This window comes from Trachurus trachurus (assembly GCF_905171665.1).
Source record: "Trachurus trachurus genome assembly, chromosome: 15".
Classification (NCBI taxonomy): domain Eukaryota; kingdom Metazoa; phylum Chordata; class Actinopteri; order Carangiformes; family Carangidae; genus Trachurus; species Trachurus trachurus.
This window is the reverse complement of record NC_139906.1, coordinates 2,492,487-2,636,665: the sequence shown is the minus strand read 5'-3', so window position 1 is coordinate 2,636,665 and position 144,179 is coordinate 2,492,487. Positions and strand designations below refer to the sequence as shown.

Sequence of the window (144,179 nt, the reverse complement as noted above, 5' to 3'; positions counted from 1 at the left end):
ATCTGAAGTGACTGATTCGTCTTGAATGGTTTTGTAGTTCAGCTGTTTGTCTCTGGAGTGATGTTTAAATAAAGTTATGGCACTTTAAATGGGAAGTTCAGCATCAACAGAAGACACTATTTTGAAGAGTCTGTTAAGAGTGTAGGGGTGGGAGAAAAAAATTGATTCACATACATATCGCGATATCTTTTTTGACGATTTTTAAATCTATTTTTGAAAAAAAAAATAGAATTTTTTAATTTTAGAAATTTTTTATTTTTTTATTTTTTTATATTGTGCAATGTGCATTTGTTAGCCTTTTTTTTTTTTTTTTTTTTTTACATACAGAGAGTACAGGTTTTGAAAAGGGTTTAAGTTCACTTGGAGTAGCCTATGTTAATTTATAGGCTCCTACAGTGTTTGTGTGCAGATAAATAAAATAAAGAGAATCGGCAATATCGTAGAATCGCAATTTAAATCAAATCGTCATCCAAAAAAATCGTAGAAGAATCGAATCGGGAGAAAAGCATATCGTCCCAGCCCTATAAGAGTGTGTGAATGTCTGATTTCAGCTTCTTCAATGTGAATATTTCTGGTTTCTTTGTTCCTTTATGAGTCTCTCTTTGGTTTGTGGACAAAACAAGACATTTGAGGACGTCGTCTGGTGGTTTGAGAAACACTGATTGATGCACTGGACCCTACAGCTATCTCATAGCTGTAGCTATTTCATAGCTGTAGGGTCCAGTGCCCGGGCATAAAAGAACAATCATTGGAGTTTTACAAAGGTCTACTGCTCAGGCATACTTTCACCTAGAGACTCCATTTGAACTTTAAACAGTAGACACAAGTCTTGTGTATTGGTGTATTATTCCACGTTTTGATAGGTCATATAGTTTTTGATCAATCCCTGATCAATGACCATGATCATTTTTGGAGAAATTATGAGATTATAATGGGTGTGTATGGCACGGAATGTTGGTGTCAGAGTGCGTGACATCATCGGTTAGAGTGGGAGAGAGCCCAGAATTTATTTTTTTTCTCTTTCCACACCCGGCCACACTTTACACTCTACTCCCATGATTTTTTCAAAAGTTGTAAGACAAACTTGTTCTGTTTCTCAGCATGTGCTCAAAATATCAGAGAGACTTACAGAATTTGAATTATCAGCCTCTGAGTGCGGCCACGTCTGTCTCTGCTCCTCATTGACTCCAATTGATAGCTTTCACTGACGTCACGTCCCAGGGCCCTGGCGGTCAAAAGCAACATTCCAAAGTGGCCCCGCAATGGACTTTCTATGGACAAACAACCGAGTAATGACTTAAATCATCTGTCAGCGGCCGAAAAAGAAAGATATAAAAACAACTTTGAAGTTTTGGGCACTTGTGACCCATATTCAACACCAGCTGCTGTATACGAGCTGTTTAAAATGACCAGTTCCCTGCCGAAGCTCCAGTTGGGCGATGTTTATTACCTGGTGGAGAATCCATCATCCTCCACCGCTTGCAACCAATACCTCCGGTGTTATGGCTCAACTGGTTTCTGATTAAAAGCCCCATTTTGTAGTTTTTTTTAATCTTAAAATAATGTTTCTGAACTCATTGAAGTGGTAGAAATGTAGCTACCTGTAACTTTCCTGTGTGGGAACACCGTCCTGGTACCGCAGCTCCGCTGAGCTCCACAGTCTGAGCTCCAGCCCACTGAGCCCAGGCTCCCTGCTCCTCTCACCCACAAACCAGAGCCCTTAGCTGGGCTGCACGGTGACCAGCTGCCCCCCCTTTACCCCCTGGAGCTTTGCTACGCACCGCTACCGACGGCAACGATGACGGCGGTCCGATAGCAGCAGGACCGGCGGCGGCGGCGGCGATGGTAACCCGGCGGGACCGCCCGCCACCGGACACCGGCAACAGCACCGCCCGCGGCGGCAGCGACACGGTAACGAGGGTCGGGACCGACCGCGGCGCGGCGAGGACGATGACCGGTGTTGTTTAGCGTATGTGCGTACGTTCAGAGTGTTTTCCATTAGTTCGTAACTTTAACATGACAGGCTTTGTCATAGTGTGCAGTATTGTGCAGACTAGTGAGAGTAGTGTGGCGCTGATGTCTGTAGATTGGCGGAACAGGTTCACTCACAGACGCATATTGGCTGCAGTAACATGTGAACTGCGGCTTTATTTGTGAATTTGTGACAAATCTGCGGACGGAAGTGCAGCACAGCTGTTGTTCGGTTCGGTAACCAGTTAAATCAGACAACAGTTGGGCCATAACACCGGTATTTTTGAAGCAGCAGGGAGCAGTGTGTGTTTTTCTGCCTTGTCCTAATCCGCGGACAGCGGGGAAGTGGATTGTTTTGACCGCCAGGGGGGCGTTCCATACGGGCCGTGACGTCACATGAAAGCTATCAATAGAGGGTATGCACATGACGTCACGGTACTCAGATGTCGCTGTGGAACGTCCACTGAGCGGCAAAAAGACGAGTGGCAGAGCCGCCAAAGTTAAAAAACGAGCAAGTAACGGAGCGATTTTCTCCGAGCCCACACAAGTCTGACATGTCTAGCTTTGCCAGCATGTACAGCAGCATGACCTAACAGAGCTGCTAAACATCTTGAGGATACGTCTCACTTTGACCGAGTTACATTCAACAACCTGTTCTCAATGACGGAAAGTAAATTCACTGGAGCGGTCATTTTTTTCGATCGATCAGCTGTGTTTACAGTTTCAGGTGTCATAGTTATGATGTTTAGACAGATAAATTAGTCTTCTAACACATCCTACACTTTGACTGGTCAGAGTTTTTCAGAATAAAAGCAGCTCGTGTTTTAGTGTCGGGAGTCACTGTCAGGGCGACAGTAACAGCTGTAATCTCGTCCCTCTGCACAGTAACACTGACGCCTGATTTCCACCGAGGCCGTCAGCGCCGCGGAACGTCAGCGTCGCGGTCACCGCTGCCGATAGCCTGTCAGTCACTCTGCAGGTACCGCGGTCACACTGCGTGTTACAGGAAGTGTCAGTGGAGCAGACGGTTTTGGGGAGCTGGTTGTCGATTCCTTTTGACATCAATTTGTTTTGATATACGATATTTTATCCAGTTTATGAGTCCACCGCTATCCGCCAGCATGTTGAGGGACGCTCGTTTTGCCACTCAGTCCGATCGAACGGGGCGTTGCCAAGGGCAACGTGACGTAAACGCATACCCTCTATACAAATATTTTCTGAGAGAAGCAGAACGGACCGATGTTTTAAAACTGCCAGCGTCTCCAAAATATTTAGGGGAGCGCCGGGTCGATTGATACACGGGACGATTGATACACAGCGATTTCCTCGAAAACCACACAAGCTTGAGCCGTCAGATTTTGTCACTATGTTCAGCACTCAACACCGACCAATCCTGGGAAAGCTTGTGAAATTACGTCACGCCATTCAAAAGTTATTAGCGCGAACCTGTTTTTTACTACGGAAAGTAAAATGTTACGTGCGGTAGTTGTAAAAGTTGTATTGTGTGTTTCATGCAATAATAATATGACCTAACAACAGATGAATTCGTACATAAACAGGTCCTAATGTATGCAATGTCATAGTTTTGAAGTTTAGAGGCAAAACAGGTTGAAGTGTCAGTAGTCGCTGCAGGGACGATTGATACAGCTGTTTCAAATGTCCCTCACGCCTCCGTGCGTAGTGATTGTGGTCACATTGCGCGATCAATATCTGTATATAAATCACCGTATTAATATTCTATTGTTCTGCAATGAACAACAACCGATTTGAATGAACAACATATTTTTAATAAACACCACATATTTTTAATGAACAAAACGTGTTTATGACATGAATCAACAGATATTCAGCAAAGTGAGGGGAAAATGCCGAGGGTAAAATGACAATATGTTCAACTGTGTATCCATAAACATGACTTAGGACAGGGAAATAAGTAAATTAAATGAAAATGCAGTCGTCCAACAACTCGTACAAAAGAAGAAAGGCGAGTTTAATCGAAATGCGGATCTTGACAATTACGCACGGGACAAAAATATTTATTTGACCTATTTATATTGTGATAAATTATGTGACATTTTGGCAATAACGAGTACACTAGTATGTTGTCTGATATGCTGCATAAAAACGAGAGTAATGTCAGTAGTTTCTGTTTAAAACGCTGTTTCAACCGTCCCTCCTCTGTGTCTCAAACGACCCGCATAGGTGGGGCGTTTGAGACACATGTCAACTTACGTTCAAAGTTATAAAACAGCGCGATCATCCAACATATGTGTTAAATTACACTTGTAACTAAGAGAATACACATGTGAGTTGTTGATCACATGATAAAAATGTTTGTGTACATAACGTCATCTTTGAAAAAGACGTTTAAATGAAAAGTGTATCAATCGACCCGGCTCTCCCCTACTGTAGAAACACCAAATCGTACCAAATTTTTCAGGAAGTCTTTACAGCACCGTTGATCTGTGTTTTTTTCTGATAGGAGTTACCGCTTTGTCACAGTAAGCCTTTTGCGAGACCAGTGCAGAGAGAGAAAATCACTCTTTTTCTCCACGTTTCTGTCTGTCTCAGCCTGCGGGGGCCCCTATCGCCGTGGTAACCTCTTTGATCCTCAGGCCAGAGCTCGTTAACTTCATAAACAATCCACCTGGCGCTCGTTTAAATGTTTATAAACACAGACACAGCTAAATCAGACTGACACAGGATGCAGCTACTAACTAACTATGTGTCAAGTCAGTCACACACACACACACAGACTCTAGAGCCAGCTTCATGTGATTACAGTCACACACACACACACACACACACACACACACACACACACACACACACACACACACACACACACACACACACACACACACACACACACACACACACACGCACAGACTCTAGAACCAGCTTCATGTGATTACAGTTACAGACACACACACATCAAAAAACACAGGTAACATACACATGCGCGCACATTACAGCTCCTCCATATCAGTGCTTATAGAAAGATGATCATGTGTCTGATCAGCTCTGTCTTGACCTTAAGATTGAGTGGGTTTGATTCCCATATTGACAGAGATGACAAAACTGGCCGTAGCTCCCGTGGCCCTCTCAAAATTTCCCAGGGGAAATTTTCTAGTTTTAGTTTTACTGTAGTCTTTGTGTCAAACTGTCATTTTAGTTTTTGTGCTTTCACACCAACAGCAGTTGGTTCGCACTAAACAGTCCATTCAAACCAAAAGGTCTTAGTTTGGTTCGTTTTCGTCGGTGTGAAAGCATCATTCGCACTCGGACGCACACTAAATCAAGCGGACCAAGACCTCTAAAAAAGGGCTGATCTCGGCCCACTTGATTCTGCACCAAATGCCAATCTCTGGTGAGAACGCGAACCTGGACCTTTCATTGAAAAGTGAAAGGGTATGTGTCAAAGTCCCGCCCACAATGTTTAATGATTGACAGGTGATCTCTGTGCAGTGCAGAGACACAACAGCAATGAGCTTTTAGCAACAAACATGGAGACTAAAGAAAGTGAGGAACTAAAATACAGATTTTAACCAACTGCTCCTTCAATGATCTTTGTCTATTTGAGTTTACACAACTCTGCTGTGTCTCCGATAGACCAAACAAACCCAACTCCAGCATGTAGAGGCTGAGTGAATGTGGTCTGGACTCTGTGGAGGAGAGTCATGGCTTCAGAGACGCTGTAGAAGGACAGAATACCTGCACTGTGATCCAGATAAACTCCTACTCTGGAAGACGGAGGACCTGAGACTGGAGTCTCGATGTCGTTGAAACAAAATGTGAATCTGTGTTTGGAGCACTCTAATCTCCAAGATTTGTCACTACATCCAAACAAACTTTCTCTCCCTGCTCTGCTGATATTCTTGTATGCGACTGCCACAGAAACTCCTTTTCCTCTCCTCTCCACCTCCCAGTAACAACGTCCAATCAGACTCTCTCTACTCAGGACCTGATACCATGTGGTGAATCTGTCTGGGTGACTAGGAGAAAACATTGGTTTAAATGCCAATGTCACTTGGTTCCCAGATAAGATCAGTTGTGTGCATGCTGTGTTTGGATCCAGTGTGATTTCCTGTGAATATCTTAAGAAGTCAGCTCTGGTCCTGGGCTCTGGTGGTGGTGTCAGTAAAACATCCACTTGAGTCACTGTCAGTGAGATGTTTGTCCATGTGTCTCTCAGAAGGTCCTGTAGTTTGTCTCTGAGCTGTGACACAGCTGCTGTCACATCCTCAAAGTGTCTGAGAGGACGGATGTTGATGCTGGATGAGTGTGTAGATGGACTGAGTGCTGACAGTGAGGGGTAGTTGTGTAGAAACTGGGTGTGATCCTCTGTGTGCGACAGCAGCTTCAGCTCAGCGTCTTTCCTCTTCAGCTCAGTGATCTCCTGCTCCAGCTTCTTCTCAAGCTCTTTGACTCCACTCACTTGAGTTTCCTGCTGGGATCTGATCTGCTGCTTCAGCTCAGAGCTTCTTTTCTCCATCAGACGGATCAGCTGAGTGAAGATCTTCTCACTGTCCTCCAGTGCTTTATCAGCAGAGCCATTGATGGCCTCCACCTCCCGTTGAAGCACCTTCACATCTTTCTCTCTGAGCTGGATTCTCTGCTGGATTTTCTGTCGACTCAGCTCCAGCTCTCTCTGTCTCTCAGTCCTTTCTGCTGCAGCTGAGACTGTGTCGTGGCCTTTATGTTCAGCCACAGAGCAGAGATAACAGATACACTTCTGATCAGTGCGGCAGAACATCTTCATCACCTCATTATGACGAGAGCAGATGTTCTCCTGGAGCTTCTTGGAGGGCTCCACCAGCTTGTGATTCTTAAATGTAGGAGACTCAAAATGAGGTTCAAGATGATTCTCACAGTAGGAGGCCAAACATTGCAGACAGGACTTGACAGCTTTGAGTTTCCTCCCAGTGCAGACATCACAGGCCACATCTTCGGGTCCAGCATAGCAGTGATCAGCAGGAGCAGCTTGGAGTCCAGTCTTCTTCAGCTGCTCCACTAAAGCTGCAAACATTATGTTTTTCACCAGAGGAGGCCTCGGTGTGAAGCTCTGCCTACACTGAGGACAGCTGTAGATTTTCTTCCCGTCCTCTGCATCCCAGTGGGTTTTAATACAGTTGAAGCAGTAGCTGTGTCCACAGGGAATAGTCACTGGATCCTTCAGTAGATCCAGACAGATGGAACAAGAGAAGGTCTCCTGGTCCAGATGAACTCCTTTCTGCGCCATTTCACCTCTCACAGACGACGACGACTGTCTGAGTTTCTGTTGCTCAGAAGTGAAACTAGTTTGAGCTCTGATCTCAACAACATGTGTCTCTGCAGTGAACGGGGCCTGTCGGCTCCTCCTCTTCACCACATGTTGGTTCCACCCATCTTCAAACTGTAGATCTGAAGGGGAGGGAACAAGGAAACACATGAACAGGGTGCAGCAGCTCAGTGTGTTTGAGAGCAGGAAGAAGAGGGAGGGGATCAGGTTGGACTTTGTTCCAGTAGGAGGAGCAGTTTAATACTGTGTGTTTTAAAGCAGATATCAGCTTCACGGCCGTTTCGGCTAATGCTGCGTTCAAGGCAGGCTTTTGAAACCGTAAGTTACAGCTTCAAGTCACAACTACGACTTGGTAGCGTTCCAGGTAACCCGTAGCTCGTGTTTTTACCATCCTGTTGTCTGTGAAAGTTCCCTATAACGGCCACTCGTAACTTCCGACCCGTGAACTCGTACCAGATCGAACTAGTATGACTTCACAGGAAGGAAAAACACAAAGTACGAGTTTCTTTGAACGCACCATGAGTTAGCAGCCCCCGCCCTTGTCAGGCATCAATTGGTCCTCGTGCTACGTCACCACATTCACGCGCATCCCTTGGCTGCACACACAGCCCTTCATGCCGTTCTCTCTCCTCATTGGATAACACTTGTATCCCACAAGGAAAATTTTCTCCTCGGGTTACAGCAGAGCAGAGTGACGGAGAGACTCGTGTTTAGGCTGAAATACTTCATGTAAGTGATTGCTGACGGAAAATAGGACTATTTAGGACTTATATTAACAAAAACATTCCACTGATATCTGCTTTAACTTTTTATTTACAGTCCTGCTCATTTCTTACTTGTTATCAACTCATTTGCTGATCTTTCGGTTCAAGTTTTTATAATCAGCTCTTATGCTCTTCTAAAAGATTGACTGATTGTTTTATAGGTTACAATTCAAATACACTAAATGAAAATAAAGTAAATAATTACCTCAGCATATGAAAGGTCTTATGTATGGAAGCCCATTTCCGCCACTTGATGAAAAAAAATTATGAGATCCTAAGTCATAATTTTTTTCATAATTTTGACTTAGTATCTCATAATTTTGACTTAGTATCTCATGATTATGACTTAGTATCTCATAATTTTGATTTAGTATCTCATAATTTTGACTTAGTATCTCATAATTTTTACTTAGCTAGCTCATCATTTTGACTTAGTATCTCATAATTTTGACATAGTATCACATAATTTTGATTAGCGATCTCATCATTTTGATTTAGCGATCTCATAATTTTTACTTAGTATCTTTTTTTTTTTTTTTAAAGGTTTATTTGGAATGGGACCTCACATATTCATGAACATACAAAAAAACAATTAATTGCAGTAAATATGTCGGATTTAGCTGGAAGCTAATTTCCATCCGTAATTTCCATTCTCATCTCATAATTATGACTTAGGATCTCATAATTTTTTTTCATCAAGTGGCGGAAATGGGCTTCCATACTTATGAATGTGCTATGCACCCACCCTTCAAATCAAGTGTTCCCCCTAATTCTAATGTTTTCCATCATCTGTCATATGTGTAATCCTTGTTCCATCACTAAATGTCAAAGATCCTGTATCCTCGTGCCTAAAGAAGACCTTCAAAAGTAAACAACAACAGAAATATTACTCATTGATTCTTATACTACATATGGAGAATTGTTTATTCACTTCAGTTACATTCACATCATTCTAACAGTTTGTTTAACATAAATCTCAGATATGGAAAATAAAATAATAAATCATCTCCTACAGTAATTGGTGATAATCATAAATCCGGGAGACCTTATTTATGGATGGATTTAAACAACAACATTTGATCTGACAAACACATCACTGTAAATGTAATTCTAGATCTTTCTTTTTTTTTGTTACACACTGAAAAGAAAATATCCCAATAGCCCATACAGTGTAAGATAAACAACAACAACAAAGAAATCAGTGTTAATGTGATTATAGATTTCTTAGTTTCCACAGTGAGAACAAAGCTCAGTGATAAAGGAAGGTCTGGTGATTTCTCTGTTAAGGCCGAAACAACAACAACAACACACAAACACATCAACACAAATATCCAAAAAACATTTAGAGCTCAGAGAAGTTTCTATTTCCATGTGGAGAAATGTGAGTTCAGGTAAAGAAACGTCATCATGAGCAGTGATCTCCTCCACGGCTCCAGCTCCACCTCAACAAACTCAAACATCAACATAACAAGAAAATGACAACAAGAGGTCAAAGTCCCGCCCACAATGTTTAATGATTGACAGTTGATCTCTGTGCAGTGCAGAGACACAACAGCAATCAGCTTTTAGCAACAAACATGGAGACTAAAGAAAGTGATTAACTAAAATACAGATTTTAACCAACTGCTCCTTCAATGATCTTTGTCTATTTAAGTTTACACAACTCAGCTGTGCCTTCATAAAGAACACAAAGTCCAGCATGTAGAGGCTGAGTGAAAGTGGTCTGGACTCTGTGGAGGAGAGTCATGGTTTCAGAGACGCTGTAGAAGGACAGAATACCTGCTCTGTGATCCAGATAAACTCCTACTCTGGAGGACCGAGGACCTGAGACTGGAGTCTGGATCTTGTTGAACCAAAATGTTGAACTGTTGTTGGAACAATCTAATGACCAACTTCTGTTGTTATGTCCAAACATACTTTCATACCCTGCTCTGCTGATATTCTTGTATGCGACTGCCACAGAAACTCTTCCTATTCCTCTCCTCTCCACCTCCCAGTAACAACGTCCAGTCAGACTCTCTCTACTCAGGACCTGACACCAGTTAGTGAATCTCTCTGGGTGACGAGAATCAGACTGAACTTTACCCATATATGTCACTTTCCTGTTTCCCTCAGATAATAACAGGTATTTGTTTGCTGTGTTTGGATCCATTGTGATTTCCTGTGAATATCTTAAAAAGTCAGCTCTGGTCCTGGGCTCTGGTGGTGGTGGCAGTAAAACATCCACTTGAGTTTGTACTGGTATTGGTACTGGTTCTGGTACTGGTACTGGTCGGTTTAATTGCCCCCTCGGCCCTACCCCTTTGTTTTGCGCGTTCACGTGAAGTGGTAGGGTGACCCGATTCTGAGTCACTTGAGTCTCTGTCAGTGAGATGTTTGTCCATGTGTCTCTCAGAAGGTCCTGTATATCTCTGAGCTCTGACACAGCTGCTGTCACATCCTCAAAGTGTCTGAGAGGACGGATATTGATGCTGGATGAGTGTGTAGATGGACTGAGTGCTGACAGTGAGGGGTAGTTGTGTAGAAACTGGGTGTGATCCTCTGTGTGCGACAGCAGCTTCAGCTCAGCGTCTTTCCTCTTCAGCTCAGTGATCTCCTGCTCCAGCTTCTTCTGAAGCTCTTTGACTCCACTCACTTCAGTTTCCTGCTGGGATCTGATCTGCTGCTTCAGCTCAGAACTTCTTTTCTCCACGAGACGGATCAGCTGAGTGAAGATCTTCTCACTGTCCTCCACTGCTTTATCTGCAGAGCCATTGATGGCCTCCACCTCCTGTTGAAGCACCTTCACATCTTTCTCTCTGTCCTGGATTCTCTGCTGGATTTTCTGTCGACTCAGCTCCAGCTCTCTCTGCCTCTCAGTCCTTTCTGCTGCAGCTGAGACTGTGTCGTGGCCTTTATGTTCATCCAGAAGGCAGACAAGACAAATACACTTCTTATCAGTGCGGCAGAAAATCTTCAGCACCTCATCATGACGAGAGCAGATGTTCTCCTGGAGCTTCTTGGAGGGCTCCACCAGCTTGTGATTCTTAAATGTAGGAGACTCAAAATGAGGTTGGAGATGATTCTCGCAGTAGGAGGCCAGACAAACCAGACAGGACTTGACAGCTTTGAGTTTTCTCCCAGTGCAGACATCACAGGCCACATCTTCAGGTCCAGCATAGCAGTGATCAGCAGGAGCAGCTTGGAGTCCAGTCTTCTTCAGCTCCTCCACTAAAGCAGCAAACATGATGTTTTTCACCAGGACAGGTCTTGGTATGAAGTTCTTCCTACACTGAGGGCAGCTGTGGATTTTCCTCCCATCCTCTCCATCCCAGTGGGCTTTAATACAGTTGAAGCAGTAGCTGTGTCCACAGGGAATAGTCACTGGGTCCTTCAGTAGATCCAGACAGATAGTACAAGAGAAGGTCTCCTGGTCCAGATGAACTCCTTTCTGCGCCATTTCACCTCTCACAGACGACGACGACGACTGTCTGAGTTTCTTTTGCTCACTGTTGAAGTTAAACTAGTTTGAGCTCTGATCTAAACAACATAATCAACAGATCTAAAGGGGAGGGAACAAGGAAACACCTGAAAACGGTGGCGCTCACTGTGTTTGAGAGCAGATTATCAGGTTTTTCCTCATTCCAGTGAGATGAGCAGAAGTTGTAAGGCAAGGCATAACTATGATAGTTGACATTAGAATTCTGCAGAATTTGACCCAAAGGCAGCATAAGTTGAACAGAAGGGGTCCTAGGACTTACCCCCTGAGGAACTCCACATGTCACAGCTACTCGATCTGATTGATAACTACCAATGGTCACAAAATAACTCTGCTCCTCCAAGTAGGTCCGGAACCATTTTAGGACTGTCCTGCTGAGTCCTGCCCAGGTTTCCAACCTGTTCAGCAGTATACTGTGATCCACAGTGTCAAACGCAGCACTGAGATTCAACAGGACCAGAAATGACACCTTGCCTGAGTCAGTGTTCAACCTTAGGTCAATTAAAGTTGGGTCTGGAGTTTTGTGCCCAAAAATAAACATCAGACTTGTACAAATGAAATCTGTCTTAATCATCACCTATGGACTTCTAGTCCTGTGTGGTGGGGGCTGTGTCTGCAGCGCCCCCTCCACCTGCCTGAATTTTGTTCTTTTGCTCACTTTTGTTCATAGAATATCTATGGCGAGAGAGTCTGTGTTTTCTCTCCAGCCAATGATGGAGCTCAGGTGAAGCTACGTGCAGGAAAGGAGGGCTCAGGCCTGCTAGCCGCACTAGCTGTCTCTGATGCTACTGAGTCTCTCTCTCTCAGCAGCAGTCAGCAAAGAAAAAGAAATACAGTCTGAGTGAAGCGCTGGAGCCGCGGACCGATTCCCGACCGTCACCGACACTGGTAACCAGTATTAGGGCCATTGTAGTGAGCTAGCTCGATGCTAACTTCAGGTAGCGCTAGCGGTTAGCATCCGCCGCTAACACCCGCTTCTTAGTTCACCACAACAACATTTTTATTTAACCTTTATTTTAACAGGATAGATCTATTGAGAGCAAGCTCTCTTTTTCAAGGATGCCCTGTAGCATACAGAGTTCACAGAAAATTAAACATCAAACATACAACACAATAAAATACAGTTATGAAAACAGGAGTAGTGAAATTACTAACTGAAGCAAGTGCACGTCTGAGCCCCCAAAACTGCGGTGAGAAGTAGGTTTTTGAAAGCCTCAAGTGAGATAAGTCTATCAATTTTCAGTGAGTTTTGTAATTTGTTCCATTGGTGTGGGGCATAGAAGGAGAAGGCAGTTTTTCCTAGCTCTGAGTTTGTGTAAGGGAGGTGGAGTCTGATGTGGGACTGGGAGCGGGTAGGAAGACCCGTAGAGTGAGAATGCAAAAGTGAAGTTAAATACGGGGGAAGCATTCCGAGTAGAGCTTTGTAGATGAATAGTAGACAATGCTGTTCTCTGCGGGTGGTGAGTGATGGCCACCCCACCTTGCTATATAAAGAGCAGTGGTGTGTTAAATATGGGTCCCTGGTGATAAAGCGTAGGGCACTATGAAAGATAGAGTCTAGGGGTTTCAGTGCTGAGGCTGAGGCATGGATATATATCACATCATTGAAATCAAGAACAGACATTACAGTGGCATGAACAATAATCTTCTTGCTCTGTGATGAGAAGCAGGACTTGTTTCTGTATAGAAAACCAATTCTGGACCTAAGTTTGTTGATAAGGTGGTCCACATGGTTACGAAAGGAAAGCCTGAAGTCCAGCCAGATGACTAAGTATTTGTAAGCGTTGACCATTTCAATAAGCTGACCATCTAATGTGTGAATACTGAGAAGGGAGATGCTTTCATGGGACGTTGTGAACAACATAGTAGTTTTGCTGGAATTCAGTACAAGTTTATAAGCTACAAGAGACGACTGGAAAAGGTTGAAGGTAGATTGTAAATTAACAACAGCTGAGGTGAGAGTAGGGGCAATGCTATATAAGATAGTATCGTCTGCGTAATAATGGACATTGCAGGCTGGGGATGGGGTAACAACAAACACGGAGGCTCCCGGTGTTGGCGAAAGGTCGGCTCTCGGCCCACGGCTCCAGTGGTTCTTTCGGACCATATTTCCTTTCCTTTGTTGTCCTGAGAACCGCTGCTGTCTGGGGCAGGAGGCTACACAGCTTAGCCCATACATGGGCATTTTACGGCCCGCGGGCCACACCCGGCCAGGCTAATATATAATTATATATAATTCAGCAATAAATATTTGATGTTTCAATTCGATTTTGAGTCGTGTGGCCCTTCACTCACTTTATCGGAGTCAGTGTGGCCCTCTGGAAAAAATAATTGCCCATCCCTGGCTTAGCCCGAACGGGGGGGGCTAAGTTTCAATGTTTTGTTTACAAACTGCAACGAACAAAACTCCAGACCCTACCTTTAACACTCTATTATTACACGGCTCTATTGAATGCTGCTCTCTGATTGGTCCAGCGCTGCGTTCTGCGGTCTGTTATTTCTGTATAACGGACCGTCGTCATGTATAACAGACCGTTGCTAGGGACGGCGCTCTGATCAGCGCAGTACAGAAAAGAGAAACTATGCAGGATATTTACCTTGTGTTTCATTTTTACCGTCATTAAACAGCTTCGGACTAATATTGATGTTAGATAAATGACTGGTAACTTGTTACAAGGAGAATGGAGGCTCCTCCACATCGCTGCTGGAAACCAAACCTGCTGATCAGAGCCTCTGACCCGGTGTCACAGCTCTCCTCTCGTCTCGGTGCAGCTGGCACCGCGGCTCCGCGGCTCCGCGACACAAACGCACCCCGTAAACAGTAAAGTTAATCTCTTGTTTATGACAGATACGACTACACACAATACACACATTTTAACACGTGTATGGTAATCCATCGATCCACTGATTGATTATCAAAGGCTTCAAATGCACGAACGGGAGGAGGCTCGGCAAAACAGCGGAAGTGACCGGTCTTGCAGATTCGCTAAATGCAATTTTAAATCGATGAAAGTCGTATTTTGGTCAACATTATGTTTCAAATTAATTATTTCACTCGTAAACCGTGTAATAAGCGGGATAATGTACAGTTGGTCGGTTGTTATGGAGAAATAAACCCCTTCATGTTGAATGAAACCCCTCCGCTTCGCGTCGGGGTTCCATACAACCTGTCGGGGTTTATTTCTCCATAACAACCTCCGAACTATACATTATCCCTTACATAAGAGCTGTTTCTGTACTGTGGTGAGGTCGGAAGCCTGATTGAAATTTGTGAGGAAACAAGGAAACACATGATCAGGGTGGAGCTCACTGTGTTTGACCACAGATAATCAGATATTTCCTCATTCCAGTCTTTGGAGCGGCAGCTGTAAAACCAAACCACAAAGAAGAGGAAAAAGGAACAGCAGTCAGGCCATGCACAGCTGTCCCTCATGCACCATACGACTGTCACAGGGTGCACACACACTGATCTGACCGACCCTTGTTGGCTCGCTTCCCTCCTGTAACTCCTGTTCACCAGCTCATTCCTACCCAGGAGCCCAACCTGCTCCGTGTTTCGGTGTATGCGCTGGGCACTTGTTGTGCAGTTTAACATACAGGAACGGCACCTAACAACTTGAAACACACAACCACACAAATGTACTAATGTCGTGTGCCTCTTCATATATTCACAATTTGCCAATTCTCAGTATGGTCTGAAAACTCTAAAAAGTTACGGTCGGCAGTGCCCTCACACAATCCTCCTCACCAGCCTGCAGCAAATCAGCCGGTGAGGACTTCAGACAGACAGCTGCCTTTCTGCCTGATTAGGGCCTCCTTAAATCTGCCTGTCCGAATTTATAACCCCGCCTCCCTCCAGCGGCTACATTCTACCCCCCCAAGGAAAAAAATCGTCGTCCCGACGATTTACTACACTATAATAACCTATTTGTTAGAGATTTCGCAGCCACCATACTCACACCACAGACGGTGCTCTCTGTGCGCCAGTGGATTGGGGAAGATGGTAAGGATTTGAGTGCTGTCCTGCTGTGGCACGGGTGGTACGCCTATAGGAAGGCTTGGCCACCTCCCTGCGGGGGACAACGTCCAGACCTGATGAGTCCAAGGGCGGCCCGTTTATCCGGCTTACAGTAGCGGAGTCCTGGACACTGAAATCATAGTTATCCATCATGACACATAAGGATGCTTCACTCACTGACTCCAGGTCACCATCGTCCTACTCTGAATCCTCGGACTCCTCCGAACTTGACACCCTGGCCACTGTCTCTGGCACTCCTCCTGCACCAGCAGCCCTCATCTCAGCCCGATGTACCTGTTTAACCGGGTAGTCCTGGTCTATGGGAACAACAGAATAAACATTCCCCAAGCCCCCTGGACACCTGACTACCCGGTAAAGGCATGAGTCCCAAGTATCCTGAATCTTATTTCGCCCTCTTACTTGATGGTTTTTCAGGTACACCAGCTCACCTTCTTGGAACCCTGCATCCCGGATTACTGCATGGTGCTTGAGATTTCTGCGCTCCAGTCGTTCCTGCAGGCGTTCTCTCACTCTGCCGTATGCCTCATTCAGGGTATCCTGATGTTCTCGGATCCACTCCTCCACTGAGCCTCCACTGGGTTCTTCACTGCTGGTGCCTAGTAGAAGATCGACAGGTAACTGTGGCTGACGGCCAAACATAAGGAAGTAAGGACTCACCCCTGTAGCCTGGTGGACAGTGGTGTTATCCACCACTTTATTTTCCCATGATCCATTGCGTCACACCACAACGGAAGTCGGTTTTCAACCCCGTAGTAGCATTCTAGCGAGCGGCTAACTGGTAGCGTTAACCACCGGTGTAGGCACCAAATGTGGGGGCTCCGGGCTGCCAAAACCACCCTGACTAATCTGATGTTTTGTCAAGTCTACAAAACGAATTACCGAACAAACACCACCGCTTCTGTGTGCACGCCTCTGCAACTAGTCATGGCTATCGTAGCCGTTAGCTTTGCTGCTGCTGACAGCTAACAGCAGCAGCAAGCTAACAGCAGCAGCAAACTAACATCAGGACGTCAGCTGTTAAAACCCTCCCGTTGTCGGACACAACATGAAACTACTCCAGTTAGCTCAGTCATGTTGTAACAAAGATATCCGCTGGAAAAAATATTTTTTTCATGGGCTGTTTATTGAGTTATTTAAGACACTGCTAACGGCTAACGGTTAGCCCAGCTAACGTTTATCTAAAATGTAATGAATGGAGTGTCATGGCGACACCCAGCGTCGTTCTCCGGAAAGTGGTGGATAGGCGTAGGGCAACTTCGAGAGGTACTGGGGCCACCGCCTCTTCTGGTCCGGGGGAAGCGTGCGCAGCAGATCATGCAGCATCCTATTGAACCGTTCACATTGACCATTGCCCTCCGGATGGTATGCAGTGGTGCGACTCTTCTTAATGCCGTATAACTTACATAGCTGCTGAATGATGTGACTTTCAAAGTTCCTCCCTTGGTCTGAATGCAGGCGAGCCGGCACGCCCAGCAGATGGAACCAATTTCGCACCAGCACGTCAGCCACAGTGCTAGCACGCTGGTCTCTCGTCGGGATGGCCAGGGTGTACTTGGTGAAGACATCCGTTAAAACCAGGACATTCTCCCTCCCATCACTCGACAGCTCCAACAAGGTAAAATCCATGGCTAGTATCTCATTGGGGCTGGAGGCCTGGAGTGTGCCCATGTACGTTCTCACCTTCGGTCTTACTGCTTTAGCCACAATGCAACGCTGGCATTCCTTGCACCACTGCTCCACGTCCTTCAACATCCCTGGCCAGAAACAACGGCCCCGCACCAAGTCAGTGGTCTGATCAACCCCCTGGTGACCATGGGCATCATGTAGTTGGGTGAAAACTTCCTTCTGCAGGCTCTGCGGCAACAGCAACTGGTGGACTTCCTTGTTTCTGTCCGAGGAGTAGGTAAGGCGGTACAGGCATCCCTCTTTCTCCAACAGACGATGCCACTTCTGGACCAGCTCCCTGCTCTCCTTACCTAGACTCTCCTTTTCCACAGCGTCCGGAGGGCGGCCCTTCTGCCAGAGTCTCAAGACAGGTCCAATCACGGGGTCTACAGCTTGCAATGAGGCGAGGTCAGGACGAGAATGGCTGGGGAGGGTCGTCACCTCGCTGCACATGGCCTGCACTGATGCTTGTGGTACTCCAATACCTGTCACGAGCTGCCTGGGAATTGCTGTGCCAGGTGAAGCTCTCTCCAACGGCAGCCGGGACAGTGCATCAGCATTAGAGTTGGAACGCCCGGGCCGGTATTTGAGCGTAAAATTGAAGGATGCCAACTCTGATGCCCAACGCTGCTCCATGGCTCCCAACTTCACAGTCTGCAGATGACAAAGGGAATTATTATCTGTGTACACAATGAAAGTGTTTCCCAGGAGGTATTCTCTGAACTTGTCGCAGACTGCCCACTTGAGGGCTAAAAACTCTAGCTTCATGGAACTATAATTTTCCATATTCCGTTTTTTTCTTCAGGCTGCGACTCGCATAAGAAACTGGTCTGATCTTACCATTGTGCTCCTGTGATAGGACCGCCCCCAGTCCTTAGTGACTGGCGTCTACCTCCAGGATAAAAGGCTTGTCAAAATCTGCAAAAGCCAATACTGGGGCTGTACAGAGCCTCTCCCGTAGGGCCTGAAATGCTTTATCACAGTTCTCGTCCCATCGGGACAACAGTGGGATTTTCGGGGTCTTACCCTTGCGGGGGCTCAATAGGCTGACATTTCATTCAGGTAAGTGGGCCTCCTCCAATCTCGCACCGCTGCAATTTTCTCAGGGTCTGTGGCAACCCCCTCTGGTGACACCACATGCCCCAGGTATCGCACCTGTTCCTGAAAGAAATGACATTTGGACAGGTTTACTTTTAAATCCTGGTCTTGTAGGCGTTTGAAGACCAACTCGAGTCTCTCCAGGTGCTGCTGAATAGTGGAAGAAAACACGATGACATCATTCAAGTACAACAGGACGGACTGGTGGCGCTGATCCCCAAACAATCGCTCCATCAGCCGTTGAAAGGTCGCCGGCGCGAAAAGGATGTCGCTCACTGTATTTGAGAGCAGATAATCAGATTTTTCCTCATTCCAGTGCGAGGTGCAGCAGCTGCAAGGCATCTTTATTTATATAGTGCATTTCATGCCATGGCAACTCAATGCACTTTACATAAAGACAAAAACAGTAAAAAACAGTATTAAAACTTTTTTTTTTAAACAACAGAGTTAAAAGCAGGAGCAAAGAAGTAGAATAAAAGAAAATAGGTAGTTTAAAGTCCTTAAAAAGAGCCCAGCCATAAGCACATGAAAAGATAAATGTTTTTATCCTGGATTTAAATGTGCTTACAGTTGGAGCAGCATAACAGCTACATGCTTAGGCCTGGGACGATAATCAATAAATCAATTAATCACACGATAAATGAAAATGAACTCGATAGTTTTTCCGGCCTCGATAAATCACCATGTGCATGCGCACGTATTTGTTTTGGTCTCTGGCCTCCAACCAGGCTGGATGACAAGAGGCTTCACTCTGTGTATCGGTCTCAGCACCTGGGCCGTTTGTTTTGCAGAATGAAAGGAGTGAACCCTCTTTTCAGTCATCTAGGATCTTTGTTTCCCAGAATGCATTTGGCAGCAACTGGCAGCGTTAGCTGTAAAGCTAAGCAGCTGAAAGCTATTTTACCGTAATTCTCGCTGCCGCGCTGTTAACACGTCACTTTTTAAAGTTTTTATATTTTTTCATGCGAGAAAGTCACAGTTTAGATCCCAGTCTGTCGTCAGTTTATCCACATATCGCCTGTTAGGAGATTTCCTCCGACGTTTTGGAGCTAATGTGGTAGCAGCGAGCAGGAGGAGCGGGGCTTCCCACAGTCTGCAGCCGTCTGCAGCAGCTCACGGGCCGGTCAACCTCCGTCATTGGGGGAGAAAACTTATCAGCAGGTTTTTAGAGGTTTACCGCAAGCTGGTTTAATACTTTATAGGAGATAAATGCTGGTCTCATTGATGAAATCTTACATCTGTGGAAGTCATATTAGTTTGTTTGAATGAAAAGTGGAGCTTCAGGTGTGTAACGTTATTGGACAGAAGAGCTGCACTGCACTGTTTATTATTTTTTGTTTATTTTATTTATTTAGGATAGTAGCTACCATACAGATGTTACTGGTTCAAAATTGCGGACTTCACGCGTGGTCCACGCGAGACAGCACAAGACTCAGGCATTTTTTTTCTTTGGCGAGACAAGAGGTTTTAATGAAAAGCCTCAATGTGCCAAAACAACCGCCAGGTGGCATTTGTGAGAACGGAGGACGACAGGCGGATGACTCAGTGATCTGTGCAGTAATCCACAGCTTAAACTCTAGGCTATTAAACTAGAACTAACTACTGTATACCCTGCCTAAATCACATAAACTATTGTAATATGATAAAGCCTGTCTTGCTTTATGACTTGATGATTATGTATCACAAATTATGAAGGATCATCTGCGCAAGGCAAAGATGATAGCATCAACAAAACACGTCGTAACACACGCGGCTGTATGGGACAGGCTTTTATTTAATTCAGAACAAACCGCTTAGCAAAAATGGAAAATATAGTCTATAATAATTAATTGATCTGTTGTTTGGCCACTGTTTGAAAATAACCCGAATTATGAGCAAATAATCTGATCCAGAGCAGCAGTCATAATCAGACTTCTTCTAAATAAACCTAAACATTCATTCTTTTTTCTCTTCTTCTTCACAGGAGAAAATGAGGTGCGCTGCGCTCACGGACGCGTTGATGTTTTGTGATTTATCTGCTGCCTTGACTCTGCCCTTTATACATGTGCATTCAGATTAACAATAAGACAAGCCATGGTTGAGTTTATTGAGTTAATAATCAGCATCTTAGTACCTCTGATCCGGAGCGATAGTGTTATGAAAATCGCTACAGTTGAACTGGTCTGGTTTTTAGCTGCTCAATCTCATTTTTTTTTTTCATTGTTTCAAAGAAAAGGGATTGATTTTTATAACGAAATGAAACGAAAACAATATTATATTGATACATTGTTGTAAAAAAAAATCCAAAAGAAACGAAAATGAACTAAAGAAAATAACTTTCACACACACATTAAAACAGTGCGATTGGTTGAAAGCTGATAATTAGCCATGTGCTTATAAGCTGATTGGCCGAAACCAAGAACAAAGCCGCGTGAATGGCCAATCGCCATGTGTTGACGGCCGACATGTAAATCAGCTGTTTCGATGGGCGTTATATGAATAGAGATGTTAATGTATCTCATAAGGTACTTTGCACATAGGCTACTTTCTGTAACTGGAAGAAAAACAGCCAGCTGGAAGAATGTGTTGCCTAAATCTTTTACTGTGTGGGAGATCTCCACCAACGTAGCCGGGGAGAAAGCAAGTGGGACCGTTCTGCCCAGTCTCTGAGCAGCGCACGTTTCACAGATAAGCTTCATAACGGGAGTAGCCTAATGTCAGTAGTTTCTGTTTAAAACATGCTGTTTCAACCGCCCCTCCTCTGTGTCTCAAACGACCCGCATAGGTGGGACGTTTGAGACAAATAACAACATACGTTTAAAGTTATAAAACAGCGCGATCATCCAACATATGTGTTAAATTATAGCCTATGTAACTAAGAGAATAGACATGTGAGTTGTTGATCACATGATAAAAATGTTTGTTTACATAACGTCACCTGCCCTAATGTGCGTGTCCCTTCTTTTGTCTCTAGTATATTTCCCACAACTTTAGAACAAAGAACTGACTCATGCCAGATTTTTTTTTCTCTAGCTTTATTTAAAATATACAGCAGCTTTATATTAGGCTACAGTCACCAGCAGGCACACAAACAGCATCCCCAGGACAGGATATCGATTACGGTCACATGCCAGTCGCTCCTCCCTTCAGTTCTATAACTTTCTCAATGACACTGTCCAGATGATCGATGTAGCCTACTTATTACAGACGCTGATGGTCAGCTTCTCCATCCAAAATGTCTGGATCGCTGCTTCCAACTCCTCCCTGTTAGTTGGTTTCGCCTCAGAGCGGTTTAGGGTTATTTAGAAGAAGAGTAAGTTATTTAGAGCGGTTTATTTAGAAGAAGTCTGATTATGACTGCTGCTCTGGATCAGATTATTTGCTCATAATTCGGGTTATTTTCAAACAGTGGCCAAACAACAGATCAATTAATTATTATAGACTATATTTTCCATTTTTGCTAAGCGGTTTGTTCTGAATTAAATAAAAGCCTGTCCCATACAGCCGCGTGTGTTACGCCGTGTTTTGTTGATGCTATCATCTTTGCCTTGCGCAGATGATCCTTCATAATTAAAAATAAAAAGTCCAGGCCGGCTGCATGGCTGACGGTGTCACCACTCTCATTATCACTGGCTGTTTGTGTTGTCTGTCAAAAAATGGATGAATGAAACCAACATCGACTTTGTATCGGCCGCGTCTTCTATCGAGGGAAAGTTATTTATCCTATGTTTTATCGCCCAGCCCCAAAGTGACACAGACCCGTTCATTCACAAGAAATCATCCAGCTGCACTCTCAAACAAGGTGCGGAGTGAGAAATCTGCGGCACTACTGCACAGTACTGTAGTTGGCTCATTTTAAAAACACATTTTGGAGATGACGAGACAGATGACCGAAAAAAGAGAGTGAGACGTGGGCTATAGTCTACTGTAGCTGCCGTCGTTACATTTTGTCATTGAAAAACTAGGCTACTATATTATTTACTGTCTGCAGCTAGTTCTCCTTTCATCCTCTTGTATTCTGTATCATGAACAGCGCCACTCCTAATCGCGGCTATCAGGCTGTCAGCATAGTCCCCAAAACGTCTGAGCAGTATTTAGTACGGTGCTGCCACCTAGAGGAAAACAGTTGTGGTGAAAAGACACGCGTTCACACAATCCTGCAGTGCAGGAAAAACCCCGCAATTTTGAACCAGTAACATCTGTATATGACCAAATAATCGCCCGTGTGCAAATACGCGCCTGTGCTCTAATAGCCGCCGGGGTCCGACCTCATTCGGCAGAATAAACGGCGGTTCAATTAAACGCCCGGGCGATTAAGTGTTTACCATAGCCATGCACAGAAAACAAAAGTTTTTTTTTTAACAGCGCTTCACCGGCTTACACCTCTGTCAGTCAGCCCCTGCTCTCGCTCTCTCTCTCGCATGCAGGCGCACACATACACACACAGAGACACACACACAGACACACAAACACAGGCGCGATAGACTGAGGGTATATAGGGATATAGATAAATGCGCTAATGTACAGTGTTGAAATTACCGCGATCGGCCCCCCTTTCCATTATAATTCACAACACTGCTCTGATCAGTTCCCTGTGTCGCGGTTACACAGACAAACTGTCTTTGTATATTGTCTGATGTCAATAAAGATGCGTCGGGGAAAAAAGTAGTTTTGTTCCAGTGGTGCTATGGTGACCTCTTCATTCTTTGCATGATGGTTTGGTGCTGCTCATTGCAAAAATAAATTGTAGCCTGTTGCAAATACGCGCCTGGTTCTTATAAATGCCTGGGCTCCAAGTCGTTTTGGAATATTAAACGCCCGGGCTAATAAATGGTCATCTACGTCTTTGCAATGTGCTCTGGAAACTTCAGCTTCCTCCCCAGGTCCACCTTCAGTTTCCAGTCACGAGCTGAGGCTAGCAGCCCGGCTGAGGCCTTCCGCTCTGCTTGAGGTTTCTCTCCTGCCCTGATGAAATGGATGTTGTGCCTTGCTGGGAGCTGATGTTTGCTATGCTGGATTCCTGTGCAGATGGTGTCAGCCATTGCCCTCAGAATCTGGTCATGACGCCAGGTGTACCTCCCCTCTCCCAAGGCCTTGGGGCAGCAGCTCAGGATGTGCCCCAGGCTGCCTATTGGTGGACACAGTGGGCACCCAGGTGTTTCTAGTAGGCCCTTACAGTGCAGGTTGGACGGGCTTGGGAGTACATCATACACCAACTGGATCAAAAACTTGAGTCTAGCTGGTTCTGACTTCCACAGTTCTGTCCAAGTGATCTTCCGGGTAGATGCATGGTTCCATCTCGTCCAAGCACCTTGCTGGCGCATGGCCCCTGTCCTGCTGCGGCGTTCCTTTTCCACCTCTGCACGGATCTCTTCCTGCACCAGCTGCTGTCTCTCCCTTCCCTGGGCTCTGTCAAACTGTGGTTTTGGCTACCAAGACCCGCTCGCCCCACTGCCACAGTGCCTACCAGGACACCATGCCGCAGTCTTGCTTCTGCCCGTGCGACTGCCTCCTTTGCCTGCCACTTCCTTCCCATTCTCACCGTGATGCCTGCAGAGGAGACTTTGGTGTCTTTTGAATCTCTGTAAAGTAACACCTCTCTGACTCTGGTGACTTTAAACTCCTCTGTCAGGCCAGTGAAGGGAAGTGGCAGCTTGTTGGAGTGCACGTAAAGGGCAATGCTGCTTAGACACCTTGGCAGGCCCAGCCATCTGCGCAGTAACTGGGTGATGTTACGTTCAAAGCTCTCCATGATGGAAATTGGGACTTCGTGTATCAACAGTGGCCACAGGAGTCTTGGCAGGATACCATGTTAATAAATCCATGCCTTGAACTTCCCTGGAAGTCCTGACTTGTCCACTGCCGATAGCCAGATTTTCAGTTCCTTGTGTGTTGCCTCTACCGATGCCTTGTCCTTCAGGATAGCATCAAAGACCTTCCCCAGGCTTTGAACTGGCTTCTCTGACACTGGAATTTGGACTCCATCCAAGTGGATGCGGTACTTGTTCTCCACCCTCCCCTTCCTCAGGACCAGGGACCTGGACTTCACTGGCTTGAACACCATTCTTGCCCATGTCATGAGCCACTCCAGTCCTTGGAGGAACTAGCGACACCCTGCCACTGATGTTGATGTGACAGTCAGATCGTCCGACTGTATTAAATTCTGACATTACAGCTGATTTATTCCTAGGTGATTTTAGGGATTGCATCATTGTATTATTTTGCCGATTCGTGTTCGGACAGTATGAGTCTCGCTTTTACAGCACACTGCTGTCATGCCTGCGCGCTTGTGTGTGTGTGTGTGTGTGTGTGTGAATGCCAATAACGGAGAAAGAGCGCTATGCAGAGATGAATGAACAGAACGATATTGCATTGGTCGAGCCAAAAGACGAAAAATCTATTCGTGGCCGGCGTAATTTATGTGTAGCGGGCCGCCACAAACGAAAGTGAATGTATGGGAAACACTGTAGTTTTAATAGGTGCAATGGTATCCATGACATTTGAGATCTTGCAGTTGAAATTATCCAGGAGTTCATCAACTGTCTCTGCACTCACAGTTGGTAGAATGGCTATAACCATAGACAGAGACGGAACAAGGAAACACCTGATCAGGGTGCAGCTCCCTGTTTGAGAGCAGATTATCAGGTTTTTCCTCATTCCCGTGCGAGGAGCAGCAGCTGTAGATCTCAACTTTTCCTATTTACAATGAAGTCTGGTTGTATTATTGTTACCTTATAGACTCAAGAAAACATCCATTCCAGACATGGAAGATGCTCAACATATTTATTTTCAGTTCACACACTATTTTAGCAGATATTTTAGAGAAACCCACTTTACACTCCCTCTCTCTCACAAACACACACGCTAGTCACATGTTTATTTTGTAAACCACATTTAGTCTCGTTCTTATTCGTGAACAATATTGCATTATATATTTCATTTTAGTTATCGTCACATGACTACTATTTACGTTGCATCTTGTCTCGTTTTCGTCGCGTGCTTAAGGTTTATGACGATATTTCGTTATCATTTTTGTTGATGAAAGCAACACTGTTAACATCCATCACTGCATCATCATCCTCACTTGGGTTCCTCCCTCTAATATACTAATGAACTCCTCTCCTTCTCTTCTCAGTCATCCCAACGCGGCGCCCACCTGTGTGTCTCAGGTGTGCGTCGGTCCAGGAGAGTGATTAATTGTCGGTGCAAGCTATTTTTAGAACGGCGGAGCAGAGCCGTGAGCTGCTCAGAGCTACGCTACGGAGGCTAATGGAATTTTCTTGAGACTTGATAAGCCATTTTATTTATTGTTTTGGTTGTGTGTGGTTTTATAATTGAGTGCATTTTTTATTAACAGAGTCGGGATCTATTTTATTGTTTTTGGTTGTGATTTTTATTCAAGTGCAATTTTTGCAGAGACCGAGAGTCCATTTTATTGTTATTGTTATTTATTTAGGATACTTAAAAGTTCCAAAAATTCCAATTACAGTGGTAAAAAGTAATAAGACATAAAAGTTTATTGCTTTTAAAAGAGTCTACTTGCATTATTATGATATATTATCATTACATTAGTTGTTAATTTGGTGTTTCACCTGTGCACAGGTACTTTGAGGCGGTGCAGCTGAAGGAGCAGAGACGTCAGCAGCGTCTTCGAGGTCACACCAGCTACGACGTGGAGAACGGAGAGTTCCTGTGTCCACTCTGCGAGTGTCTGAGCAACACGGTGATCCCCCTGCTGCTGCACACCCCCTCACCTGACCACAGGTACACACTGGTCCCTCGCTTTAATGTGTCCCCAGACCGGTCCCTCACTTTATTGTGTCCCCATACCGGTCCCTCATTTTATTGTGTCCCCGGACTGGTCCCTCATTTTATTATGTCCCCAGACCGGTCCCTCACTTTATTGTGTCCCCATACCGGTCCCTCATTTTATTGTGTCCCCAGACCGGTCCCTCGCTTTATTGTGTCCCCCTGGCGCGGTGCGTGGCGCAGTGGTTAAGGCGGCCGTCCCATGTAGAGGCTATAGTCCTCACCGCAGGCGGCCCTGGTTCGAATCCCGCGTCGGGCAGCCCTTTCCTGCATGTCCTTACCCGTCTCTCTGCCTCCCACTTTCCTGTCTATCTCTACTGATCTATCAAAATAAAGGCAAAAAAATATACTTATAATATAAATATACTTAAATTTATTGTGTCCCCATACTGGTCCTGTCTCCAGAAACACTTGTTGTGAAGAAAAATGTAAAAAGCAATTTCATGCAAAAAAGATCCTGCTGAAGTTTTAAATCTTTTCCATTAATAATAAACACTTCTTACACACACACACATAAAGGACAGCAGAGTGTTTGTTTCGTTTTAAAAGCATTTTAATGGCTTTTTGCACATATGTAACAGACGGGGAGAAGAGTCTACGGGTGCAGATCCAACTAGCAGTGACCCCTGGTCCACATCACACTGACTACCTCACCTACAAACCCCCACAGGCCCCGCCCCCACCCACCCCACAGGCCCCGCCCACCCCACCCCACCCCACCCCCACCCCGCATCGTGGCATCGTTGATTGTGCAATATGAAGAAATATCTCGTTACTATGGTTACAGTGACAGAGGAATGCACACTATATTTATCAAATCGCCAGAGAAGGAAGCAAAGAAATGAAACAAAAAAAAAATTGAAAATAAAACAAAAAACAGAAAGAAAAAAAAACGTTCAGGATCAAACCCCCCGAGTGAAGAAGAGAGTTTCAGTTACGTTAAGCGTTTCACCAGCACCAGGTGTGAAAAACAAACACGCCCCTCCCCCCATCAGGCTTATTCCAGCTGTTTTATCTCCTCATTTCACTGCAGCTACGGAAGCTAATTAATGACAAAATTAAACAAATCCAGGATTTAAAGAAGCAAAAATCTGGATTATTTCAGTTTAAGATCTAAACTCACCTTCTGACAGGTTTTTAAAACTTTATCAGATTCTGTCGATCTCTTCTATCTCACTTTTCGTAGATTTTAAAGTTTTGGCACAACTTAAACTTAAATTCAAACCTGTCTCTGCTCGTTATGATTTAACATTGTCATTAAAAACCCTCCAGGTAACTTTCACTCTGAGGTCACTGGTGGTAAAAACCTGAAATCCTCAAAAAAAAAAAAAAAAAAAAAAACTGGGATGCTGAAGCCGACAAAGCAAAGCGACCATTACTCTGCAACACTACTCACTTCCAGTAAATGCTTTTTTAAATTTTCTTTATTTAACGTTATTTAAGAGCCGACCTGTCCGACTTTTAACAGCAACAGTATTTTAAAGCACATCTACGTCTCCGCACTCGTCGCACTAAAAACCTCAGACAGAAACAGAACAACGATACAGAAACAGGAAAAAAAAAACGGTGAGAAACCAAAAAAAGTGAAACGTCTTGTAAAATGTAAAAAGTAGAAAAGAAACCTTACGATGATGAGTTTAAGAAACATTCTCACTGGTCTTAGTTATTGATTCCCGCCGTCGAGCTGCTGCCGCCCGACGGCTCCTTCATTCAGGTGTGTTAAAGTTTACATTAAGAAAGTTAGACTCAAAATGAAGCTTATTACGGTCGTAGGTCTTATTATTAGTAGTAATATTATTATTATTATTATTAATAGGTGAAATTAAACACAGGTTTATTTTTTAAACAGTTTGTTATACACAAGTTATACATACAGTTCAAAAGCACCGCGGGGTAACGCTCCGACGCACCGCCGCTTCCTTGTTTTTTGGCGCTGCAGGAATTAGCCAGCACCCGGCGACTCAACAGAAAACTGTGATTCATCTACGTTTTATCACCGACTAATTACAGTTAATTCACTTTATTATTGTTCAGTGCAGAGGAAAAAAACGTTCAGCTCAGGGTGACGTTTGTTTTGTTTGTAATGTGTTTTTAGCGGCGGCGTTTTTCAGAGCTTTACCCGGCCGTGGTCTCAGTTTTTCCCCGTTACAGAGGGATACACGTCATCTTGCAAAGACAAGGCCTCGCAAAAAAAAAAACTGAGGATGGACCCAAACAAACAAAACAGGAACTACCTACAAACTTCCCCAACAAATGAACAAAACAAAAGAGACTTGGGGAGTGAAACACGACCCACAGAAGGCAGTAGTCGACGAAGAAAGAAGAAGAAGCCGGGAGGTGATGAAGGAGAAGGAGGAGAAACAAACAGCAGGAGATAGAAAACACAAATAATAGCAATAAGAAGTAATAAAGTGGGGGATTCTGGGAACTCCTCTACGTCGTCGTCATGTTGTCGTCATGGTATTGTTGTTGTTCAGCGGCAAAACTCTGGTTGATTGGATGAAGCCTGCAGACCCCTCCCCCGCCTCCTTTCCTTCACTCACATCTGGATTCGTTGTGTTTTTTTTGTTTTTTTCTCAGCTCAAACAGACTGAAGCAAGGACACAGGTGTATGTGTGTGTGTAGCAGTGTGTGTGTGTGTGTGTAAGAGTGTGTAAGAGTGTGTGTGTTGGAGCTGGAGCTCTGAGCCGGACCGGACGGTTGATAGGCACAGAGTGGAGAGTTTTGGCTCGGAGCTTGCATGCTGGAGTCACGCCTTGAGAGGAAGAGGAGGAGGAAGAAGAGGAGGAGGAAGAGGAAGAGGAGGAGGAAGAAGAGGAAGAGGAGGGAGAGGCGACTGTTTGGGATTTTATTTGACAAATCAACTGCTAACGCTGCGACAGGAAGAAGGAAACGTTGATACAAACTGTTTCATCTTCTTTTTCTTCACTTTGATTGATTAGACATTGAATATTTCATCTACTAATTATTATTAAGTTTCCACAGCTTCAGTTGCTCTAAATCAATAAAAGTCGATCAGCTGACGTGAACGTATCATCAACGAAATAGTCGACCAGAGATCGACCAATGAGGAGGAGCGACCGCAAACAGCACCAGAGGAGGAAGAGGAGGAAGAGGAGGAGAAAGAAGAGGAAGGGGAGGAAGAGGAGGAGGAAGAGGAGCGTCTATTTCTTCTTGCTGAACAGACTGAAGCGTTTCTCCTTGTCCTTCTCCCGTTTGCCCGGGCTGGACTCGGCCGTTGCCGAGGCGACGGAGACCGGCAGCGTCTGGGCGCGTGCGGCGGGGGCGGGCGTGCTATGGCTGCTGGGCGTGACCTCCGACCTCTCGCCGGCCACGGCCGCCGAGATGGCCGAGATCCACGTGGTCATCTCCTCCTGAGGAAGAGGAGGAAGAGGAAGAGGAGGGGGAGGAGTTAGCTGGACGCACCTGGAGCCCAGGAGGGGGCGTGGCCAAAACCACCAAGCAATTACAGGTGGTTTATAGATCAATGTCATGCAGCTGTGATTGTGTTTTATAATATTTATCAATCAGTATCTGTTTACATCATGTTGTTTACTACAGCTGGTTCACAAGACGTCATAAATAGATGATCAAACTGTCTTATTATAACTATTAATTTGATAAAAGAAAAAACGTAAAGGGATACGCCAACATTTTTTTTTTACGTGTCTTGCCTCACTCCTGAGTCGTATCGCCCGTAATTAGCTTAGCTCAAACGCTGGAAGTGTATGGGTAGTATTAGCCTGCCTCCACCTAAAGTCATCAGAGAAACTCTTCAGCAACTCATGCCGCTAACGGGACGAGATCGGTCAAAACGGAGGGTTCAAGCAAAGACAGTTTATTTTGGTTCAAGCTAGCTACATCGAGGGTAGGTTAGCTTCCTATTTCAAAGTAAAAGCACAAATTCTATCGTCATGGTTTTCTGTATGTAAAGGGCAACGGGTGTTTTATTTTGTGAAAGTAACCGGAAGTGCGTTGGTCACAACGGCTAGCTTGAGTAGCGCCGAATTCGTCCAAACAAAATTGTAAACAGCTGGTATTTAGACAAATTAACGACACACTGCTGATCTAAACGGCTACTTTCTCGCCTAAACATGTTTGAAATGTGGATAAAGTGATATATTTACAGAGTTTAGAGCTAAAATGAAATCAGCTTCTGACTGCTGATTTCGGCTCGGGTAGGAGGCAGGCTAACACTACCCATACACTTCCAGTGTTTGAGCTAAGCTAATTAGCGACTTTAGGTGGAGGCAGGCTAACACTACCCATACACTTCCAGTGTTTGAGCTAAGCTAATTACGGACGATACGGCTCTATCTCCCTCGTTACTGCACGCACAGTCAAAAGGATGGTGTCTATCTGCTGGTCATGGACTCGGGAGTGAGGCAAGACACGAAAAAAAAATATTGCCGTATCACTTTAAAAGGTAAAACTCTTCTGTGATGTCATAACTAAATAAATATAACTGTTTCTGACAAATAGCAGAAATGTTCAATTGAGAAAAAAGTGACTTTATGATCAATTTATCAAAAATACACTTCAATAAATGTAATGAACCACTGATAAACTTAAGTTACATTAAACACGCATTTAAATATAACAAATTAAAATTAAAAATAAATAATTTTTCTGAATATTATACTATTATTTTTTTTACAAAAAAGTAAAATTTAAAAATCACAACATTATGTTACACTTACAACATTTTTAATTTTTTACTTACGTCATCTTTGGCTTGGAAGAGATACTCATTCCCATCAGTAATCCTGTGGAAGTTAAGGATGCATTAATAACAAGAACAAGAACACGCCAATACTACTACTAATAATAATAATCAGACTGTACATGTGATGTTAAATCAAGTTAAATATGTGATTGTTGCTCTTCAGTCCTGTTTTTCTAAACCTGTATTTATCAAACTAGCAGCTTTGAGTAGCAGCTGAATTAGCCAATAGAAGCTGTCGTTTACGGTGACATCATCAAGACTGAAGAAAAGTTGACAACATGACTTTTCTGCAGGTAGAAGAAGAGCCGACTCCTCCTCCTCCTCATCCTGACTCACTTGAGTTTGAAGACGTGCTTCTTCTTCTTGTAGTCGAGCGCCACCTCACACACGGCGTCCTTCAGGCAGACGGGGATCTCGCTGTGGTACGGGATCCCCTGGGCGGCGCTCTTCTGGTCCTTGTAGAAACCCATCTCCCGCTGGTTGATCACACAGTACACGTTGTGCCACGACCTGCAGACACAGCCACAGCGTAAAGTCAGCGTTGTGATGTCACAAAGTAGTAAAATGCTCAGTAATCCTTTAATTTACAGGCCGCTAACTACGTGATAATGTCAAGAAATAGCCAAGAAATAACAATTAATTGCATCATGATATCAAGAAATAGGCCAATTTCATAGTCATGTGAAGAAATAGCTTAATTTCATAGTAATGTCAAGAAATATCCTAGAAATAACAATTATTTGCGTCATAATATGAAGAAATAGCCCAATTTCGTAGTAATGTAAAGAAATAGCTTAATTTCAAAGTAATGTCAAGAAATATCCTAGAAATAACCATTAATTGCGCCATAATATCAAGAAATAGCCTCGAAATAACAATTAATTTAGTCATAATGTCAAGAAATAGCCAAAAATTAAAAATGAATTTCGTGATAATGTCAAGAAATATCCTAGAAATAACAATTTATTGTGTCATAATGTCAAGAAATAGCCTAATTCCGTACTAATATCAAGAATTGGCCTAGAAATAACAATTAATTGTGTCGTAATGTCAGGAAATAGCATAGATATAACAGTCAATTTCATAGAAATGCTTTGAATTTTTTGGGAAAGGCCAGAATTTTTCTCCACCAAGTCTTTGAAACTGATTTCTACGCAATTGATTGTTATTTCTTGACTATGTTTCTCAACATTACTATGAAATTGACCGTTATTTCTAGGCTATTTCTAGACTTTATGACCAAATTAATTGTTATTTCTTGGCTATTTCTTGACATTATCACAAAATTAATTTTTAATTTTTGGCTATTTCTTGATATGACTAAATTAATTGTTAATTCTAGGATATTTCTTGATATTATGGCGCAATTAATTGTTATTTCTAGGATATTTCTTGACATTACTACGAAATTGGCCTATTTCTTGATATTATGACGCAATTAATTGTTTTTTCTAGGCTATTTCTGGACATTATCACGTAATTAACGGCCTGTAAATTAAAGGGTTACCAAATGCTCATGTATTTGTACTTAACGTTGGTATTTATTCACTTTTTTTGTTTTTACTTTCACTTCCAGTACATTTAAAATCAGTAAACACCAACACCTCAGTACAGTGAATATCTGGTGAGCGTCCTACCTGCTTGAAGCTTTCTTGTTATGCCCCTCCCACTCGTGCTTGCGGTGCAGGAAGCCCTCCAGCTGGGACGTCGGCGCGTCCTGCTGCTGCTGGCTTTTGGCCGGCAGCGTCGCCGCCTGGCTGGCCTTGCCCTTGCGGGACGCCCCGGGAGACCCCGCGGGGCTGGGCTCCGACACGCCGTTCACCACCTCACCTTCCACGTTCTCCTGGAAACAAGAGGGGGAGGAGTCAGAGCAGAGCTGTGGAAGAGGGAAACCTGAAGATCAACTGAGACACACAGAAGCTGCAGATCAGAGTTATCAGAGCAGCAGCAGCATGCAGAGCAGAGCAGCTTCTACACATCTGGACTCAGCTTCTACACATCTGGACTCACTGTTCACAACTAGTCTGCTGATTTAAAACCTGGTTCACATGGAAAACTACCAGATCCTGACCAGCAACAGCTAAAACCATCATGTAAACACTTCTACTGATATCTAACAATACGGGAACACTGTCAAAGAAACTAAAGCTCCATACAGTATAAAGGTAGATGTTTGTGTTAAAGCTCCATACGGTATAAAGGTAGATGTTTGTGTTAAAGCTCCATACAGTATAAAGGTAGATGTTTGTGTTAAAGCTCCATACAGTGTAAAGGTAGATGTTTGTGTTAAAGCTCCATACAGTATAAAGGTAGATGTTTGTGTTAAAGCTCCATACAGTATAAAGGTAGATGTTTGTGTTAAAGCTCCATACAGTATAAAGGTAGATGTTTGTGTTAAAGCTCCATACAGTATAAAGGTAGATGTTTGTGTTAAAGCTCCATACAGTATAAAGGTAGATGTCCATGTGTAGTGTGATTATAAAGCAGCTCTAGGTTCTATATTAATACTGTGAAAGTATCAAAGCCTCAGTCCACAGAGAAATGCACACAGCCTGTATTCAGAAACTGAGCCTTAAAACCAGCCGTCAGGACTTCCTGTCACTTTGTGATGTCACAACTAAGCCCCGCCCCCTCACCACCTGGACCCACCATCCAACAACTTTGCAGGATTTTTAGTTTCTCTGAGTGTTTTATTCTGAAATCTTCTCTATTTTCCATTGGATCACTGTGGAAACTACACTGAGGTGGTTTTTAGATCTTCTCATGGATCAACCCTTCAAAATAAAACTACAACATGGAGCTTTAAATCTTACGTCCTTCCGTCTTCTCTTGAACCACTAACACAACTTAAACCTCTGACTTCAGCTGCTTCGACCTTTTAATGCGGCGTTATTTTTTAAAGCACTGCAGGATTTAATCATGTGAGCTCCACTTCTGATTAGAGAGACGTCTGCACCACTCGCTCTGATCATGCACAGATTTCTGCAGGTTTTAGGACATGCACAACTGATCACTACACCACAACACAACACAACACACAACACAACATGGCCGACAGTGTAAAGACACACAGACAGGGAGAAGGGGGAGGAGCCAGCAGAAGGGGGGAGGGAAGAAAAAGAAAAACACAAACACAAAATCCCACAAACAATTATCCACAAAATTGCTTGGAACATCATTACTGGGCGTCATTTATTATTGATGGATGAGGGGAGGATGCGATTGGCCTAGTATCAAAAACAGATTTTATTTTGTTTTCCACACCACACCCACTCCAAGCGGGATGTTTTATTACCCCGTCACTGAGCTCTTCAGGGAAGCTGGAGGAGGAAGACGATCCGACTTCCTGGGAGCGCTAAGAACTGAAGAGCGGTTCGAGCTGGACCGATCCGGAGGCAGCTTTTGTTTTAGAGTTTAGAGAAAAAAGACCTGGACCGAACGTTTTAAAGTCTGAGCTGATCCTCAAGAGTTGTTTTCAGAAATCTAAACAGACAAGTATTTTGTAGAAATCCTGGTATCTCTAACTTTCTCTCTGGGCGTTTGGGTCAGAAAGTCTTCAGCATAGAAAGACCTTTTTTTTACCAAACTCTGACTCAGACTCTTCAGATAAAAATCCATCTATTTATGAATCTCATCAGAAACCGTCTTTATTATTAAATTAGTTTAGATTACGTCTAATTTCAGAAGGATAAAACAGTGAAGACCGGCACAGATTCTGTTTGGATTAAACTGGATTTTAGCTCGTTAGCTGCTCACAACCAGAACCCAAAATCCAATTTATAAATAGACTATGCCTTTGAAAAAAACCAAAATGTGTTGGGCATTGGGGATGCGTCATCCGCTGTCCTAAATGATCAATAATCAGCCTATTTAAATTTTCGTTTCCTGTCGAAACATCTGTAATAATAATAATTATTATTATAAAAATTGTCTGGTTTTGTCTTGTCTTGTTCGAGCTTCAGTAAAACCCACCCTAACGCTGCCAAAAGGCTGATTAAAATGTGTTTCATTAACACAGTTGTACAAGAAATGACCAAAAAATGAAATTAAAGGAATAGTGCACCAAATGAAATTCAGAAAAAAAATCAATACAGGACTGTTGAGGCTGTAAAAATGTCCTAAATGACGTTGTTTGGAGTAAACTCTGGACTATCTCCCTTCAGGACACTTGGATTGCAGTGGACGAGCAGTGTGGAGGAAGATTAAATGGTTTTTGTGTAGTTTTATGGACGTTTTTGTGTCGGTCCCTATTATTACTCTCATATAAAGTTTTGGTTGGACTAGGAACCGGCCTCCCGGGTCTCCAGATGCACTTTGAGGAATAAAAAACTACTCTTGAGTATTCATCAGCATGAGGGGGAGTCACTAATGACTGATGAATTTCATTTTTTTGGCGAACTATTCCTTTAATAAACATTGTCTGATCAGCTTTAGGTTTAATTTGACTGTTCTCCTATGAAGCAAGTTTTGTTTTTTGTTTTGTTTTTCTAATTAACAACTTCAGGACTTGACAGTTTGTGTAGTTATTAACGCTGCTGTAGAAGAATAGACTACAACATAATACAGTATATGACATATTATATAATATAGTTTGTTAAAAAATAAATAAATATAAAGCCCCAGGATGAAAACCGGTGAAAAACATGAGATGAAGAATAAAACACTGACATAAAATGCAACTGAAATGCAAATAATAATGATGGTGATGATGACAATGGCAGCATGCAACAATGAAAACACACCGACACCGACACCGTGTGTGTGTGGACAGAAGTCATAACTACACAAGGATAAAGATGGAGGACAGAGTTTATTGGAGGAATGTGTGTTAGTGAAGGAACGAGTGAGAGGAGGAGAAGAGGAACAATGAAAAGGAAAAACAATGATAATACAAAAACAGAGTCGCAGCGACACAGAGGTCATAACTGAGTCAATATAATGACACACACACACACACACACACACACACACACACACTGGGACGGGTGGAGATGCTGATAAAAACACAGGGAAACAGTTTTTACATGAAACTGTGGAATGATCTGAAGGTGATGTATGAACATGGAGAAGAGAATTAACAATAAACAACTTCCTGCTGCTCTGAATAATAAATATTATGAATGTTATTAATTCATTTTGATTTGTTTTTAACTATTTTACATCAGATATTCTTCTTATTTACATTTATTAACGTTGAGATAAAACAATCAGGGGGAAATAAACTCAGATGAACAGAAATCACAGATTCCTCGTGTTAAATGAAGGTTTGAATGTAAAGATGTGTGTGTGTGTGTTGTTACATGGACGGAGTGTGTGTCGTACTGTATGTGTGTGGCGAGCGTCACACATACTACACTCCCTGAGAAACGATATGAGGATGGTGACGATGAGCTATGGGATGTAAAAAAAACAAAAACACACCTGGGTCAGGTAGAAATAAAATAGATTTTTGGCTTTTTAAAGGACGAAAAACGAAACTAATGATTATTTAGTATTTTAAAAGGGATAGTTCAACATTTTTGGCAAATTGGCCCATTGCCATATTCCCTATAATCATAGCAGTAGGTTTGTTACCTTTAATTGTCGGTGCAAGCTGTTTTTAGAACGGCAGAGCAGAGCCGTGAGCTGCTCAGAGCTACGCTACGGAGGCTCATTATGGGATTTCTTGGTTTCCCTCATCAAACTCATCAAATACACAATCCAACAACTCCACAACGCTCTGGTGGACAAGTTGTGAGCTGCTGCTCCGCCGTTCTAAAAATAGCTTGCACCGACAATTAAAGGTAACAAACCTACTGCTATGGCTATTTGCCAAAATGTTGAACTATCCCTTTAAATATAAAAGGAGTTTGTTTTGGTACGTTGCTTAAATTGAGTGTTGTTTTGCTTTTGTGTTGATTATATATAAAGTAAAAACAGTTTATGAATGGATTAATATCAATTTGTTGTTTGTGTTAATGTGTTAAAGATCAAACTAAGATCTAAAGAGCGTAAAATCTTTTATTTTAAGACAATAATAGTAAGACGTTATTCACCTGTTTGTTTGTCTAGAGGAGAGAATTTACTTTTACAATGGTTTTTCTTTTTACTGTTTTTGTGTGAATGTGTCTCAATACGCAGACGATGATGGATTATAATCTTTAAAAGAAAGTGGCTTTAACACCTGTTTTGTCTGTTTTCCTCTCAGGTGTTCATGTTGATGAGTTTATAAATGATGACGTAAACTAGAAGAAGCATGAGGAGCTGAGGGGAGAGGATGACGGGGGAGTCAAGCTGAGAGAGACAGAGGAGGGGGGAGAGAAGTGGGGGGAGGGGCGGGTGAGATCACAGGTGTGGCTTGTGTGTTTGTGTGTGTGTGTGTGTGTGTCTGAGTGTGTATTTTGTCGTCCCATACATCACATTTACACTCACTCATTCACTCAGTCAGACCGACACATTTAAACGTCACTGAACATTTTCATTAACAGGTTTTTGTTTTCTACTCAAGTTTAGAAAAAAGGTAAAACATGTTTCTTCTTGTTATTATATTATTATTATGTTCTGTTTCTAATTTATAATCATGTAAAATAAATACAAAAAGGAATGTGTCCAAGTTTATCTGAGGCCAGATTTGGATTCAAGTGTCTGTGTGTGTTTCCACCTGGATCTTCTCAGCTCGTATATGATAAATGATTAAAGGGATAGTTCAACATTTTGGCAAATGGGCCCATTGCCATAATCCCTATAGTCATAGCAGTAGGTTCGTTACCTTTAATTGTCGGTGCAAGCTATTTTTAGAACGGCGGAGCAGAGCCGTGAGCTGCTCAGAGCTACGCTACGGAGGCTCATGGGATTTCTTGGTTTCCCTCATCATCAAACTCATCAAATACACAATCCAACAACTCCACAACGCTCTGGTGGACAAGTTGTGACCTGCACATTCACCACGCTATGAGATAATAACACAACGTTACCAGACAGAGTTGTTTTAGAGGGAAATTCATGCAAAACCGCTGATGCGCGTTGCCTTCAGGGACAGTTTTCATCAAGCAGTCTCTGCATTTCCCTCTAAAACAACTTCTTCTCGTAAAGTTCTGTAATTATCTCATAGCGTGGTGAATGTGCAGGTCACAACTTTGTATTTTATTGTGTTTTATTGTGCCTCTGTAGCGTAGCTCTGAGCAGCTCACGGCTCTGCTCCGCCGTTCTAAAAATATCTTGCACCGACAATTAAAGGTAACGAACCTACTGCTATGACTATAGCAATTAAGGCAATGGGCCAATTTGCCAAAATGTTGAACTATTCCTTTAAAATATCTGGATTAATCATCGGGATTATAATTGAAAAACATCCCCATTAGTAAAAAAAAAAGAAAAAAGAGAGGATCCAGGTGAAGACAAACAGCAGGTGTGGAGTCAGACCTACAGGTAAACTCTGACATCAGAGTCTTAAAGGTGCAGTACATGGAATGAAATCAAAGGTGAGACCTAAAACAAACTCATTTAAACTTTAAATTTCCCATCAGTCCCTTTGCTATCTGTCTCCTGTTCCTCTTATTATAAAGAAAAGAAAAAGTTGATTCTTATTAAAACTAATCAGACTAACATCATCTTCAAAAACAGAAAAGCAGCTGTTCGTTAATTAAACTTATTAAATCAGAAACGATTAACGAGTGAGGAAGAGGAGCAAACGATAAAGAATATTCATGTGGAGTGAAGAGGAAGAGGTTAACAATTGTGTGTCTTTGTGTTAAGAGGCTTGGGAATGTGTGTGTGTGTGTGTGTGTGTGTGTCAGGGCGCGGCCGTGGCTCGGCGGCTCTGCAGCGTGCTGCTGTATTGTTGGTAGGCAGGTGAGCGGTAACTAACCCTGGGAGACTCCTGGTCGGACGGCAGCCCGTTCTGAGACACCGGCTCACCCTCCCTAAAAACACACACACACAGTTAGAGTCATTATGCATTAACAACACACAGAACAAACTGATCACCTTGGTCACAGAACACTATGTGATATCACCGGTTCTGATCCAGTCTAAATCTGAAAAACCTTTAAGATTCAACATTTCACTGACTTTGACTTATAGCTCTCATAAATTAATGATGTCACTTATTTATTTAGTTAAAAAGAGACCGTGTTCATCTGTAGTCCCTTGGCAGACACTGTTGGGCACGTCACTTTTAAAAAGTTATTAGTTATAGTTAGGGCTGTCAAACGATTATAAATAATAATCGCATTTTTTCCATAGTTAACTTGCGATTCATCTTTATTTAATTAATATATACTTGCTGGCCTCAATGGGATCAACATGATTAGTTTCCTCTTTTCCATTCAAAGTTACAGGGTTCTGACCATCAAATAATTTATTCTGTGTATAACTGAATATGAGCAAGTTTCCTCTTTCACAGCCAAAGTTACAGGGGAAAACAAATTATTTCAGACTGTCTTTTCCGCCTTTTAAGATAGAGTATCTTTGGTAATACATTAGAGTATCATAGTTCCACCTTCGCTGGATGCACACGCGCTCCCGCGGCCAATTTCTTAAAGCGAAACGAACCATTCAGAAGCCCAGGGGTAATACTTTGTAATACATTGTCATTCTTATGCGTCACATAAAAATGCAATTGTGTTTAACACGTCCACTGCTTCAATTAATTGAAACAATAAAAAGTTGAATTCAACACCTTTCACAACGACCACTTACTGTTCCTCTATTCTTCTGTGTTTTGTTTTGCTTTCCATTCGTTTTTCTTCTTTCTTGTATATGAACCTCGATGAGAGGGTGAGGGCAGCTGTTTGTGTAAATGTCAGGCTTTTCTTTTGAAACTAAAAGACCGAATCATATTGTTTCCAGACAAGTTATTTATTGCTAAATTACCTGGTCTGACGAGGTCATGAACTTTCTCCTGCACGTTTCCTATTTTGGGAAGTTTCCTTTTTTTGTGTGTTCACGTGCGTTTTAACATCACAAAACGTGTTCATGACAAACAAAGGAGGAAGTTGCTACTTTGTGCACGAGACGGGACTGAAACTAAAAGGTAAAAAAACCTGCTGGTGTTTGATCTGTGGGAACTACATTCTGACTTTTATGAATTAATTTAAAAGAGGATTAAATTTAGATGAAGGATGAGGAGACAGTCGGTTTAGCAGCTGTTCAAACCTCTGATCATCTTCTCTCATGTGATTCTGCTTTTTTACTAACTTGTTGATCAATCGCCACAGATCCACGTCACATCTGTAACATCTGTACCATGTGTCAGGTTTATAGAAACACACTCTCACCTCTGCTGAGCGGCAGCGTCTACGGCCTGAGCCTCCGTGGGCGACGGTTGTCTCCTCTTCTCTTCTTCCTCTTGCCTTCTTCTCACTTCCAGTAACTCCATCTGGACGCACAACACACAAAACACACGTTATTATTTTAAACACCTGACGCATCAACCTGCTCTCGTGCCGGCAGCAGCCTCGTGTGTACGGAAGCAAATCTGTCTCATAATCCAAATTAAAATGGATCAACAGAAACGTTTTTCATTTTCAAAATAAAGCTGCATGTTTTTACTCATAAATAAAATGAATAATGAATAATCAAAAACTGCATTTTCATTTTCTTCTTCACGCCTGCTCATTCTGTGACTTAATTAAAATGATAAAGATAAAAGTGGCTCTGCACTTTTCAGAAAATGTTGCAGCAAACTTCCAAACATTTGGATAAACTGACCACAGACCGGGGATCTAGACGGTTAATTTCTCGCATGAAAAAATAAAAAAGGACAATTCCGGGCAAATTCAGCTCGGGGCTGTATGTTCCTAACATTTTAGGTCTAAAAGAAGGAATCTGTAGATGTTCAGTTTAATGTCTCCTGTTTTGCGGTAGTTGTGTCTGTCCCCGCATTGCCACGGCAACGATGAATGGGAGCGGATTGAAGTTCTGCTGCTTAGGCTGTTTCCATCCCTCAAAGCCACAGACAGCGTCAGATGGAGACTCAAACATGCAGCCAGAAGTTTATTTACTTCAAGCCAAGTCCAGAATTGATATTCCTGTGTTTATGACACAAACGGGAGCTTCCCACTGCACGTGAACACACCGAGCGCCAACTTGGGTCTCAAGCGAGACTCCGGGAGACTTTGAATTAGATCTAGTTTTACAAACATGTCGGCAAAACAGGAGCAATTAAACTGAAAATCTTCAGATTCCTTCTTTTAGACCTAAAATGTTAGGACAATACACCCCCGAGTTGAATTTGCCCGGAATTGTCCTTTAAAACTATATAGAGTGACACGTAAACATTGCTACAGCATCTTTTAGCTGCTTTATCACTGTCGCTGTCGGCCAGTGATGTCACTCTACTGCGCCGCTTGGGATTGATTTATGGAACAACTTTTTGCGGGGTGAGCATGAAAACGAAAAAACATTTCTCCGTTTGGTTTTTCTTTTTAATTATGCCATAAAATGCGCAACCTAAAGAAGGAAATGAAAATGCAGTTTGGATGATTTCTTATTAGTTTCATTTATGAGTCAAATAATGCAGCTATGACCTTGAAATGAAAAAGCCTTTCTGCTAATGCATTTTAATTTTCAAATTTGACGTTTCAAATTGAATTTTGTTGTTTGAAATTGAAATCTTACAAGTGGTTGTGATGAAATGAGCTCCAGCCGAGAGGCGCGTATATCCGTATAATGGAGTCTAACAGGGCAGCAGAATGCAGCCTCTAAATAACACATTATCTGCAGAGAAACTCCTTCATTTCACCAATATTTAGTTACGATACGCTATTGTTATTCCCCTCTGAGTAAATGTAAATGATCGTATTTTATGCTAGAAATAAGATCCAGATTGTAAAAAAACGGAAATTCCCCTTTAAATGTCCTTTTCTTTATCATTTTAATGAAGTCACAGAATGAGCAGGCTTGAAGAGGAAAATGAAAATGCAGTTTGGATTATTGATTATTCATTTTATTTAGCTTTTTATTTTGAAAATGAAAAGGCATTTCCGTTAATCCGGTTTAATTTGGATTATGAGACGGATTTGCTTCCATACATACTGTGTGTGTGTGCGTGCTCTCACCGTGGTCAGCCTCTCCAGCGCGGCGAAGCGTTCCTCCCAGGTGGCGGCCGACTTCTCGAAGGCCTCGTGGCGTTTGATGAGCTTCTCCACCTCGTCAACGCTCTGGCCGATGCCGCTGCCCGACAGGTACGGCTCCTGGCCCAGCAGCCAGGCCTCGGCCACGCCCGCATCCCGAGAGAACTGGTGCACCTCCAGGACTAACACACACACACACACGTTAGCAAACATGAATCCAGGTGTTTATTCATCCCGTTTTACTCCCGACGGGGAAACTCACCCAGTCTCAGCCACTCCCATCTGTCCTCCCACTTGTCAATCATATCTTTCCTCTTGTCAGTCAACTGTAGCAACTTCTCTTTAATCTGAGGAGAGAAGATTTAAATGTGAACAAACAGACAAAATGTATTTATATAAAACATCATGAGCAGCTTCACTGATTCAAACGAGTGTGTAAAAACAGGACTCTTAAAGGGATAGTTCAACATTTTGGCAAGTTGGCCCATTGCCATAATCCCTATAGTCATAGCAGTAGGTTCGTTACCTTTAATTGTCGGTGCAAGTTATTTTTAGAACGGCAGAGCAGAGCCGTGAACTGCTCAGAGCTACGCTACGGAGGCTCATTATGGGATTTCTTGGTCTCCCTCATCAAACTCATCAAATACACAATCCAACAACTCCACAACGCTCTGGTGGACAAGTTGTGACCTGCACATTCACCACGCTATGAGATAATAACACAACGTTACCACACAGAGTTGTTTTAGAGGGAAATTCACGCAAAACCGCTGATGCACGTTGCCTTCAGGGACAGTTTTTCATCAAGCAGTCTCTGTATTTCCCTCTAAAACAACTCTGTGTGGTAACGTTGTGTTATTATCTCATAGCGTGGTGAATGTGCAGCTCACAACTTGTCCACCAGAGCGTTGGGGAGTTGTTGGATTGTGTATTTGATGAGTTTGATGAGGGATGAGGGCCTCCGTAGCTCTAAGCAGCTCACGGCTCTGCTCCGCCGTTCTAAAAACAGCTTGCACCGACAATTAAAGGTAACAAACCTACTGCTATGACTATAGGGATTATGGCAATGGGCCAATTTGCCAAAATGTTGAACTATCTCTTTAAAAAGCCCTCTCTTTGCTCTGGTGGAGTTGATATTTGTTCATCGTTAACAACTGAGGTCAAAGGTCGGAATTAAACTCTACACGCTAAAGGATGTGGGTGAAAAGATAAAACTAAAACCTGCAGACAGAGGAGAATCTGCAGTGTGAAACTTGAATCCAATAACAGACGACTGTCCCTCATTAAAGGGATAGTTCACCCAAAATTGAAATTGCACTCATTATCTTCTCCCCCTCATGTGGACTAAGGGCTGGGAGAAGTTTCAGAGTCCTCCGTGGCTTCTCTGAGTTACAGGGGGTCTCGGCGTAGCAGTGCATGTCCATAGAACGGTTGCAAATGGATACCAACTGTCTTCGTAACAAAAAGACACCAAAAAACATCCAAATACCTCCATGCTGCTCGTATGTAATGTCCGTCTTGTATTGAAGCCCCGAAATGCGAAATTGTCCCGAAAAAAATTTAATAAGTCTATATTTCAAGTTTGTTTTGTAGCGGAAGCTTCTTGAAGCTCCTCTTCCTGGTCCGTCAAATTTGGACGAACCGGGAAGAGGAGCTTCCGCTACAAAACAAGCTTGAAATATAGACTTATAAAAAAATTTCGGGACAATTTCGCATTTCGGGGCTTCAATACAAGACGGACATTACATACGGGCAGCATGGAGGTATTTGGATGCTTTTTGGTGTCTTTTTGTTACGAAGACAGTTGGTATCCATTTGCAACTGTCATATGGACATGCACTGCTACGCCGAGACCCCCTGTAACTGAAATTTCAATTTTGGGTGAACTATCCCTTTAATAATGTGTATGATAAAACCATATCTGTGAGTTCACCTCCTCTGCAGCGTAGTGCTTGCGGGCCAGCAGCGCCTTCCCCAGCTCGATGCAGGAGGTGAAGCTGTCGTTTCGGGCGTCGATCTCGGCCTTGATGCCCTGGTGGTTGTTCATCAGCAGCTCCACCGACGACACGTCCCTGAACGCAACACGGAGGAGAGGACAAGTCATCATCACAGAGGAACAGGCCACCGACGCCATGGAGACAAACACCTGGTTTATCTGATTATTATAGGATGGAAAGGCCTCAGATGAAGCAGTGAAGTTTCAGTCGTCTGAATGTAAGTGTGATGATGAGTTAATACAAAGTTCTGATTCAGATCTGAACTGAAGCTCAAAGTCTCCTGGGAAACTTCCCTCATATTATGGTCTGTTATTACTTTTTGTTTTTAAATAAACACAAACCTCATGGGAGGGACGACCTTCAAACACCAAAACTTTATGGACAACAACAACTGTCTGTCTCTCCTTCCTCCTCCTTCTCTTTGTCCTTCCTCTTGTCTCCTCCTTCCTTTCCTCTCTCCTCTCCTCTCCTCTCCTCTCTCCTCCTCTCCTCTCCTCCTTCCTCTCCTCACCTTTCCCTTCTCTCCTCCCTCTCCTTCCTTCCTTTCTTCCCTCCCCTCCTTCCTCCTCCTCTTCTCTTCTCTCCCCTCCTCTCCTCCCTCTCCACTCCTCTCTGTCTCCTCCTTCCTCTCCTCTCCTCCTTCCTCTCTGTCTCCTCATCTCTCCTCCTTCCTCTCCTCCCCTCTCCTCTCCTCTCTCCTCTCCTCTCCTCTCCTCTCCTCTCCTCTCCTCTCCTCTCCTCTCCTCTCCCCTCCTTCCTCCTCTCTCCTCTCCTCTCCTCCCCTCCTCTACTCTCCTCCCTCCTCTCCTCTCCTCTCCTCTCCTCTCCTCTCCCCTCCTTCCTCCTCTCTCCTTCCTCTCCTCTCCTCCCTTTCAATTCAATTCAATTCAATTCAATTCAAAAAACTTTATTGTCTGTCACAGGGACAGAAAATGGTCATCAGTTTGGGCTCAGTCCTCTCTTCTCCTCTCCTCTCCTCTCCTCTCCTCCTCCTCTCTCCTCCTCCTCCTCCCCCCCCTCCTCCTCCCCTCCCCTCCCCTCTCCTCTCCTCCTCCTCCTCCTCCTCCTCCTGCTCCTACCTAGGTTTCTCCTGCGCCTCTATCAGACGGATCGTGTCGTCCATCCACAGCATCAGGTCTCGCACCAGGCTGAAGAAGCGGAACTTGTCTCCGGTGTCGACCAGCTTCAGCCGCCGGCCCTCAGCCGCCTCCAGGAGGTGCTTCCAGGCCTCCAGCACCTGGGGAGGAGGAGGAGGAGCAGAGGAGGAGAGAGGAGGAGGAGGAGGAGAGGAGGAGGAGGAGGAGAGGAGGAAGAATAGGAGGAGGAGGAGGAGGAGGAGGAGAGAGGAGAAGAGACAGAACACAGCAGCAGAGTTCAGAGCAGATGAATCCAACACACAGAGATCAGAGCTGGTTTAATCTGATGAGTCATTATAACTGAACCAGGAGGGAAATCACGACTCAGCAGCAGCAGCAGCAGCAGCGACATCCATCTAACCACTGGTTCATCTGGAGGGAGTCGGGCTCGTCATGTGGGACGAAGGCAAATAAAACAAAACAGCGCAAACGTATATATGTGCAGGCTGCAGATGCAAAAGCACCGACCAAGTATTAACGGGAGGAGGGGAGGGAGGGGAGCCGGGGGCAACAAGGAGCTGCAGCTTCATCATCTCTGGGAGGAGAGAGTTATTTCATCTGTCTCTCGTTTACTCTCTCTTCTTTTCAGTGGATAATCTTCTTTTTGTTTAAAGGGATAGTTCAAGATTTTGGCAATAATCCCTAGCCTATAGTTTTAGGAGTAAGTTTGTTACCTTTAAAGGGACAACGAGGAGTTTTGGAAAGCAAAGTGTTCTCATACTACATTTACCATGAGCCTCCGTGCTCACAGTGAAATTCTTGGACTGCCGCAAGACAGACGTCTTGCCCAGAATGTTTTCATTCATCAACAATGAAAGTCAGAGGTTCGAAGACGATCAGATACCGTCGTAGTTCCGACCATAAACGGCGATTCGGCGGCGTTATTCTCATGACTCGCCGGGCAGCGTCCGCGAAACTGAAAGTAAGGAAGCGCTGGTCGGCTCGCCCAGCATTTCCACCATTAATTAAAATAACAAAATAACGATAGAGACAAAACGATATATTTATCGAAGATGGAGCCATTAACAAGTGTGGGTAGCGTAGATTCATCCACATGTATGTGAGACTTTTTTATAACCAAATACAAACTCCTCGTTGTCCTTTCAATTGTCGGTGCAAGCTATTTTTAGAACGGCGGAGCAGAGCCGCGAGCTGCTCAGAGCTACGCTACGGAGGCTCATTATCATCAAACTCACTGCGGTAAATACAGAGACCGCTTGCTGAAAAACTGTCCCTGAAGGCAACGTGCATCAGTGGTTTTGCATGTATTTCCCTCTAAAACAACTCTGTGTGGTAACGTTGTGTTATTATCTCATAGTGTGGTGAATGTGCAGCTCACAACTTGTCCACCAGAGCGTTGTGGAGTTGTTGGATTGTGTATTTGATGAGTTTGATGAGGGAAACCAAGAAATCCCATAATGAGCCTCCGTAGCGTAGCTCTGAGCAGCTCACGGCTCTGCTCCGCCGTTCTAAAAACAGCTTGCACCGACAATTAAAGGTAAGTCAGTTAAGTTAAGTAGCATGTCAGCATCATCCAGGATCCCAGTTCCCACCGAGCTCTTCAAACGCTGAACCACTGATCTGAAGTTCCTGGAGAAACTCTCTCTCATTTTGTCTGAACTGCTGCACAGCGGAACGACAATAAACTTGATTTGATTTGATTTGATTAGATTGAAAGACCTCACTACGACTCTCAAAAAGCAGAAACAGAACCAGGATCTGCAGAGGAGGAGATGAGTCTGAAAGATGGAGACGACTGAAAGCGGAGAAGAAGAACTTGAGGACAGATGCTGGAGTGGCTCATTTCCTCCTCTTTCAACTTTTTGCATAATAACCAGTTTTTTTCCCAGTGCATCCGCTTCATTTCCTCCTGTTACGATATCGTTGACGCCACGGAGGTCTGAGTGAGTGTCGGGGGAAATTAGACTGCAGCAACAGTCTCACATACATCTCCTTTAAAGGTCCAGTGTGTAAAATGGAGGTAAAACCGTCACATCCAGCGTTCAGATTCTAGATCGCAGCGCTCACTCACTCGCTCGCTCCCGTCGGCAAAGTGACGGTGGCCTCCGAGGACAAAACAACATGTTTACCAGGACTGAGACGACTGGGAGTGTTTCAGGAGCATGGAGCGACGAGGTGAAGATCTAAACCATTTTACGATATACTGTATATATCTGCTGTTTCCTTCCTCCTTTTTCTTAATTGGTTTATTTATGAACATGAAATTCTTGAAACGCGCTCTCTGATGGCGACGCTCTCTAAAGCAAGACCTTTGCTATATGTAGATATAAAAGAGGAATTCTAAGGCTACAAAAACCAAACAGAATTTTTCTAATAGCGATTTTACACTTATACTAATATATTCATGGGTAGTATAGATTTTAACAATAAAATTTGCCAATTTTTACACACTGGACCTTTAAGTCTATGTGTTTTTGCTCAGTGCAGATAATTGCAAAATGAAAAACTATGAGCATCGACCATCACTCGCCTTCTCCTGCGTTTTTAGCTGCGACGACTCGATGAGCTGCAGAATTAAAACACAGCTCAGTTCGACTGCAGCCACGAGTGTGAGGAGGAGGAGGAGGAAGAGGAGGAGGAGGACGACCTTCCTCCATCCTCTCTTCTCTCTCTCCACTGACTCTGAGACGCTGCTCAGACAGATGGACGCACGGCTTTGTAAAGACTTTACTGCAAGCAGCTAAAAGCCACTACACTGAAGCAGCCAACAAAAACATTGGATTGCACCGTCGTTACTGTGCAGCCATTACAACATTTTTTTAAACAATGCATTAAATCAACTGAATTTAAGTTAAACCTACTTTTTTTTTTTTTTTGCTTTCATCTTCATCAACTGTATTTGCAAACCACTGGTAGCGTTTGTTTTCAGCTCCTCGGGTGGGTGGAGTTTACAGCTCATTGGTTCCAATGCAGTCAGGTTGGGTTCACTTTGTGTTTTTGTGCAAAAAAATCCACCCACACATCTGATTAAAACAACAAAACCAAACCCTCCGAGTGTTTGCAAATCAGCAGCTCAGCGACTAAAACGACTAAAATGTCTCTGAAGCCGATCGACATTTTAGTCGGGACAGGAAAACAAAAAAAGAAACTCTAAAACTGCAGCCAAAATGAAGAAGACTGATGCAAAGCTGATGTTGTCTGGTAAAACGGAGTCTCACCTCTCCCTTTCTCTTCTGGTGGACAGAGGGGGGGCGGGGGGGTGCAGGGAAACGGACATACAGGGAATGGTCAAAACACAACGCCATCAAAAACACTCAGTGCTTCATCATTAATCAATCAATAAATCAATAAATCAATGAACCAACCAACCAACACTGTGACTGTCAGAGAGGCCGCGGCTTCATGGTGTCGCTACGCCGACACAGGATGAATTATGAGTTTGTAGAATCAGAAACTCGACCAGTTTATGATGCTAAACTGATTTTTTTTTCTTTTTTAATTTGGTTTGAGGACATTAAACTTCTATCATGACAGATTCATGTTTCTGACACTAGATCTGTTCAGGTGTGTTCAGACAGGACGTGAAGTGAACTTAGATCTCGCTGAACCACAGTCGATCTGCACCTCCTCCTCCTCCTCCTCCTCCTTGTCTGCTTCACCTGTGAGTAGAGTTGTTCCCATTCTGATACCAGAATCAGAAAATTGTTGGAAATTATTTAAATGTATTAAAGGCACAACGAGGAGTTTTGGAAAGCAAAGTGTTTTCACTACATTTCCCATGAAACTCTGCGCGCACGGTGAAATTCTTGGACCGACGCAAGACCGACGAAAGCCTAATCAAGAATGAAAGTCGGAGTTCCGACCATAAACGATGCCAACTAGCGATTCGGTGGCGTTATTCCCATAATGCCGGGCAGCGTCCGCGAAACTGAAACTAGGAAATGCTGGACGAGTCGACCACTAAATAATAATACCAGAATAACTATAAAGACAAAACAATATATTTATCGAAAATTGACCCATTAACAATTATGGGTAACGTAGATTCATCCACATTAATATGAGTTTTAGAACCAAATACAAACTCCACGTTGTCCCTTTAAATATTATTATTATCGCTGCGTTAGCTCTGGAGCGTCCGTTTATAAAACCAAATGAGCAGCGCTACAAATAACCTGCATACGCGTGTCTCTGTTGTTAAAGTTTAGCGTTACTAAAGTGAGAACAAACGTGTGTACGAGCTGAAAACTGAAACAAGGCATCGCTGTATAAACCGGTTTGTGTGGAAATGGAAACACCCACTGTGGCCGCAGTTTTTATTTATTCCTAGATTTATATCTGTTGTTTTTCAGTTGTGTCTGAGTGTCAAACTAGATAATGAAAGAAAGTTAAATGTCGTAAATGATTTTTTAAATTTATATCACACTGGTATCCGTATGGGAACAACTCACTTCACGCCGTGTCTGAACACACTGATTCAACCTGCAACAGAACTACTTACACAACAACAAACCGCTCACCGCTTTAGGAACAAAGTGTTAATTAATTCATCAGATGGAAGAGGACGAGATAAAGTTTTAACAAAGCTGGAACGTCCACCTTAAAACACGAGGGGAGGGGGGGGCAGAGAAGGTCAAAGGTCAAACATTAAGATCAGTCTGTCGGTTCTTTAGCAGTGGGTGTTTCCTTCATTTTGACCATGCCCTGTAAGCTTTTACTCTGTTTATTGTATTTAAATCAATATTAGAACTGTAATCTGAGCCCTGACTGACTGACGGATTGACTGACTGACTGACTGACTGACTGACGGATTGACTGACTGACTGACTGACTGACAGATCAGTGATCGCCACCAACAGAGCAGAGTTAGTGCAGCAGCAGTGCAGCATGCATGAGGTCAAGTCTGTCACATTAACACCAGCGCTGGGTCCAGATCAGCTCAGAGCCAAACAACAACAACAACAACAACAGAAGAAAGAAAGAAAGAAAAATCTTTTAAAAAATGTTTTTTGCACGTGAGCGAAAAGCGCTGAGATTTCCTGATTGTCCTCAAAGTAACCTGCGCCCAGCCCTGCTGTGGTTCAGCTCTCACCTCTCCTTCTCTCTTCTGGATGTCGTCGGCCTTGTCTCCGGCGTAGGCCGACTGCAGACGGACGGCGTCTTCCTGCAGCTGCCGCACCTGAGACAGGAGATAGGAGATAGGAGATAGGAGATAGGAGACAGGAGATAGGAGACAGGAGACAGGAGATAGGAGATAGGAGATAGGAGACAGGAGATAGGAGATAGGAGATAGGAGATAGGAGACAAGTTCAGCTGGTTTTGACCTGGTTTCTGTGCAGCGTCCATCAAGTGGCAAAGAAAAGTTCAGAAAATGCTGTGGAGGTTTTTCCTTTCTTTCTTTCTAGTGTTTCTTGGAGTAAATCACTGCACTCGTGACCAGCGTATGACAAGGTGCCAGAAAACCACAAAAAGTGTAAAAAAAAAAAAAAAAGGAAAGTATCTGCACACATGGATGAACTTCATCATCCTAGTGTCCTTTTTCTACTGTTTCTAACATAAGACGCCCTGAACGCCACTAAAACAACACTTCAAGTGCATTTTATCAAAACAGTATTTGTTCCAACTCAGGTCCAGACTAACTCTCTTTTATAGGAGCACAGTGGCCTCAGAATTAAAACATTTTGGGAGGTGTACACTGTAAATCAACTTGCAAAACAAATATTCACATTTTCCTTTTCATTCATGATCCTGTATTATTGCATTTATTGTATTCAGTATATTTTATCCTATTCAGAAAGCCTGACCAGGGACAAAGACTGCAAATTAGCTGAAGCTAGACGTCTTGTATGCATCGCATTTTCCATTTTCTGTGGCAATGTTGCATGTATTTGTATCCCTGTTAAATAAACATTAAAATAAAAAAAAATAAAAAAACTCACTTAAACCTTTATAAAATCTATATACGATGTGACATTCTCATCTACTGTAGGGTGACGGACTCGGAGTGATGGAGTTTAAGAAACAGGTGACAGCACAGAAACCGTCCGACCTAAAGGACCTCGAAACTGTCCAAACTTGTAAAAAAACTTGTGAATAATTACAGAAATCCTTTAGAGGCTGTGATAAGAAAGAAGTGGTTTGCAATTGCAATTAATTATAGAGACAGGGTATGAATATTTTTGGTTTTCACCCTGTTAAAGGTGTTTCTTTACACTTTATATCTTAAATAAATTGGTCATGGCTTCAGACTTTCCTTCCTTCTCCAATTTGAGGTGAAATACTGATTGTAACTAAAACAAAAGAGAAATTCCTCGTATTTGACAGGAGGAAGGATAATTTTAGGTGCAAGTGAACATAATTATTGTTTTATTCCGGTGCCGGTCTATTACCTGCGTCCCCAGCGCCTGGATGTCGTGCTCGAAGGTCGTATGCATCCTCTGCAGCGTCTCCACGGTGTTCTGGTCGCGGCCCAGCTCCTCGGGCAGCTTCTTGTGTTTGTCCAGGATGCGGTTGAGGATCTCCTTGGCGTCGTGGTAGAACTTGTGCAGCTCGTAGGAGGCGGCGAGGATCTGCGTCCGCGTGTCGATGAGCTCCAGCAGGTCGGCCCACGCCTCGTTCAGCCCGTCCTTCCACTCGGCGATGGTGGCCGCGTCGCCGTGGCCCGTGTTGATCAGCTCGTCCGCCAGGCGGTTCACGCCGTCCACGCGCTCCTGACCGATGTTCCCGGTGTCACGGGCAAATTCTCTGAAGCGCTCCTGCAGCATCTGGAGGAGGAAACACACAGGAAGGAGGAGGGAGGCTGTAAACTGATACCAGTCTGACACAACATGGAAACACTGAAAAACTTTAAAGGAACAGTTCAACATTTTGGCAAATTCGACTATATTGTGATATTTTGATTATTATTATTATCATTAGTAATATACTGTTATAGGACTGTACTGACTATACTGTACTGTTGCGTTGTTAATTTTGCTGTTATTTTGATTATAATGAAACATGAAATAATAGTGGGGGAAGTTTTTTTTTACTTCTTCCTACTCCTTTTCAAACATGTTGTCCTTTTGTTGAAGGAATGAATGAATGAATTTTATTTTCGAACATGTATAAAAAGAAAAAAAATGTATGTAACTATTGTACATACAAAAGAAAGAAAAAGAGAAATTTTAAAAATACAATAAAATAAAGAACTAAGACATAACAAAACACTGCACATTGTTCGAAAAAGGAGTGGGAAGAAGTACAATACTTTTTAAATTTCCCACCCCTTTGTTTGTTTGCATTTTGTTTTTTTTGTAGATGTTGTTTTATTTCATATATACTTTTGATTTTATACTTTACAAAACATTTTTTTTTTCTTTTTTTTTTCTCTCCGATCATGGAGATTTTGTTTAAGTTTTGTTTCATGCATGTTTGAAATAAAGATTTCAATTCAACTCAATTCAAATACAGCCGGAACTACATTCCAGACAAGGCTGCTGGGTGGAGAGATTTCAAAAGCACAAAGTAGTTCCTAGTATCTGCTTCATGTGTCATAATGTTACATAATCATACAGGGCTGGGGGGGCTACAGTAAAAGACTGTGTGTGTGGGGGTGTGTGTGACATTACACCCGGCGCTTAACATGTAAGAAACATAAAACATGAATGGAAAATACCACTACTAGTAATACTACAGCTATTGCTACAACTAATGATAATAAATCATGTTCAATTTCAGCTCAGTGAAGCTCTTTAAACACTTTATTTCTCTTTTTATATATAATTGTGCTTCAAATCATATTTCTAACCTCATTCACATTATATTAAAGTTATGGAGAGCGATACAAAGGTGAAACATTTTGGTGCACCTAAATTTTGTGCTGGTGCACCTAAAAAAAGAAGTTAGGCGCACTAGTGCAACCAATGCAGAAAGTTCATCTGCAGTCCTGTTACACATGATTATCTCATAGCGTGGTGAATGTGCAGGTCACAACTTGTCCAGCAGAGTGTTGTGGAGTTGTTGGATTGTGTATTTGATGAGTCTCTGCCCCATCAATCTCAAAACAACATGCACCGATAATTAAAGGTAACGAACCTACTGCTAGGACTATAGGGATTATAGTGAGAGGACGATCTGACTAAAATGTTGAACTATCCCTTTAAAACAACTGCGGTGGTACTGACGGTGACGTGCTCGTAGTCCTGTCCCAGCTCGTGCGATCCGGCCACCACCTCCCGCTCTGCGATCCACTGCTCCAGGTCGTCCACTTCCCTGTTGAGCTGGAAGAGACGGAAGCGCTCGTCCAGCTTCCCGCGGCGTTCCTCGGAAAGATCCTTCAGGCCGGCGTACAGCTTGTCCACCTGGGACTGACGCATCCCGATGCGCTCGCTGCAGGAGGAGGAGGAGGAGGAGGAGGAGGAGGAGGAGGAGGAGCAACACACACACACACAAGAATAAAACTTTATGTCTGGAGACGTGAAACTACAATCTGAAAACTTGTGAGCTTTAAAGGGGAATTGTGTTTTTTTACAACCTGGACCTTATTTCTAGCATAAAATCCGATCATTTCCTCACCCAGATAACTTTGGTGTCATTACAAGTGGTTGTGATGAAATGAGCTCCAGCCGAGAGCCGCGTATATCCGTCCGTACACTGCAAAAACTCAAAATCTTTCCAAGAATATTTGTCTTATTTCTTGTCAAAATGTCTAATTTCTAGTCCAAACTAATCTCTTTCCACGTAAAATAAGACTCATCACCCAAAAATGTTCTTGTTTTTAGATCATTTTCACTTGTTTCAAACTAATTTTCACTTGAAATAAGTAGAAAAATCTGCCAGTGAAAGCAAGTTTTTGTGCTTGTAATAAGAAAGAAAAACTTGCTCCATTATCAGATTTTTCTACTTATTTCAAGTGAAAATATCCTTGAAAGAAGGAAAAAGTGTCTAAAAACAAGCTACTTTTTATGTGATGAGTCTTATTTTAGTATAATGAGATTTGTTTTGACTTGAAATAAGACAAATATTCTTGGTAAGATATTTGAGTTTTTGCAGTGTATCATGGAGTCTACAGGGCAGCAGAATGCAGCCTCTAAATAACACATTATCTGCAGAGAAACTCCTTCATTTCACCAATATTTAGTTCTGATAGGCTAGTGCTATTCCCCTCTGAGTCCGGGGTTAGCTGTTATCAACATCCGGGGTCTGTAGGTTGACTGCGGCTTGTTGCTAATGCTAATATACTATGGTTCGTTTCTGCGTGTTTCCGACTTGTCAGAACAAAATGAGCAGCTGGATGAAGTTCAGCTTCCACAGGCTTCCTCTCCTCAACCTGGACTCACTAAAGCTCCGGCTAGTTGAGATAAAAATGGACCCGAATGCCGAAGCAGAATGATTATTGGTGATAACAGCTAACCCCGGACTCAGAGGGGAATAGCACTAGCCTATCACAACTAAATGTTGGTGAAATGAAGGAGTTTCTCTGCAGATAATGTGTTATTTAGAGGCTGCATTCTGCTGCCCTGTAGACTCCATTATACGGATATACGCGGCTCTCGGCTGGAGCTCATTTCATCACAACCACTTGTAATGACACCAAAGTTATCTGGGGGAGGAAATGATCGGATTTTATGATAGAAATAAGGTCCAGGTTGTAAAAAACCGGTTGAGGTGTCCTGACCTGTCGGGGTGTCCCTCGGCCACCAGGCCACGGCTGGTGCTGGACAGCTGGTGGACGGTGTCGGCGTAGTCCTCCACCGCCTGCTCCAGGATCTGGTGCTTCTTCAACATGGCGACTGAACTCTGCTCGTCCTGAGAGACAAACACACAATATGTCTTAGAATAAAAACAACAACAGAAAGACGACAGAGACAGACAGAGAGAGAGAGAGAGAGAGAGAGAGCTCAAAGGAAATAACAGAGACAGAGTGAAGAGCTGGAGAGAGTGAGGAAAATTAAAGAGAGACCGACTCAGTAAACAACAACGACAGTGAAACATGAAGGAAGAGAAACTGAGGATTTGAGTTTTAGTTGAAGAAAACGTTTCCCATCAAAACTCAGACTCACGGTTCACAGACCGTGACCTTTAAGATGAAACCTGACCTCAGTCCCAGTCCTCATAATAATAACCATGTGTCTTAATATTTACATTTTTCCTCCTCAGCTACAAAGATAAAAGATGATTTGATGTAAAATCTAAACCATATTTAATGTGAACAAAGTTTGAAGTCTCCTCCCACTGTCGACACTGGTGACACCAAGTTGTTCACATGGTTTAACACAAGCAGATACTTTAGTACAACTATTTGAATTATCTGGAACTTAGTGAATTATGTCACAGAAACCAAAGTGAGAGAGTGACAACGGAAGCGTATTGCATTCACTTGAATAATAATAATTTTAAAAAACCCTGTTTTTCTGAGTAATTTATTTTTTGAATATTTTTTTCAGTTTTTTTCTGACTTAGCTATTGAGATTTCAAAATCCCCTGTAAGATCCCACCTGAGTGACTCTCTGAGGTGGAGTTCTGTAATAACAGGTAGTTTCCTTTCAATATAAATCTGAATTTACTGGGAACACAGTGACAATAAGAAACGTGAGTGGGGTTTTCCTTTGAAAATCTACAATGTCTAATCTATTTATCATGGAGCATATCCATGGATGTATCTCATAGATCTAAGATGTAATAGATCCGTGATGAAGTGGAGGCTTGACCGCAGCGGTTAAACGTTACTTGCAGGTGGGAGCTTCTCGTGGGATTTTGAAATCTTATTAAGTCAGAAAAAAAATTACCCTGAAAAACAGAAAAAAAATTATTCAAAAAAACAAACCAAAAAATAAATGACTCAAGTGAATGCAATACGCTTCTGTACAGTGACAGAGAGACATTTGTGGTTTAAAAACCACTGAGACAAGAGACCAAGACCTTTAAGATGTGGTCTCTACTGCTACAACACTAGACTTTAGTAAAACAAAACCACTTCACACTCAGATTGAAGCAGAGAAAATAACTGAAACCACCAGATTGTTTTTAAATTATAAAGAGTTATAAAATAAGAGAAAGCATTGATACTGACCAGGAGAGACGCAGCAGAACCGACACAGAAACACAAACTGAGGAACTGGCAGGTGAAACAAAAGTAAAAGCAAAGTAGAAAAGAGGAAGTTTCTGCCCCACGGGGCAGCGGGTCCCTGAACGCACCTTGGCCTTCTCCTCCGACATCATGTACAGCTCCTGCTCGCTCATCCAGGCCTCGGCCTCGGCCGCGTCGAAGTAGTACTGCTGCGCCTCGTGGGCCTCGCTGAGCCGGCCGTGCCGCTTCTCCGTCTCCTTACGGATCTGTTCCCATAGCGACTGCAGCTCGCCGAGCCGCTGGCGGATGGGCTCCGACGGGCCGCCGTCCTCACGCAGGACGTGCTGGCTGCGCTCGAAGATGTCGTCGAAGCGCGGCTGGTGGCCCTGGACCTCCTTCTGCAGCGTCTGTGGAGGGGAGCGGTGATTATTGATCATTGATCATTGATCATCGATAATCGATAGTGATCATTTATAAACTGCTGCTCAGTAAGAAAAGCAGCTTTATTTATGTAGCGCAGTTCATACCAAGGGACAACTCAATGTGCTTTACATGAGTAATGAGTAACTGGAAAAAAAACAGCATAAAAACCTACAATTTTTTAATATAAAATAACTCAGAATAGTAAAAATTGTTAACATCAAAGGAATAGTTCAACATTTTGCCAAATTGGCCCATTGCCATAATCCCTATAGTCATAGCAGTAGGTTTGTTACCTTTAATTGTCGGGATTTCTTGGTTTCCCTCATCAAACTCATCAAATACACAATCCAACAACTCCACAACGCTCTGGTGGACAAGTTGTGACCTGCACATTCACCACGCTATGAGATAATAACACAACGTTACCACACAGAGTTGTTTTAGAGGTTTTGGAGTTGTTGGATTGTGTATTTGATGAGTTTGATGAGGTGAAACCAAGAAATCCCATAATGAGCCTCCGTAGCGTAGCTCTGAGCAGCTCACGGCTCTGCTCCGCCGTTCTAAAAATAGCTTGCACCGACAATTAAAGGTAACGAACCTACTGCTATGACTATAGGGATTATGGCAATGGGCCAAATTGCCTAAATGTTGAACTATCCCTTTAAATATACAACTAAAAGCAAGGAAAAAAGAAAAGAAAAAAAGAAAAACAAATAAACATACAGTATAAAATAAAATAAAAACTAGACTAAAATAGAGTATAAAATACGAGTTTGATTGATTTGTATTAAAACAATTAAGAGGAAAAGTAATTATGGGGAAAGTTGGATGTTTTTTTTCTTTCCCTCCTTCAGTCATGACTCTTGTTTTTCTTGACTCTTCTTCAGTGATCTTAGGTTTTAATGAGCTGTGTGTGTGTGTGTGTGTGTGTTTGTGTGTGTGTGTGTGTGTGTGTGTGTGTGTGTGTGTGTGTGTGTGTGTGTGTGTGTGTGTGTGTGTGTGTGTGTGTGTGTGTGTGTGTGTGTGTGTGTGTGTGTGTGTGTGTACCTGGTTCTTCTTGATGAGCAGCTGGACCGTCTGCAGGTTGTGTCCGTGGTCGGTGGACGTGGCCAGAGGCATCCGCTCCTCCACCCACAGCTGCAAAATTAAGATTATTATCATTATTAGAGGAGTTGCACAGCTGCACTTTACTGTAATACCTTATATTATATTATTCTATTCTCCTAATTATTGTCTCTGTATTATTTATTCTATTCTATTGAAGCTGCTGTTACACAATTATTTCCTGCAAAGGATTAATTAAAGTACTGTTCTATTCTATTCTATTGTTGTGTTACTACTGCTGATAATCTTGTGTCTAATAGAAAAACTACTAAAGGTATAACCCTATCCAGATTATTATTACTCATCATAACTGCTAATGATGCTATTGCTGTTGCTATGACTACAGCAGCAGGTGTAACCATCCCAAAAGCTGCTGGAAATGTCACTAATGTTTCTAACAAAATAATGAAATTGTAGCATCAGTATAAGAAACCAGCAGAAACAACCACAACTACTACTACATCTACTGACGCTGCTGCCACTTTTTCCATTCACTCCATTTCCTCACCCGGTTGTAGGCTATTTATTAAGTTTTTCTATTCTGCATAATTTATCCTTGTGTATTTTTACTTTGCTCAGTTCATAGTTTTTTCTCTATAACAGCACATACTTTAGTTTTTAGATATATTTTTGTACATCGTGTCTTTATATATTTTAATTCCTTACTTCTCTACGTGTCCTGTTGGTCTATGCTGCTGTTAGTGTCAGTGCTTCTAATGATATTAACTCTTGTACTTCTCCTCTTACAGTAGAGTACCTGCTCCTCCTGCTAGTGATACTAACGCTGCAGTATTAATACCTGCTCCTCTCAGTCCTACTTCTCCACTACGAGTGTTCAGGACTTCCCCTTCGCTTCTACTCACGCTTCCTTTTTCACACTCTTCAGTAATGACGGTTATTTGATCGACACGTTTCACTTTCACGGGATTAACAGTCTCCTCAACACAGATGGTTATAATGTATATGCCTTGTTTCAGCGGGTTAATACAGACTTCTTTCCTGTTGACTAATGAATAACTGGATATAAACTTAAGAGCTGTCAGCTTCCGTCTGAAAATATATAACCTGCAAATGAGTCTTTCCTGTTTTTTCATAATAAAGCACCTTCTCTGGAGACCCAGGAGGCCGGTTCCTAGTCCAACCAAAACTTTATATGAGAGTAATAATAGGGACCAACACAAAAACGTCCATAAAACTACACAACAACCCTTTAATATTCCTCCACACTGCTCGTCCACTGCAATCCAAGTGTCCTGAAGGGAGATAGTCCAGAGTTTACTGGAAACTACCTCATTTAGGACATTTTTACAGCCTAAACAGGACCTTATCTCCCTTCAGGACACTTGGATTGCAGTGGACGAGCAGTGTGGAGGAATATTAAATGGTTGTTGTGTAGTTTTATGGACGTTTTTTTGTCAGGCCCTATTGACTCTCATATAAAGTTTTGGTTGGACTGCAAATCAGCCTCCCGGGTCTCCAGAAGCACTTTAAGGAATAAAAAACTACTCCGGAGTATTCATCATCAGCATGAGGGGGAGTCGATAATGACTGAATTAGTTAGTTAGTTAGTTGTAAACGTTGTTTTTTTAAATGTTTTTCTTCTTCTACTTCTATTTCTTCTTTGCTTGGATGTAGGTATTATCTAATTTATTAATGAATTATTTGTAACAAGGGGTAAACAATATAAGTTTGCTTCTTTCTGCCCCCTTTCATTCAAGAGTTACAGTATTGTCATTGTCATATGAGTTTTATTTTATTTTTTGTTTTTATGCTCGATAAATGAATGAAATAAATAAATAAACTAAAACTAAACTAAACTTCATTTCATTTTTGGCGAACTATTCCTTTCCCTTCCTGTTTGCTACTTCCTGTCCTTCCTGTCTCCTCCTCCTCCTCCTCCTCCTCCTCCACTTACGATCTCGTCCTCCACGTCGCGGTTGAACTGGTGGATTTCTCTGGACGCCATCAGGTTTCCTCGTCTCTTCTGCAGCGGCGCCTGCAGCGACTGGAACTTGTGCTCCACGCTGATCCTCTGGCCGTCCACCTCCTCCGAGCCCTTCCCCTCCTGGCTGAGCGCCTGGGACTGGCCCTGCAGCTCCTCCACCTCCTTCTGACGCACCTCCACCTGGCTCTCCAGGATCTACAGCAGGAGGAGGAGGAAGAGGAAGAGGAGAATCACAGGTCAGAGAGGAGGAGGAAGAGCGTTACGCTGCTGCTGCATCAGAACAAGTAAAACAGGAGTCGACCCACTTGTGTATGAACAGGGAAAAATGCGCAAAACTGGGAAAGAAATAATTAAACAGCAGGAAGACGATGCAAAAAAGGGAAATAAAATATTCCACAATAAAAGAAAAACTGGCAATTTGAGCAATAAACTAAATACGAACCATATGCATGAGGAATAAAAATGAAAGATAAGTAAAGAATAAATGAAATCAAAGTTCAAATAATGATATAAGAGATAATACGATTATTTAGATTGAAGAGTCACATGTTCGGTCGTAGAAATAAGAGAATAAAAAATAACAGTTATTATAAAATATAAAAATAAAACGATCCTGTTCAGGCCTCAGATGGAGGAGAAGAGGAGGAGGAGGAAGAGGATGAGGAGAAGGAGAAGAGGAGGATGGTGGTGATGTCTAAAATAACAAAATCTAAAATAAAAATGACGTGAGGATCGTCTCCAACAGCCGGAGAGAGAAAACAACAGTCTGAGGAAGAAACAGAGAAACACAAAAACACACACAAACACTCACAATACAAAAACACACACACACACACACACACACACACACACACACACACACTCACACACACTCACACACACACACAATAAAAAAATAAAACAGCCCAGGTGGAGGCTGGAGGATTAAAATCAGAGCGGAGGAAGGAGAAGAGTCGTTTCTCTTCTCTCTCCTCAACAGATCAAACACTCTGCTAATGATCCTCCTCCACGCACACACACACACACACACACACACACACACATACAATGACACACACACACACACACACACACAATGACACACACACACAATGACACACACACACACACACACACGGACCTGCAGAGAAGACAGATGATAAGAGAAGCTGCTCTAACACTGAAAATACCAACGTCATCCTTCAGACGGCTTCATACACCCCGCTCGGTCTCACTTTACACACACACACACACACACACACACACATATATACACACGTACATGCACGCACACACATATACACACACTGTACATCTCTGAGACACAGCGTTGGCTCGTAACACATCAAATGAAAGATTACATAACTGCTGCTGTGTGAGCGGAGTGTGTAACAGTGTGTAATAGTGTGTGTGTTGTGTGTGCACAGCTGAGACTCTGGAAATGAATCCGTGTGTGTATCTGTGTGTGTATCCATGTGTGTGTGTGTGTGTGTGTGTGTGCACTAGCGGATGAATTATGTAAAGGAGGTTTGGCTCCGTCTCCTCACTTGACTGCAGAAACTGAACCAAACTACCGGTTATTTCATTCTGCAGAAACGTGTGAAAATCTGAAGCAGATATTTAATCTAATCTGTTTTAATCTGTTTTAGTGAAACTCAACAACAACAAGAAGAGTGACGAGTGTTGACAGTTAATCCTCTCTCAGAGACAGACTTTCATTTCATTTAGATTAGAACAAATCTTCTGCTCAGTAAAGAGGAAACTCGTCTCCTCTGGTTCTGTTGTTGCTGTTTAACAGAGTCGGAGCAGAAGGAGCAGCTTCATTTACTGGTTTAATCAGCACCGGACGCCGGGTTGGCTGCGTTATGGCCGAGAATTATTCAATTTCCAATCGATTTTCGACTATTAACGATTATCGAATTGATTTTAGATTATTGCCGATGACTGTTTCTCCATTTGACAGAAACATTGAAACCAAAAAAGGCCTGGAAGGACACGGGTTAACGGGTTAACGGGTTAACGGGTTAACACAGATCATGAACCAACACAGTTAGAAATCACTGAAGAGGAACAAAAACAGAAATCTACCAACTTTTTGTTGTTGCTGTATGAGTTGTTCACTTCCTGTTTGGAGTTTTGTTCACGTTTAGTAGAAGAGAAACTGACAAATTGAAATTAAAATTAATCCTCAGGAAACTCCCAATATACTGAAGGTATTCCTTTTAATGAAATTCATCCTGGAGGCCTTTAAGCTGTAGAAATGTACTATATGTGTGAAGTCCTGAAACTGCAGCAACTCCTTGCTCTGTATGCACATGTGTAGATATGTATGTAGATATGTATATATGTACGCATGCATGTGTAGGAATGTGTGTGTGTGTGCGTGCATTCATTCATGCATGTGTGTAGGTATGTTATGTGTGTATGTACAGTATATGCATATGGAAGCATAGGAGCATTATTCTCTGTATGTATTTTCTTTCTGTGTGCTTTGTAAGGTTCCTGTCTTGTAAGCCCATGAGGGCTGGACACCTCTGGTGTAAGACACTATGTTAATAAAACTAAACTAAACTAAACTAAACTACTTAAGTAGGAGTAAGAAAGTACTTGGTGAAAAAACTCCTCAAGTACTGAGTAACTGCTGAGTAACCTCTGATTTATTTGTTTAATAATCAGCACATGAATGTGATCAAATACACAAAAATATAAAATGGCAATGAACAAATTCAGATATTGCCAAAGAACAACACTAACCACAGTCTTACACTGCAAAAACTCAACATCTTTCCAAGAATATTTGTCTTATTTCTTGTCAAAATGTCATTTCTAGTCAAAACTAATCTCTTTCCACTTAAAATAAGACTCATCACCTAAAAATTAACTTGTTTTTAGATCATTTTCACTTGTTTCAAACACATTTTCACTTGAAATAAGTAGAAAAATCTGCCAGTGAAAGTAAGTTTTTTGTGCTTGTAATAAAAAAGAAAAACTTGCTCAGATTTTTCTACTTATTTCAAGTGCAAATCTGCTTGAAAGAAGTAAAAAGTGTCTAAAAAATAAACTACTTTTTATGTGATGAGTCTGATTTTGACGATAAATAAGACTAATATTTTTGATAAGAGTTTGAGTTTTTGCAGTGTAGTGTTGTTCTTTTGCAATATCTGAATTTGACAGATGAAACGCAGTCACGTGACAGAGCCTCTGTTGGAAGGAACTCCATCAAAACAGACAGTTTTTTGTGCTTGTAATAAGAAAGAACAACTTGCTCCACTATCAGATTTTACTACTTATTTCAAGTGAAAATATCCTTTTTTTTTTTTGTAAACAACTTTTTTATTGCTTTTAAAGGGAAACAAGTACATTAGTTTGATAAAGGTAAAAGGTACATTGCAACCTAGTAAAAAAAAATAAATAAATAAAAGAATAAAAAAAAAAAGACAGGACAGAAGTAAAACGTGTCTAAAAAATAAGCTACTTTTTTACGTGATGAGTCTTATTTTAAGTAGAATGAGATTGTTTCGACTGGAAATAAGACAAATGTTCTTGATACGAGTTTGGGTTTTTGCAGTGTACCGACAAGTGCAGTTGATCCATGAAGTGAACTGTGAGGGAATAACGTCTCACCTGTTGTTTCTTGAGCAGGATGTTGACGGACGTCAGGTCTTTGCCGTAGTCGTCGGACAGCAGCTGTCCCTCCAGGCCGCCCAGCCACTTGTCCAGGTCGGCGCAGCTCTGCGTGAACAGCTCGGCCTTGTTGGCGTCGAACAGACACTTGGCCTTGGTCTGCGTGGTGGACTCCAGGTCCTCCCACATGCTCTTCAGGGAGGCCAGCTTCTCCTTCACCATGGCCTCGGTCTCCGGCTTCTCCGCCATCAGCGTCTGTCCGTCCTGCAGAGACAAACTGCTGTTAATGCTCTGAATGAAGCTGCCTCATATTATAGACAGTAGACCGTAACCATGCATCCATCCAACGACCAACCAGCGTCCAACCAGAATTAAATGTTTGAAATAATTGTTCGGGGAAACCTTTATTTTGAAATTTTCCACCCGAACAAGCGGCAAAACAGCCAGAAAAAACGTAACTATTAGGGCTGGGACGATATGCTTTTCTCCTGATTCGATTCTTCTATGATTTTTTTGGATGGCGATTCACTTTAAATTGCGATTCTACGATATTGCCGATTCTCTCGATTTTTAATCTGCATTTTTTAACATTTATCTGCACACAAATACTGTAGGAGCCTATAAATTAACATAGTCCATTATAAAGTGAACTTAAACCCTTTTCAAAACCTGTACTCTCTGTATGTAAAAAAGGCGAACAAATGCACATTGCACAATATTTTAAAAAATTCAAAAAAAAAAATCAAAAAATTCAAAAAAAAATTTTTCCAAAAAATAATAATCGATTTTTGAAAAAAAAAATTGATTTAAAAATCGTCAAAAAAGAAATCGCGATATTTATGTGAATCGTTTTTTTCTCCCACCCCTAACATCCATCCAATGAACCAACCAGCGTCCATCCAGAATGAAATGTTTGAAATATTTGTTCGGGGAAACTTTTATTTTGTAATTTTCCACCGAACAAAAGTCAAGCGGCAAAACAGCCAGAAAAAACGTAACTATCGTCCTCTCTTCTTGGGAATAAATCAGCGGTGTAGACGTATTTTAGATTTTAGATGTCGGCTCATCATCGCAGCTACAGTTTCATCTTTCACTCATGGGGACGTGTATAAATATTTAGTCTGAGATCTTAAATGGGAGAAAAGTTCACACCAGCATCACAACCTGCTGTGATGGAAACAAACTTAAAAGGAACTTAAAAGGTTTTATTTTATAGAATTATAGAAGAGAAAACTGCAAAGCTCAATAAATCAGAAAGTGAATGTTTTTATAAGACAAAAGGTCACTGGAGTGAATCTGATCCAAATCGTATCATGAAAGACTTTGTTGACTGTTGCTCTTGTTAATCCTACACACACGCGCAAATGAAAATTTGTCCTCATACTGTACATAAATACTCTCTTTTTCTTATTTTTACATATGCATAGGTATATTTGGAGCGTTTCTCTCTCTTTTTTTCTTTTCTTTTTTTCTCTCTCTCATTCTCACCTATTTATTATGTATTACTACTATATTTACTATGTAACCACTTCTAACTAGATGACAAGCAGCTGTACTGACTGTCTATTGTTTTTTGTGTTTCTGTTTTTCATTTTCCAAAAGATCAAAGTATCATTGTTTAAGTTCAGGGTCGGGGGGGGGGAGTTGTTTAAAGACTTGAAAGATGTAACAAAATATTTTTAGACGAATGATTCACCAATTTCAAAAATCAATAAAGATAAGCGTTAAAAAAAAGGAAAAATTGAATTTGTTCTCAAACGTTTTAATAACGATTCTGCATAATGATCAATAATGTGCAATAAGTTGTTCTTATTTCTTTTGATAATTTAAATCTGTTGTATTTAATAGTTGTTTTTTTCTTTTGTGTCTGTCTGTATTCAACTTCCTTCATGGATCAATAAAGTTTCCTGAGTTGAATGGGCTCCCACCTTGTCGATCTTGTCCAGCCACTCCTTGTTGGACTGCAGCTCGGCCATGAAGGCCTGGTGCTTCAGCCACTTGCTGTGCAGGTTTCTGGCCTCGTCGTACGTCATGTCCTGAGCCGTCAGCATCTTCTCGTTGATCCACAGGGACAGCTGCACAACACACACACACACACACACACACACACACACACACACACACACACAGATAGACTCATCTCATCTTCTTCAACACAAACAGCAGCTGGTTGTTTAATAAAGTCTGAAGTCAGATTGTGAACTCACCTCCTGACAGTCCTGCAGGAACTTCTGCAGGTCTCTGTTGTCCTTCAGCCTCATCAGCAGGTCGCTGGCGGCCGCGCGGTTCTTCTTGTGTCTGAGCAGCAGAAAGCAACACAATTAGTCAAAGATGAATTCATTAAAATCATCATTTATTCATCTTTTTTCTTTTCTTTTTTTTCCCCCAAGCATGTGTTTATTAGTTTTTGTTTGCAAGTTACAGCAAATCAAACAAGACATTCTTACAGTACATGCAAGAAACAGAGCAAACTTTTCCTCCCTATTCTCCCTCCCTTCCCCTCTTCCCCTCGCCGCTAAATAAGTAAAACATTAAAACTATAAAAATAAGATGAAAATAAAGCAAAAAGGAAGAAAAATAATAATAATAATAATAATAATTAAATAAATAAATTAAAAAAATAGACAAAATAACAGTTATATGATAGATTTCAAGGGCGTTTATCAGGACATTTCACCAATGTCATGTTTGATGCCATCTCTTTAATCCATCTTCTAATTCTTGGTGCATCAAAGTTTTTCCAATTAAGGGAAATTACACGTTTATCTTGTAATATACACATATCTACTAATCTATGCCTTTTCTTTTAAATCTGTTAATTCATGGAACAATCTTCCAACTAATCTGAAACTTTGTACAGACTTCAATGTTTTCTCCCGGGAAGTCAAACAATGTATCCTAAGAAATTATTTTTAACCTTGGCAAAGTGTTAAGTATTTTAATAACTGTATGTTTCTTTCCGATATGAAATATGTCTCAAGTGTTTGTGATGTGTGAGAGGGTGTATTATGCACATGTGTATGGATGTTTAACGCTATGTAAATTGATAATTCTTACTTTTCTATTGTTCCGCTACAAGGCATCTATTCTCATTTAGAGACTAATGTTATTTTGTACATTGTCCCTGATACAAATAAACTTATTAAACTAAACTAAACTAGATTCTTTATTTTGTAAGTAGTTGGATATACTGTATGCCCAGAAGGAAAAGCTTGGGGTCCAGTGGTAACTTCTTAGCTAATATTTTAGCATGTATTATGGGATGTTACTATTAAACATGTGTAATTTGACTGGTGCCATTTCTACTGAATACGTTTCCATTTATTCATTTTGGTATAAATCAACGTGAGTGAACGTGTCTCTGACCTCTGGTCGATGGAGTCCACTTTCTCCTGGATGCGCTCGACGTTGATGTTGCCGTCGGCGACCAGGCGGCGGCCCGTGTCCACCACGCTGCTGATCTTCTCCTCGTTGGCGTCCATGGTGGTCATGAAGTCTTCCTGCTTCTTGATGGCGGCTTCAGCTCCCTCCAGGGTGGTCGGCATCTCAGTGTGAGCCAGCACGTACTCCTGACACACGGACACACAGCAGGAAGTAGAAGATTAGTATCATTTCATTATTAGGTTTGTTTTATAATGAAATATCTCCGACTTTTTGTCATTTTACTGTTCCTAAGGTCAGAGCAGAAATGAGGAAGAAAGATTTTAGATTTTCTGCTCCGAGTTAATGGAACATTTTGCAGTCAGAGCTCAAAACTCCAAAGTCTGGTATCTCTGAGTGTATTCAAGTCAGCCATTACATCCAGGCTTCAGGAGGGCAAATGCTTTATTTTTTAAACTAATCTTGAAAATTAAATTGTATTTGTATTCTTTGTTTTGTGTTTTTTGTCTATGATTAATGTGACTGTGTTGAAACTTAATGTGCTATGGTGTCATCCTGGGCCTGGTCTCTCTTGCAAAAGAGATCTTGGATCTCAATGGGACAAACCTGGTTAAATAAAGGTGATAATATAATCATATATAATAATAATAATAATAATAATAATAATAATAATAATAATAATAATAATAATAATAATAATAATAATAATAATAATAATAATAATTATTATTATTATTATTATAATAATAATAATAAATGTGTCCAATTAATTAGTGAATAATTTACAGAAAAAAAACATTCATCTCAACAGCTGTCAATATTATAACAAATCATCATGAACACCCAACTCCATTCTGTTGTTTTTACATCAAACACACACCTCCACTGCTGTTTTGCAACAGACAATAAAGTTTTTTCTGATTCTCATTCTTGTTTTGTTTTTTTCTCAAGTTAAAACAAAAAAAACGTCCATTTGAACTGTAGGAACATTTTGCTGTAATGAAGTCTTTCTACCACATGATGGCAGACTTTAACCTACATAAACTGAAACTGACTGACTGAGCGTGACCTGTGTGTCCGTCACAAACTTCATGTTCAATGTCTTTAAGTTTCTTTATGTGTCTGTGTGACATTTCAAATCAAAGCCGTTCACTGATTCATCATCTAGTTTTTCCAGCTCTGCTTCATTGAACCTTATTTTGATAATTTAACCAGTTTGTTTCTATGTTTCTTCCTCTCTCAGCCCCAGAAGTCTGAGTTAAAGACGTGCAGTCTGTGGCTCTTTAACTCATCTATGAAATAATCTCTTACATGCTGATAATAGCTAATGAGATAATCTCTTAAATCTCTCATATAACAACGCAAACATGTTGTTTTTTTATTTTTAAAACAACAGCTCTCTGCTGCTCCTCTACCTGTCACTCAGCAGAGGAGACAGGGAGAGTTTTCTTTTTCTTGAAATCTTCCAGGACATTTCCAGCTGCTCCAATCTGACAGACATTAGTTTTTACGCCATACACTAACACATCCTCCGTCCTATTCATGCTCTTATTTCGTACATTTAATCTATGTTTATTCCTCTCTCTCATTCTCTCTCCCAGAAGTTTGATTTAAAGATGTGCAGTCTGTGGCTCTAGTTTATGATATAATCTCTCACATGCTTAGACATTATGATAAATGTATCATAAAACAACAACTACAACTACATCATGCTCACGGTCAAACATGTTTTCTTTGGAAAATGAAATCCTTAGCTGGGTCTGAAAAAGTGAATCAGAGCTCTGGGAGCTGATGTCACCATCATATAGTAAATCATTTTCCAGGACAATTGACTTTTTTCCATGACTAGAAAACTGGTTTTCCAGGTTTTCCAGAACATCACATGAAATCCAAACTCACTTTGTCTCTGAATCCGTGTATCATTCGTTCTTTCTATTTTCAATTGGCAATTAAAAATAATCAAAAAATGAAAAAGTGACAGATTATTTTGTTTTTTAATTTAACACAAAAAACGAAAATATTGCCCGTTCATTCGACTGGGGGGGAACCCTGCCTTCCATTTTTGATCTGAATTGAATTGAAAATCTGACATTTTTTTGTTTTTTGTTTGATTAAAAAACAAAATAATCCGTCACTTTTACATTTTTTGATTTTTGATTTCCAATTGAAAATAGAAAGAACGAATGATACACGGATTTCTCTGCTGCGGGGACAATCATCGTCCTCCTCCTCAGAGACTGAGGCTGAGAGCTGGAGGACAGAGGACGGGGGGACGGGGACGGGGTCTTGTACCTGGTTGTTGAGGAAGGCCTCGGCCTGCTTGGTGTCCCTCAGGAACATCTGGTAGGCGTGGGACTGGGACAGCAGGTTCTGCCGGTTCTCCCACATCTTGTGCAGCTCGTTCCAGCCGGTGTCCAGCGCCTGCAGCCGTTGCCGTAGGAACATGTACTGGGCGTCGGTCTGGCCCTGCGTCACCATCTCGCCCATGTCCCTCATCTTCTGGTAGTCCTCCTCGTAGTTGCGGATCTCGTTCTTGATGCCCTCGTGCTGGGCCAGCAGCTTCTCGGCCTCGGCCAGCGTGTTGGCCACGTCCTCCGAGGCGATGGCCGTCTGCGTCCTCGACAGCCACGACTGGAAGTCGTCCAGCTCCCGGAGGAACTGCTGCAGCTTGCTGGCCTCGCCCAGAGACTCCTCCCGGTTCTTCATCGTGTCCTGCAGAGAGAGACCAGAAGAGACTACTCAACACCTCAGAAATATTATTTTAAATACCATAGTCCATTTAGAGGGACAGGGTATTGTTTTAATGTGCCATATTTATATTTATCTATTGATTTACTGATTATTTATGTATTACTTGTGCACTTTACTCTGTTTTTATCATGTACTGTATTGGGTGTATGTTGTGTTTTTATGTCAGTGTGTGAAGCCCACTGAAACAAATTCCAATCAACAATGTTGTTGACATGGCAATAAAGTATTGAAACTTGAAACTTGAGACGGTGAAGATGCAAAATAACCTGGGCACATGGCAATACAACACACACCTACCTCAGTAGCACTTTACACCTATTTATTCTTACATTTATTTCCTTATAGACATAGATCTCTGGCCTTTTTAGAAATGTTATGTCCTTGTCCTTTTTTTAATCCCAGGCTTGAGCCTTTTTAAACTGTTTTTCATTGTATCTTGTATGTCTTTGTGTGTTCTCTTTTGTTTCTCCACCTGACCTGGAACAACCGTACAAAAATTCCTACTGTATGTGTGTATGCACAAATGGCAAATAAAGATTTTGACTTGACTTTGACTTTGCCTGAAGCTCCTGATTGGACGACGCTCTGACACCGTTGCACCGGCTCAGACAGACCCAAGTCTCCATGGAAACGTTATTTTGACTCCTACTACTCAAACTTTTTCTAACCTGTCGTTACGAGTCATGATCCTAGTCTGGCATGTTTTTACCATCCATGGCTTTTATTCTGAAATGGAACCAAATTCAGGTTGATTTACACTTTTATGTATAACTACATTAAGTGGGATACTGAATGTCATATGGGCCGACTAAAAGTGACAAAATAAACTAATAGAATAATAACACACCATCTGCATTTTTATTTTTGGTTTTAAACTGCAAAAGCAATGTGTAACAACAACAGTAAAGAGTTTTTGTAATTATGCCGGTTTCCTCTAGGGACAGACAGAAGTTATTGATTTAAAAAAGTTAATTTCTCCCCGGGCGTCAAGTGGTCATGGCGCCCTAAGCAGGTGTTTAGTTCGCTGATGCCTTGGTCTCAGATGTCCTACCTCCTCCTATTTTATTTTATTGTACTTTATTTTTCATTTTTATTCATTTATTCCCTTCTTTTTTCCTTCTTCTTCTTCTCCTTCTTCCTCTCCCCTCACCTAGTTTATAGTGATCCTCATCACTGATCTCCATCACACATTGATCCTCGTCGCCTGCATAACCACAAAAATCTGTTTCTTGTTTTGTCTTTTGTCTTGTTTTGTCTCTCCAGTTGTTCGCTTAGTGTGTTTGTTTGTAGTTTGTAGTTTGGTCGATCACACATCACACACTTGTTGTTGATTTATTAAGTATTCTCACTTATACTTGCACTATTAATAAAAAGAAGTTGGGGCATCTAAACAAATAAAACTAAAAGATGTCATCCCACATGCTATGGATCAGGAATATTTGATTTTGTACTAAATTAGAAAAAATAAAACACACACTAAAAGGTTCATCTGGCAAATTTGATCAGATCTGGGAACCTTCAGAGCTGCATAAAACTAATTAACTAATCTAATTAGGACAAATCACTGGCTTCACCTAATTTAGCTGACAACTCACCTAAATATTACTCTGTATTATGTACTGTGCTTTTCTAATTGTGTCTTTTTTTTTGTTGGTAATATTCTCTTTTTCCTATCATGTGCATATACTGTATATCCTCTTTTACAAAATACTTAAAGGGATAGTTCAACATTTTGGCAAATTGGCCCATTGCCATAATCGCTATAGTCATAGCAGCAGTAGGTTCATTACCTTTAATTGTAGGTGTAAGCTATTTTTAGAACGGAGGAGCGGAGCGGCAGGCTGTTCAGAGCTACGCTATGGAGGCTAATGGAATTTCTTGGTTTCCCTCATGAAACTCATCAAATTCAACATCCCAAAACTCCACAGCGCTTTTGTAGACAAGTTGTGACCTGCACAACCACCACGCTATGAGATAATGACGGAACGATACGAAACGGAGCCGTTTTCGAGGTAAATACGGAGACTGCTTGCTGAAAAACTGTCCCTGAACGCAACGCGCATCAGCGGTTTTGTATGAATTTACCTCGAAAACGGCTCCGTTTCGTATCGTTCCATTATTATCTCATAGCGTGGTGGTTGTGCAGCTCACAACTTGTCTACAAAAGCGCTATGGAGTTTTGGGATTTTGTATTTGATGAGTTTGATGAGGGAAACCAAGAAATTCCCTTAGCCTCCATAGCGTAGCTCTGAGCAGCCTGCTGCTGCGCTCCGTTGTACTAAAAATAGCTTACACCTACAATTAAAGGTAACGAACCTACTGCTATGACTATAGGGATTATGGCAATGGGCCAATTTGCCAAAATGTTGAACTATCCCTTTAACATACTGTACATTGTCTTAGATTTACTCATTTATTTTATTTTATTATTATTTTTTATTGTCTATTTGTTGCTTTTCTGGGTGGGAACCAAAGTTAAACTCAGTAAAGAGAAGAGGAAGACCTCCCGGTACCTTCATCTCGTCCCAGACGCCGGTGATCTCGGCCAGTCGTCCCTTGATGGCGTCCGACTGCTCGGGGTGTTCGGTTGCTAGGCGCTCGGCCTCCTTGCCCAGGTCGCCCAGCTTGTCCTCGATGGCGGCGAGGTCGCGCTCCATCCCCGTCAGCTTCCTCTGCAGCGCCATGACGCCCGCCAGGTCGTTGCCCAGCTCCTGGGTCGACTCGATCACCTGGACGACAGAGAGAGAGAGAGAGAGAGAGAGAGAGAGGACGAGGAAGAGACAAGTTGGACATTAGTGCACACCCTGAAAAATAAAAGGTGCTCTCTGGAACCAAAAATGGTTCTTTGGAGTGATGCCATAAAAAAAACCTTTATTGGTTCAACAAAGAATCGTCAACTGTCCTCAAAGAACCATTAAAAACTGTTATTTGAGGCGACATAAATGATTCTCCAAGAAACCTTAACAAAAATAGGTTCTTTATGGAACCATTTTCAAGGATTCATTGAAGAACCGCCTTTAAATGTTGGTTCTTCAGTCATTTTTCAAAATAAAGGGTTCTTTGTCAATTTATGGATGACAAGCAAGTATAAGAACATAGCTGTTGACTGTGCGACATTTCTTTTTATTACATAGATTAAGATATTTCACAGATATTATATAGATATTTCTTTTTATCTCTTTTATGTCATTGATTTTAATTCTGTTTTATCGTACTTTATTTTATCTTATTGCGTCCATTGTTTTATTGTGCTTCTGTTGTGTTACTTATTGTATTTTTATCTTGCTGTGCAGCACTTTGGAAACCTTGTGTTTGTTTAAATCGTGCTATATAAATAAAATTGGATTGGATTGGATTTCATAGATTTAGGTATTTAGTAGGGCTGTCAATAGATAAAAAAAAAAAACTAATTAATGGCACAATTTTCTGTAATTAATCGTAATTAATTTATCGATGAATTAATTGCAGTTGTCCACTTAAGACTGAAGCTTATAACAAATATTTATCTATGTCAAATCATCCAATTAATGTAGAATAAACACAAAGGAAGACTATTTTAATGGCTTTCTTTAAACTTTGAAGACAGTTCCTCTCCTGTGAAGAACAAATTTGGCACAAAAAAGGCACCTTGCTCATATCCTCCAACAGAAATAATAACAAAACCCGTTACAGGTTTAAAATTAATCATCAAAATTAACTTATTAACTTTGACAGCACTAGTATTTAGATATGAAACAGATATTTCATAGATTTAGGTATTTAGATATTAAAGGGATAGTTCAGCTTTTTTGAAGTGGAGTTGTATGAGCTACACAAATGCCTCTCCACCACTGAGAAACACGTGCTCTATCACTCTTACAACCCCACTTCAAAAAAGCTGAAACTATCCCTTTAAGATATTATATAGATATTTCGTACATTTAATAAAAATGGATCAAAAACGATCGATTAAAAAATTCAAACTAAAAATTCAAACTACATTTAGGCTACTCAACTTATGTATAACAGGACAGTAGAACAAAATCACAAAAGAAATTTCTAATAATATGATATAACAATAATTTTCTCTCTTTCTCTGTCTCCCTCTGTTTTCCTCTGTCTGTCTCTCTCCTCTGTCTCTCTTGTCTTAACTTTAATAACCGGTGTTGTGTTATTAGAGTCCAGACGGTGTGTGTGTGTGTGTGTGTGTGTGTGTGTGTGTGTGTGTGGTGTCGGTACCTTGGTCTTCTCCTTGATCCAGGACTTGGTCTCGTTGCACTCCAGGTGGTAGTTCTGGACGCCCAGAGCCGAGTTCAGGCTGTCCTTCTTCTGGTCCACCAGGTCTCTGAACTGACTCCACCTGCACAGGGGAGCAGGGAAACCATCAGCTACGACATCCAATAATACTAAACCACCAATAATACTAAACCAAACCTCTTCCTGAGGCGAACTTTAAACGTATGGCCTTCTCTGGTATTAGTTTATTTTTATTTCACTCATTATCTATCTATCTATCTATCTATCTATCTATCTATCTATCTATCTATCTATCTATCTATCTATCTATCTATCTATCTATCTATCTAGTTGTTTAACAGACGACTGATAGCTTTAAAAGGGGTCTCATAATTTACCTTTTTAAAAAAATCTTTTAATCCGTAATTGTTTCTTGTTCTTATTTTGATAAAAACTGTTTCTAACTTCTCTTTGATTGCACTTGTTTTATTAAGATAACCTGTAGCACTTTGAGATTTTCTGTTAAAATGTAAAGTGCTTTACAAATAAAATGTATTATTATTACTATTGTGAAGCACCCTGTAAAGGTGATATATAAATAAAGTTATAAAGCAAGAATTCACTTTGATTTTCATGTTTTCATGTTTCTAATCTGAATAAACCAGTTTTTTTTTATTTCTATTCATTGTGAAGTCAGGTCTCCGTTCTGCTGTTTAGTCTCCAGTTTAATCCCAGTCAGATTACCTGGTGTTCAGTTTGTCCTGCTGGGCTTTAATCTCCTTCTCGCTGGGATGTCCACTGTGGATCAGTTGCCTGGCAATCTGGTTCACCACGGCAACCCTGGACGCCTGGTTGTTCATCTCTGGCTCCAGATTCTCAAAGCTGAAAAGAGACGATTCAGAAAAATACAAACATCAACACCAAGAACTTTCTTTTTTATTCTCTTCTTGACTGTCAAACCTGGCGCCAGTCACTTCAGTCCTGAACTGAACTCTCTAAACACTTTCATTAATGTTTATTAACAGATTTTATTGTCCCTTTAAAGGGATAGTTCAACATTTTGGCAAACTGGCCCATTGCCATAATAATCCCTATAGTCATAGCAGTAGGTTCGTTACCTTTAATTGTCGGTTCTTGGTTTCCCTCATCAAACTCATCAAATACACAATCCAACAACTCCACAACGCTCTGGTGGACAAGTTGTGAGCTGCACATTCACCACGCTATGAGATAATAACACAACGTTACCACACAGAGTTGTTTTAGAGGGAAATTCATGCAAAACTGCTGATGCACGTTGCCTTCAGGGACAGTTTTTCATCAAGCAGTCTCTGCATTTCCCTCTAAAACAACTCTGTGTGGTAACGTTGTGTTATTATCTCATAGTGTGGTGAATGTGCAGGTCACAACTTGTCCACCAGAGCGTTGTGGAGTTGTTGGATTGTGTATTTGATGAGTTTGATGAGGGAAACCAAGAAATCCCATAATGAGCCTCCGTAGCGTAGCTCTGAGCAGCTCACGGCTCTGCTCTGCCGTTCTAAAAACAGCTTGCACCGACAATTAAAGGTAACGAACCTACTGCTATGACTATAGCGATTATTATGGCAATGGGCCAATTTGCCAAAATGTTGAACTATCCCTTTAAACCTAATGAATCTACAGAGCGTCATGGTGGTGGTCGTGTCCTCACCGGTGCTGCACCACCTCCAGGTCCTCCAGCTTCTCGGGGATCTCCATGCTGTTGAGCCACTGCTCCTTCTCGTCGATCCAGACCTCGCAGGCGTTGGCTTCGCTCAGCATCTTGTAGAGCGCCAGCGCGTCCTGCAGCGCCTGCTTCCTCAGCCGCGTCAGCTCCGCCACCTCCCTGTAGCGCTCCTCGATGCCCGCCAGGCGGCTCTGGACCTGCGGGCGCGGACGGACGGAGCAGAGGTCAGAGGAGCTAGTGTTGTAGTCAAAACCACCTAACCCGAGACCAAGACAAGGCCGAGACCGTGGAGGGGCGAGACCAAGTCCAAGACCGAGACCAAACAGAAGAGTTATAGTCTATTTGTCATATTGAAAAATAAATGTATTGTATTTCCGTCCTGGGTGATGATCCCTCCTCTGTTGCTCACCCTGAGGTTTCTCCTGGTTTTCCCTGTTAAAAGGGTTTTCCATGGAGTTTTTCCTCAGTGGATGTGAGGGTCTAAGGACAGAGGATGTTGTTATGATGGGATGTGAAGCCCTTTGAGACAAACTGTTTGTAAAAACGGGCTATACAAATAAAATTGCCTTGCCTTGCCTATTCAAACCTAGGTGTTGATTATGAACATCTGATCTCATGAGAACAGGTATAAGGCTGTAGAGGCACAATGGCCTTGCCTTGCCAAACTGTTGGTAAAGCCAACCAGCCTGCAGAAGTACTTAACCCTTTTTACATGGTGCTTTCAAAAGCAGCAATGATGCTGTTACAACCAATGTATGAAGAACATATCAACACTTGAAAGGTGATTCTCTGATGAAAAAACAAACAAAAAATACTGTAGCCTACATGATTATTTGTTGTTGTAATTTTTCCCAAAATGATTCAAGTCTCTCTCTCTCTCTCTCTCCATCATAAATATTGAACATGTTTAATATTAACGATAGCATAGTAAAAGCCATAAAATATCCGGCTGATTTTTTGTCCTTGGTCGGAACGAGGGAAATCGGGCCGAAATCAGACAGCTTATCTTTATGTGTGTGTGTGTAGCTACAGCCTAAATTAACTGGGAAGAAAAGACGCTCCGCCGAGTGTAACATAATGTGACATTCGCCGGCGGCTGCCTGGGGCGACGTCAAACTTTTACCGTCACCTGGAATGAAAACATAGGCTAGATAAATGTGGGTTGAATAAGAAAATTTAATGATTGATGACTTTGACGGCATCTCTGCCACAGCCGGTGCCTTATTCCTTTCTCCCTCTTTTTCTCCTCTCTGACACGTAGGTGGCAGCGTCAACACTTTCAAAATAAAATACCGTATTGTTACATTTTAATTCTGGAAGTTCTTGCGGTTTAAAAAAAAAAAGGTCACAGCAGCTCTGGTCTCGGTTGGTCTTGACAAAAGATCCTGAGACCAGCTCGACCGAGACCGAGACAAGACCAAGACCATTCTCGAGTACTACTTTACAACACAAAGAGAAGCTCCAGAGAGAAACCACAAGCAGAGAAAAGATGGAAGGAATGATGATGATGATGATGATGCAGCAGCGTCACCTCCTCAGAGTTGGCCTTCTCGGGCGGCAGCGTGCGCGACTGTTCGTGCAGCGCCTCGATGACGGGCCGGTAGCTGGCGATCTCCTCCGCCACGTCCTTGTGCTTCTTCACCAGCGCCTGAGTGGAGAACTCGTCGTGGCCCACGTCCACGCTGGAGACGATGCGCAGCACGTCCAGCATCCAGGTGTCCATGTCGTCAGCGTCCGCCTGAGGAGAGCAGGACGAGAAGATTCATATTTATTCATCAATATTCTGGGAACAGCTGTAATTGTTTTGTTTTTCTGCAGCTGGATTGAGGAGGAAAACAAAGTGTAGAGGACCTGGAACTGGTGCTGGTTGCAGGCCTCCTCCAGACGAGCTTTACGCACGGCCGAGAGACGCTCCAGAGCCGCCCACTGCTCCTGCAGCACAGACACAGACACACAGAGAGAGAGGGAAAATTTAACAGGAAGGAAGTGGAAACTTTATATTAGAATGTAAACTCCAACATGCAGGTTTATTCTTTTTCTGAGTGACTGATACTGTAAAAACCACAAACATTTAAATAAAGAAATCCGGTGCTGTTAAAGCAGATATCAGTGGAATGTTTTTGTTAATATAAGTCCTAAATAGTCCTATTTTCCGTCAGCAATCACTTACATGAAGTATTTCAGCCTAAACACGAGTCTCTCCGTCACTCTGCTCTGCTGTAACCCGAGGAGAAAATTTTCCTTGTGGGATACAAGTGTTATCCAATGAGGAGAGAGAACGGCATGAAGGGCTGTGTGTGCAGCCAAGGGATGCGCGTGAATGTGGTGACGTAGCACGAGGACCAATTGATGCCTGACAAGGGCGGGGGCTGCTAACTCATGGTGCGTTCAAAGAAACTCGTACTTTGTGTTTTTCCTTCCTGTGAAGTCATACCAGTTCGATCTGGTACGAGTTCACGGGTCGGAAGTTACGAGTGGCCGTTATAGGGAACTTTCACAGACAACAGGATGGTAAAAACACGAGCTACGGGTTACCTGGAACGCTACCAAGTCGTAGTTGTGACTTGAAGCTGTAACTTACGGTTTCAAAAGCCTGCCTTGAACGCAGCATTAGCCGAAACGGCCGTGAAGCTGATATCTGCTTTAAAATAAAGCTAATGCTATTTTAGACTAAGGCACTTAAAACTGCCGACTCTTAGGTAGAGAGGTGACAAACTTGTTCACAATATATATGATTCCACAGTGGAAAAAAAAAAACTAGATACATTCTGGTCAAATGAGGACTTTTTATGTAACTATAAAGCAAGGTTATGACTTTTGCAGACTTGGATTTTCTTTGTTAGTTTGTTTTTTGTCTTTTTGTTTTGAAGTAATGTAGGAGATTATTTTGTTCTATGTATTCAAGTGATATTATGTATGGATTATTGAAGTTTTTTTTTTAAGTTTGTTCTGTCGTTGATATTTTCATTAAATTTCATTAAACTTATTGATTTAATATCAAATCTGTGAACAATTAGATAGGAAAAACTTGGTTATATTGTGGTTTTATCTCTCAGAGCACGTATAACATACTAGAGGTTACTCTGTTTCAAAATAAAAGCTTTTGTATTCAGTTGTTAATAATTTCCACATCAGATGACAATAAAATGTTCCAAATGTAAACTGTTCCAAATAGTAACAGGTTAAAAAGGTCGAGGTCTGAGTGTCCTCAGTTGTAGCTACAGATCTGATAAAAGTTTTTTTATGTGATAATTAACCTCGGTTGTATCGACTGAAACTGGACAAATGAAGCAGCAGCTGTTTGTTGAAACGACCTTGAAATACTTTAACACTTTTTACAGCCTCATAGTTACAGAGCACACTGCAAAAACTCAAAGTCTTACCAAGAATATTTGTCTCATTTCTAGTCAAAATGTCATTTCTAGTCAAAACAAATCTCATTCTACTTAAAATAAGACTCATCACATTAAAAGCAGTTTGTTTTTAGACACTTTTTACTTCTTTCAAGCAGATTTTCACTTGAAATAAGTAGAAAAATCTGATAGTGGAGCAAGTTTTTCTTTCTTATTACAAGCACAAAAAACTTGCTTCACTGGCAGATTTTTCTACTTGTTTCAAGTGAAAATGTGTTTAAAACAAATGAAAATTATCTAAAAGGTTGGGTGATGAGTCTTATTTTACGTGAAAAGAGTTTAGTTTTGACTAGAAATGAGACATTTTGACAAGAAATAAGACAAATATTCTTGGAAAGATTTTGAGTTTTTGCAGTGTAGAGACATATTTCAGGTTGAAACTCTCCGTGCATGTGCAGATGTGTGTGTGCAGGTGTGTGTGTGCAGGTATGTGTGCAGATGTGTGTGTGTGTGTGTGCAGTTGTGTGTACAGGTGTGTGTGTGTGCAGTACCTGGATGTCCTGGATGCGCTCTTTGATCTTGTCGGCTCCGAAGTGGTTGTCGGCGACCAGCTGCTCTCCCGTCCTGATGGTCTGCTGCAGGTGAGCGGCGCGTCCACTCATCTCGTCCTCGAAGGCTTTGTGCTGACTCAGCAGTCGCAGCGCTCCCGTCAGATCCTTCCCATAATCCTCGGAGGAGAGGATCTGCTCCTTCTCCCTGATCCATCCCTCCTGCAGCACAACACACACACACACACGCATTCAGCGTCACATCGACCAGAAACAAACTCTGAACGCGTTGAAGGGATACGCCCGAGTCCATGACCAGCAGATAGACACCATCCTTATAGGTAGTGTTAGCCTGCCTCCACCTAAAGTCGCTAATTAGCTTAGCTCAAACACTGGAAGTGTATGGGTAGTGTTAGCCTGCCTCCACCTAAAGTCGCTAATTAGCTTAGCTCAAACGCTGGAAGTGTATGGGTAGTGTTAGCATGCCTCCTACCCGAGCTGAAATCAGCAGTCAGAAGCTGATTTCATTTTAGCTCTAAACTCTGTAAATATATCACTTTATCCACATTTCAAACATGTTTAGGTGAGAAAGTAGCCGTTTAGATCAGCAGTGTGTCGTTAATTTGTCTAAATACCAGCTGTTTACTATTTTGTTCGGACGAATTCGGCGCTACTCAAGCTAGCCGTTGTGACCAACGCACTTCCGGTTACTTTCACAAAATAAAACACCCGTTGCCCTTTACATACAGAAAACCATGAGGATAGAATTTGTGCTTTTACTTTGAAATAGGAAGCTAACCTACCCTCGATGTAGCTAGCTTGAACCAAAATAAAGCGTCTTTGCTTGAACCCTCCGTTTTGACCGATCTCGTCCCGTTAGCGGCATTTGACCGTTCAAGATGCCTTACCGGAGAGTTTTGTCAGCTCTGAGACGGAGATCGGCCCGCCGGTTTCCGTTTAGAGTTGCTGAAGAGTTTCTCTGATGACTTTAGGTGGAGGCAGGCTAACACTACCCATACACTTCCAGTGTTTGAGCTAAGCTAATTAGCGACTTTAGGTAGGAGGCAGGCTAACACTACCTATACACTTCCAGCGTTTGAGCTAAGCTAATTACGGGCGATACGGCTCTATCTCCCTTGTTACTGCACGCACAGTGGAAAGGATGGTGTCTATCTGCTGGTCATGGACTCAGGAGTGAGGCAAGACAAGGAAAAAAAAAGATGTTGGCGTATCCCTTTAAACACCGGTGATCGTTTCTATAGAACAAACCTCTTCGGCCATTTCCCAGAAGAACTTCCAGAGGCGGCGGGATTCCTCCAGGCGAGCTCGCCGCTCCGCCGCCAGCTGGCTCAGCTCCTGGTAGCAGAAGTCCATGTGGGAAACTCGGTCCCGGATGATCTGAGGGTCGCACGGTTTATAACCTGAGGAGGAAGAGGAGGAGGAGGAGGAAGAGGAGATGAAACCATTACTGTCAGGATCAGTTTTTCTGCCAGATTCATATTCTTATATTACAAACATCTGTGCTGCGCTCCAACAGCGGGTTGAGTTTCCCTCGCTCACTCGCCCTCAGTCCGTGGTCGACCGATACGGTTCTGATACTGTATGATCTTTTTTTGGAAAGTGACGGTAATGAGGAACCTTTACGATTAAATAATTGTGGCTAAATCATGTTAAACCTTTAAAACTCCTACTGACGAAGGCTTGTCCGCCCAAACGCCTACAGTAGGAGTTTTAAAGGTTTAAAGTCCCACTCCCGCAACCCTTTTCGGCCATTTTAAAACCAGCTCATTAGCCATGCACATTAGCAATGCACCTCTGGAGGGTGGGCGGAGACTGCGCTGTTTTGCACCCGCCCAGCCACCTCCTCGCACCCCACCCCCCGCTTGCTGACAGCTGGACATTGTACAACTACAGATTCAGCGTGTTTAGCGTAAAACTCCACACTGGGATTTGATCCCAGACTGGAACATAGTCCTTACTCACGGTGCAAGCTGCTCTACCAGGTGAGCTATACGTGTTATACCTTGACAGCTACACCGAGCTGCCAAGCCTTTCACCTCTGAGCCAGATGCAGAGCGGGGCGGGAGCTTGTTGCACTAGTGCCCTCCCCTGGAGCTGTGACACGTCAGCTCCAGTCTCCCTGAAACTGCCAGTTTGAGTCTGCCATTGGTTCACAGCAGTTTGAAGGCAGAAAAACTCAGAAATGCAATTTTGCACTTCCTTTTCTGCTGATATGTGCTCTAACACAAGAAAAATGCCACAGGAACATGTGAAAAGCTCAAAAAACACGATTTTCACGGGAGTGGGTCTTTAACATGACCAAAATGTAACTGTAAAGACAGCGCCTTGGAGATCCAGTTGTCCCATCCAAGAGCAGCTCTAGGTACACTGCAAAAACTCAAAATCTTTCCAAGAATATTTGTCTTATTTCTTGTCAAAATGTCTCATTTCTAGTCAAAACTCATCTCTTTCCACTTAAAATAAGACTCATCACCTAAAAATTAACTTGTTTTTAGATAATTTCACTTTAATTTTCATTTGAAATAAGTAGAAAAATCTGCCAGTGAAAGCAATTTTTTTGTGCTTGTAATAAGAAAGAAAAACTTACTCCACTATCAGATTTTTCTACTTATTTAAAGTGGAAAATGTGCTTGAAAAAATTAAAAAGTGAAAAAAAATTGTGATGAGTCTTATTTTAAGTATAATGAGATTTATTTTGACTAGAAATAAGACAAATATTCTTGGTAAGATTTTGAATTTTTGCAGTGTAACAATTTTTGAATCCCAGAAGCGCTCCTTCACAGACATTTTGTTAAAGGGATACTTCACCCAAAATCAACAATTCGCCAATCATCTACCCACCGTCATGCCAAGGAAGGGTTTGGAGAACTTTCAGAACTTTTCCTTGGCATAGAGTAGAGTAGATGATTGGTGAATTATTGATTTTGGGTGAAGTATCCCTTTAAGTAATTGTGGTGTTTGATACCAGGGTTAATGGTGACATCTCTACTCTGCAGTGACCATCAATGTTGACTCGCTTTTCAGAGAAATGGAACGACACTTATGGCGGCGAGGACGACTCAAACCACTGTCAGTATCACTATAACTATTCGCTCGTCCGTCCGTCTCACCCTCAGTGTCGTTGGCGAACTTCTGTGCGTTGCTGTTGACGTTGCGGACGCGGTCGGCCTGGATACCGATGTCGGCCTCCACCAGCGCGTGTTTCTGCAGCAGGTCCTCCACCCCCAGCAGGTGCTTCCCATAATCCTGAGACAGCAGCAGCATCTAGAGGAGAGAGAGAGAAGAGACAGAGTCAGGACTTCCTCTTCTTCACCAACCAGACCACCAGCAGACTTCTGTCTAGTGCTGCTATCGTCAACCAAAATTATGACGAAATATCATCAGTCACCGAACCTTTATCATCTGACAAAACAAGACGAGACGCAACGTAAATGGTCTGAAATATATAAAGCAATATTGTTGACGAATAAAAACTCTGACAAAATGTCTCTTCATTTTCGTTGACCGAGATGAGACGAGACGAAATAATGTTAAGTTGTGTTATTTTTGAGAAAGAGAGTGTGTAAAGTGGGTTTTTTCCAAAATATCTGCTGAATCTAGTGTGTATGTGTGTCTATAAGGAAACAATAATATAATAACAAGATAACTATGTAAAATTTGGTTTCATCTTTACTATACTAGGTAAATATACCATTACTATTACTATTGACTGGGTTAAATAGAATTATATTACTAGAAAGAGATTTAAATCAATGACTAAAACTAGACTAAAAGGGTTATTCTGACTAAAATCAAACTAAAATGCTTCAGTTTTAGTCGACTGAAACTTGACTAGACAAAAAAAAAGAGTATGAATGTGACCAGTGTTTATTTTGTCAACCAAAACTTTAACGAAAACCTTATGTTGACAACCCTTTATTCTGTGACGAATTTGTAATAAGAACATAAATTAAAAAAGTAGTGATAACAAAAGCTAAAACAAAATCTCTGTTCATTATGAACTGATGAGTAAAAAGCGTGACGATAAGCAAACGCTGAACAATCTGGATTACAACCATCCTCAACGCCTGGATTGTTTTCCTATTAAAAACAAAATTAAAACTTCCTGTCAAAATTAACACTGAACGTGACTAAAACTAATCAAAACTAAAAAGACAAAAAGACTAAAACTAGTTTAGTATGACATCACAGATGCATAGATTTGTATTAATTGTATTTAACTGTATTTACATCATTGATGAATATTTGTTTTGTATTTTGTGTTCTGAATATGAATTGCAATGTTGTGGTGCATATATGTAAGTATTGTGTAAAATGCTTTGGCAAAAACAAATCTCTGTTCATGCCAATAAAGCAAATTGAATTGAATTGATTGACTAAAACTAAAACATTAAAACACGAAAACATGGTGTGACCTTCATCTCGTCCATCCAGTCCATGATGTAGAGCATCTCCTGGAAGACTCTCTGCAGGCCGAGGTTGAGCTCCAGCCGCAGCCTTCGTGCCTTCAGCAGCTCCAGCAGGTATTCCCACAGCCGGATCACGTTGTCCTTCCGGGCCGTGATGCGTTTGATGTCGTGGTAACTCTCGGCCTCCAGCTCCTTGGCCACGGAGACGACGGCCTGCACGCGCTCCTCGTAGGCGGCGATGTCCGTCTCGATGGCCTCGTGCTTCTTGGTGGCGGCTTCCACGGCCTGCAGGTCGAAGCCGAAGTTATCCTGCAGGAGAACAGAGAGAAGACGGGGTTAATCCGGGAACTTTAACCTGTAACTTCATTTTATTTAGAGATCGAAGCTGGTCGTTGTGTCTGCAACTGCAAAAACTCTAAATCTTACCAAGAATATTTTACTTATTTCTAGTCAAAATGTCATTTCTGGTCAAAATAAATGAAATTATACTTAAAATAAGACTCATCACATAAAAGTAGCTTGTTTTTAGACACTTTTTACTTCTTTCAAGCAGATTTTCACTTGAAATAAGTAGAAAAATCTGATAGTGGAGCAAGTTTTTCTTTCTTATTACAAAAAAAAAGTGCTTTCACTGGTAAATTTTTCTACTTATTTCAATTGAAAATTAGTTTGAAACAAGTGAAAATGATCTAAAAACAAGTAAATGTTTAAGTTATGAGCCTTTTTTTAAGTGGAAAGAGATTAGTTTTGACTAGAAATGAGACATTTTGACAAGAAATAAGACAAATATTCTTGGAAAAATTTTGAGTTTTTGCAGTGGAAGAAAAACTTGCTCCACTATCAGATTTTTCTACTTATTTCAAGTGAAAATTAGTTTGAAACAAGTGAAAATGATCTAAAAACAAGTAGATTTTTAGGTGATTATTAGGTGTTATTTTGAGATGAAAGAGATTAGTTTTGACTAAAATTGACACATTTTGACAAGAAATAAGGCAAATATTGACCAGCTGCTAATAAGATATTTTTTTTGTTTTTGCAGTGTCCGTTACCTGGGAGACGAGCCGCTGGTTCTCGCTCAGCCACGTCTCCCTCATGGCGGCCTTGCGGTCGAAGCGCCGCGCCAGCTGCTCCAGCTTCTCCTGGCGAATCAGCTCCGTCCTCAGCGCCAGCTCACGCTCGTGCTCCGCCTTCTCCAGACGCTCCCACGCCTAAAACAAACACACAATGTCAACACAACTGCAACGACTCACATAAAAAACTATTATTCATTTAGTATTTAGTGTTGTTTTTCACCGATTTTAAAGGGATATTTCAAAGTTTTTGGCAAATTGGCCCATTGCCATAATCCCTATAGTCATAGCAGTAGGTTCGTTACCTTTAATTGTCGGTGCAAGCTATTTTTAGAACGGCGGAGCAGAGCCGTGAGCTGCTCAGAGCTACGCTACGGAGGCTCATGGGATTTCTTGGTTTCCCTCATTGATGAAACTCATCAAATACACAATCCAACAACTCCACAACGCTCTGGTGGACAAGTTGTGACCTGCACATTCACCACGCTATGAGATAATAACACAACGTTACCACACAGAGTTGTTTTAGAGGGAAATTCATGCAAAACCGCTGATGCACGTTGCCTTCAGGGACAGTTTTTTATCAAGCAGTCTCTGTATTTTCCTCTAAAACAACTCTGTCTGGTAACGTTGTGTTATTATCTCATAGCGTGGTGAATGTGCAGGTCACAACTTGTCCACCAGAGCGTTGTGGAGTTGTTGGATTGTGTATTTGATGAGTTTGATGAGGGAAACCAAGAAATCCCATGAGCCTCCGTAGCGTAGCTCTGAGCAGCTCACGGCTCTGCTCCGCCGTTCTAAAAATAGCTTGCACCGACAATTGAAGGTAACGAACCTACTGCTATGACTATAGGGATTATGGCAATGGGCCAATTTGACAAAATGTTGAACTATCCCTTTAAATGAACCACCAGATGTGTGTCAGTGGTTGATGACATCACCTTGTTGATGTCAGAGATGAGTTTTCCCTCTCGGGGAGTGTAGACCTTCTGGTTGTTGGCTCTCATCTTGCTCTGGATGGTGAAGAGAAGAACCTCCAGGTTTCCTTTCTCTGTGAACCTACACACACACACACACACACACACACACACACACACACACACACACACACACACACACACACACACACACACACACACACACACACACACACACACACACACACACACACACACACACACACACACACACACACACACAGTTAACAGGTGTGTAAGCGTCATAGATCTTTAGATTTGGCTTCGTATCATCATTCAGCATGTTTATGTGTTCATTTGTGTCGCTCATCCACAAGAAAAGACAAAAAATGAAGTTTTTTATTATTAAAACTGACTCTTTTTTTTCATTTTTTTTCATCTTTTAAAACAAACGTCCATCCTCATCTATTATTTCTGCTTCTGTTTATTTAAAACTAAACTTAAAGAAAGTTTGAATCTTAGTTTTTCAGTTTGTTCTTTCGACAACAGGAAGTCTTACAAACCACAAACCAAAGTTAAATCAGAAGACATAATCAACTTTCACAACATATGGTTTGCATCTGTTTTTATCTCCATGGCGACAGCTGCTGCTGCTCCTCCCAGATGAGTTGTGACATTGCTCAAACTCTGAGGTCAAGTTGTTTACATGGTGTTTACTGGTGTTGTTTGTTCACTAGTGGATTGAAAACATGTCAGATAATGAACCACAGTCGCGTCTCCACCCAGCTGAGGTTTCTCTCCAATTATCAAGTCATGTATCATTCAACTCATCGGCTGAATGAGCCGTTAGCTGCTCCGGTCTGCAGTCAACTACAGCTACAAGTCAAAATTTATGTTTAAATATGTAAATGAGGCAATGTCTAATTAAATATGCGCTAATTTGCATATATTTTCGGATAAAGCTACTTTATAATTATTGTTTTATTTTGTTGACATATTAGAGTCAGAAGTTTTTACAGAGGAGGATTTTGGATATCTCTTTTTATCACTCTGTAAATTAGAAAATACTGTCACCAGCCCTAAAAAATCAAATTTCGCCATGTTTCTATGAATAAAACGTTGTATAAATCAGGCTGTGAATGATATATCAACAATCCCCTCTGTAAAAACCTTTAGAATATAGAAAGGGATCAAAGTGGAAGGTTTGGTGTCTGTAAGTGCTGCTGAAGTGGAGATTTCTAGCTCAGAGTCTGAGTCTGAAAAACTCTTTCTGAGAAAACGGCCTTTAAAGACTTGGACTGGAAAACTCCATAGATTGTTAATGTGAATCGTAGTTTTACGATTGGTTGCGGATACGGAGGAAATGACCTTTTTTGGAGCCTACATCATAGTTCAGGAGAGAGAGAGCTTTACAATGACACCTGACATGACATGGGTCAGACTAACTTCTGGTGAATTTAGGAGAAATATGCAGTTAAAAGAGAAAAAATGAAGTAAAATAAAAACGTTAATGTGGATTTTCTACCATTTCTTTCCTCTATTCTGAAAGAAGACGTGTTAAGGAAGCAAAATAGCATGAAAAAACAGTGTTTGTGCCTGTCGTGTCTCGCCTTAAATAAAATAAAATAAAACAAGATCAAATAAATGATCCGTGCTGAGTGGCAGTGAGTCTTGAAGGTGTAATGATGCGGATGCGGCCGTGGCCGTGGTGCGTTCACTGACTTGGGCGGTTTCTCCACGGTGCGGTAGGTGTTGAAGGCCTGCAGCTGCTGCTGGACGCCCACCAGAGAGTTGGCGAACTTCCTGTTGTTGAGGATGATGATGGTCTGTTCGATCCACTCCAGCAGGTCCGACGCCAGAGACTCGTACTTCTCGATCATCTTCTCCGTCTCGATGGCGTTGTCCAGAACCTGCAGGACGAGGACAGCATGTGTAAATAAGCCCATTTTCCTTTTCCTTTTCTCCTTCTCTCTCTTTTTTTTTCCATTTTCCATTTTTTATGCACATTTGTTTTGGTTTTTCTTGCACCTTATTGAAGTGCAAGGTTATACTATCACTATTATCATTTTGTGATTTAGTTGTTACAGTCAATTTTGTACTGTCTCTATTGTCAATTAATGAGTCATGTTTCTTGGTTGTAACTTGTATTCTTGTTAAATAAACATTTGATCACAAAAAAACATGTGTAAATAACAGATAGAATAAAAACAGAGAAAAAGGAAGTGGTTGTATCGTCACCTTTCCGATCCTCTTGCCCTCGACCTTCAGAGCCTTCATCTTGGAGAAGTAGTGGTAGTAGGTCACCACGTAGGTGATGATGGACTTCTCATCGGGATGGTCCACACTGATGTCTGCACACACACACACACACACACACACACACACACACACATACACAATTCGAAAATAGAGATGAAATAATTACAAAAAGATTATCTAAGAGATGTAGAAAAAAGAATTCAAAGAGGTGGGCGAAGTAGAAAAATATATAAATATGTAAAAACAAGTACGTGATCTACAAGTGCTGCTGTGTTGAGACCACAGCTGCAGTGACGTCTTTTTTTGTTTGTTTTAAAGGGATAGTTCAACATTTTTGTCAAAGTGGCCCATTGCCATAATCCCTATAGTCATAGCAGTAGGTTTGTTACCTTTAATTGTCGGTGCAAGCTGTTTTTAGAACGGCGGAGCAGAGCCGTGAGCTGCTCAGAGCTACGCTACAGAGGCTCATGGTGATGATTTCTTGGTTTCCCTCATCAAACTCATCAAATACACAATCCAACAACTCCACAACGCTCTGGTGGACAAGTTGTGAGCTGCACATTCACCACGCTATGAGATAATAACACAACGTTACCACACAGAGTTGTTTTAGAGGGAAATACAGAGACTGTTGATGAAAAACTGTCCCTGAAGGCAACACGCATCAGCGGTTTTGCATGAATTTCCCTCTAAAACAACTCTGTGTGGTAACGTTGTGTTATTATCTCATAGCGTGGTGAATGTGCAGCTCACAACTTGTCCACCAGAGCGTTGTGGAGTTGTTGGATTGTGTATTTGAAGAGTTTGATGAGTTTGAAACCAAGAAATCCCATAATGAGCCTCCGTAGCGTAGCTCTGAGCAGCTCACGGCTCTGCTCCACCGTTCTAAAAATAGCTTGCACCGACAATTAAAGGTAACGAACCTACTGCTATGACTATAGGGATTATGGCAATGGGCCAATTTGCCAAAATGTTGAACTATCCTTTTAACCACAAATGTCTATCTGTGTCTCTGTCTCACTTTGGTTTCTGTGATGTAATTCAATAAGTTCCAGATAATTAAAATAGTTGTAATAAATAAAGTATCTGCTTGTGTAACCGTGGTAACGACTCGGCGTCACCATGACAGCACTCTCACCCTCGGCGTCCAGCAGCTTGGTGAGGCCCAGGTGCTGCTCGGCCAGGTTGAAGGCGTTCTGCAGGTTGTAGTGAGCGTTTGATTTCTTCAGCTTGTCGAAGTCGATCAGGTCGGGTCTGAAGACGACAAACACACACAACAAACACACAACAAACAACCATAAACAAGATATTAAACATAAATCCACTGTAACTTTCACTTTATTTATAACAGACGTTGAATAAATTATTTCATTTTCAGCTCATTTCTTGCTTTCCGAGGTCGGACACACACGGGGTTAAAGGCTCAATGCTTCAATTAATCATCACTGAGCGTCTCTGAGTTTGTGTGTAAAGTGGATGCACCGAATATTCGGTAACCGCATATATTCGGCCGAATATTGTTCCTGTAGCAACGCGCCTTTTAATGAATCATTTAAAAACCAAACACCCTGAACAGCATGTTGAGTATAGGCTACGAGAGGGAGAGACAGCGGCAGCAGTTAAAACGAAAGCTCCTCGTCCCAGCATGTCGCCCACTCCGTCCGTGGCCGACAGCTTTTAAAACAGTGTTTCCCAACCTTGGGGTCGGGACCCCACGTGGGGTCGCCTGACATTCAAATGAGGTCACCTGAAATGTCTAGTAGCCTAATTGATGAATTAAAAAAAATCTGACCAAGAAAGGTTAGGAACCACTGTTTTAAAAGACAGGTACTTGCATAGATGTTTCAGCACTCACAATGGGCCGATATAGGCCTAAATGAAAAACTTTATATAACTTGTTGTGCTTTTTTGATGAGCAACGGCAACTGGAATATTCAAGAACTGTCAGAATAGTCAATAAACATTTACTTTCTTTGAAAATTAAAGCAGAAGTAAGCGATCCGGTCGTTTTGGCTAATGCTGCGTTCCAGGCAGGCTTTTGAAACCGTAAATTACAGCTTCAAGTCACAACTTACGACTTTGTAGCGTTCCAGGCAACCCACTCGTGTTTTTCCGACCTGTTTTACCTGTGAAAGTCACTATAACGGCCACTCGTAACTTCTGACCCGTGAACTCGTACCAGATCGAACTGGTACGACTTCACAGGTCGGAAAAACACGAGTTACGAGTTGCCTTGAATGCACCATAACGTCCTCGTCCCTACGTCGCCACATTCACGGCGTTCCTTGGCTGCACACACAGCCCTGCATGCCGTTCTCTCTCCTCATTGGATAAAAACTGTAGGATACAAGGAAAGTTTTCTCCTGGGCTCAGAGCAGAGCAGAGTGACTGACAGACCCGTGTTTCAGTCCAAACACTCTATGTAAGTGATTGCTGTTGGAAGATACAACTATTTAAGACTTATATTAACACAAAAATACCGCTTACTTCTGCTTTAAGTTTAAAAAAATATTTTATTTAAAAACTTTATAACCACTTTCGGTATTCGGTGTTATTCGGTTATTCGGCCAAGCGTTTTGATTTTATTCGGTATTCGGCTTCGGCCAGAAAATGCCATTCGGTGCACCCCTAGTGTAAAGTCTCATCAGCTTCACTCAGCTGAACGTGCATAAAGAAGAAATGTTTACAACAGTGTTAAATATCAGAGGTTTGAGGCTGAGTCTGCTGACCGGTCAGCTGAGACGCTCAGCTGGTTAAAGACAAGACTGTGCAGCCGAGCACAGAGGAAACAGTGTGGAGGAGGAGGAGGAGGAGGAGGAGGAGGAGGAGGAGGAGGAGGAGGAGGAGGAGGATGAAGTCACTGTGTAGATTCATCATTTATTACATCTTATTCTCATGACTTATGTTTTGTTTTTCACTTCTGAAGCTTCACCACAGATGTTTCATCTCTGCTGCTCTAAACTAAACACTCGATGCTGCTAGATAGTGTTGTTATATCAAACAAATGTTCATTTCTAAACAGGTCAAAGGTGAAAGGACGGAGCACATCTACATCATCTACAAGATACAACATTCATCTATCACAGTTACAGCACATTTTATACTCCAGAGATGATGTCTATCTAGTCATAGTATTATCAACTTAATCAATTATTGTGACTTGGTTTTAATTAATCAATGAGACACAGAAGAACTGAATGAAGCCACAACCACAGAAACACAGACAGAAGATCGTCTAGTTTCTAGTTTCTCCGTCTCTTGCAGGTTTTGACAACCACAAGGTGCTTATTATTATTATTTATTTGGGTATTTACCCACTTAGTTTTATGTGTTGCTCTGTTGGTGTTACCTTCAGTTTGTCTTTATATATGTATATATGCCTATATATTAGACAGATAACGATTAGTGATAATATATTAGAATAAATCCAGCTAAATAAACTTGAAAATGAACTTATTGTACAGTATAGATTATAATGACAAAGAAGCTTGGTAGCTAATTTATGAATAGGGGGTGGGAATAAATACGTTTTACTTCTTCCCACTCCTTTTCGGTTATGAAAAAGAAAAAAAATCAATTTATTTTCATTTTCAATTATTTTTATTTTTTCTATGTGTTGTCTTTGTAAAGTATTTATTTGTTATGTCTGTCCATTAATGTATTATGTCTTATTTCTTTTAACATGTCAGTAGCACTTTACAATAAGGGTCCCATAATTAACGTTAGTTAGTACATTATTAAACATTAATATATAAACTAATGTGTTAATTAATGCTGAGTAATGCAGACATAATGATATTATTCAACTTTTATTATTACTTAATAATGTATTAACTAGCTTTGAGTAGTAAACATTAATTAACTGCTTACGAATAGGCTACATTAATTAATGTGTTTCCTAATCCTAAGTAATACATAATAATGATTGTTAATATATCTGCAAACAGTTAATTAATGCTTGACAATGTACTAACTAACGTTAATTAAGGGACCCTTATTGTAAAGTGTTACCAACATGTCCGAAATAAACTGAAACTAATTAACTTACTAACTAACTCTGGCAGTTTCTGAACATCTGTGTCTAAAGTTTATACATCTATAAATCTAATTTAACTTCTCATAAAGTCTTAGGAGATAAAAAAATACAATGCTTTTCAAGGCCTCAGCGTGATGCGTTCAGGTACCGACCTGTGTTTGTGGATGAGAGCGTTGAAGGCCATCCCGTCTCTCCAGCTGGTGCTGAAGTTGTGGATGTTGACGTTTGGATATCTGGACAAAGGAAGAAGGACATCACGGTCACACACACTCTTACAATCACACACACACTTTTAGTTAATGCCCCAGGGGCTGATGGGAAATGTAGTACTATAATGTCCTGAAATAACGAGTCTCTCTCTCACCCTGCCGTCTTCATCTGGCACCAGAGCAGCAGAGCGTCTTTAGCCGACTTCTTCTCCTTGTTGTCCTCCGTCTCCACGCTGATGTCCTGGATCTAAGACACACACACACACACACACAAACACACACACAGACACACACACAGAGTTTGAATTTCCAAGCTTTATCAAACTGTCCACACAGGTCAGAGGTCAACCTGTCCAGCCTGTCACAGATAACTCAAGTTGGGTCGGACCACACGCTTCCTTATTTTGGCCTTGAGAGAGTTCAAGGGGGTCCCCCACTTTTTATTGACATTTTACCACTTTTTTCTAGAATTGTTTAACTTTTTTTTTTTTTTACTATTATTATTATGTTTTTTTTTTAAGAAATTGTACCACTTTTTCTAGAATTTTTTTTACTTTTTTCTAAAAACTATTATTATTATGTTTTTTTTAAAAGAAATTTTACCACTTTTTCTAGATTTTTTTAAAAACTATTATTATTACGTTTTTTTTTAAAGAAATTTTACCACTTTTTCTAGAATTTTTTAACTTTTTTTTAAAACTATTATTATTATGTTTTTTTTTTAAAGAAATGTTACCACTTTTTCTAGAATTGTTTAACTTTTATTTTTTTACTATTATTATTATGTTTTTTTTAAAAGAAATTTTACCACTTTTTCTAGAATTTTTTAACTTTTAAAAAAAACTATTATTATTATGTTTTTTTAAAAAGAAATTTTACCACTTTTTCTAGAATTTTCCTAAACTTTTTTTTTTTCCCCACTTTTTTCTAGAATTGTTTTGGAGAAATCTTACCACTTTTTTTTCCAGAAAATTCTCTACAATATTTCCCAAAATTAACGCCATTGGCCCTAATTTGAACGTACATTGGCTTAAAAAAACTAACGTTCTTCAGTCTCAGAACAAACATTTGTGTATTTCTGGTGTTTTCTTAAAAATGTTGCCCAATGGGGGTCCGTGGTCTAATTTGTGTGGATTATACCTTATATTGGGGGTCCTGATGTAAAAAAGTTTGAGAACCACTGCAGTACAGGAGAGGCTTTTATCTGATAATTTACAGTTTGTTGATATTGTAGTGTATGCACACCGCCACATTAGATTGGCAGTGGTGGACACCAACATATGTGACACATGCACACACACACAAACACACACACGCACACACGCAGACACACACTCGGCTCCATTTCACCTCCTTCCTCCATCTCAGGATTTAAAACCACTAAAACACTTTTTTTTTTTTTTTAATCCTCGCGGCTTAAAAACATCTAAATCCTTTTCACCCGTTTTCGCTGCTGTTCTCCGTCCCCGCCGATGACATCATCATCATCATCATCACCATGACACGACACAACGACCCCGTCAGTCAGAGTGTTTGTGTTTTGGCTGTAATACATCTCGTCACTAAACCGACGCTGCGTTAATCTGTGAGTTTTAAAGTTTTAAAGATTCAAGACTGTGTCACATCTTTATTAGGATTAAAGAAGAGTGATGATGTCACTTTATAAAAACTCTGCTCTCGCGTCGTGTGGAAAAACACTGAGGAGATTTGAATTTTAATGAACTATGAAGATGATGAATCATCTGGATGAAGACGAAACATCTTCATCTGAACATTATTCAACTTTAGAAGCTGCAGTTTTAATTAACGTTATGGAACGACCTGCAGGAGGATTTACCACCGACTGAACCAGTAAGAGAAGAGATCTATCGGCTCTTGTGTTTGTCTTATGTCATTTGTAATTTGTACATTTTTATGCTGTTTCTGTAAATCTATATGGTGTTGTTTGTGCCAGGTCATTTTTAAACCTCAGTGAGTTTTAACTGGTTAAATAAAAGGAGAATTAAATAATAATCAGCACCGATTAAACTTCTAATAAATAATTTTCCTTCTTCTAAATTCGTTCCTTGGGTAAAAAATATACAAATAACTCGAGTCGTGTCGGACCACACGCTTCCTTTTTTTCGGCCTTGAGACGGTTCAAGGGGGTCCACAACTTTTTCTTGACATTTTACCACTTTTTTCTAGAATTTTTTAACTTTTTTTTGCAACTATTATTATTATTTTTTTTTTTAAAGAAATTTTTACCACTTTTTCGAGAATTTTTTTTAAAACTTTTTTTTAAAAACTTATGTTTTTTAAAGAAATTTTACCACATTTTCTAGAATTTTTTAACTTTTTTTAAAAACTATTATTATTATGTTTTTTTTTTAAAGAAATTTTTACCACTTTTTCAAGAATTTTGTAAAACTTTTTTTTTCTGAATTTTTTCCACCTTTTTCTAGAATCGTTTTGGAGCAATCTTACCACTTTTTTCCAGAAGATTCTCCACAATATTTCCCAAAAAATCACGCGATTAGCCCTAATTTGAACATACATTGGCTTAAAAAACTAGTGATCTTCAGTCTCAGAACAGATATTTGTCTATTTCTGGTGTTGTCTTCAAAATTGTGGTCTAATTTGTGTCGATTTAGGGTCCTTGATGTAAAAAAGTTTGAGAAGCACTGCTGTACAGGAGACCAGAGTCTATTTGAGGCTTTTATCTGATATTGTAGCATGATACCGCCAGATCAGATTGGGTTACTGATGTTATTTAATCTTGCAGGAGGTAAAACAGAGAAGGGAAGCGTCTAACCCTGTTCAAGGTGAACAACAAAAATCCGACTCTGTTTGATTAAACCCTCTCCTGTAAATGAAAGACGACGGGCTTCGTCCTCGTCCTCTCACCTGGAAGCGGAGAATGATGGTCCAGATCAGACCGAGCGTGAGCCGGTGGTTCCCGTCCACGATGTCGTGTGAGCCCATGTTCTCCAGGTGGACGCGCTGCTCCTTTAAGAACTGCAGCGCCTTGTCTACGTTCTCCAGACAGTGGATCCTCATCCGGCCCTTCGTGGGTTTGGGCTGGAGGAGAAACACACACAAAACAACTCAAAAACAACTCAACAACAACTGTCGAAAAAACCAGGAAGCGTGAACGAATGAACGGCTTCAAACATGAAGAGGAAGAGGAGGAGGAAGAGGAGGAAGAGGAGGAGGAGGAAGAGGAAGATGAGGAAGAGGAGGAGGAGGAGGAAGAGGAGGAAGGGGAGGAAGAGGAGGAAGAGGAGAACAGCTGCAGACACAGCTGAACGCCTTCAAACCGACTGTTGTTCTTTCTAACTATGATTTTAAAAAAACAACTTCTACTGTATGATTTATATTCAAACCAGGGTTATTAGAGTTCACTAAAACATGATTTAGTAGCTAAACTGATTTAAAAATAAAAATGACAATTTTTCCAAAAAATGAGAACTAAATAGTACAATGAACAATGCAAAACTAACTAAAAGACTAAGACTAAATAAAAACTAAATAAAACTAGTCAATGTCTCAAAAATAAAACTGAATTAAAACGGAATAAAAAAAAGCAAACTGGTAACACTTTATAATAAGTACACACTATTAATCATTAGTTAAGCATTAAAGCAGAAGTGAGTGATATATTTGTGTTAATATAAGTCTTAAATAGTTATATCTTCCGACAGCAATCACTTACATAGAGTGTTTGGTCTGAAACACGGGTCTCTCAGTCCCTCTGCTCTGCTCTGAGCCGAAGAGAAAACATTTATCGTATCCTACAGTTTTTATCCAATGAGGAGAGAGAACGGCATGCAGGGCTGTGTGTGCAGCCAAGGAACGCCGTGAATGTGGCGACGTAGCGACGAGGACTGTTATGGTGCGTTCAAGGAAACTCGTTTTTTTCCGACCTGTGACGTCGTACCAGTTCGATCTGGTACATAGACTGTACAAAAAGACGTACTGGTACGAGTTCATGGGTCGGAAGTTACGAGTGGCCGTTATAGTGACTTTCACCGGTAAAACAGGTCGGAAAAACACGAGTGGGTTGCCTGGAACGCTACAAAGTCGTAAGTTGTGACTTGAAGCTGTAATTTATGATTTCAAAAGCCTGCCTGGAACGCAGCATTAGCCAAAACGACCGGATCACTCACTTCTGCTTTAAGCATTAATAAACACTGAGTTCTTCATTTATAGCGCATCAGTACTCATTATAAATACAGTTAGTGCTGATCAATGATAAAACATTTTTAACTGTGTTTATAAACTACATAGGCTACTAATGAGTTTTCATGTGTTATAAATGATGAATTCAGTATGTCATGCTTCACTAATGCTTAACAGTGTGTATTTATTATAAACTGTTCAATTCAATTCAATTTATTTGATGAAGATGGACAGGTATGCCAGGTATTATCACAGTGGACGCTTCTGTAACATTGTGTGTTGTGGAGAATGCTCTGTGTAGATATTTATCTCTGTGAAATATAATTAGATTAAAACCCCATAATAATAATAATACTACTACTAATAAATAACTATAATACAATAAGAGATGAGCCGTCCACACCACATGTTGTCCATCTTCACTACGACCAGGACCTGGTCCAACAATAACACTGCTGTCCTCGCTTCTCCACACACACACACACACACACACACACACACACACACACACACACACAGCCAGGAGAGAGAGTTACCGTGGTGATTCAGGATCTGGATTCGGACCAGAGATATTTTGGACGCTTGTGTGTGTGTGCGGCGGTGGCAGATTTAAACCCACACACACACACACACACACACAGAGCTGCAGTGTTGTGTTAGTGCAGCTCAGCAGCAACACAATCCCTCTCCTCCTCCATCAGCAGCCGCTCGGTGCTGATGAGGCGGGAGTTTCCAGCATGAGGCGCTTTTTTTTGGGTTGTTTTTGCTGTTTTTAGACTGAACGCTCACAGGGTGTTTTTTCCTTAAAGGGATAGTTCAACATTTTTGGCAAATTGGCCCATTGCCATAATCCCTATAGTCATATCAGTAGGTTCGTTACCTTTAATTGTCGGTGCAAGCTATTTTTAGAACGGCGGAGCAGAGCCGTGAGCTACTCAGAGCTACGCTACGGAGGCTCATTATGGGATTTCTTGGTTTCCCTCATTGATGAAACTCATCAAATACACAATCCAACAACTCCACAACGCTCTGGTGGACAAGTTGTGACCTGCACATTCACCACGCTATGAGATAATAACACAACGTTACCACACAGAGTTGTTTTAGAGGGAAATTCATGCAAAACCACTGATGCACGTTGCCTTCAGGGACAGTTTTTCATCAAGCAGTCTCTGTATTTCCCTCTAAAACAACTCTGTGTGGTAACGTTGTGTTATTATCTCATAGTGTGGTGAATGTGCAGGTCACAACTTGTCCACCAGAGCGTTGTGGAGTTGTTGGATTGTGTATTTGAACAACATGCACCGACAATTAAAGGTAACAAACCTACTGCTACTGTAAGACTATAGGGATTATGGTGAGAGGAGGATCTGACTAAATGTTGAACTATCCCTTTAAGTTTGGAGCAGCCTCAACACTCCCCCGGTCGCCTCCTCCCATGTTTAACTCCGTCATCGCTGTGAACTTAAACCACAAAAAATATGAAAAATGACTCCAATTCTCTCAGAAGACATCTGGTCGTGTCTTGTATATTTTTACTATTTCAAACTAATCCCATGAAAACCCCCGACACGTCTTCTACAGCCTATTACCCCCCTCCTCCCCCATCTGCCCCTCCTACCCCTCCTCCCCCCCAGAGACCCACAGCTCTATTGTTCCCAGAAAAAAACCACAGAAACAGTGAATCAGTGAGTTTTTACTGCGACATGAACTAAAACTAAAAACATCAGCAGCACTGCGGGAAAATATGTGGAGGATAAAGTTCAGTTCACACTCGAATTTCTCATTACTTATTAATATATGAAATGAATCATCATGTGAGGATGAAGAGAACAATAAAACAATACAGTCGTGTGTTCTGGAGGAAAAACACCATGAAATGAAGTTTATATTAAGCAACAATTATCTTTCTGCGGGCATGTGTGAACAATGTGACACAGTTCAGAGGAGGAGGAGGAGGAACACTGGGTTCAGCATTTAGACCATTTATACTTTGTTGTAAAAAAAAAAAGAATCTGTTATTCTTACAAAAGGGAAATGATTAATTTGTTTGTTGCATAATATGTTTTAATTTTCAGGTAGAGAAACTGGTGTTTTGATGTTTTTATGTTAATGGGACTACGGACGGAAATTAGCATCTTGCTATAATCCGGTACATTTACATGTTATGTCCATTAATGTGACACTGTCTCATTCAAATAAACAAATAAAAAGTAAAGTAAAGTAAAACCAGCGACACACAAGACAGTGGAAGTTGTAATGTTTAATTGTGGTTAAGGGTTAGGCTATTTTTTTATTCCTAGTTATTTATTAAAAAAAGACTTTGTAGGCCTTCTACATCTATTCTGCTGCTTTATATTTTTATGCAACGACCAAAAAGTACATACGAATTTCACCGTAATCCATTGCCATTATATAAACTTGAAAAAGAAAGAGAATTAAATCTGCTGCTACCAAGTCAAATACGACTTTACTTGTATATTTCCAAGTCATGTCATGTTGTTTATCGTGACAAAGGTCTGGTATTATCTTCTACACACAAACCATATGGTGAGATTAAATGAAACCTGATGCATTATAGTCTCCATCCACTGCATATAAAGAAGTTAAAAGACTTTAATGCATTGATAATAATGATAATCCGATGAAACCACAGTGGCCATGTTCTGCATTTACCACAAAGTGTGAAATCCCTTCCATCATTACCTGCAACAAAGCACTGACTTGCATTTCAAGTCCACACATAGGCCTACATTAGCTGCCTTTGCTATCTGCTGTCTCTCTTGCACTGACTATTTGACCATTTTTTATGAATGTACTATTTTATCTTATTTATTTCTGTTTATAGAAATGTCTGTTTTTAGTTTGTGCCCATTCCTTGCTTTTATATTTGCTTACTTTTTATCTGGGACCTGGGAACAGATTCCGTTCTGTCATGTTTAACATGTGGAATGACAATAAAAGACTTTAACTTGAAATGTTCTGCAGATTTACATTTCTATAGGACGAATCGTCTTGTTGTTAACTACTACTTCCGGGTAGAAAACCAGCATGAGAACAATAGTGACGGACGAGAGTTTGGCTATATATATCTAATTTTTCATGTCACTATATCACCGTTTAGACTAATCTGGTGTTTGTCAAGTTTATAAAACCAATGATTGGACAAACATCACTATTTCTGTGTGCATGTTTTTGTAATTAGTCATGGTTATCATAGATTAGACGGGCTAACGGTTAGCTACCTGTTTAACTTTAATAACTCAGTGACTCAATAAACGCTCCATGAAAAAATATTTTCTCCAGCGGATATCTGAGTTACAACATGACTGAGCTAACTGGAGTAGTTTCATGTCGTGTCCCACAACGGGAGGGTTTTAACAGCTGACGTCCTGCTGTTAGCTTAGCTACCGCTGTTAGCTTAGCTACCGTTAGCTGTCCCTGTCAGCTGAGCCACTGATGCTTTCTAGACACTGTGATTCCCCCAAACTGAATAAATACAACACATAGCAACACAAAACACACACAGAAATAGTAATGTTTCTTCAATCATTTTTCAGATTTGTCTAAACGGTGATAGGGCCTGAAAAATATGATATATAGCTAAACTCTTGTTCGTTACTATTGATCTCATTCAAATTACGTGCTGGTTTTCTACCTGGAAGTAGAATGTAAACAACAAGGCGATGCGGTCTATAGGGGAGAGTGTGTGTTGTGTTGTGTTGACAGTATGAACCAGTCTGGATGAAGAGGAGGATCGAGCCTCCGTCTGAATGTGGAAACAGCCGCTGGCTCTCAGATTCCTGAAGCCGAGTCTGGAGGCGTTTTGGCTCCGAGTAAAAACCCTCAGAGTTACTCAATGACTTCTTTCACAACTCCAACTCCGCTGCCCCCCACCCCCCCCCCCCACCCCCACTGAGATTCCCTCCATCACTATCAGTCTGCCTCTCTCTCTCTCTACTTCCTGTACCGAGGGTTGTTATAGCTACTTTATGTTTTGTGTGTTGTATTATTGTTGTGATGGATGTGAATCTCTGCTGCTTCCTGTCTGGCTGTGAGCTTGTGTTTTCTCTCTGCGTGTGTTTGACAGGCGGAGAAAAGAAAAAGGCCGGAAGACCGACGGAGAAGAAGGAGAAGAGTTTGGCTCGTTGCACTGGAAGTCACAAGGGCTGAGTGTGTGTGTGTGTGTAAGAGTGAGTGTGTGTGTATTACAGTAAGAAGATGGACAGAGAGACACACAAAGGGCAGCAGGTCCAGCTGTAATGTATTCCTCCCGTTGCCATGGAGACGGGAGGCTGGCAGTAGCCTAACTGTTGTATCTCGGTCACTTTGTCAATCACTGAACCCACACACACACACACACACACACACACACACGCACACACACACACACACACAGAACTCATATCTGTCAAATTTTTTTTCTTTATCACTCAGATTATCGTTGTTACTGTTGCTAAGTAACGGAAGCTGTGTTTCTGTGTTTGTTGTTCTGATAGCTACATCACATGCAGCGTTGTGCAACTTAAAGGACAATTCCTCTCAAATTAATTCAACCTGGGGCTCTAGTTTCTTAATATTTCAGCTCTAACAGAATTAATCTGCAGATTTTCTCTTTAATGTCTCCTGTCCTGCAGTGGTTCTGTCTGTCCCTGTAACGGGAGCAGACAGATCTCAGGCTGTTTACATCCCATAAAACCACTAGTTTTTCCACAGACAGCATCAGATGTCTTTAAACAGACACAGAGGGGTTTGTTCACTTCAAGAAAGACGACATGTTCACGAGACTTTGTATTCCAGCTCCATTTACAAACAAGTCGGCTTCCTTGAAGGTAACAAACCCCTCCTTGGTGTGTGCTTGAAGACATCTGATGCTGTCTGTGGTTTTATGGGATGTAAATAGCCTAAGATCCGTCTGCTCCCATTCTACACTGCTGTGGTGATGCAGGGACAGACAGAACTCCTGCAGAATTAAAGGGTAAATCTAAACATTCATTCTGTTAGAGCTGAAATATTAAGAAACTAGAGCCCTGGTTGAATTTGACAGGAATCGTCCTTTAAGGCGACTGTGACTCCGCCCACAGGTTCAGGGGCGGTTATTCATTAGAATAAAAAAAAAAGACTATAATCAAACTATTAATCAAAATGCTGCTTCATGTTCTCTTTGCTATGAAAACATTTCATGATTTAAAATGATACGTTTATTCCAGTTCTGCTCTGAAGGGACTTCCTGTTTTCAAAATAAAAGCGCAGCCAGCCGACTCACCAGCCTCTCCCCTGACAGCACCTCCAGCAGCTTGATGAGCATGCGTCCGTCCCTCAGGTCCATGTACAGGTCTGTGATCCTGCAGGACACTCTGGACAGGTGGGAGTTCACCCACTTGGTGAAGGTCTTCTTCTGCACCGCCTCGCGCTCATCTGAGACAGAGACAGAGAGAGAGAGAGAGAGAGATCAGTGGTTATCCAACAATAAACAAATACAGTCAGTAGTTGATATTCCTGTGTTTATGACACAAACGGGAGCTTCCCACTGCACCTGAACACACCGAGCGTCGACTTGGGTCTCGACTCCGCCAGACTTTGAATTAAATCTAGTTTTACAAACATGTCGGCTTTATTATTATTATAGTAGAGTAATTGACAGTTAGTGTAGGGATAAGACAAGCCAAGCTTCTGCTTCATATTCCTTTTCCGACAGATTATCAACGTGTATTAATGTCCTCATATTGAGCCAGACTTCTAAGCAGGTGAATTGTTTGAAATATTTTTGTTATCTTAGTTTAATCAGAGAACCGGGGTTACGTGAGTGACCGAACGTTTTATTATTATGTGTCAGATGGCGACTCAAACATGCACCCAGAAGTTTATTTACTTCAAGCAAGTCCAGAGTTGATATTCCTGTGTTTATGACACAAACGGGAGCTTCCCACTGCACCTGAACACACCGAGCGTCAACTTGGGTCTCGACTCCGCCAGACTTTGAATTAGATCTAGTTTTACAAACATGTCGACTTGTTGAAGTAAATAAACTTCTGGCTGCATGTTTGAGTCTCCATCTGACGCTGTCTGTGGCTTTGAGGGATGGAAACAGCCTAAGCAGCAGAACTTCAATCCGCTCCAATCTAAAATGTTAGGAAAATACAGCCCCGAGTTAGCCAAAAATCTAGCTGCACCCTAGTGGCAGCAAATCTCTTTGCTCCGTAGGTGGGTCTAGAAACGAGCCATAGGAACTTTTTGAGTCTCGAACACCGTTTGTGTTGACCAATCACAGCGCTCTATCTGTTTAGAGAGTCGTTGGGCGGCTTAACGCCATGATGACATAGCTACTTGCGACGGTGAAAAACATGACAAGAAGACGGCTTTGGCAAAGGAATCGTTTGAATCGGCGTTGGCATCAACTTTGAAAGAATTAAACTTGTCATTTTCTTTAAAAGTTGAGCAATAAAACTGCACTGAAGTCGTTCATTTGAAGAAGGATGTATTTGGTGTTTTGCTGATGGGATATGGGAAAAGTTTAATCTACCAGCTTGCTCTATCATCCTGCTCTTTGCTCTGATTGGTCGTAGCGCTACCCTATTGGTGCAGAGGCAGTTTGAAAGACAGCCTTGGATTGAGCCGAGGTCTACCGCTCGTTGCCAGACTAGACATGTTAACGATATAATCTGGCTTGTCAGGCTAGCCCCGAGTTGAATTTGCCCGGAATTGTCCTTTAACTTCCAGTATTCTGTTATGCTCATGTATGTTTCATATGTTTTGTGTTTCATCTCGGCTATTCAGTATTGTTACTCCTCAATGTATCTCCGAGTTTAAATAAAGGTTACAATGATGATGATGATGATGATGGTGTGTGTGTGTGTTCTCAACATCGGACAGGCTCATTGTTCCTGGAGAGCTGGTGTGTGTGTGTGTGTGTGTGTGTGTAAGGGAGAGGTTTCCTGTGTCTGACAAAGCAGACATAATCTAAATCACTGCTGTAAATAGTCACACCCACACACACACACACGCACACATACACACACACACACACACACACACACACAGAGCCGATGAGCTGCAGGCTGACAGCAGACACCTGCTGTCTGCAACACAACTTAGTTTATTTCCCACAGGTCGGATCGTTATTGTTACTAACACAACACACACACACACACACACACACACACACACACACACACACACACACACACACAGGAGATATTGGAATCACAGCGTTTCCTCGGTTCAATCCCGGGTCAGTTGCCGTGTCGACCGAATCAAAGGAGGAAGTTGCACAACCTGACAGCAGAAGAGAGAGAGAGGAGAGGGCGTGACCCCTCCCACCCTGACACACACACACACACACAGCTGCTAAATGTGTGTGTGTGTGTTTTTACACTCGAGTGATTCGATTTCCGTCACATTTTTCTCTTTTGACAGCAGATTCAGATTCTGTTCTGTGAATATCTTTGAGCAGAGGAATCGAACCTGCGACCTTCTGATCAGGCCCCACTGGGCCTCCTGAACCACAGTCAGTCGCCTCATTACAGTTTTAAAATGTTCATTAGCTTTTATTGTTGAGGAATTTTAGTTTTTATTCAGTCTTAGTTTTTATTCAGTTTTTATTCAGTCTTAGTCTTTATTCAGTCTTAGTCTTTATTCAGTTTTTATTCTTAGTTTTAGTTTTTATTCCGTTTTTATTCAGTCTTAGTTGTAGTTTTGATTTAGTCTTAGTTGTAGTTTTTATTAGTCTTAGTCTTAGTTGTAGTTTTATTTAGTCTTAGTCTTAGTTTTTATTTAGTCTTAGTTGTAGTTTTTATTAGTCTTAGTCTTAGTTGTAGTTTTATTTAGTCTTAGTCTTAGTTTTTATTTAGTCTTAGTTGTAGTTTTTATTGAGTCGTAGTTGTAGTTTTTATTTGTCTCAGTCTTAGTCTTAGTTTTTATTTAGTTTTAGTCTTAGTTTAGTTGTTCAGGTTTTAGGAGAAAGCCTCTGTCAGACCTCTGAAGATGAACTTCCAAATTCCCTTTTAGTTGCATCCATCCCATAATGTTCCCATCAGTCCTCATCACGTTAACATTCCCTCTTATCTAGCTGTGGGTCGTACTCCAAGTCGTTTTCTTCCTGCAGCTTTACATCAACAAGAAAACTACAACTACAAGCTGCTGTTATCTGATGAAACTTTACTTTACTGCAGTTTAGCATCGAGAACTGGAGGTTTTTTTATTTATTTTTTTAGTTTCCTAGATTATTTTTTCATTGCTAGTTCTAGTTTTAGTTTAAGTTGAACTATAATAACCCCAGACCAGTTAAACCGCTCTGAGCTTTGACCTTTGACCTTTCCAAAAACCTCCTCCAATCAGTTCATCTCTGAGCCGTCATCAACGTTTGTGCCAAATTAGGAGAAGAAGTTCCGCCTCATTGTTTCCATGACAATGAGACGGACGGACGACCAGAAAACAATACAGTAGGCTACGTCCGACTCGGAGAGAAAAAAAACTCAACAAAACCAAACAAACTAACAAAAAATTAAAGTGCACAGTCAGAGAAAGCAGCAGGGCCGTTGCTAGGAATTCTGGGCCCACTGAAAGAATACTAAAGTGGGCCCCTGCCTCCTGACTTTTCCCCTTCACTGCAAAAACTCAAAATCTTTCCAAGAATATTTGTCTTATTTCTTGTCAAAATGTCTCATTTCTAGTCAAAACTAATCTCTTTCCACTTAAAATAAGACTCAACACCTAAAAATTAACTTGTTTTTAGATCATTTTCATTTGTTTCAAACTAATTTTCACTTGAAATAAGTAGAAAAATCTGCCAGTGAAAGCATGTTTTTTGTGCTTGTAATAAGAAAAACTTGCTCCACTATCAGATTTTTCTACTTATTTCAAGTGAAAATCTGCTTGAAAGAAGTAAAAAGTGTCTAAAAACAATTTACTTTTTAATGTGATGAGTCTTATTTTAAGTAGAATTAGATTTGTTTTGACTAGAAATTAAATTTGGACGAGAAATAAGACAAATATTCTTGGTAAGATATTAGAGTTTTTGCAGTGTTCTTTCTTAGACTACGTATGTATTATCATTTTGTATTTACTTTGTTTTGATGCTAATGCAGCGTTACACTGCAAAAACTCAAAATCTTAACAAGAATATTTGTCTTATTTCTAGTTAAAATGTCATTTCTAGTCAAAACAAATCTCATTATACTTCAAATAAGACACATCATATTAAAAGTAGCTTGTTTTTTGACACTTTTTACTTCTTTCAAGTCTATTTTCACTTGGAATAAGTAGAAAAAATCTGATAGTGGAGCAAGTTTTTCTTCCTTATTACTAAGCACAAAAAACCTGCTTTCGCTGGCAGATTTTCTACTTATTTCAAGTGAAAATTTGTTTGAAACAAGTGAAAATGATCTAAAAACAAGTTAATTTGTAGGTAATGAGTCTTATTTTAAGTGGAAAGAGATTAGTTTTGACTAGAAATGAGACATTTGGACAAGAAATAAGACAAATATTCTTGGAAAGATGTTGAGTTTTTACAGTGTACTATGAGTATTAGTCAGGGTCTTATACAGAATAATTCAGTCATACAAAGATTAGACTACTGGGGTTTTTTATGGGCCCCACTGGGCGCTGGGCCCCTAGAGTTATCATCACCTTTCTCCCCTATACAACAGCCCTGGAAAGCAGCAAAAATAAGGAGGAATCAACTGTGTTTGACCCCTGGGAGTGAACACACACACACACACACACACACACACACACACACACACCTCCTGACTTGTTTCATACATGCAGACACACACACTGATACACAGCCGTGACCTCCACAGCGCCGAGCGGGACAATGGCGTCAGTGTGGAGCGACCTTCAGCCGCGTTATCATCACCGACGCCGAGGAGACGCTCTGAGACTTTCTGATACGAGACACGAGGACGAGACGTCGGTCAGCGAGCGAGACGACCACGACCACGACCGGACGGAGCCACGGACAACTCACACACACACACACACACACACACACAGTCACAGTCAGAAGGAGCTTTTATTTTGAAAAGTCAAGTCATGGAGCAGCAGAGGAGCAGTCGCCAGTTTTTGACCTTTTTCTGGATGTTTGTATTATAAAGCTCCTTCAGAATAAAGGTAGATGTTTGTGTTAAAGCTCCTTCAGAATAAAGGTAGATGTTTGTGTTAAAGCTCCTTCAGAATAAAAGGTAGATGTTTGTATTAAAGCTCCTTCAGAATAAAGGTAGATGTTTGTATTAAAGCTCCTTCAGAATAAAGGTAGATGTTTGTATTAAAGCTCCTTCAGAATAAAGGTAGATGTTTGTGTTAAAGCTCCTTCAAAATAAAGGTAGATGTTTGTGTTAAAGCTCCTTCAGAATAAAAGGTAGATGTTTGTATTAAAGCTCCTTCAGAATAAAGGTAGATGTTTGTATTAAAGCTCCTTCAGAATAAAGGTAGATGTTTGTATTAAAGCTCCTTCAGAATAAAGGTAGATGTTTGTGTTAAAGCTCCTTCAGAATAAAGGTAGATGTTTGTATTATAAAGCTCCTTCAGAATAAAGGTAGATGTTTGTATTAAAGCTCCTTCAGAATAAAGGTAGCTGTTTGTGTTAAAGCTCCTTCAGAATAAAGGTAGATGTTTGTATTAAAGCTCCTTCAAAATAAAGGTAGATGTTTGTATTAAAGCTCCTTCACAATAAAGGTAGATTTTTGTGTTAAAGCTCCTGTCACTTTGTGATGTCACAACTAAGCCCCGCCCCCTCACCACCTGGACCCACCATCCAACAAATATTTGCAGGATTTGGTTTCTCTGAGTGTTTTATTCTGAAATCTGCTCTATTTTTTTATTGGATCACTTTAGAAAACAGTCAGCCAATCAGAAGAGAGGCTCAGAGCCTGCTCCTCTCTTCTGATTGGCTGACACCGACCTGTTGTTTCTAGAGCTGCAGAGAGAAGCTGAGAGAGAGAGGAAATGGTTTTTAGATCTTCTCCTGGATCAGCCCTTCAAAGTAAAAGACAGAAAAAAAAAAGACACACGTGGATCTTTAAATGTGAAGCAGGGGCTTGTGGGTATTTCTGATCATGTGAGTTAAGTGAAACCTTTGTAAACAGGAAGAGCTGGTTTTTCACATATGATGGGATGTAACTGGAGCTGTTATGAAACGTCAGCGCTCTGTGAACAACACAGTTCTTCTCTGGTTTGTCTCCGAGTCGGTGTGGACTCTGACTGACCCCCATCTGGACCCGGTCCTGATTCTGAGGCTGCTGCTCTTCATCACATTCATCACACACACACACACACACACACACACACACACACACACACACACACACACACACACACACACACACACACACACACACACACACACACACACACACACCAGACTGCACTTTCTACGTCTAACCAGATCTGAACCATCGACATCGATCACGTGACATCACCGACAGAAACATCCTGCTTCTTGTTGTTTCGTTTTGTCTGACCTGTTTAGTTTGCTGTTCCCTGAATGCACCACGGATGGTTTTAATGTTTCCTGGTTTCTCATTAGGTTTCAGTCGTTAACATTTATTCATTAAAACCACGCTGACGGGGTCAATAAAGCAGAAATTATCTCCTGGAACTTTTTTTTTAAAGGGATAGTTCAACATTTTGTCAAATTGGCCCATTGCTATATAACCCCTATAGTCATAGCAGTAGGTTCGTTACCTTTAATTGTCGGTGCAAGCTATTTTTAGAACGGCGGAGCAGAGCCGTGAGCTGCTCAGAGCTACGCTACGGAGGCTCATTATGGGATTTCTTGGTTTCCCTCATCAAACTCATCAAATACACAATCCAACAACTCCACAAGGCTCTGGTGGACAAGTTGTGACCTGCACATTCACCACGCTATGAGATAATAACACAACGTTACCAGACAGAGTTGTTTTAGAGGGAAATACAGAGACTGTTGATGAAAAACTGTCCCTGAAGGCAACGTGCATCAGCAGTTTTGCATGAATTTCCCTCTAAAACAACTCTGTGTGGTAACGTTGTGTTATTATCTCATAGCGTGGTGAATGTGCAGGTCACAACTTGTCCACCAGAGCGTTGTGGAGTTGTTGGATTGTGTGTTTGATGAGTTTGATGAGGGAAACCAAGAAATCCCATAATGAGCCTCTGTAGCGTAGCTCTGAGCAGCTCACGGCTCTGCTCCGCCGTTCTAAAAATAGCTTGCACCGACAATTAAAGGTAACGAACCTACTGCTATGACTGTAGGGATTATGGCAATGGGACAATTTGCTTAAATGTTGAACTATCCCTTTAAGGTGGTCAGAGTGAAACTAATCCTCTGGTTTGTGTTGTGTTGTGTGTTTCCACTTTAACGGATGCAGATATGAAATATAACGTGTTGAAAGATGGTCTGATCTGTGTGTGTGTGTCTCTGCCCTCTAGAACTGTGTGTTGAGTTGTGTTGTGATAAGACGTGTGTGTTATCTCCATCTTCACGCTTCCTCCTGCATTTTCTGCACGAAGGGGAGTGTGTGTGTGTGTCACCTCACGCTATTTGGCTTCTTTGAAAATGTGTGATTGTGTGTGTGTGTGTGTGTCTGTGTGTGTGTGAGGGTGGGTTGGAAGGGGGGGGCTTCCCCATCCTGTGCTGAAAAAGAAACAGATGCTTGTCCCAGCAGGAAAAAGTGTTTACACTCAAACGCACACACAAAAACTGAGCGGCTACACCCAGGGAGCAAATGTTCATGTGTGTGTGTGTGTGTGTGTGTGTGTGTGTGTGTTGTATCATTTCCAATATCAGTACTGACTCTGAGGCTCAGGACTAAAACCTCCACACTGTGGCTCTGATCAATATCCGTATCAATATCAATAACCGTCTGTTTCCATCTGATAAAACAGAAACGTTCAGTCACAGAGAAACAGTTAAACGCGCCGCGTCGCAGGTTCGATTTCCTTCTGATGCTCAGTTAAACACTCGATTTCCTTCCGTGGCGATAAAACTAATCAGCTACAGAGAAACTGACGTCACAACCGCGCGATGTCGAGTTTCACAACCTCGGGGATCAATAATCATCCTCCTTATGATTCATTTTTATCAGCTGTTGTGAACCGAGATCACAAACATGAACACAAGTTGGCTTTAAAGGTAGAGTCTGGAGTTTTGTTCATTGCAGTTTGTAGGCTAAACAAAACATTGAAACTGGGCCCCGCGTCCTCTCGGTGCTAAGCTGTGTAGCCTCCTGAACCCTGACAGCAGCGGTTGTCATGACAACAAAGGAAAGGAAATACAGTCCGAGTGAAGCCCTGGAGCGGTGGGCAGATAGCCGACCGTCACCAACACTGGGAGGAGCCTCCGGTGTTATGTTGTTGTGGTGAGCTGTGGTGGACGCCAACCGCTAGCCGAAGTTAGCATCGAGCTAGCTCACTACAACGGCCCTAATACTTGTTACCAGTGTCGGTGACGGTGGGGATTCGGTCCGCTGCTCCAGCGCTTCACTCAGACTGGATTTCTGTATTAACCATTTTCTTTGTTGTCATGACAACTGCTGCTGCTGAGAGAGAGAGACGTGCTAGCTGCTAGCACTCGTTAGCATCAGAGACAGCTAGTGCAGCTAGCAGCCCTGAGCCTCCCACTCTGCTGCACGTAGCTTCACCTGAGCTCCGTCATTGGCTGGAGAGAAAACACAGACTCTCTCGCCATAGATATCTATGCTCTCTCGCGACTCTCTCGCTCTCCACCCAGAAACGTCCACGTGCACAACAAAACCTGAACAAAACAGAGCAAAAGACCAAAATACAGGCAGGGGGGGAGGGGGCGCTGCAGACACATACAGCCCCCACCACACAGGACTAGAAGCCCAGAGGTGATGATTAAGACGGATTTCATTTGTATAAAGTCTATTGCGTCTATTTTGGGGCACAAAACTTCAGATCCAACCTTTAAAGGTAACGAAACCTATGACTATAGCGATTATGGCAATGGGCCAATTTGCCAAAATGTTGAACTATCCCTTTAAGTAAGTTATCGGTGATCTCACACACACACACACAGCTAAGCAGAACTCAATGTCAGTGGCTTCAATTACCTTTTCTAGCTGCATGGATTCTGCTGAGCGCACAACACACACACACACACACACACACACACACACACACACACACACACACACACAGATAGATAGTGTGTGTGTGTGCCATTAGAGCGAGAGGAGACAGTGATGTATTGATGGGATGTCCCTCTCTGGGTCGTCAACAACACACACACACACACACAATTAGAGGATGACCTTCACCTGGGCCTGGGGAAACACACGCACACACACACACACACACACACAGCAGACAGACAGACGGGGGCGTGGCCTCCACTGAGACAAAAAGAGGAAAAAATCAATGTCTCCACCCACTTTACATCATCACACACACACACACACCGACACACACACACACACACACACACACACACACACACAATGGAGCAGGAATGCAGCTGCTCATCATGTGAGCTGCATCAGCGTGTGAACGCATCACCCACACACACAGCTATTGTGATGCATCATGGGAAGTCAAGGTTGTGATATGACAAGAATTCATACAAAACTTCCAACACACACACAAACACAAACACACAAACACGCACACACACACACACAAACACACGTCTTGGTTTCTGGGGCCAGATGAGGACGTTGTATCAAACTGAAACAACTTTATCAACACTGTTTCATTTAGAACTGCGACAAATAACTGAACAATAATCGATTACTAAATGAATTGTCAACTATTCTGATAATCTAATCATCAGTTTGAGTCGTTTTTTAAAGAAAAAAAGTCCAGATTCTCTGTTTTCAGCTTCTTCAATGTGAATATTTCTGGTTCCTTTGTTCCTTTATGACAATAAACTGAGTCTCTCTTTGGTTTGTGGACAAAACAAGACATTTGACGACGATGTCGTCTGGTGGTTTGAGAAACACTGATTGATGTTTTTAAACTTTTACCATTTTATTGACCAAACAACTAATCGATTAATCGTTTAAAGGGATGGTTCAACATTTTGGCAAATTGTCCCAGTGCCATAATCCCTATAGTCATAGCAGTAGGTTCGTTACCTTTAATTGTCGGTGCAAGCTGTTTTTAGAACGGTGGAGAAGAGCCGTGAGCTGCTCAGAGCTACACTACGGAGGCTCATTATGGGATTTCTTGGTTTCCCTCATCAAACTCATCAAATACACAATCCAACAACTCCACAACGCTCTGGTGGACAAGTTGTGACCTGCACATTCACCACGCTATGAGATAATAACACAACGTTACCAGACAGAGTTGTTTTAGAGGGAAATTCATGCAAAACCACTGATGCGGATCAGACACCTGAGAGGTTCAACTGAGGGCGACAAAAACCCTGAGGAACAGCAGACACACACAGATAAAGTCCAGACACTGTTCATATGATCCAAGACAGAAATAAATCTTCAAATTTATCATCATCCTGAGCAGGTTCATACACACACACACACACACATCCATCCTGTGTGTGTGTGTGGGGATTTTCAAGAAACGTCACAGCAGTTAGTTTTGCTTTTACAGCTTCCTGTCGGTGGGTGTTAAACACACACACACACACACACACACACATCTCTAAATCCTGCAGGTGAAGATGAAGTAGAGGAGGAGGAAGAGGAGGATGAAATAAAGACGAGAAGAAGAGTTTCACCGTCTCCATTAGAAGAAGCTCCTAACTGACTGACTGACTGTCACACCTGTGCACATCTGGCTGAAGGCGACACACCCAGAGAGACACACAACCAGATGTTGGGGGGAGGAAGGGCGTCTCCAGACTCACTGAACCGTCACCTGGACGGTTCAGAGTGGAAACCCCCGACCACCTCGCTAGAGGAAGTGAAACACTGCAGGAGCCCCAGATCGTAAATATATATAAATATAACCATTAAAACATTATTGATTAATGGTTTTTAAAGGATAATTGCCTTTTTTTTTTTACAATCTGGACCTCATTTATCCTCCATATAATGGAGTCTACAGGGCAGCAGAATGCAGCCTCTAAATAACACATTATCTGCAGAGAAACTCCTTCATTTCACCAATATTTAGTTCTGATAGGCTAGTGCTATTCCCCTCTGAGTCCGGGGTTAGCTGTTATCAACATCCGGGGTCTGTAGGTCGACCTACTGACCTCTCACCTGAATGATGTCATCTCTGAGCTTGTTGCTACCGCTAACGCTTCGGTTTGTTTCTGTGTGTTTCTGACTTGTCAGAACAAAATGAGCAGCTGGATGAAGTTCAGCTTCCAAACAAAATCTTACCAAGAATATTTGTCTTATTTCTAGTCAAAACAAATCTCATGCTACTTAAAATAAGACTCATCACATTAAAAAGTAGCTTGTTTTTAGACACTTTTTACTTCTTTCAAGCAGATTTTCACTTGAAATAAGTAGAAAAATCTGATAGTGGAACAAGTTTTTCCTCCTTATTACAAGCAGAAAAAAACTTGCTTTCACTGGCAGATTTTTCTACTTATTTCAAGTGAATATTTGTTTGAAACAAATGAAAATTATCTAAAAACAAGTTAATTTTTAGGTGATGAGTCTTATTTTAAGTGGAAATGGAACATTTTGACAAGAAATAAGACAAATATTCTTGGAAAGATTTTGAGTTTTTGCAGTGGCTTCCTCATCCTGGACTCACTAAAGCTCCGGCTAGTTGAGATAAAAATGGACCCGAATGCCGAAGCAGAATGATTATTATCAGAATGAGCCGCGCGGCGCTCAGAGATGACATCATCCAGGTCAGAGGTCAGTAGGTCAACCTACAGACCCCGGATGTTGATAACAGCTAACCCCGGACTCAGAGGGGAATAGCACTAGCCTATCAGAACTAAATATTGGTGAAATGAAGGAGTTTCTCTGCAGATAATGTGTTATTTAGAGGCTGCATTCTGCTGCCCTGTAGACTCCATTATACGGATATACGCGCCTCTCGGCTGGAGCTCATTTCATCACAACCACTTGTAATGACACCAAAGTTATCTGGGGGAGGAAATGATCAGATTTTATGCTAGAAATAAGGTCCAGGTTGTAAAAAAAAAAAAAAAGCAATTCCCCTTTAATCGATTTTAAAACATTTAACATCTTTTAATCTTCTCTAATTCCAGCTTCAGACATGAACTTCCTGTTTGTCTCTGAGTGGTGAACAAACCCAACACACCCAACGTGTGTCTCAGCTCAGACACAAAAACTGATCGATCAATACTAGAAATAATCATTAGTCAGCGCCCCACGGCCCGACAGACACACACTGAACGTATCAGACATCTGTTTCCACTCGCTGAGGGTCACACACACACACACACACACAAACACACACACACTCTGACACACACACACACACACTCGGGGCTCTGTTCACTCTCCCATGTCTGTGGTGTGTTTCCAAATCCAACCCAGTTCTGGGCCGTTCACGGTGGATCGCATGACATTAACCAAACACACACACATACACACACTTACACACTCTGACACACACATTTACACACTAACACACACACACACACACACACACACACACACACACACACACAGGGTAATGGTAATATTGGGCGGCCTCCCTGCTCCTCCGGTGGGAGATCAGGAATGCAGGAATCCTGGAAGTGCAAAACTGGAAGTGTGTATTTTGATAAGGTTATATGATCGTGTGTGTGTGTGTGTGTGTGTGTGTGTGTGTGTGTGTGTGTGTGTGTGTGTGTGTGTGTGTGTGTGTGTGTGTGTGTGTGTGTGTGTGTGTGTGTGTGTGTGTGTGTGTGTGTGTGTCTGCTGAGGTAAAAGGCTTCATGTGTTCTCCAACAGAGCGGCTTTATGCCAGTGGAATGCTACGGTTAGCGTAGCATTCATTGTTAGCCTCATTGTTGCCGTGACGAATCGATCGATCTTTAGTTCACGTTCTGACAGCAACAACATCAACATTTTCTCTCTTTCTTTCTGTTTCATTTTCAACCATTTGTTTATTGTGTTGATCATTGATTTCTGATTGAAAACACCAGGTTAAGGTTTGTAACTTCATGTGTAGCGTTAAAATAAAAACAGCAGGAGCAGATTAACCTCCGTTTGTCACATTTTAACAAACTTAAATCAACATGTATCACAGTTTACAGACTAAACAGTGAATTGATTTATCTAAAAAAGTGAAAATCAATTAAAAATGATGTGTATTTGATCAGTGTTGTGGGTCAGGAGTCTTAATCTTTATTGAATCTGATGTGATAACATTATATTTGAGGGCGTAGTCGAGATTAAATTAGTCTCGTAATTAAAAGATGATTCACAGCTCGGGGGTAAAATAGAATAAATAAACAACATGACCCACATTGAAGGGTTTCTAAAATAATATCAGAGTGTGTCATCCTGTAGTAGAACATCTGTGATTAAAATATTAAAACACAACCGAGCTACAGCTAAGTCCTCTCAGCCAATCACACACTGATCTCCGCTACATAGCTACACTCAAATGAATGGATGTGAATGAGACATTGTGTGTGTGTGTGTGTGTGTGTGTGTGTGTGTGTGTGTGTGTGTGTGTGTGTGTGTGTGTGTGTGTGTGTGTGTGTGTGTGTGTGTGTGTGTGTGTGTGTGATTGAGGAACAGAGCAGCATTGAGAGTCGGACGCTGAGCGAGCGGCGACCAGACTGTTGAACTGACTGAGGCCGTCTGTCCTGACTGACTCTGGGTCAGTTCAGCCTCAGCAGATCATCACAACCTCTTCACTCTAACTATTAGTGTTGTAAGCAGCGTTTCCACACCTGAAGGTCTGAACTCTGAACCAGCTCCTTCGTCTCCATCTGATCCGGTTGGTTCTGGTTTATGACATCACTAGGTGGGTTTACATGGACAGTTTTAAAGTTTTAAATCAGTTTGGGAGAACAAAGCGATTGAAAGCACTTCATATAAACACCTCAAACCGTCTCAATTTAGTTTAACCGTTTTCTAAAGCGTTGCGTCTGTCATGTAAACCTTGAAACAGGTTAATCTCTGGCTGCGTTCGTTCTGTTCATGCTCAGGACTCTGACTGCTACTCAAGTGAAAATGTCGAGCAAAAAATCCAGCGCCCCAAGACAGACTTGAAGAGAAACCTGTTTACTACTTGACAAACTAAAAAGATCAACATGTTGCATACATACTCAGACTGCAGAAGGCTCTCTCATATGTCACGCTGCTGTTTAATAAAGAGAAATATTAGAACAGCAAAGACTGCGCTCAACAAACCATGTGTTTCCACGTTTCTGCTGTGGCACTTCCTGGAGCCTCAAAGTCAACAAAGCTCTGCTCAGATTAGCTCGGTAGTCATTTAGGAAAAATGAATGAACAATGATAATTATCCTGTGATGTCATCGCTACCAGCAGCATCAACACCATCAGTGTAAGCTAACATGTGTTAAACAAGTTAAACATCACTAGGCTACTTCCTGTTGAATAGAGCTGCAACATCGATTAATCCAACAATAATCATTATTATATTAATCGTCAACTATTCTGATAATCTAATAATCTGTTTCAGTAGTTTTTTAAGCTTCTTCAATGTGAATATTTCTGGTTTCTTTGTTCCTTTATGACAATAAACTGAGTCTCTCTTTTGGTTTGTGGACAAAACAAGACATTTGAGGACGACGTCGTCTGGTGGTTTGGGAAACACTGATTGACGTTTTTCAACATTTTATTGACCAAACAACTAATCGATTAATCGTTTAAATAATCGACTGATTAATCGATGATGAAAATAATTGTTAGTTAATCTGAATCATGGTTTAGTTTGGGTCAGACCAGATTTCAGGTCTTTGGTTTCAGCTTTCAAACCAGTAAATTTGGTTCGGATCAAACAGAAAAGTCTGAAAAGTCTGGATCAGATGAGGACGGAGTGATAAAAACTGCTGGTGTGCTTTTATTTTGAAAACCCAACGTTCACTCTCTGATTGGACCTTGTCATCTCTCACTCACATGTTTCTTTTCCTCACAGGTTGAAAAAAGACAAAACTTTTACTTTTACTTTTACTGTTCCATCACATCCTTCTTCACAACCCGACCATGAAACACTGAAGTTAAAAAGGAGCTTTAATAATAATTTATCATCATCATCATCATCATCATCATGGTTCAGGATAAACTCAACACAGTCCAAAGTCTAACACACACACACCTACAAATCAATCACAATCACACACACACACACACACACACACACACAGAGCAGCCAAGCCCATTTAGCATTTACATTCCTGCTGCAGGTCATTACAACACACTATCGAGGCGAGAGATAAGATCGCATTCTCTGATACACACACACACACGCACACACACAGTCGCACACAAAGTTTTCTTTACCTTTATCACATAAACATGACACACACACACTCACAGACACACTCACAGACACACACACCTGCTCACACTGAATCTTCCTCTTTTATGGCTCTTTTACTGTCGATGCAGCTTTTATGTAATAAATGCAACATTCAAGGGCAGTTGGACGTTTTAGTGCTCGTGCATGTGTGTGTGTGTTTTATGTGTGTGTGTGTGTGTGTGTGTGTGTGTGTGTATGTGAGTGTGCATGCGTGTGTGTGTGTGTGTGTGTTGTTGGCTCGCTGTTCCTTTCACGCTCTGACAGCTGAATAAAGACTCAGCGGCGTCTTCCTGCTCTTTCTCTCTCTTCACAGTCCAGTTATGAAACCGATCAGCAGACAAACAGCCAGTCAGTATATGTAAACAATATGTAAACAACCAGTAAACAGGCACTTAACAGTCTGTAAGCAATCAGTAAACAATCAATAAACAGTCAGTAAACAACCAGTAAACAGTAAAGAGTCGGTTCAGCATCAGACACTCAGACTGGTTCCTTCTTCTCTACGACTCATCGCTGCCAAAATAAATCAACTTTCCTTCATTACAGTCAAAGTGTTAAGAGTTTGTTCACTGACTCAGATTCCTCATCCGTGTGTGTGTGTGTGTGTGTGTGTGTGTGTGTCTCACTGTGTGTGTAACTGTGTGTGTGTGTGTGTCACGGTGATGCTAATGAAACAGCATCGTGGTGCGACAGACGTCCATCATCCTCATCATTAAACAGGTTCAGAGGGTTCAGGGTCGACAAGTTTCACTCACTGCAGAGATTATTAGCACCATTAGCATCGTTAGCATCCAGACTGGGAAACTAATCAGAGTTACACCTGTTAAAGTTCAGAGGAGGAGAAGTTCAGAGGAGGAGGAGGAAAAGAATAATAAATCCCCCGGGATGACGACGGAGGTTGGCCGGCCGAGCAGCTCTCCGGAGCGGCTGCTGCCTGTGTGATGTAACGGTCGCTGTGGAGCTTCACTTCTTCTAAAAACATCGTAACAAACTTCTAAACAACCGTCATTTAGATCAACTGGCCGTATATTTGGGATCTAAACAGTTACTTTCTCATATGAAAAAATGTTAAAACTTAATAAAGTTACGTTATAACAGCCCTAGAGCGAGAAATAAAACAGCTTTTCATCTGTTTTACAGCTACTGCTACCGGTTAACGCGAAATGCATTCTGGGAAACTCGTATATGGCATACTGCGGTGTGAACGGTGTCGGTCTGCTGAAGTAGCAGACTGAATCCCACATTCAGTATGTAGTAGCTATACAGTACATACTAACGCAGTATGTAGTAGGCAGTACGGTAGTATGAGGTTTCGAAAACAGCCATATTTATTTCTTCTTCTTGTTCTTCTTCTGATCACTGAGTTTCTCCTCGTGTGGTTTCAAACCTCAGAGGAACTGATCAACTCATCTGAGGTTTGTTCACTTCCGCTTTTAACCATCTCAACTATCAACACACAGAGACACACACACACAAACACACACACACAATCATGATGGTTATCTTTACTTTTCACTTTATGATGTTTCTCTCTCTCTCTGTTAAGCCCCGCCCCCTCTCTCTGTCTCTCTCTGTTGTGAGCATGTGAAGCTCAGTCAAGTGTCGCCATCAGAGAACTCTTTCATCCTGCAGATGTGAGTGTGTGGAGAAACACAACAACAACACAACCACACACAAACACACAAACTGACTTCCTCATGTCGACCGGTCCTTCAGGTAAGTTCACCACCGTCTGAAGGAACAAGAAACATGGCCGCTTTGATTTCTCAACAGTTTAAATGTGTTTGTTTTGTGTTATTTTTACCAAAACTAAACAAAACTCAAGAGTTTTACTTCTTTTTTTCTTCTGCAGACTAAAATAAACATAAACAAGTGATGAAGAGGAGGAAATAAAAACTAAGTGCTGTAAGTTACATCACATGGTTCATCCACTTGGCATCAATAAGCAGCTCATAGAAGTAATATAAGTTTTAATAAAGAAGCTGCTGAGATTTAATATTATTTAGTTCTGTCTCTCATTCTGTTATATCTAAATTAGATTTTCCTGCACGTTCCTGCAAATAATATGATAATATATGTTTTTATTTTACATATGGAGTTCAATAATTAACATTTTACATATAAACTGTGTTGTGAAGTTTTATCAGCTGTTAGATCAGTGGTTCTCAACCTTTATTGGCTTGTGACCACATTCTGACATCACAAATTTCTGGCGACCCGTCAATCAAGATGCACCAGCTCAGATATTTTTATATGCTGCATTTTATTTGAACTCGATTTATTAGAGAAAGTGAAAGTACAGAATACAGTTGTTTAAGATTGTGTGTGGTGTTTTTAATCATAATTTAAAAAAGAATGATAATTAGTTGAAAAAAATATATCCTCATCAGTCATTTTTTTTCAGGCGACCCTTATTTGAATTCCAGGCGACACCACGTGAAAAACACTGTGTTAGATGCTACATAAATAAACAGAGAGTTTATTTATGATATAACAGGTGTAGCTCCTGATGACGAAGGAGGAGGAGGACGGACTGCTCCTTTAATTTCACTAAGAGGATGGAGGGAGGGAGGGATGGATAGAGGAGGAGGAGGGGAGGAGGGGTGATGACAGCAGCTGAGCAGAAGCTCATGAAACATTGATGAGGAGGAGAAAGAGAAAGAGGAGAAGAGGAGGGAGGACGGAGGAGAAGGTGGTTTAGACACACACACACACACACACACACACACACACACCCGCCTCTCCGTTAATCCTCACACACACACACACGGAGCTCCCAAACCACCGAGACCTCCTCTGATTGGCCGGTTCAGGACAACAGAGCCAGGAAGGAGAGGGGGATGCTGGGAGCTGAGGAGGGGGAGGAGGAGGAGGAGGAGGAGGAGGAAGAGGAGCAGGTCTGTGGTTTGTTGTTGTATATTTGATGAGATCTCGTCGCGCTGTAACAGCCAATCAATTCATCTCCTCGTCGTGACATCACTGCCTCATATGTATTTAAAGAAGAATCCACCATCGATAAACGCAGCGTGAAGCCCCGCCCCCTCCCATCGACCACGTGTCTGAAAACAAAGGCTTCTGATCGATCTTTATAACTCTAGTTATGATTTATAGATCATTTATAGATTATATGAAAGCAAAGAGGGAGAAGAGAGCATCACAGGACCAATAAAGATAATAAACAGCAGCAGATAATAAAGATTTAAAAGAAACTGAACAGAACCTGAGTCCAGTTCTGCTCCGAGAACGTCTGACATTAACAGAGACGTGAAGTCCTTAAGAAGCTTTAGAGCTGAGAATGAAGACAAAAATGAAAAAATACAAACCAAACTGGGGTTAAAAGACAAAGAAGCGACTGTGGAGGTGAAGAAAACAAAGCACCGGTTCAGTTTGGTTCTGCTACGGTGGCCCTGAGGGCTCAGTCTCACATAGAAGATGAATAAAGTCAACTAATTATACTAAACTAATTATTAAATAACAGATTCAGTTCAATTTAAAAGCAGACGCTCCATCTGTCTAAGGTCATTCCAGGTGCATTCTGGGAAATGTAGTCCAGAACATCGGCTCGGATCAACGAGGGCAGAACCAAGATGGCTGCCTGAGCCGTTCATCAGTCAGGGTCAGAAATAAAATCTCCCATGAGGCCGTGCAGCCGACGATCACTACGTTCGATTCCGACTCTAATGAGGAGGAGGCCGCTGCTGCTGCTGTCTCCTCCTCCTCCTCCTCTTCACAGACCGATTAACCACCGACCACATCCATATTCATCTCTCCGCTGGGAATCGAACCGCCGCCGCTGCTGCTCTGAACCACCTGAGCCACTTGTGAATTTACGACCTCTGATCGATCGACGCGTTCCTCTGTCTGAGCCGAGAGGAGACCAGACCAGCAGGTTCGAGTCCTGACGCTGGTCTTCATCCATTGCCTTCATCCATTGCCTTAAAGGAATAGTTCACCAAAAAATGAAATTCAGTCATTATTGACTCACTTTTTATGAGAGTCAATAGGGCCCAACACAAAAACGTCCATAAAACTACACAACAACAATTTAATATTGCTCCACACTGCTCGTCCACTGCAATCCAAGTGTCCTGAAGGGATATAGTCCAGAGTTTGGACTGTCTAGGCTGTAAAAATGTCCTAAATGAGGTAGTTTCCAGTAAACTCTGGACTATCTCCCTTCAGGACACTTGGATTGCAGTGGACGAGCAGTGTGGAGGAATATTAAATGGTTGTTGTGTAGTTTTATGGACGTTTTTGTGTCGGTCCCTATGATTACTCTCATATAAAGTTTTGGTTGGACTAGGAACCGGCCTCCCGGGTCTCCAGATGACCTTTGAGGAATAAAAAACTACTCCAGAGTATTCATCATCAGCATGAGGGGGAGTCAATAATGACTTCATGAATTTCATTTTTTTGGTGAACTATTCCTTTATTCTGCAGACTAGAACCAGGGACGGCTTGATTCAGGTTCCTGTTGAGGAAAACTGGTTCCACACATCAGATCTCGGCCTCATCGATCACTAATAATCAGTATCAGGATCCATATTTGATTAAAAACCTTCACTCAGCGAAACTTTAACTTGTTGTGAGTTTGATTCACAACAGAAACATTTAAGATACAAAAATCATCATCGTTTAGTTTCGACTGGATCGACCAATCAGATGCTGCAGCTTCTCGACGATGACGAGCAGCAAAGAACCAAATCATGATAAATATTAAAAACATGGAGAGAAAAGTTCAGTTGTGCAGCGTCATCGTCTCCACCTTCGTCTCAGCTGTAAAAACTTATCAACAGATAAAAAGCTGCTCGTCTCCAAACCAACACAACACTGATAAGACCTGACAACACAACATCTGCATGACAACACGGCGTCCACCTGCACGGCCTCGAGCCAGCTGCTACTTTTAGAGAAGAAGAGGAATAAGAAGAGGAGGAGGAGGAGGAGGAGGAGGAGGAAGGTCTCTGATCTCGGTCAGATCGATGCGGCTCCATTAGCCTTCAGCCTTCAGCCTTCACTTCAGCCTTCAGCCTTCAGCTCAACTCGTCCTGCCGGGAAAGTTCACACCAAAGTGTTTCTGCTTTTAGCTACGGTGTGAAAATCTGTTTAATGACGATGACGATGATGAAGACGAAGATTAATGAACTTGTTCTGATCATTAACGCTGAGTCAGGTCTAAATATCGCCTGGTCATCATCATCTCCGATCGGTCCCGAGTCCTAAAATAATAATTCAACGATCAACGCTGTGAAGTCACGTCCACGTTGAGCACTTTATTTCGAAAACTAAAACTGAACTGTTGTGCTTTACTTTGAAAACAGGAAATGTGTTAAAAAATGTTGTTTTTAACTCCGTATTTCCTGTAACTAAGCAACTGCAGAGAGACGATCTACTTCCTGTTTGCTCAGTGGAGCCGACGGTCATGTGACCTGTCGTCTTTATTTTTCTTACTTCAGGAGAAAAAAACGACTTATTTGAAGCTGAAGTTTTCCACCACAGCAGATTATTAGTGTGTGTGTGTGTGTGTGTGTGTGTGTGTGTGTGTGTGTGTGTGTGTGTGTGTACAGAGATGAGCTAATGCTAATGTTTGCTCAGAGTCAACAACAGGCTCCTCCTCTCAGAGGTCAAAGGTCACGGCTCCTCATCTCATCAATGAATGAAGTTTTTTTTTAAAGTTTTGTTTTGTTTTTTAAAGTTTTGTAGTTTAAAAAGTTCCTCAAACTTTGATCGATAAAGTTTTGTTTTTGTGCAGAAGTAAAAAAAAAGAAAAGAAAAAGTAGTTTAAAGTGAAACAGAGAGAAAGTTTCATCCATGCAGCGATTAAAGGTCTAATCTGTCATTGATAAACTGTGTCTGAGTCTGGGTGTGTCGCTGCTCGCTGCCCTTCAGCAAGGCACCAGACACCCGGCAACCCTGCAGCATTAACACAGCTATCAGTGTGTGTGTGTGTGTGTGTGTGTGTGTGTGTGCAGGGTGCGGCTGTAACACACACACACACACTCTGAGTTCACTGAGATAAAGTTAAAGCTGCTGAATCATCCACAACAAAACTTTGATTTCACTTCAAACCTGAGACTCAACACGAAGCTGCAGAGAAACCAGAACCAGGACTCTGATTAAACATGCACTGCAAAAAAATCAAATATCTTACCAAGAATATTTGTCTTATTTCTAGTCAAAATGTCATTTCTAGTCAAAACAAATCTCATTATATTTAAAATAAGACTCATCACATAAAAAGCAGCTTGTTTTTAGACACGTTTTACTTCTTTCAAGCTGATTTTAACTTGAAATAAGTAGAAACATCTGATAGTGGATCAAGTTTTTCTTCCTTATTACAAGCACAAAAAACTTTTTTCTACTTATTTCAAGTGAAAATTAGTTTGAAACAAGTGAAAATGATCTAAAAACAAGTTAATTGTTGGTGATGAGTCTTGTTTTAAGTGGAAAGAGATTAGTTTTGACTAGAAATGAGACATTTTGACAAGAATAAGACAATAAATATTCTTGGGAAGATGTTGAGTTTTTGCAGTGTGAATGAGCTCAGACTTTTCTTACATCACATCCACACTCTTTCTCTCTCTCTTTCTTTTCTTCCCAACCACAGACAGAACAGAAACTAAACTGAACTCCTGAAGTTTCTTCATCATCGTCTCCAACTCTTCTGCTCGTTTCTTCTTTCTTCTCCTTTTGTTTTTAACCATTCATCCTCTCGCTCCTCTCTCTCTTACCTTGCAGCTGCTTGAATCTTCCCTCCAGCTGGTTGTAGTTGAACGCCGAGCCGGGCCCGGGGCCGGGGCTGAGGCTGGGGCTCGGACCGCGGCCGGGGCTGGCTGCGTGGTGATGGGACGGTCCCGGTCCCGGAGACAAGGGTCCATCATCATCTGCATAGTCCGAGGCCGGGGACAGAGGACCGGGAAGACCGACTGGGACGGGGACAGTGGCGCTCTGGAGCTCCATAGAGAAGGATTTGTGGGACGACTCAGAGAAGACGAGTCCAGAGCTGCATCAAGGAGACCGAGGAGTCGCCGAGGAAACGGAGCGAAAGCAGGAAACCAGAGGGAGAAGAGAAGAAGCTCGAGTTTCAGAGCAGAGTAGAAACAGATTCAGGTTCCAGCTGGATTAAGTTCCAACTGATCCAGGATCTGCTGAACCTGAGGTGTTTAATAATAATAATAATAATCCCACTTTTTCTTCTTGTTCTTGTTCTTCTTGCAGGATGGAGGAGAGGAGGATGAACTGCAGAGCCTCTCTCTCTCTTTAACACTGTGGAGGCAGAAGTCGCTGGCTCAGCAGAGTCACCGCGGCGACGGTGGCAGCAGCATCATCATCACGCTTCTGTTTATCTCTCCATCCATCATCCGTCAGTCCATCAATCCATCAATCTGTCCGTCCAGCGATCATCACACCTTCTTCTTCCCTCCACACACACACACATAAACACACACACACTCTCTCTTTCTTTCTGTCCTCGGCCACAATACAAAAGGTGGAGCAGACGGCGCCGCAGAGAGAGACAGAGAGAAACAGACGGAGAGAAAGAGAAAGAGAGGGAGAGAAGGAGAGAGGAGGGAGAGAGAGAATGAGCGCGTGGGTTTGTCGTCCGTCCGGTGAAGCAGCCGCCGCTCAGACACTGAAAACACCTTCAGACGGAGAGAGAGAGAGTCCACAGAGAGGGAGGGGGGAGGGGCCGCGTGGCTCCTCCCACCGGCCAATCACAGCCCTCGCATTCAAAATGATGTCATGGGTTCATTAGCATAAGGGGCGTGGAGAGGGGAGGGCGAGAGAGGAAGGCAAACACAGGAGAGAGAGAGAGAGGACGAGGCTTTGACTTTTAACACAGATATGAAAACTGAAGATTATGAATGTTTAAAAGAAAAAGATGCTGAATAGATAAATCTGTTGGTAACACTTTATAATAAGTAGCTTCACACTATTAAGCATTAGTTAAGCCTTAATAAATACTGAATTCTTCATTTATAAGTTTAAAAACACAGTTAGTGCTGATCAGTGATGAGTGAAACATCTTAACTGTGTTTATAAACTACAAACTAATGAATATTCATGTGTTATAAATGATTAATTCAGTATTTATTAAAGCTTAACTAATGATTAATAGTGTCTATTTATTATAAAGTGTTACCATATGTTACATTATAACAACTACCCACTGTTAAACATTAGTTAATCAATATGAACTGTGTTTATCAATTACTGAATAATTCATCATCAGTGCAGGAGGAGGAATGTTTTATTAATGATAATTAACTGATGCTTCACAGTGTCTCGTTATTATAAATAATAGTATAACAGTTATTATACAGTGTTACCAAACATGACTCAGGCTTTTTATTCCACTCTTTAAGTTATTTAACTGTATTTATTGATCTTTATTTCACATATATTTATCAGTTTTGTGTTTCGTTGTTGTTGTTTTTTAATAAAAACAAGAGAAAACTTTGATTTAAATGAAAAAGAAAGGAGGAAACTTTTTAACTTTTAAATGGACTTTCTGGTTTTTTGTGACATCATCAATAATGGACATGAAGAACAAAGATTAATCACAGTCGACTCTGGAGGTTTTGTTTTCATCTGGATCTGTTTGTTCATGTATTTTAATATTTATTCATTCATTCTTCATGTTGTTTTATCAAGTAAAGACACAAAACGGCTAAAAAACAACTTTAAAAAGTGAGAAATGAAGTCTTTAACTAGTTGTTTCCATCGACCACCGATCGATCGTTGGATCAATTCGTTCACTTCAAGTTCGTCTCTTTTATCAAACAGAAACAGAACGAATGGAAACGACGTCGAAGCGTTAAAATGTTGCAGAGACACGTATTCCATGGGTGGGAACAGACTGAACACACACACTAACACACACACACACACACACACACACACACACACACACACACACACACACACACACACACACACACACACACACACACACACACAGCAGATATCATGTGAAACTCCTCGTCCCTCTCGCTCTAATGCGTCCTGACACTGTGGCTGCAGCTTCTTCATGCTCATAAAGCTGATGAAGAGGAACAGGGAGGGGAGGGGCCGGACCGGGGGGCAGGGTGGAGTGTGTGTCTGTGTGTGTGTGTGTGTGGGTGTGTGTGTGTGTCTCAGGATTCCTGCGTCTCATGGCTCAGACGCCCAAACATCCTGAGACTCTAATATTAGAGGCTGTTGTGGAGATGTTCTTCCTGTCTGAGCCGCGCCAGCACTTCCTGTTGGACCCTGCTGTCCATCAGCGCGCGCACACACACACACACACACACACGGACGGACACACACACACACACACACACACGGACACACACACGGACACACACGGACATGGACAACAACAGAGAATCGGCTTCACTTCCTGCTCCAGAGGTCAGAGGTCACGGCGTGGAGACAATACAAGGAACAAATATCCATGTGACCCTGAAATAACTGAACCAGTGACAGGTCAGACCTAACAGAGACCTAACAGAGCTCCACTGCAGAGAACAGAACCAATAACCGATCAATAACTGATCAGAATCATCACCGAGAGTGAACGTATGAGGAAGAAGTGAAGACGTCTCACTCCTTCTTTACAGAACGAATCTCCTTGTTGTTTACAGCTACTTCCTGGTAGAAAACCAGCATGAGAACAACAGTGACAAACAAGATCTTTCGCTATATATATCTCATTTTTCATGTCACTATATCACCGTTTAGACTAATCTGATGTTTGTAAAGTTTATAAAACCAATGATTGGACAAACATTACTATTTTTGTGTGCACATTTTTGTAACTAGTCATGGTTATCATAGATTAGCCAGGCTAACGGTTAGCTACCTGTTTAACTTTAATAACTCAGTGACTCAATAAACGCTCCATGAACAAATATTTTCTCCAGCGGATATCTGAGTTCCAACATGACTGAGCTAACTGGAGTAGTTTCATGTCGTGTCCCACAACGGGAGGGTTTTAACAGCTGACGTCCTGCTGTTAGCTTAGCTACCGCTGTTAGCTTAGCTACCGTTAGCTTAGCTACCGTTAGCTGTCCCTGTCAGCTGCAGCCACTGATGCTTTCTAGACACCGTGATTCCCCCAAACTGAATAAATACAACACATAGCAACACAAAACACACACACAGAACTAGTAATGTTTCTTCAATCATTTCAGATTTGTTTAAATGGCGTGAAAAATATGATATAGCCTAGCTAGTAAACTCTTGTTCTTTACTACTGTTCTCATTCAAATTACGTGCTGGTTTTCTACCAGGAAGTAGGTTAGTTGTAAATAACAAGGGGATTCCTTCTATTCCTGGATTAAACAATCTTATCTTCAACTTCCCTGTGTCTTAATTGTTTCATCACACACAGACGACCGTTGACCTCCTGATTAAAAGAAGACAGCACCTCGACCTCGACTCCACCCAGAGACGATGACGTCCTCTAACTCCACTCAGGTTGATTATTCACAGATTAAAGTTCAGTCTCTTTATCTGAAACGTCTCTTGACTCACTCCACTGTTTATTTTATTATATAGAACTTTATTATTAACTTTATATCGTTGATAAAAAATAACTGCTGTAAAACAAGCTGCTACATCTGAGCTGCAGTTCCTCTCCTGACCAGGGGACGGGCACCGAACGCTCTGCTTTTATTGGTGCCGACTAGGGATGTTGTCACGATTACTTGTTTTCACAATTAATCGCGGTATTAAATGCTACAATTAATTAATCGTAAAGATTTCCAAATACCGTCACTTTCCAAAAAAAGATTATGTTGGATACACAGAGGCAGATGTGCACCAAAGTGAAGGTAAATGTAAGAAATACTGGTCCATTTACCTAACGTAACATACGATTGGTAGGAATTTAAATGTTAGCGAGTCATTTGTGCTAAAAAACAAACAATGATAAACTTAAACATTTGGTATAGATGACAATTAATGATTTAAAACAGCTATAATCGTGACATCCCTAGTGCCGACTGAATTCCCACTACTGAAGTATCGATTCATGTGAAGTCAAACGGTTCCACATTTCGGTACCTGAACGCACCTTTGCGTCGTGTGCGCCAGCGAGAGTGGATGAAGTCTACGTGAGGGTCTGGCTAACAGGAATATTCCAGCGCTCCAACCTCCTCCACTTTCTCTCTCTCTTGTCCGTCATTTGAACTGAGAAGCCGTCGCTTTAAAGGGACAACGAGGAGTTTTTGGAAAGCAAAGTGTTTTCACACTACATTTCCCATCAGCCTTCGTGCGCACTGTGAAATTCTTGGACGAAAGCCAAAACATTTGCCAAGAATGTTTTCATTGATCAAGAATTAAAGTCGGAGGTTGGAAGACGATCAGTCGTAGTTCCGACCATAAACGATGCCAACAGGCGATCCGGCTCGCCCAGCATTTCCACCACTAATAATAATAACAAAATAACTTTAAAGACAAAACAATATATTTATCGAACATGGAGCCATTAACAAGTGGTAACGTAGATTCATCCACATTAATATGAGACTTTTTTATGACCAAATACAAACTACTCGTTGTCCCTTTAAATCACCGACTGTAAAAACAACCGTCCGTCATTTAAAAATGAAACCATGGACTGTATTCCCTAAAACATAAAAAACTATTAAAGGCTGAGGAGTTGTGATGTTGTTGAGGAATATATATTCAAAATCCAGAAGTTTTGACTTGTTTTTTTACAGATGAAATAACTTTCACCACACAATAACACAATAATATACACAAAAATCGGTACTGAATCGGTTCAGATGTGAACAGTTCTCATCCTCGGCTGCTTCAGCTACAGAACCAGTTTAAAGTAAGAATGTGAGCTTTATTTTGAAGGGCTCAGGAAGTTCCAGTCCTCCTTTCCTCTTCCCCTCACGTCTGAAAACTAAACTACAACCCCAAACATTAGGGAAGCCTCCTGATCCGTTGCCATGACGACTAGTTCTAAACCAGAAACAGCCTGAGCTTCCCAGACCAGAGGTCAGAGGTCAGAGGTCGGAGCCCAGATGGAGAGAAACGTTTCTGCAGCTGACGGAGGAGCAGCGGTCGGTCGGTCAGTCGGTCGGGGTTCTGGACGTTCTGATCCACAACACGTTCTCTCATCACCCCATTACCCCCACTGCTGCATGCCGAGCGTCACGCCGCTGCATGCACTGCAAAAACTCAAACTCTTATCAAATCTATTTCTCTTATTTCTAGTCAAAACAAATCTCATTCTACTTAAAATAAGACTCATCACATAAAAAGCAGCTTGTTTTTAGACACTTTTTACTTCTTTCAAGCAGATTTGCACTTGAAATAAGTAGAAAAATCTGACAGTGGAGCAAGTTTTTCTTTCTTATAATAAGCACAAAAAACTTGCTTTCACTGGCAGATGTTTCTACTTATTTCAAGTGAAAATGTGTCTGAAACAAGTGAAAATTATCGAAAAACAAGTTCATTTTTTAGGTGAGGAGTCTTATTTTAAGTGGAAAGAGATTAGTTTTGACTAGAAATGAGACATTTTGACAAGAAATAAGTTTTTGCAGTGTGCCGAGCGTCACGCCGCTGCTTCCCGCCGTCATCTGGCTTCCTCGTGGCCCGGCCCCTCAGGGCGCCGCCGCCGCAGAACCAAACGCACCATTCATCCACAGAGAGGAGGAGGGAGTGGGGAGGGGGGAGGGAATGAGTTCACTCTCATTCATTCTGCTCCATCATCATCATCATCATCATCATCATCATCATCATCATCATCATCATCGGCCCAGAGCTGCTGCTGCTGCGTTCAGGGACCAAACTTGTGTCGCTCCGGTGGTGAATTTCACGCCGCCTCGCCGCCTCAGCCCCCGACCACACACACACACACACACACACACACATTCCTGTGAGGTCAGTCAGAGTGACGCAGCGATGAACACACACACACACACACACCCTTGTAAATCTATCTTTGTGAGGACATGTCATTGACATAATGTATTCCCTAGCCCCTTACCCTAACCTTAACCACCCAAAACAAATGCCTAAACTTAACCATCACTCTAAACCTATCTTAAACCTAATTATAACCTAAACTTAAAGCAGAAGTGAGTGATATATTTGTGTTAATATAAGTCTTAAATAGTTATATCTTCCGACAGCAATCACTTACATAGAGTGTTTGGACTGAAACACGGGTCTGTCAGTCACTCTGCTCTGCTCTGAGCCCAGGAGAAAACATTTATCGTATCCTACAGTTTTTATCCAATGAGGAGAGAGAACGGCATGCAGGGCTGTGTGTGCAGCCAAGGAACGCCGTGAATGTGGCGACGTAGGGACGAGGACTGTTATGGTGCGTTCAAGGAAACTCGTATTTTTCCGACCGTGAAGTGGTACCAGTTCGATCTGGTACGAGTTCACGGGTCGGAAGTTACGAGTGGCCGTTATAGTGACTTTCACCGGTAAAACAGGTCGGAAAAACACGAGTGGGTTGCCTGGAACGCTACAAAGTCGTAAGTTGTGACTTGAAGCTGTAATTTACGATTTCAAAAGCCTGCCTGGAACGCAGCATTAGCGAAAACGACCAGACCACTTACTTCTGCTTTAACCATTACTCTAAACCTAATTTAAACCTAATTATAACCTAAACTTAACCATTACTCTAAACCTAATTTAAACCTAATTATAACCTAAACTTAACCATCAAACAGCCCTTTGAAAAAGTGAGGACCGGCCAAAATGTCCTCACTTCCCAAAAATGTCCTCAGTCTGTTGGTTAAAAACTCGTTCCGGTCCTCACAATGTAGCATGTACAAGAACACACACACACACTCACACACACACACACACACACACACACACACACACACACACATACACGTCCTCCTGCACGACAAACACCAGCTCGGATTTTTACTTTTACGCTGAAAACAAGTCAAACTGTGGAGTAAAAGTCTAGTTCTGGTTCTGGAAACTGTGAAACACAAACTGACTCATTTTAAATCAGATTAAATCAATTCAACCAGGAAAAGGAGGAAAAAAGGAGAAAGAAAGAACAAAAGACTAATAGAACGAGTCACAACAGACCGGGAGGAAGGAAGGAATGTGTGTAAATAAATGAGAAAGAGGAGAAGAAGGAGAAGAAGAAGAAGAAGAATCCTTCACTTTCACTTTCTCTGATGTTGTAAAACCACAAACAGTCACACACATTAAAACAACAGACACACCAACATTCCCAGCATTCCTCCATCTGGCGCTCCGAACAGGAAGTGTGTGTGTGTGTCTCTGTGGGGAGTCTGGACTGTTCCTGGTTCTAATTACCGACTGGTCGACTGAGTCCTCGTCACTTTGAAGCTTCACCTACTTTTTTTTTTTACCTCCTCCGTTATTTTTTATGTTTTTTAATCTGTTAATAAATCGATCACAACGACACGGATCAATACTGATCATTAAACTTCATGTAAACACTGAAGCTGCTTTTCATTCTGCACGTATTGATATTTTTATCGATTCATAACTTAATTTAGTTCATTAAACGTCTTATTAAAGGGATAGTTCAACATTTTTGACAAATTGGCCCATTGCCATAATCCCTATAGTCATAGCAGTAGGTTTGTTACCTTTAATTGTCAGTGCAAGCTGTTTTTAGAACGGCGGAGCAGAGCTGTGAGCTGCTCAGAGCTACGCTACAGAGGCTCATGGGAGATAGATAGATAGATAGATAGATAGATAGATAGATAGATAGATAGATAGATAGATAGATAGATAGATAGATAGATAGATAGATAGATAGATAGATAGATAGATAGATAGATAGATAGATAGATAGATAGATAGATAGATAGAACGATAGATAGAACGATAGATAGATAGAACGATAGATAGAACGATAGATAGAACGATAGATAGAACGATAGATAGAACGATAGATAGAACGATAGATAGATAGATAGATAGATAGATAGATAGATAGATAGATAGATAGATAGATAGATAGATAGATAGATAGATAGATAGATAGATAGATAGATAGATAGATAGATAGATAATTTATTGTCTGCCCCAAGGGTAGCAGAAATTTGTCTTTGACAGGGCTCATCACTTTACATACACTCAAAATGTCTTGGTTTCCCTCATCAAACTCATCAAATACACAATCCAACAACTCCACAACGCTCTGGTGGACAAGTTGTGACCTGCACATTCACCACGCTATGAGATAATAACACAACGTTACCAGACAGAGTTGTTTTAGAGGGAAATACAGAGACTGTTGATAAAAAACTGTCCCTGAAGGCAACACGCATCATCGGTTTTGCATGAATTTCCCTCTAAAACAACTCTGTGTGGTAACGTTGTGTTATTATCTCATAGCGTGGTGAATGTGCAGCTCACAACTTGTCCACCAGAGCGTTGTGGAGTTGTTGGATTGTGTATTTGATGAGGGAAACCAAGAAATCCCATGAGCCTCCGTAGCGTAGCTCTGAGCAGCTCGCGGCTCTGCTCCGCCGTACTAAAAAGAGCTTGCACCGACAATTAAAGGTAACGAACCTACTGCTATGACTATAGGGATTATATATATTTGTCATGAAGCAGCTGATCCTTTTTAACGTCGATCGGTCTGAACTTGACCACAACGTATTGATCGGTTGTGTGAAGGTCTTCCTGACTTCCTGGTTCCGCCTCCGTCACGGTTATTCTGAGCTGCAGCTTTATGTGTCATGAAGTCAGCACACACACACACACACTCAGCAGCTAAGACATCCACCCACACTCTGCACTGCAAACACACACACAGACACACACAGTCCTTCTGTCTCTGTAAGTAGATCTGCCCGCGTTTCCATGGAGACCGGCGGTTTTGTGTTTCCCAGGATATCATATGGAGGCGTTACACACACTTGGCTTCGGCCTCACACACACACACAGAAACACACACTCTGAGGCTGACAGTGTGTGTGTGTTCAGGTCTCAGCTTCAGTTTACAGACGTCGCAGGTTTAACTGAAAGTGAAGCTGCAACACACACACACACACACACACACACACACACAGTATGATGATGATACTGTGTTACAACTCTGCTTCTTTTTCTCCTCTGCAGGTACTGACCACTCGGTGCTGGGTGGCTGTTACCATGGCGACGGAGCTCGACTGTTACATCATCATCATCATCTCCAGCAGGATATTAAAGTTAAAACCAAACACAAACACAGACACAGATGTTTCTTCTCTCTGCCTCTGAGCGACAGGTAGAAGAACCGACATGTTTAAAAAAAAACATTTCTCTTTTCACGTGCTTATAGCTGAGAACTTAAAACTTTATCTATTTTCTTTTATTTTACTTTTATTTGCTCTTGCTTTTAACTCTGTTTTTAGTGTTTTATTTGTTTTTATTCTGTCTTATGCTTCTTTTTGTCTTTATGTAAAGCACATTGAGTTGCCTTGGTATGAAATGCGCTATATAAATAAAGATGCCTTGCCTTAAGAGCTTATGGTCGTTTATTGGTAATTTATTGATTTATTGAAAAACTGAGACAAACACAGCAACTCCATAGAAACTGAACTTTTGATGATTATCAATCATCAACTATAAGTTTCCTCTCTCTCTAATCAATCAACTTGATCAGCACTTACAGTAATCAGTTTCTTTACAAATTAAGTTTCAGTTCTGCTCCAATGACACTAAAACTCATAAAACACTATAAATAAAACAAAAACGACGACAGCAACAAACTGCTCTGATCTGTTCCTCACTGTGTCTCCGCTTCAAACAAACAGAAACTTTATTTAAACGACAGTCCAGATTCCTGGTGGCAGCAGCCTGGTGAGGAGCTGCCGGTCAGTTCAGTTCTGGTGTTCGGCTCGTTAACGGCAGAAACAAAGACGCTGTTTGTAATCAAAGGAGGAAGGACAAGGACACACACACACACACACACACACACACACACTCTGCCTGTATCAAATACAGTGCTAATTCAATGTCATCGCCCCACACATCCTCCGGCCTGCTGAGCTCAGCATGAACAGGAAGAGGAGGAGGAGGAGGAGGAGGAGGAGGAGGAGGAGGAGGAGGAGGAGCAGGAGGAAGAACTGGACGTTCAGCTACAGCTACAGTCGGTCCACAGCTTCTCACACTGAGGAAACACACCATGATGCTTTTAGTTCTTATGTCTTTAGCTTTTAGTCTCAACTACACAACGTTTAACCCTAAACCACTAAATATCAACTGAACTGTGGTTTAAAACAGTGGCTCTCAAACTTTTTTTAATTAAGGACCCCTACAGTAAATTGACACACACACAGACCCCCATTGGACAAGATTTTAAAGCAAACACCAGTAATATAGAAGTATTTGTTCTCAGACTGAAGAAGTTTTTTGTTAATGTACGTTTACATTTGATCCAATGGCGGGAATTTTTGGAAATATTGTAAACAAATTTTTGGAAAAAAGTGGTACAATTTCTCGAAAAACATTGAAACATAAAATAAAAAAGTGGTAAGATTTCTAAAAATAAAAAATAAAATAAAAAGTTAAAAATTTCCTGCAAATTTTCTTTTTTTTTATTCTAGAAGAAACTGATAAAATAAAAAAAAATAAAAATAAAAAGTTGCAATTTCCTTGAAGATTTCTATTTTTTTTATTCTAGAAGAAACTGATAAAATTTCTAAAAAAAAAAAAAAAAAAAGGTTGAAATTTCCTAGAAAATTTCTCTATTTTTCTTATTCTAGAAGAAACTGATCAAATTTCTAAAAAAAAAAGTTAGAATTTCCTAGAAAAAAGTTAAAATTTCCTAGAAAATGTCTCTATTTTTGTATTCTAGAAGAAACTGATAAAAAAAAAAAAGCTAATTCTAGAAAATGCCTCCATGCCTCAATGCTCCATGGATTCGACTGAATACAGTAAACTGTGGAAAATCTGTGATAAAAAAAAAACAGAAATTCAGATAGGCTTCCTACCATGGTTTATTAATGACAGAAAAATAAATAAGATAAAATATCGTATTGTATTGTTAAATCAACCTATAAGAAAAGTCTCAAACCTGTGACTGCAGTTAAAACTCAGACTTCGTTGTGTGCGATCTACTCAGTGAGCTATCAGAGGCCACACTTCAATGGTTTATAATGACACTGCCCTGACGTTTGCTCACACAACGACACAACAAAGCACCGTAGTAAGCTGTACAAAGCTCCACCACCTGTGTAAAACAATGAAAACCGGACATATCTATGAATTCCATGAACCCCCCCCCCGGACGGGATGTGAACGTTGACACGTCCGGGTAAAACAGGACGTTTGTTCACCCTGAACTACAGTGATGGTTAAAGCTGCAGCATCAGAAACTCACAAACTATTTCATTTTCACTTCATAACGACTGTGTTAGAATGTGAAATCTGTACTTGAAAGATTGATTTATTATTTTTAACACAACTGATAATTCCTCTCACTCACTCGAAGGAAACACTTATCTTACTCCACCCTCTTACCTTGAACACACACACACACACACCCACACACACACACACACACACACACGCTATGCTCTCCTACATATTTAACACTGGTGTGAATTATTGAGTGAAGTGGGACACTAGTGGAGCAGTCGGCCATCAGGGTAAAAACAGCAGGCGGAGAGAGATAGAGTTACTGTGACACACACACACACACACACACACACACACACACACACACACACACACACACACACTTAATGCATGTGTGTAACGATCAGCACTACTGTACTTCAGTCATCATTAATATTCTGCCTTGTTGAAATGAGAGTTGTATTTACGATTTAAACATACTCTCATATCTCTCATGGGTAAAACCATAAAGTATTCATCATCATCATCATCATGTATTTCATCATTTGTATTTGTGTTTAATGGTAAATTACAAATCAAATATTTAATCCAACTTTAAATCTAATGTAGAATACACATAATTTGAAAATAATAATTTGGATTTTACATAAACTACTCATTCAGAGCCTTAAACATTATTTTGTTATGATCTCCTGTTGTCTTTCGCCTCGCTGCAGTTCTACCACCTGACCTGAGGGGGGAGCTGCTGCTGCTGCTGCTACAGTGCTGGCTCCTGATTGGCTCAGACTGAGTCATCACATGTTATGTACGTTAATTAATCATCAATTAACTGACTAACGACGTCAACGGCCGGAACTGACAAAGAGAGAATGAGAGATGATGAACTCCTCTGATCACAGCCTGAAGCTCGTTAATGAGCCTCGTCAGCGCTCGTTAGCTTCAGATTATTATCATTACACACACACACACACACTTTGCATGCTGGGAAGGCGCCCAACCTACACACAGCAAAGATCCTCAATATACTACCAAGATACCCCATGACAAGCTGCTCCAATGATATGAAATGGTTCACTTCCTGTCTCCCAAAGTGGGCGTGGTCACCCGTCCCTCCACCTCGTGTTGTTTGTTGATTTTTTAAAAGTTGTCAGTAGACGAAAGTGAGATATTTATTTTCCTATGATAACATTAAATATTTACACAGCAAACAGTCATATTTAGAATGACGAAAATAAGTCATTTTCTCGTAATTTGTCAGAAATTTGTCCATTTTAGTGTAAAAACATTCAGAAGAGATGCGTCTTGTGAAAAAAGAGTCCAATATTTACTTCAGTGACTCTGCAACGAAAGAATCGACCATAATCTGAGCTCATGTTCATGTTAGAGTCAATAGACTCAAGACCTGCTGCTGCTGGTCTCCTAAAGGGGGCGGAGTCACAGTCTGCTGGTCTCCTAAAGGGGGCGGAGTCACGGTCTGCTGGTCTCCTAAAGGGGGCGGAGTCACGGTCTGCTGATGGTCTCCTAAAGGGGGCGGAGTCACGGTCTAAGGTCTCCTAAAGGGGGAGGAGTCACGGTCTAAGGTCTCCTAAAGGGGGAGGAGTCATGAGCTGTTACTCTCCTAAAGGGGGCGGAGTCACGGTCTGCTGTTCTCCTAAAGGGGGCGGAGTCATGGTCTGCTGGTCCCCTAAAGGGGGAGGAGTCATGGTCTGCTACTCTCCTAATGGGGGCGGAGTCATGACCTGCTACTCTCTAATGGGGGCGGAGTCATGACCTACTACTCTCCTAAAGGGGGCGGAGTCACAGTCTGCTGGTCTTCTGGTCTCCTAAAGGGGGCAGAGTCATGGTCTGTTACTCTCCTAAAGGGGGCGGAGTCACGGTCTGCTGTTCTCCTAAAGGGGGCGGAGTCATGGTCTGCTGGTCCCCTAAAGGGGGAGGAGTCATGGTCTGCTACTCTCCTAATGGGGGCGGAGTCATGACCTGCTACTCTCTAATGGGGGCGGAGTCATGACCTACTACTCTCCTAAAGGGGGCGGAGTCACAGTCTGCTGGTCTTCTGGTCTCCTAAAGGGGGCAGAGTCATGGTCTGCTACTCTCCTAAAGGGGGCGGAGTCACGGTCTGCTGGTCTCCTAAAGGGGGCGGAGTCATGGAGAAACTCACAGTACACAGAGACAGGAAACTGACTCGTAGTGGAGCGTCTTGTTTCTAAACCGTCTTTTCCCATTGCTACACGTCACTTCCTGGACTGTGGCAATTACATCATCAATGATCATCAGCTCTCAGCCAATCACATTGATGCTGATCAATGCAACTCCACTGATTGTTGTCTTTTTGAATATCCTTAATAAATAAACTCCTCTTACCTGCGAGGGCCTTGATGCGCGAGCGCTCGAACAGGCGGGCCGAGCTGTTCTCGTTGTCCCAGTCGTCGGCGTCCCAGCGGTTGTTGACGCCGTCGCTGTACTGCTGCTGGATCTCCATGTGGTCGAACTCCGCCGCCACCGACGTCATGGTGATGACCTCGACGTGACGCGACTCCGCCCCCCACCACCACCACCACCGGCCACTTCCTGGAGTTCTTCCTACCACCTGCTGCTGCCTGTTGCCGTGGGCGACGGGACCCTCAACGCTCTCTCTCTCTCACACACACTCACTCACTCACTCAGAACGGGCTCAGCTCTGATTGGCCCGAGAGGATCGACCACCACCACAACCTGCAAGAGACGAGAGAGAGAGGGAAGAGAGTCAGCGGCATTATGGGATGTTTTTACATATGACGTCATAAAAACAAAGGAGGAGGAGGAAAGAAGAAAGAGGAGGAAGAGGAGGAGAGGGAGGAGAAGGAGAAAAGAAAAAGAAGAAGGATGAAGAGGAGGAGGAATAGGGAGAAGAAGGAGAAGGAGAAGAGGAAGAAGAAGGGGAAGAAGAGGAGGAGGAGAAGGAGAAGATGAAGAAAAAGGAGGAAGAGGGAGGAGAAGGAGAAAGAGGAAGAGGATGAAGAGGAGAAGAATAAGAAAGAGGAGGAAGAGGAGAAGATGAAGGAAGAGGGAGGAGAAGGAGAAAGAGGAGGAAGAAGAAGGAGAAGAAAGAGGAGGATGAAGAAGAAGGGGTGGAAGAGGAAGAAGAGGGATGAGAAGGAGAAAGACGAGGAGGATGAAGAAGAAGGGGAGGAAGAAGAAGAAGGGGGAGGAAGAGGAAGAAAAGGGAGGAGAAGGAGAAAGAGGGAGGACAAGGAGGAGGAGAAGAAAGAGGAGGAACAGCAAGAAGGAGGAGGAGGAGAGAATCGATTCATGTTTTCATTGATAAACCAATGATCAATACATCAATACATTCTCACTGCTCTGATCTGAACACGTGTGAGTGAGTGAGTCATGTGACTGTGACTCTGCTCTCTCATTGGCTGCTGCAGCTCCACAGCCACTTCCTGGTCTGCAGCAGCTTCATCCGTAACCTGAGAGGACAGCGCCTCCCTCTGGCCACAGCTGCTTACTACAACACACACGCACAGCTCTGAGGCGTTCAAGGACCTGCCCCTCAGTCACAACTCACTTTTATTGTCATTATTGATTTGAATTAATTCATTATTTAAGCTGAGACACTACAGGTGAATAGGGTAAACATTTAAACGGATAGATATCACCATGAAACCTCCCAAGTTTATTACTTACATTAAGACAAATATTTTTTTGTATTACAAGTTTTGTTAAATTGTATGTTTAAATATGTAAATGAGGCTATATCTAATTAAATATGCACTAATTTGCATATATTTCCAGAACAGAAATCTGAACCATGGATAAAGCTACTTTCAAAATTCTTGTTTTATTTTTACAGAGGGGATTTTGGATATCTCTTTTTATCACTCTGTAAATGAGAAAATACTGTCACCAGCCCTAAAAAAAAAACCTTCAGGATATAGACAGGGATCAAACTGGAAGGTTTGGTGTCTGTAAGTGCTGCTGAAGTGGAGATTTCTAGCTCAGAGTCTGAGGAAAACGGCCTTTAAAGAGTTGTATTGTAAAACAGCATAGATGTAATTGTTAATCGTACTTGATCAGTGCACCAAAAAACAATGTTTTTGCCTGTAGTGTCTCGCCTTAATCCGTAGCAACACATGTTTGCATTCTGACTTTATATCAGAATCACTGTTGGGTTTTTTTTTCAGCCATTAATCAATAAATTGTCACAGCTCTAATTAGTTTCCTCAGATCCCGACATGGTTCCTAATTATCAGCTAATTCTCAGTCTGCTCTCATTAATCTGTGTATAATTAGACTCGTCACGTTAAAGGTGCAGCAGCAGCCGGTGGACACAGTGTGTGACAGTGTGTGTGTGTGTGTGTGTGTGTGTGTGTGTGTGTGTGTGTGTGTGTGTGTGTGTGTGTGTGTGTGGAGAAGTGTGTGTTGCACTTTTTTAATGACTGTGTTGTGAAACTGCCGACGGTGCGTTCGCTGTCACTGAAGGAGTGGGAACAAATCGAGCAGGTAAACCAAACAGGGAACAGGGCGGTCGAGTCAAGTCAAGTCAGCAGCAGCAGCACGACTCAGCACATCTGGCTCTGCAGTCAGCGGCCCGACACCATGACTCGACACAAACGCATCATCACAGCAGCAGCACAGAGCCACAGGCCGAACCACAACAACAATGACTGGACAACAAAGAGAGAGAGAGAGCGGTCGGATGTCCGATGTTTCTCCTGCGGCCTCGAACGTGTCACAGAGTCACAGGAAGTGAGAGTCACCGAGACTCAGACAAACTGCAGTAAACAGCTGATCACTGATGATCAATCAAACCAGATATTGATAGATGAACTTCCTGATGATTGGTTTGGTTTTTTATTTTAAGGATCAATTAAAGGGATAGTTCAACATTTTGGCAAATTGGCCCATTGCCATAATCCCTATAGTCATAGCAGTAGGTTCGTTACCTTTAATTGTCGGTGCAAGCTATTTTTAGAACGGCGGAGCAGAGCCGTGAGCTGCTCAGAGCTGCGCTACGGAGGCTCATTATGGGATTTCTTGGTTTCCCTCATCATCAAACTCATCAAATACACAATCCAACAACTCCACAACGCTCTGGTGGACAAGTTGTGAGCTGCACATTCACCACGCTATGAGATAATAACACAACGTTACCACACAGAGTTGTTTTAGAGGGAAATTCATGCAAAACTCTGCTCCGCCGTTCTAAAAACAGCTTGCACCGACAATTAAAGGTAACGAACCTATAGGGATTGTGGCTATGGGCCGATTTGCCAAAAAGTTGAACTATCCCTTTAAATATTTGTTTGATCTTTTCTAATGTGACAACTCAACATGATGTCAGACAGACGTTTAATGACATCAGTAACTCTACAAAACACTTTTAAAAAGGAAAAACAATCACTGATTAATTGATTATGAAACCAATTATTGATTAGTCCCAGAACTGAAGTTCAAATCTGCTCCCTGATTGGCTGCTTTTTACCACAGAGTATAAAACTGTGTGTGTGTGTGTGTGTGTGTGTGTGTGTGTGTGTGTGTGTGTGTGTGTGTGTGTGCGTCCGTCCACCCACTTGCAGCTCAACAACCAGTCAGGCTGAAGCTGCTTGTGTTGCTACGCTAAAAATACGCCGCCACTGGGACCCTGTGTGTGTGTGTGTGTGTGTGTGTGTGTGTGTGTGTGTGTGTGTGTGTGTGTGTGTGTGTGTGTGTGTGTGTGTGTGTGTGTGTGTGTGTGTGTGTGTGTGTGTGTGTGTGTGTGTGTGTTCCCAGAGTGAAGCTAACACAATATATGCACTCATGCAGAAGCGATAAAGCACACACACACACACACGGAGTCATAGCAACACACAGCAGAGTTTGTAGAAAGTGTGTCACGGCAGCGAGATGAGCGAGGAGGGCGAGAGACATTCACCTCCAACAGGACTGAAGGAGAGAGAGAAAGTCACTTCTCACTTTCATATGATGAAGTTTAACTTTATAATCTCCCATGATGCAACAGTGGCGTCTTTGTTTTGCTGTAGTTTCTTGTTTCCACCTGATGATTCATCAGAAGTTCATTTTTTCTCTCTGACGTCGTCTTTTATTCTCTGGTTTTATTTTAAACTTTTAGTTTATTTCTCTTTGTTTTGTTTTAATTTGGTTTTTACGGCCTCATTCTTCTTCTTCCTTCCTCACTGGTTTTTATATTTTATGAATGTTTTTATTTGTCTCCTTTCTTTTCTTTTATTGCTCTGTTCCTTTCTGCTTTTTGTTTTTATGCCTCTGATTTATTTCTTTGAATCTCCTTTTAAACTCTAGTTTAGTCAGTACAGTGTATTGTGTGTATTATTAGTTTTAAAGGCATTATTATCTCTAATTATTATCATTATGTAAAAAAAATACTAATTCCAATTCAAGTTTATTTGTCACGTATCATCACGAGTACACTGGAATTCTTATGTACCTTCGGTCGTTGTATAAAACGACAAAAATTAAAAATTAAAATATTTAAAAGCAATAGAAGTAGAGGAAATAGTTTGTTGTAATTTTTCGAAGAGCAAATAATTAAAGAATAAGTAAGAGACACATAAAGTATTAAAGCAGATATCAGCTTCACGGCCGTTTCGGCTAATGCTGCGTTCAAGGCAGGCTTTTGAAACCGTAAGTTACAGCTTCAAGTCACAACTACGACTTGGTAGCGTTCCAGGTAACCCGTAGCTCGTGTTTTTACCATCCTGTTGTCTGTGAAAGTTCCCTATAACGGCCACTCGTAACTTCCGACCCGTGAACTCGTACCAGATCGAACTGGTATGACTTCACAGGAAGGAAAAACACAAAGTACGAGTTTCTTTGAACGCACCATGAGTTAGCAGCCCCCGCCCTTGTCAGGCATCAATTGGTCCTCGTGCTACGTCACCACATTCACGCGCATCCCTTGGCTGCACACACAGCCCTTCATGCCGTTCTCTCTCCTCATTGGATAACACTTGTATCCCACAAGGAAAATTTTCTCCTCGGGTTACAGCAGAGCAGAGTGACGGAGAGACTCGTGTTTAGGCTGAAATACTTCATGTAAGTGATTGCTGACGGAAAATAGGACTATTTAGGACTTATATTAACAAAAACATTCCACTGATATCTGCTTTAATGTACCAGTGTGTGTGTGTGTGTGTTTATAGATGTGGCCTGTAGGGGGCTCCACAGCGTCACACACACTCACACACACTCCTGATAAAAACTTCTAGTTGATGGAGGGGAGGGATGGATGGATAGATGGATAGATGGATGGATAGATAGATAGATAGATAGATAGATAGATAGATAGATAGATAGATAGATAGATAGATAGATAGATAGATAGATAGATAGATAGATAGATAGATAGATAGATAGATAGATAGATAGATAGAGAGAGAGAGAGACTGCAGCAGTCTGAGGAAACTATGATGTCATCTGCAGACAGGACAGAGGGCGAGAGAGCATGGAGAGAAAAGGGGACAGGAGAGAGAGAGAGAGAGAGAGAGAGAGAGAGAGAGAGAGAGAGAGAGAGAGAGAGAGAGAGAGAGGGACGAATGTCTGGTTCGGTGAGAATAAGTGAAGGAGAGATATTTATAGGAGAGAGAGAGATAAGGGACGAGAGTCAGTAACGACAACAGGAAGGACGGAAATAGAGAGAGAGAGAGAGAGGACAGGATGGTGGACAGAGACACTTTCATTTGGACGAGTGACAAAATGTGATCAGAAATGGATGTTTATTGATCTGAGTCCTCGTCGTCGTCGCCCCGTTGCATTCTGGGAGTTTAAAACACACAATGTTAAAGGACAATTCCGGTGCAAATTCAACTCAGGCTGTATTTTCCTAACATTTTATGTCTAAAAGAAGGAATCTGAAGGTTTTCAGTTTAAAGCAGAAGTAAGCGATCCGGTCGTTTTGGCTAATGCTGCGTTCCAGGCAGGCTTTTGAAACCGTAAATTACAGCTTCAAGTCACAACTTACGACTTTGCAGCGTTCCAGGCAACCCGCAACTCGCGTTTCTCCGACCTGTTTTGCCTGTGAAAGTCACTATAACGGCCACTTGTAACTTCTGACCCGTGAAGTCGTACCAGATCGAACTGGTACGACTTCACAGCTAACCCTAACCCTAACCCTAAAACTTGTAGGATATGAGAAAAGTTTTCTCCTCGGCTCAGAGCAGAGCAGAGTGACTGACAGACCCGTGTTTCAGACCAAACACTCTATAGAAGTGATTGCTGTCGGAAGATATAACTATTTAAGACTTATATTAACACAAATATATCACTTACTTCTGCTTTAACGATGAAAATGATCGTTAGCTTCAGTTGTAACAAGACAGAGAGAGAGACACTAAACACAGCAGCTCCTACATTTCCCATGATGCATTGCTGCTCAGACGCCCACCTTCCCTCTGAGTCTCTTCACTCCTCCGTCACTCGCCCACGTCCTCCTCCACCTCTCTCACCTCCCAGCATCCTCCACTGCAATCAGCTCTTATTAAACCTCTCTCCATCCCTCCATCTCTCCATCCCTCCATCTCTGGTCCATCATCATCCTCATCCCTCCATCTCCTTGTCTCTCTCCTTCTCTCAGCGTCTAAAGCTGCAGCTACAGTTGATTTGACTCTTCACTTGTGACATTTTAGAATTAAATAATAAACGTACTTCTCATTTATTATGTAACTTTTCATTTATTTTTCTTTCTTTCTTTCTCTCTGCACGCCCCGTCCTAAAAGCATTCCAGACCCTTTAAAGGCTCATGGCCCTCGAGTACAGCTCAGCTATGCTGCTCACTTGTTACACACTCCGTGCTTTTGGTTGAACAGTGATCTTATACTATGATGACTAGGGATTATTTTGTATTTCAATTCATTTTCAATTTTATTTTTTATTATTCTTTATGTATTTTTATATCTCTCATTTGTGCATGGTGTGACTGATATGTACCCACACCCATCTCATGTCTCTCTAATGGCATTCCAGCACCGCACACTTGTTATAATGAGAAAATGTTAATAATAAAAAGATCTTGAATTTCTTTCTCTCTGCACTGAGCACTTATGTATTTTTTTGTATTTTATTTCCTCTGTATTTGGTTTTATGTAAAGCGTCTTTGAGAGCTGTAAAAGCGCTGTATTGTATTATTATTATTATTAGCTAGTAAGCTAAATCCGGTACAAGGCATCTCTTCTCATTTCGAGACTAATGTTATTTTGGACATTGTCCCTGATACAAATAAACTTATTAAACTAAACTAAACTATTAACTTTAACAGAGGAAAAGTAGAAAACTCATCACACTCGTTCATCAGTTAGATTGACAGCTGGATGATGACACACATCTGTCCTGACCTTTGTTGCTCATTGTTTTGAATGCTGATGAGTTTTTTAATATAAATTACTTTGTGTTTATA

The 144,179-nt window shown here is 41.7% G+C and overlaps 3 protein-coding genes across 4 annotated transcripts; all 3 read right to left on the bottom strand.

Annotated features, from left to right (window-relative positions):
- Positions 1-5,545: 5,545 nt before the first annotated feature.
- On the bottom strand, positions 5,546-7,393 carry LOC310997738 (tripartite motif-containing protein 16-like; the record flags this gene model as incomplete). The annotated part of the gene is made up of 1 exon (XM_083987529.1): positions 5,546-7,393. The coding sequence occupies exon 1, from the start codon at positions 7,211-7,213 to the stop codon at positions 5,546-5,548; it is 1,668 nt and encodes a 555-aa protein (XP_083843655.1). The 5' UTR covers positions 7,214-7,393.
- A 2,268-nt stretch (positions 7,394-9,661) lies between these two features.
- On the bottom strand, positions 9,662-11,458 carry LOC310998548 (tripartite motif-containing protein 16-like; the record flags this gene model as incomplete). The annotated part of the gene is made up of 1 exon (XM_083988658.1): positions 9,662-11,458. The coding sequence occupies exon 1, from the start codon at positions 11,453-11,455 to the stop codon at positions 9,662-9,664; it is 1,794 nt and encodes a 597-aa protein (XP_083844784.1). The 5' UTR covers positions 11,456-11,458.
- A 15,360-nt stretch (positions 11,459-26,818) lies between these two features.
- Positions 26,819-137,324, bottom strand: LOC310997901 (spectrin beta chain, non-erythrocytic 1; the record flags this gene model as incomplete). Of its 2 annotated transcripts, none has more annotated exons than XM_083987734.1 (42): positions 26,819-29,458; positions 30,808-30,850; positions 31,147-31,320; positions 32,448-32,653; positions 38,657-38,711; positions 40,068-40,168; positions 41,850-42,046; positions 42,127-42,211; positions 43,798-43,936; positions 44,941-45,098; positions 50,051-50,137; positions 51,348-51,722; positions 53,124-53,328; positions 54,617-54,747; positions 56,137-56,415; positions 57,479-57,568; positions 59,451-59,675; positions 63,084-63,347; positions 65,012-65,158; positions 65,291-65,381; positions 66,450-66,652; positions 68,757-69,176; positions 71,729-71,944; positions 73,434-73,554; positions 74,175-74,312; positions 75,121-75,332; positions 76,667-76,873; positions 76,987-77,067; positions 79,040-79,258; positions 80,306-80,457; positions 82,168-82,321; positions 83,473-83,775; positions 84,516-84,674; positions 85,478-85,595; positions 87,176-87,363; positions 87,692-87,804; positions 88,851-88,966; positions 91,901-91,981; positions 92,113-92,204; positions 94,844-95,017; positions 101,385-101,536; positions 137,153-137,324. In XM_083987734.1, 42 exons carry the CDS (start codon positions 137,298-137,300, stop codon positions 29,249-29,251), a joined length of 7,029 nt encoding a protein of 2,342 aa, XP_083843860.1. In that variant the 3' UTR covers positions 26,819-29,248. The 2 variants fall into 2 exon arrangements, with proteins under 2 accessions (XP_083843860.1, XP_083843859.1); XM_083987733.1 differs by lacking the exon at positions 137,153-137,324 and adding an exon at positions 123,226-123,454.
- Positions 137,325-144,179: the final 6,855 nt, after the last annotated feature.